This window comes from Euprymna scolopes, chromosome 11 (assembly GCF_053919585.1).
Source record: "Euprymna scolopes isolate OS-2025 chromosome 11, ASM5391958v1, whole genome shotgun sequence".
Lineage (NCBI taxonomy): Eukaryota > Metazoa > Mollusca > Cephalopoda > Sepiida > Sepiolidae > Euprymna > Euprymna scolopes.
Window position 1 is genome coordinate 106,876,567 of NC_136492.1, and position 128,442 is coordinate 107,005,008.

The 128,442-nt window shown below is 34.1% G+C and overlaps 1 protein-coding gene across 1 annotated transcript; it reads right to left on the reverse strand.

The window, feature by feature from the left end:
* Positions 1 to 83,365: 83,365 nt before the first annotated feature.
* Positions 83,366 to 121,049, reverse strand: LOC145288043 (uncharacterized). Its single transcript, XM_080136061.1, has 5 exons — positions 120,708 to 121,049; positions 119,513 to 119,592; positions 103,483 to 103,585; positions 95,066 to 95,182; positions 83,366 to 83,834 (listed from the first exon to the last, which is right to left on the reverse strand). The coding sequence occupies exons 1-5, from the start codon at positions 120,820 to 120,822 to the stop codon at positions 83,809 to 83,811; spliced, it is 441 nt and encodes a 146-aa protein (XP_079992187.1). The 5' UTR covers positions 120,823 to 121,049; the 3' UTR covers positions 83,366 to 83,808.
* Between the last annotated feature and the right edge of the window lie 7,393 nt (positions 121,050 to 128,442).

Below are 128,442 nucleotides of genomic sequence, written 5' to 3' on the forward strand. Positions count from 1 at the left end.
AGAAGCTGTGATGGATGTGACCGGCCGCAGACCGCCGAACAGTCACTATAACCTTTTTTGATGTAATTTCGCCTTTGGGAAGTGTTGTGGATCACCTCCGACATCCAACCACTGTGCTGAATGTCATTGGTTGTCGTAGAGAATCCACTTCTCATCACACGTCACAATTTGCTCGAGAAATGGGTCGTTTTTGTTGCACAGAAGGAGCATAGAACACACCTCAAAACGACGATTGTTTTTACCATCATTCAATTCATGCGGCACAAATTTATCTAACTTTTTTGACTTCCCTATTTGCTTTAAGTAGCGAACGACTATTGAATGGTCGACCTTGAGTTCAACAGCAACTTCTTGTATGGTTTTGCAAGGATCGGCTTCAATTAAACTTTCAAATGTTTGTTATCAACTGCAGTTAGCCAACTGCGACTGTCTTCATCTTCAAGGCTCCCATCACCATTGCGATATTTATTGAACCACTATTGTGCCACACGTCTGTTAGTGGTTCCTAGGCCAAACGCATTATTGATATCATGAGCTGTCTCAGCAGCTTTTCGGCCTAGTTTGAACTGGAGCAAGAAAATCGTGCAGGTTTGAATTTTGTCCATGCTGTCGAAAAGACTGCAAAAAAATGAATGAAGAGATTGAGAACGGTAACAAATAACATGATTCAATAGAGCGAAAAATGCTCTTCAAAATAATATATAACATGGCTATATATATCAATGAATTAATTCAGAAATCATATATAAAAGTAACATATGTGAGAAAACGATATTGTTTTTGCACCAACCTAATATAGCCCATCAAATGTCAGACCGATGAGAGCGGAGATCCTTAAAGGATACCGAGTCAGGTATGGGCTAAAGTGCTTATATTCCCATTAGAGCTTCTGTGCATACGGTTAAAGAGTGAGGCAAAAATAGCAGGTTATTTTGGCAGGTTAGTAGAGAGCTCAAAGTTCAATCAAAGCAAAATAGACAGGAAGACACAAAATCCAGAGAATTGAGTTTTATTATTTTTTGGTTCTTGTTTTTATTATTTTAGAAAAATCAAAAATTCAATGGCGTTGCAAGAAAAATAATATCAAAAGAAAGAAAGACAAACATGATAGAAGAAAGTCTTTCGAAATTCTCAGTACCAGGGAGGTCCATCAGGGCTAAAGTTCATAGGACATCGGAAACTGACAATCAATGATTTCCTTAATCTGAAGGATTTCTCTTTGAACCAAGTATAGATATGAGGGGGAATCAACAATATGTGGATCGCCCATGTTGCCTAAATACGTTAATTTTAAAGTCATTTAAATTCGATTAACAAACATTGAATATAATACAAGGTTTTCTTTTTGTTTTTAAAAGAGAGAGATATAGAACGAGGAGCAATGAGACACCAACTGGTTTCATTGGGTTAGGGTTAGGGTTGGGGGCCATTAATCCATATATATGGTTCATATGAAGTATGAGGCCTTATGCCTCTTTAAGTTCAGTTCACAGTAGAAAATCAGTCCAAAGAAGTTCCAAGTTCGAAACAAAATTTAAAAAAGAAATACCTCTTTGTATTGCTTGGCATCAGTGACATAGCAACTATTTTTGCCACCTGGAAGGTCATAAGATTGCATTCCCTCTAGCCATTGATAATCCATTAATGTTCAAAATTCCAGAAAGTCCTTAAATATTTATTTTCATGGAATTACAATCAAGGATCTAAAATCCGTTTAAAAACAGTATTATGCACATTAAACAAAAAAAAAAACAGTTTGGTACAAAATTTCAGATTCTTTGTTAGCTTTTTATTATTTTAATTTTTTTCTTTTTTCTATTTTTACACCCTCAAAATGCCACCCTTTGGGATGTGCCGCCCCCTGGCATGTGCCGCTCAGGTTACTCCTGATCTGAAATGGAACACTTGTATCAAATCCATTGCCAAAATCGCTGCAAAAATGGTGAGATCCTTCTACCGCTCCAGTAGATATCTCACTCCTGATGCCATTCTCTACCCATATAAAAGCCAGATTCAGCCAACGATGGAGTACTGTTGTCACATCGGGGCAGGTACTGCTAGAAGCAGCTTATCCTGTCTTGACAGAGTTCAAAATAGACTTCGTAACTTAGTGGGGAATGCTCTTTTCTCTTCTCTGCGACCATTTTGCCACAGAAGAGATGTAGCGAGTCTGTTTCTGCTTTATCGTTATTTTCATGGCAGGTGCTCATCTGAACTTCAATCTATGGTCTCCCTCGCCAAACTTTCACGAACAACACTCGTCTAGCCAGAACCACTATCAGCAATTTCCCACACTCTTTATCTGTGCCTACACCCAAACGTAGATTCCATGAACAGGGCTTCTTTCTTAAAACTGCTCGCTTGTGGAACTCTATTCCGTTTGCCTGCTTGTCTTCAAGTCCAATGCGAACAAGTTCTTATTGAACCGTTCCCCAAAGTAATTCAAGTTACAAAATTCCCACTAATGTTTACTACATTAAAATCACAATGACGAATGTGTACCCAGCCACCCTTATCCTCGAGTTTCCTCTGGGCCTTGATAAGTGGTAACCTCCATGCAAAAAAAAAAAGATGTCCTAGCCAAAGAAAGAAACATCGGCAACCTTTTGAAAAAAAAATATATACTACTGTCAAATATTCATCCACACAATTATTAATCAACTTTTATTAGGTCAATGATTTTTAATTTGAGACATACCGTTGCACAACACAATGTATACATACACAAAATGAAATATATATATGCTTCATACAAAAAAAAAGAAAAAAAATTACTTTTATATGCAGACAATATTGACAAAAATCAAATCTCCAATACTGACGTACTGTACCCTTATCTCCGGGACTTGATAAGTGATGACTACCTTGTAGAAAAAAAATAAAATAAAAATATAATATTGGAATGTTGACCAAGTATTGTCCACATTCCCACAACTACTAAAAAGAATTAAAACCTATAAAATAGAAATAATTGATATAGCCTAAGAATATTCATTTTGAATGATAATTATTAAGCTTAGGCCTGAACAATATTCGCCATGAAAAAATTTACGTCTAATTCAACATTGAATGCTGAATAAGGGAAAAATAACTAAATTTAATGAATGAATAAATATGAAGGATTTTCTCGGCGCCTCTAAAAACAATTAATCCTGAACCTTGAATCACGGGTCTTAATAAAGGGGTGGGGGTGGGGGTTAATTCGCAATCAAGTTGCTTTACTTGCCTTGAAAAAATGTAAATTAATTAACTAAAGTAAATAAACAAAATAAATTAAAAAGAAAGAATAATTATATAAGCATATATCTATCTATATATCTATAAAAGTGAACGTGTCTGTGTATCTGTCCGTGTGTCTGTGTGTGTACATTTCCATACGCAATAACTCTGTCGATTTTTAGTATACGGACTCGAAATTTGATATACAAGGTACTGAGATTTGGAAAAATCTATGTGATCGGTTTTCGGCCAGAAATTTGGCGATTAAAGGGTCAAAGTTCAACGATTTGACCTTTGAGAACTCTACCAAACTCCTCCGACAATTTTGGGTCTAAACACTTGAAATTTTAGATATAGGTTCCTTGGGCATGAGTCTAACTTAACAACTTGATTTAAGCCCAAAACAATAAATTTTAACGGGTCATAATAGGGGTCAAAGTTAAAAAAAATTGACTGCTTTTTTTTTTTTTTTTTTACTCAACATACACCTCCAAATACCCGGGCAATGCCGAGCACCCATGCTAGTATATCTATAAAAGTGAACGTGTCTGTGTATCTGTCCGTGTGTCTGTGTGTGTACATTTCCATACGCAATAACTCTGTCAATTTTTAGTCTACGGACTCGAAATTTGATATACAGGGTACTGAGATTTGGGAAAATCTGTGTGATCGGTTTTCTGACAGAAATGTGTTGTTAAGGTGTCAAAGTTCAACGATTTGTCGTTTGAGAACTCTACCAAACTCCTCCGACAATTTTGGGTCTAAACACTTGAAATTTTAGATATAGGTTCCTTGGACATGGATCTAACTTAATAACTTGATTTGAGCACAAAACAATACATTTTAAGGGGTCATAATAGGGGTCAAAGTTTTAAAAAATTGATCGTTTTGGGGTTTTTTTTTTTTGCTCAGCATAAACCTCCAAACACCCGGGCAACGCCGGGCATCCATGCTAGTATATATATATATATATATATATATATATATATATATATATATATATATGTATGTATGTATGTATGTGTGTGTGTGTGTGTGTGTGTGTGTGTGTGTGTGTGTGTGTGTGTGTGTATTTGCGATACGTTTTGAATGAATTCAATTATTTACGAAAGCACATTTTTACCTAAATGGGAGTTGGGAATAATTTTCCCTTTAACCAATTTGGTACCTCCATATAGGAAATGGCATATATATTGTTTCTTTTTTAAATATAATTATCCACTGACACTATACTGGACTCTGATCTATGAAAGTATGATAGGTTATGAAAAGGAAGGGTTGTAAAGAGATAGCTTCGAATTTGAAAGTATCAAAACCAAAGCAAAATATGATGAAAGTAAAAATAAAATAGATAAACCTCATAATTTATTATACTATACCTGTTCACAATGAAACACTTATCACAATATTCCGTGGATCTATATTAAATAAAACCTTGTTAAACTTTGTGGCATATTTCCATTCTATGGAGGTCAGGCGCAAACGGATACCCTATAATTTTATCATACCATATTTCTTCAAACTGAAACATAATTATCAAAATATACGCAGATAGATATGAAAAGTCTTTATTAAATTTTGTGGCTATTTCCATTCTATGGAGGCCAGGCGCGAACGCAGACCCAACAATTTTATTATACCATCCCTATTTAAGTTAAAACATACTTATCAAAGTATTATTATGTAAATCTATATCAAAAACACTTGTAAACGTTTGTTTTTTTTAAATTTTTAAATTTTTTATTTCCATACTTTGTGGACCAGGCGCGAACGCAAACCCCAGAATTTTAATGAACCTCCGTTCTGCCAGATCAAACATACCCATTCCTGTGTCTCGATACATCTTCTATCATTATTTGTAATCAGTTTTTTAAAATAGTCAACCATATAGGAGCCTATTCGTGACCACACACACACACACACACACACACACACACACACACACATTCAGCTTTATATATATATATATATATATTATATATATATATATATATATATATATATATATATATATAACATCAAATGGCTTCATGACTTGGTTGGGAGGATTTCCATAAACTTGCTATATATATATATATATATATATATATATATATATATATATATACATATATATATATATAAAAAGCTGAACGTCTGAACGGCTCCTATATGGTTGACTATTATAGAAAACTGATCACATATAATGATAGATGTATCGAGAAACAGGAATGGGTAGGTTTGATCTGGCATAATGATGATTCATTAAAATTGTTGAGTCTGCGTACGCGCCTGGTTCACAAACTATGGAAATAAAAAATTTAAAAATTAAAAAAAAACGTTTATAAGTGTTTTTGATATAGATTTACATAAGAATACTTTGATAAGTATGTTTTAACTTAAAAAGGGATGGTATAATAAAATTGTGGGGTCTGCATTCGCGCCTGGCCTCCATAGAATGGAAATAGGCACAAACTTTAATAAAGACTTTTCATATCTATCTGCGTATATTTTGATAATTATGTTTCAGTTTGAAGAAATATGGTATGATAAAATTATAGGGTGTCCGTTTGCGCCTGACCTCCATAGAATGGAAATATGTCACAAAGTTTAACAAGGTTTTTTTAATATAGATCCACAGAATATTGTGATAAGTGTTTCATTGTGAACAGGTATGGTATAATAAATTATGAGGTTTATCTATTTTATTTTTATTTTCATCATATTTTGCTTTGGTTTTTATACCCCCAAATTCGAAGCTATCTCTTTACAACCCTTCCTTTTCATAACCTATCATAATTTCATAAATCAGAGTCCATTTTCTGTAGGCTGTTTTTGAACCCAGTCAACAACGGGTACTTTTGCTAGTATATATATATATATATATACGTGTGTGTGTGTGTGTGTGTGTGTGTGTGTAGATTCGTCTCTAGTGGTTTGTTTGTGATTGTTGAAACGTTAACAAAACCCAGAGATTGTTTGCATGAGTGGATGCGTGTGTGTATATATATTATTTCAAATTCCAAAATTATCCAGCAATAAGTGTTTAAAAGATAGATTCTGACCTAGAAAACAGCAATTCTTCCCTCTTTGTAAGAAACATCGCTCATGGAATGTGAGGACTAAAGGACAAAATAAGGAAAGCGAGAGTTACAAGGCTGTCGAAAGTGAAGCACAGGTCCATTTCCTATGATTCTTGTGTTCTGCATGGATTTGTCTTTAATGGTTTACTTGTGATTGTTGAAAGCTAGACAAAACTCAGTGATATAGTTGTCTTTTGTGCAACTCGTGCACTATATATCAGGTAAACCATATTGGGCTATCACAGGTGAAAAGGAGGAGTTTAATTTGGACTTTGTTGCTTAGAATGATGTCATTTGAGGTGATATGTTAAAATACTTTGCATATATGAGGGGCGTTTCAAAAGTAATGCCTCCTATTTTTTATTCTACAAAATGGATGAGGGGAGATTGCAAATTGCATTGTTATGATAACTGAACTAATGCATTCATGACCTGTAAATTTCATCTCTTTGTTGCAGATATTGGTGGTGCGAGACTCTAAGAAAGTAAACCTTGTCATGGACGTGCGTCAGAAACAGGAATGCATCATTAAATTCCTGGTTAAAGTACATTGAAAATGGTGGTGACTACGTAGAAAAATAAATTCTAGAGCATAGAAGGTTGCTAGTTTTAATCGTAGTACTCCCATCTTCGTAGCTCTTCAACTTCAAGAGAGTCCCACAAGCTTGCAGTTCTTGCAAAGAAACTACTGGAATAGGAACATGTGTTACAATGAAGTAACAAAGCAACAAATTGATGGAGACCACTAGATCAACAAGTCAAACCAGCTGGAACGAAGGAAGCAGAAAATCGATCAGGAAAAACACATGCCATTTATAAAAAAAGACTGAGACTAGCAACATCACGTCTGTGTGTGTGAGAGATAAAGGGGGTGGGTTCTAGAAAAGCAAAATGGTGGTATCAATCAAATTATAGATACGTTTCTGTATTTTATCAAGAACACTCAAATGGGACAGAGATTCACCAGCCCAAATATGGCAACGGTGCTCCATACATGCTCCGATAGTAGATTTGTAGAGATAGAAAATAGTCTTGGATGTGGGAAAGTGTTTAGAGCGATAGAGAGAATATGTTCTCCGAGAATTTTGAACACATTGAACACATCGTGTAAAATATTAACCAAACGTGGATTCTTTGGATTCTTTGGATTCTTTGGGCCATTATTCTTATCTTGAGTATTAGTTTCACAATGTAACGTTCGACATTCTTCAAAACCTGTGGCAGAGTTGATAAAGGCATGGTAAAATTCAGTTGCAAGTTATACTCTTTTAGAGGTTGAAGGTTCAATTCTTGATGCAGGCAACACTCACAAAATATAATTGCAAATTACTTAGTGTCTTTATCCAGTCATGGCTGACGGAACGAAAGCATGCTACCCCATGGATTAAATAAAGGATTTCGTTTGAAATGCCATGTAGATTCCCGAGTTAGATAGAAAGATTCCCAAGTTCAACAAGTTACAAGTTAGAAGGTTGGAGGCTACATTGACCGAAACGTTGTGAAAATATTTGGCAAAGTGTTTTTGGCACGTATTGCCATTTTTCGTTCACATCTTTTTACTGCAATAGTTTTTTTCTCTTTTTTTTTTTTTTTTTTTGTAAATTGCCTCTGCCAACATCTCATGCAGTTTACAATCCTGTTACTAGATGAGAACAGTAGTCTGAAGAATCCAAATAAAATGAATAATCGACACTTATCTAAAAATATTCAAGAACAGAATGTGGCTAAAATATTTTGGTACATCAAAAAAGTTCTTAAGTGATATTAGAGAAGAAATTTCAAAGGAAACATAGAGAGATGAAAGAAAAACTAAATATAGAAACTGCAACAACAACAATAACAGGATTGTAAAATGCATAATGAGATGTTGGCAGAGGCAATTTACAAAAAGAAAAAAAAACTATTGCAGGAAAAAAAATGTGAACGAAAAATGGTAGTAAGTGCCAAAAACACTTTGCAAAATAATGGCGGTTTTAGCTCAACCTTCCTTCAATGTTAGAGGATAAATTTCCACTTAATCAGTTGATCTTGAAATAATTTATGCATCACAAGTTGGAAGCTTCGCATAGTGGTAGGCAAAACTGTATTGCAGTTGAGTGAAAAGATGAGGAGGGCATGCAGACGTAAATTGCGCACTTACTCAGATGTGATGCATTCAGGTGCAATAAAAATTGTGCAACGAATGCACATATCAAATTTTTCTTATATAACAACTTTGCCAGTTCGTTGTTGCTTCACAATCTACTTGAAATACAGGGTTGAACGATAAATTTGTCGCTCTAAATAAAACAACACTACAACTTTATTTTAAAACTTTTATTGAAAAAATCAATTCAGATAAGTTGATTCTGTGGTAGAGCTGACATCTATTCAATGTAGCCGCCTTCAGCCTCAATCACCACCTCGATACATGTCAGGAACTGGGAGCATGCCTTTTCCACAAACACCGGTGGGGGCTCGGTGAATACTTGACGAAGGGTGGCGATCAGTCTGGCTTTGGTGTTGTGGGAGGTCATGTTGGTGATGTTCTCGACATATGACCGAATAAAGTAGTCCAGCGGGTTCAGGTCAGGGGAAGAGGGGGCCAGTAAGAAAAGAGTACAAAGTCATAGCACTCGTTCTGAAGCCAAGTTTGGGTCTCTTTGAACTTGTGAACCGGCGTTGAGTCCTGCTGCCACACCCAGCGTCCACCTGATTGCACCAAGGGATCATCACACTCCTCAGCACATCCAGGTACACTTTGCTGTTAACTTCAAGCTGACTTCGAAAATGTGAAGTGGCATGATGTAGCCCTCACTTGAAACCACACCAAAAACCATAACCGTGGTTGGAAACTTTGTTTTCATCACTCTATACACGTATCTGTAATTAGTGGCAATCCAGCAATAAATTTTGAGGGTGCTGGCAATAGTTCTGTTGTCATAATTTGAGTTCTACAGTGACACATCACTAACCTCACTCGGTGAACATTGCATCACTTTCAAACATGATAGAACGCTCCTATTGCTCTTGGTATTTGTACACAACTGGCCAACTAGTAGATGGTCTGCAACCAAAAAAGAAAACTGGTTTTTATCAAACGGAAATGGAATAATATCATCTTTTCTAGGGCGACAATTTTATCATTCCACCTTGTACATTGAAGATATTGCCAAGGTTGATGCAAAAAAGGTGAGTTCTCTTTACCTGGTTAGAAAACTTATATGATAAATTTGCCAGCTCACTATTGCTTCATAATCTACTTGAAATAGTTAAAACCAAAACGTTAAATATCAAACATTTCGTTCATAAATTATAATACATAAGTAAAGACAAAACAAAAGCTTTCCCTTCTGAAGTTTAGAGATGAGGATTGATAATTTGTGTTATTTAAAACTGCGGCGTTATGGATAAAGTACTTGGTAAAATTCAGTAGTAAGTGGCATTCTTCTGGAGGTTAAAGGTTCAGTCCTCAGCACAGGCAACACTCAAAAAATACAACTGCAAATTACTTAAGACTTCTAACCAGTCATGACTGATAGAATGAGAAAATGTTATCCATGTAGATTAAATAAAGGATTCCATTTGAAATTTCGTGCCGATTCCTGTGTTCGACGGAAAGATTCCCGAATTCAATAAAATATACCTGCAAAGGGTGGAAGGTTGCACTGATCGATGTATTATGAAAATAACACTTAAGATAAGAACAGTTGTTTGAATAATCCGAATAATCCAAACATTTTCGCATTTATTCATATAAATATTAACATTTTGTTAATTTTGATATAAATTTATTTATCTTTTGAATAAGACCATCAAGAAATGAAAAGAAAAAGGAAATCAATTCGCATGATCGAAGGTGTGTGTGTGTGTGTGTGTGTGTGTGTGTGCGCGCGAGCGCGCGCGCGTGCGTGCGTGCGTGCGTGCGTGCGTGTCAGTCAACGAATATTTCACACTCCTATATTTTTATTATCATCGAAATCCATGAAATCGCCCGGGAGAAAGTTTCACATGCCTCCATGCAGTAACTTAATCCAAAATATATGTTATTCTACATTACACTCTACACTCTAGAGAACCTACTGCTTCTTTTATAAAATTATTTTATACAAACTTCTTTCCAGTTAATGAAAGAAAAAAAATTTTTTTAATTTACATGTGGGGTTTGAACCTACACACCACACCATGCAAAAAAAAAAAAAAAAAAAGAACACGTAAATTTTCAAGTCTTCTAAAATTCTTTTCAATTAATGAAAAAAATATTAAGAAATTTATGTGTAGAGTTTGAACCTACAGGCCACACCATGCAAAAAAAAAACCAAAAAAAAAACTATCAACTTACCCACAGTAGAATTTTCACGGCCCGTTGTTCTATTATTGTTGCTAAGTGACGACATGGAAAAATGGCTTTACCGATGATAGATAAATTAAAATAACGGTGTCGATTTCGATTATCAGTAATTATCGGGGGTATTCTGAGACAAAACTTAACTAAAATCACTCCCAGACTTATACACTAAAGTTCTGTAAATTTTAAAGAAAATCTGCTTAGCCGTTTTGAAGTCTATAAGGAACGAACTCACACACATACACACACAAACAGACAAAATTGCATTCATATAATTGTAGAAAGGCATTCCAAAAATAATGCCTCCTATTTTTTTTTATTTTACCCAAATGGATCAGAGGGGATTACAAATTGCATTGTTATGATGACCGAACTTATGTATTCATAATCTGAAAATTTCATCTTTCTGTTGCAGATATTGGCAGTGTGAGACTCTAAGAAAACAACTCCTGTCATGAACGTGCATCAGAAGCAGAGATGCGTCGTTGAATTCCTATCAAAAGTGCATTAAGAATGGTAACAATTATGTATATAAAAATTCTGGATCACAACAAGTTGCTTATCTTAATAGTACCACATTTGTAACATATATACACATATATACATCTGTATGTATATATGTGTATATATGTTACAAACGTGGTGCTATTAAGATAAGCAACTTGTTGTGATCCAGAATTTTTATATACATATATACATCTGTAACATATACATATATACATCTGTAACATATATATATTTGTTGCATATATATATATATACATTTATAACATATATATACTCTTGTAACATATATACTGTTTCTTGGCTGTTAAAAAGATACATAAACAATAATTCTATTGTTTGGACCATTCTTGTTGTTATAATCATAAGATTTCGGTCAATGTAATCTCCAACCTTCTTCAAGTGCCTTCTTTAAAGCTTGGAAATCTTTATGTTAAACCCTGGAATCTATATATGGAATTATGAACTGAGGTCCCAATTTAATCTAAAGGGGTAGATTGTCCCCATTCCATCAGCCACAACAGGATAGAAGCAATTCCTAGTTATTATTGTCTGCAGTAACAATTGAACCTTAAACCCATTGAAGACTACCATCAAGTTATTTTCAAATGAATTAGAACTCTGTATTAGAATGCTTTGTTTATGATCAGATTTTGTTTTTTTTTTACGTTTAATTTTTTTATAAAAATCATACATTTTTATTTATTTCATGCAACAATTTTTTACTTTGTGAATATTGTCTAGATTTCTATAAGTAATGTAGGCCATTTTTTTTTTTTTGCACTGCTGAATCAGGAAATAGTATCCGTTTCTCTCCATCAGGACAGGTTTGCGTGCTAAGGTGATTTGAAAAAGTCAAACCGTGTGACAAAATTGATTACATTTTTGTAGTATTATCAGCTCATTTTTGTCAATACACATCATCCTATATCATCCTAAGTAAGGTTTTCAAGAAAAAAAATGTTTGCCCAACAATATATATTGATTACCTGATGGAATCATCGATTACTGTAAACTGAATGGTGGACATAGATAAACGTAAGTAAACCTAAATTGCATGTTGTGTCACCATTGTTCAAACTTTAGGGCTTGAAATTCCATTTCTTCGAACTCATGGAATGCTTGGCAGCAGGGAGGTCTCTTTTCAGAGTCGAACAGTTGTCAGCTATCATGACTGCTTCCTAGCGACCCTAGTACCTGGTCTCCATTTCTTTCATGTTCTAATCAAATCTCTCCCCCTGCTCGTCACTCATTGAACCCAGATTCTCTGGAAATCGATCCATATGTGAAAATAGGTAGGGCACCTTGCATCTTGATACTCATGTTACAGTCAGCATGTTCTTGACAAATTCTGCATAATTTCTGGCCTTATTGTTACCAAGAGAGTTCTTTATCACCAGAACAAATTCGTTCCATGCTTCCACTTCCACTTCTTTCATTGAGTTTTTGAACTCCAGATTTCTAATGAGCTGACAGATCTGAGAACCGTCAAAAATGCCAGCTTTCCACTTCTCTATGGTAAATCCTGGAAAGCCTGGCACAAGTAAGTGAAACAGTCACCATACATGTCGAGAACCTTGGTGAACTGCTTGATCAAGCCGAGCTTAGTGTGCAACAGTGGGAAGAGTATTCTATCTCGGTCCACCAGAGGGTTATTGATGACGTTCCTTTCTTTGCAAAGTACGAGTTCTTCCTGCACAGGCCAGTTCTTCTTCGTGTAATGCTGAACATGGTCCCTACTATCCCATAAGCACAGAAAACCTGGATACTTGGTGAAGCCACATTGTTGTCTCAACAAAAGTTCACCATCTTCAGATCAGCACTAATAAACAACTTATGCTGATCATAACCAATTTTCTCCAACACATACTTCACCGCTTCATACTTCTCTTTCAGTGTAGTTGAACGATGGATACAGAGGCAAACTTGTTGCCACTGTGTAACAGAACACATTTCAGTGATCGCTTGCTGCTGTCAATGAACAGTCTCCAATCTTTGTGTTCGTACTGTGGCACCCCAAGCTTGAGCAGAAGCTGCGCAATATCTGCTCAGTACACCAAGACCTTTTTCTTCAGAGAAAAAAAACGGAGGTATTCTTCATGCCTGTTGTGGAAGAAGGTGAAGCTAGCACTGTCAGAGAGAAGAGTTTTTCCCTTCAATCTGGATGCCAACAATTCGGCAGAGTTCTTTGACAAGCTAAGGTCGCAAACTAGATCGTTCAACTCCTTTTGGGAAAATGAATGTGGAGCATCATCTTCCGGAACCACTTCTCCTTCTTCTTCTTCTTCTTCTTCTTCTTCTTCTTCTTCTTCTTCTTCTTCTTCTTCTTCTTCTTCATGTCCTTTAAAAATGGAGGTATCTTCACCACTAATGTACAGAAGTTTTCTGAAGATAGGCACTGGAATTTCATCACAATGAACTATAGGACGACATGCTGATTGAAAATCAAAATACTTGAGGCTTTCCCGGTCCTTTCTGTTGATCCCAGTCAAATCAACAGTGCAAAAATAGCAGTCAGTGACATGGTTTGTCAGCTCCCTCCAAACCATGGGAATTTCAAAATTCAAACTCCTCTTGCCATTGGTTCACCCACGCAGAGTCTTGGTGCATGCTTTGCACACCATGTGTGGTGTCCAAGCTTTATCCTGGTCACTAAGTTTAATACCAAAATAAGCATCGTAAGCACGCCTTATGAAACTTGTAACTATTAGAAGCAATGGTGTAGTTTCCGCATATATAGCAGAACACATCGACCTTATTTTTGCACGATCTTCTGAACAAAGCCATCTCATTCACCTGCAAAACACAAATACACAGAAGATAAGAATACACACAAAAATCAAAAGCATCAATGAACACGTTGACATGATGATAAACAAACAGGATTGCCAGATTTCGCATGCAACAAATTAAAAAAAGAAAAAAAAGACGGAAGATCAAACACTTTTAAAAGGTAACCCAGTCCATAAGTAAAAAAACAAAACTATTCCCCACACACAAACTTCTTCTAAAATGCTCCACACATACGTGCATGTGAACAAAAATGTAAAAAACAACATGTGGTCATATCTAAAAAAAACTTGACCTGACTGTGCAAACCCAATGTGATGTCTGGATTCAGCACATCAGATTCACCCTAAATCAGCTGAAAAAACGCAGACAACAAATTTATTGTTGATCAGTATTATTAGTAGAGATGAAGGCTCTATAAGTAGGTCGACTCACTGAATGGTTCAACGATCCTTTTTAATGATAAGCAGTAGCATGCAGACGGAAAGGCATATTCATTACAGGAGCACGGGTGGAGGGGGGGGACAGAAGAAATAATATTTTGATTTCTAGATTTCAGCGATGAAAAATCAAGTGTTGGACACTAACTGCTCTTAACCCTTTATTCCTTTATTATGCCCATCTCAGATACAATTTTATCAAGGAGATAGTTTATGAGTCGCATGAATAATAAAAGTCCAAGGATCGACCCCTGAGGCACTCCCACATAATCATCATGTTGTTTGGACGTATGGCCAGTGAGGACAATCTGGATTTTTCTTTTGTCTAGGAAGGATCTAATTATATTTAGCATTTGTTCAACAACTTTCCCAAAAAAAAGAGAACTCTGGATTGAAACAAAAATAAAAATTACATCAATCTAGAAAGACTTCTTGACTAACCAAGAACAGAAGAACAGAAGAACAAGCCCAGCCTCAATGCAGATACTACATTTTCTTTCTAGGTAAAAGGCTGATACTTAATTCGATATCCTGTTGGACATATCACGTGCTTCCATTCAATCAATCAAAACTTACTTTCTTTTATCTTGTTAACTCTAATGCTCTTTGCAATCTAAACGGCTCTGTTCAATCTTGGCAGACTATGGATAATCACTGAGGGGTGCCTGTACATGAAATTATTGTGAAATTATTGTGGCAACCACACCTCTCCTGAGTCGGTACTCTTAATTCCGATTTGCAAGTAAAATATATAAGTTCAAACGACTGGAAACAATGCTAAGATAAACGGAGAGCACATATACTGCCTAGTAGTTGCAAATGGTTACCCATCTGGTACTGGCCAGGTTCATCATTGCTTAACTTCGATTATCTTGTGAGAACCGGTGTGTCAATGTGATTGTGACGTATTGTGCCACACTCCCAATCTAAAGTTGACCAAAAGGAGTATGTGTTTCTTTTTTTGACTCCCCTGTCCCCCTAAGAGAGCAAGATGTAATTAAAAGTCCGCTTAATATGGAGGAAAGGGAGAGTCCGACATTACAGAAATAGACTGGATTACTTTTAGCATTTTCTCACAAGTATGACTACTTCAGGCGACAGGCTATCTCTCTGTACTTTCAGAGACAAGGTAGTGCTTGGAATGATGGTTTCCTAATACTGTGCAATAATAGACAATGATCAGAGGGAATAAAGGGGAGAAGGGAAAGAGAAAAAGAAAAGGAGAAAGTTTTGTTTGTCCAGCAATGACAAATCAAGTTCACAAGTTGAAAAAAAAAAAAAAGGATTGCAAAAAAAAAAAAAAAGAAAAACCATGAAACTCACGTATCCAACTTGTTTGACTTGATAGAATTTTTAAGAAGAAAAAAAAAGAAAAATGAAAACAAAAAAGTAGTTTCAAATCAAAAGCCTTAAAATAACATTTGAAAATGACTTGTCATTGTGTTCACAGTCTTATTGCCATCTTTATATGTAAAAGTAAAAAAAAAAGTGTCTCACTGTCTACTTTCTCACCTATTTTCTCGTCCAGACATATAATTCATACCAATATAATTAAATCATCTTAGCCTAAGAATTGTTTAAAGCAAAACTAAGATAGGATCAATATGTCCACCGTCAAGATAGAATTATTCTTTTCTTAATCTACAAGCAATTTCCTGACTTTATAATAAATTAAGGGAGATAATTCTCTCATAAAATAAATCCTTTATTCAGCCCGGTGTAGCAGATAACACATAGTAACCCTCCTCAGTTTGGATCCTGAGCCCAACTCGATACTCAAAAAAATTGACCTTCTGACAAACGGAAAAGGAAGTGGAATTTCAACGCCAACTCTGACACTAAAACGCCTAATAGAATATTGTGTGCATACACGCAGTATCTCAAGGAAGTTTGATTAAATTGTAAAAGTTTACTGGATGACAATTTCCTGTTTTGAAATTGGAAATCTACAAACAGTGGTTATCCCCAAAACAATGTATACTCCTATGTATTTGAGTTTTTTGTATATTGATATTTATATTAAAAGCCCTTGTTTCTATTTATTTAATTAATTATCCTTTCCCTCACAAATATTTAAAGTTCCCATTCCCCTAATTTTTTTTTATTTTTACAAACAAAGATCTTTATTGAAATGAATACAGCAAATAGTTATTAAGAAAGAAAGATTAGGCACAAGGCCAGTCAAAAAGGAGGGATGAGGAGGGGAAATGGATATCAGGGGGTCATCCACTTTGTCTATTCCGTACACTAGTTTCATTCACTAAAATACCACATTCACTTTATGGACCTACACTATTTACATTGAAATAACACCAGAGTTTTTCGAATGATTTTATTTGTACAAAGATATGAACACACACAAAAAATACAATACATGCAAACAATACAATTGTGACAAAGACAAAACCAATCAATGTTTACAATGATGTGATGATAGGGGTGTGGAAAAAACCTAACAGCCTTAAAAACACCCAAAAATAAAAAAAATAAACTAAACAAAATGCTAGCGATAATATATTAGTAACAAATAGGGGACCCTCCCAACCTTACTAGTAAACTGAAATGCTCACTGTCTTCCGACAGAAATGCCAAAAGCAAAAGATTCATTTCCTAAGTACGGAAGTGGGAGGTTCTAAAGGACAAAAGAAATATCAGAGAGTGGGGACAAAAGGGACGGTCGGTGATCTCCAAGATAATATTCCATCGGGACAGTGGATCTAGACACCAAAATAAAATTATACTGGAAGAGGGCATCTTTGGATGTATGCTAACACCTAAAATAAAACAGGGGACATGGAACTTGTTCTCTTCTTCTAGCTAAGGGACTGATCCTTTATGGAATGGACTATTTAAATCTTGTGACCTAAGGTCGATGTGTGCCATGCCTAGGTAAGAAACACGTATTCAAGCTTGTTCAGCGTGAATGCACATAAACTAGCAGTGTGTATCCACCTACGACTAAAAACTGGATGAGATAACCTCCTCCTATCACATCTAATTTTGATTTTAAGTTGATGTTTAAATACAAAATTAGATGAAGATGAGAAGGTGGCTCTCCCCCATGCCCTATCTCTAAACGAGTAGAATACACTACGAATATAGACAACAGAGGATCAACGTTGTAGACGATGGCAGCTCTAAATCCAGGCACGTCATCTGCTTGAGGATGATGCAGGCCGTCACACCACTGATATACATCCAGAACTCACGAAGCTTGGAGCAGTTGAAAATAGCATGTTCTAAGTTGTCTATTTCATCCTCCTCACATCATGGACAAAAAGGGTTGCTATCTCTTCCAATCCTGAATCTCATTCCATTAAGTCATATTGCATTCCAAAGCAATCGCCAGGTCAGAGAAAACTCTGTATTGTTGAGGTAACCCCGACCTGGCGCCCAATTCCATTGAGGGTGCATCTCCTCATCTGACAATTGTAGCCACTCCCCAAGAGGATCTGAAATGCTCCTCTCCACTAACCCCCGATAGTGCCCTCCTAGGCCATATGAGGTCTCTGGACCCATGTAACATTCGGAGAACTTCTCGGCATGTCTATGACTTGTCAAGTCTGGCATCTCCAAGCCCCATCAACCAAACATTGAGTTATTAACCAGACATTGAGTATAGACCTGTCTACGGACTAGCAGCTTCTGCCCATTCCAAAGAAACGAGAAGACGTGTCAATGTGGTGACAGTCATTGAAGGATCAGCAGAAAGATATAAGTGACACATTCCACTGCCCTGCTTTTAAGAGCCAAATCCTGACATGCTCCTACCTTTGCTTATACCTCCAACCAGTTCTTTTCCAGCTGGAGGCCCAGTCCAAATCATACACCAAGTACACAAACCAGGCCGTCGGTTTAACTAAAGCTGCATGGCAAGGCAAGGCTCCCTGACAGGCGGCCAACCTCAAGCCAACGGAGCTGTTGAGATTGACCATGGCCCCTGTAACTTTTTCGTACTGTTTGAGTGCCTTAAGCACCACTATTATGTCACAAAAGCTGGACATGCAGACGGTAACATCATCAGTATATGCTGTGACCCTGGCTTGCACTCCACCAAGAAGGGTCATACTGTGCAAGGCCAGTCCAGTTGCCTCTGTCTTCAATTTGTGTAGGAAAGGCTCTAACACGAGGACATAGAGCAAGGGTGACAATGGACAACCTTGATGTACTGACCAAGAAACAGCGAACGGCACTGACTGCATCCTGTTTACTTGCACCACTGCCGTTGACCGAGTGTACAGAATGGAGATCCATCTGATGAAGTCATGACCAAAACCAGTGTCCTCTACAATAAACCCCAAGAAACAATGGTCAACCCTATCGAACACCTTGGACTGATCTAAATTTCGTCTTCTAACCCCTCTATGATCGTGCAAATCAAGTGTAGATTGTTTTGAATCGACTTCCCCTTCACTGCGTAATTCTGATCCAGTTCTATCACATCAGTGATAACGACCTGTGTTTAACCACGGCCACTGAGAGTAAAGAAGGCCGATGCACATGACAGCGTGACGTCATTATCAGATTCAGTTTTAGGTATTTGGTCTAGGCTATCAGCAGCAGTTTCCTCTAGTTTTCAGTTTGCTAACATGGTGTATTCTTGCATTGTTCCAAATTACCGGGGAAATTATCCAAAAGGCCCAAAAGTACATACATCTTCTTTTCCTAAATTTTCTCAATTTGAATACGTACCATTAGAAGAGAAATTTTTTATTCCAACCAAATATAGTAAAGTAAGTAATGCTATTTGTTAATAATTAAACGTGTATTTAATTAGAACTGTATTCAAGTACTTTCATAACGTTTGATAACATTGCTAATATAAATTAAAGTACTTTCATAACGTTTGATAACATTGTTAATATAAATTAAAGAAACAATACTATTTATTGCTAATACAGCAAATATTATGTTGATATTTTTAACTGTTTAAGGTTGAAAATTTAATTTAATTTTGTTTTAGTTTTTAAAATTATAAACAAATAATTTTTACATGAGAATAATTGTCAAAAATATTGTTTTTTAAATTTATTTACTTGCCTCCCCACGAGGGAACAGTTAGACACAGGGTCGGTTTTTAATGTGGGAAAATCTAGCTCCCAAAAAGGGGCATTCTGGATAGGAACAAAAATAAGATAAAAATTGTGTCAGTCATGAAGGATTTCTCCTCCGCTGACCGAGGACAGAACAAATGAAGTGTACCATCAGACCAGATACTTCACTGTGATTATTATTATTGTAAATGTTTGTTTACTGTCTTTTCTTATATTTTAACAATAGTTTACATTATGGTATGAATGTTTTCTTTAATTATGTTTTTAGGAATGTGAACATGATTTTCGGCCTGAGAATGTAATAAAGGAGAAGTCAAGATTCGATGATAAAACGTAGTGAAATAAACACGCAAGATGAGAACATTAGTTCGAATAATTTCTAAAGTTCCAAAAAATAACATTCAATCCATGTTATTTTTCTCTAAATTAAAAAAATATTTCTGCACTAGTAACTTTTGTTGTATTTTCGTATTTAAATTATTTGTTTTATTTCAATTTTTTTTATCTTATCGTTTGTTTTCATTCTTAAAATCATTTATCGTTTGTTTTCACTTTTAAAATTATTCATCGTTGGTATTTAATATGTTATTTAATTCTTTGTTTCCTAAATTCATAATTCACTTTTATCAGTATTAAATTGTATATTGCTTTAAAATTACTTAATTTTACATAGATAATATTTATATTTTATATTGAATAAAGTTCAGCTTCAATATTAATCGAACTGTGTTCCTTTTTCTTTTTAAAAATGTTTTATTCCTCTTTTTCGAATGGCCCTGATATAGTCTGACAGTCTGATAAATCTTACCTACATTGCCTGCTGGCAATTTTAGTTAACAGGCCTTCTTCTTACTCTCGGTGGCCACGGTTAAACAGAGTTATCGGTCTGTTATAATTTAGTCCCCCAACACATCCATCCTTCTTCTTCAGTAGTATGGCCACGCCTTTAGTAACCTGACCCTGGATGGATCTCATGTCAAACCAGTGGTTCAAAACACTCGTCAGAATTGGAACAAATATGTGCGACATCTTCAAGTATAGCTCGTAGGGCAGACCATCAAGTCCCTGTGATTTGTTGTAGCCGACCTGCTTCAGAGCAGCAACTACCTCACACTCCATAATCCGACCATCACAGCAAGCCACTCCAAGTGGGGCGAGCCTGCTAAATAGCTGCCAAACTCTCCCGAGTTGACACTATTGTGCATCCTTCCGGGCATTGAATCTGATGAATGTAATTATCCAATTTGCGACTGAGTGAAGAATTACACTCACATGCGTCGACGTTCATGACTTTGTTAGATACTCTTTCTAACCTAGATCTAACTACCTGACTCTCATACCACTCGCTAGTCGAACGTTTCCTCTTTAGCTAAACCTATCTCTAGGTGATTCCCCCAGGGCACGCCCGGGCCAACCTATTCTCTAAGTGCTTTTCTGCATTAGTCCTAGATAAGGTAACGCGCTTCCTGTATTTCACAGAAAAGTCCCTAATGCTGCATTTGGCACTAATCCACCACTTACTTCCAATTACCACCCCCACTAATCCCTTTTTAAAATGCTCCAATAATCCAAAATCCCACCCATGCATTGTGGAGAAAGAAGTGGCTTACCGTTAAAGCGGCTGCACGTTTGTGCCTGTAGAGCACAAATTGAGAATCAAGATGGCGCCCGCATGCGTTTATGTGGAAAAAAGTCTTGTGGAATCTCGGGGAATCTCGGAGAATCTCATACCTTGATTCCATAAATAACGAGGAAGGGAAAGCGGGAAGGGACGAGTTTTAGTCACTAAAGCGAACGGACGTATGTAAAAGAAGAGGTAAAAGAAAAGAGTGTGGTGAACGAAACAAACAACGACTCGGTTGAAAGTAGAGTTGTAACGAACACAAACGCGCTTCCTGTATTTCACAGAAAAGTCCCTAATGCTGCATTTGGCACTAATCCACCACTTACTTCCAGTTACCACCCCCACTAATCCCTTTTTAAAATGCTCCAATAATCCAAAATCCCACCCATGCACTGTAGAGATCCCTAGATGCCAAAAAACATTGTACTTTATCTAATAGTTTCTTCCCTAAATTGCAAGACTTTGGAATTCCCTCCTGGTTTACTGCTTTCCTGACTGCATTAACATGCGTAATATTCAAATGTAATGTGAATAGACATCTTCTTGTTCAACTTCTTACTTAGTTACCCTGCAAATTTGATCCCAAATAGTAGCCCTTTACATCCAAGTGGAACTGTGCCTAGTTTAGGATAAAAAACAATACAAAAAAAAGTTATTTTTTGAATGATTATCAACAAAAAGTTAAAACAACAAAAAAAAAACATTATAAAATCAGAGATTGTTCGGGCATTTTATTTATGTTATATTAAAAGGAGTCTTAATAAAAACTAATAATAAATTTATATTTTTCGATTTTAACAACTTTCATTAATAAAGGAAAGTCTTACACCTATTAACAAAACAATTAGGCAGTGAAAATAAAGAGTGGCAGACGATCAGTGATCAGGATTTTATCTGAATCAGGAAGGATGAATAATTGCTGATAAAGTTGTTTTTGTTGAGTTTTACGACATATCAATCATTGTCAGGTTATTTTCTGCTGGAATTGTGCATGTTTTATGTTTATGATTTATTTTTAAACTAACGAGGGTGGGGCCGCCCGACTTTATCTGGCTATAAAATATGCTTGAATTAAATATTTTAATTCATGCAAATTTCGTATTTATTATTACAGAGCCAAATCTCTATCAAATATTACATTGTACCTTATATATAGTAGTAATTTCAAAAGATTTTAAAAAAAAATGACTTGGATGCCATCAGCTAGAATTGAAACCAAAATATTTAGCACTAGCCACATTCTTTACCATTTCAGCTATCGACAGATAAACGGGAAATAATGATCATTAAACCACCTGAAGCTATAAATGTGCAAAAGTCATAGGAATAGGTTGAAATAGATATTTTACATTTCAACTTGCCGACATATTTCTGTATGTGTTATTTATCCATCCAAATAAAAATTTTAATCATTATAAATATTGGTGTATGATTACTATTTCCTGTTAATTTCAGTGTTATGTGATCAGTAGTTTAAGAGTTTATCGGTTAAATATTTTCACATAGATACACACACATGCATACATCTGCGGTTTTATGTATATGGAAGATTAATTTGACTTTAATACTAACCAGGCTTGTGTCACTTAACTTCGATGGAAACCCATGTATTAATAAAACTATAGCTGTATCTAAAAGCAATGAGAGAAATGAAAACCAACTCATAATTGTTTAGTAAATAGTTTTTTGAAATTTCTAGTGTTGAGGACATGTGTTGCATGGAGAGAAATGATATGCGAATTATATGCTAGATGTGTAATGTGAGTCTTCAAGACAGGCGTAGATCTGATGACCTCAAAAGAAGATTCAATGTGACAGCATAGGAAGATGTGTATATAAGATGAGACTGTTGGTATAGTCATGTTGAAAGAATGGATGATAATTTTTAGGTAAGTAGACGTAGAACAGTTAAGATAGTGGGGTTAGTTGGCAGGTTTAAGCTGAAGAAAACATGGGAGGAGGTGATAGGAATGGATTTAAGAGAAGACCTGTCCAGAGATAGCTTAGTTTGGAAGCCAACTTTTAAAAGTCGTTCATCACATGCACGAATGTAAAACGGATGTTAAACCAAAGATGATGATGATGATGATGATGATGATGATGATGATGATTAGAAAATTATTAGTGTTTAATTGATAAATAATTTTAAGAAATTAAAGCATAAAAAGAAATTAGAAAGCAGGAATTGAACTCAAAACTTGATTATATCAACAATCAACCACTTCAAAGTTAATATTCATATTTAGGAGAGAGGAATTTCTTGTTTTACCTTCCTAATAAATTATAGCAAAGAACAAGGCACAAAAGAAACACAAACTTCCTTTTAAACAATAACAACGAAGAGTATTTTATTTGTAGCAGGAACTGGCAGTTTGGGTTAGGGTTAGGGTTAGGGTTAGGGTTAGGGTCAGGCTGCTAAAAGAGAAGAGTTGCATGTCTGATACCCTGCATAACCTCTTCTTCAGATCCCCCTCACCTAACTGAAACTCTTTAAAAACATGATGACAGTACAATAAAAAAAATAAGCTTAAACCAGGCCTAGGGACAAACAAATCCAACTTGCCTCCTCCATTGAGGCTTGCATTCACTAACATCCGTGGGCTTAGAACTAATTTAGCTGATGTTGAAGCATTTCTCCTAACAAATACCCCGGATATCTTAGCACTAAGTGAGACTAACCTACACTCCTCCATCCCCTCTAACTACTTTAACATGCCTGGCTATCTCCCACTCTGCCGTAAGTACTCTGATAGACATATGCACGGACATTCGTAACACCCTCCCCATGACTAGAGAAACAAACCTAGAAACGGACGATCAAGCCTTTATGTGCTTTAGACTAAACATACAACACAACATTAGCTACTTTTATTTTCTCTACTGCTCTCCCTCGACCCAGGACTGCACTACAATAAACAAAGTCTCTGACAGTATAGACACAGCACTCTCCCTCGACACTAGCGCACAATACATGTATTTGGAGACTTTAATGTCCATCACAAAAACTGGCTTGGATTCTTTACTCACACAGATGCAGCGGGCAGCTCAACGCATAGTTTCGCTATATCTCACTCCCTATCACAAATGGTTACGTTTCCAACCCGTTTCCCTGACCAGCAAGAACAACAAGCATCACTTCTAGATCTGTTTCTGATTACAGTTCCCAAGAATTGCATAACAAATGCTGACAGCCCACTCGGGAATGCTGACCATGCAGTGATAATGGTAGAAATTGCCCTAAATTCTAGACCCAAAACTGAAGAGCCAGTGCTCAAAACAACGAGATATTATAAAAAGGCTGACTGGGAAGCCATCAGAGATCTTATCAGAGATGCCCCATGGGGAAATATTTTTTCTCTTCCTGCTGAACAGTGCGCAAATGAGACCACTGAATGGTTCAAAACAGCAATTGAAGCACATGTTCCCATGCGGAAATTTTATAGCAAGCCCCACTCTCCCCAATGGCACAACTGCCATTGCTCAAAGGCAGCATGCATATCGCAGATTTAACCGACATAAGTCCAGTTCAAACAAACAGAAGTATATAGAAGCTAGAAGTAACGTTAAGAAAGAAATAGCAACAGCTAAGAGAGAATTTACTGAAACCACTAAAAAACGCATCGAAGCACAAAAACTAGGAAATCGTGACTTCTGGAAAATCTGCAACAGTGTAGTAAATAATGGGCAATTAACAATTCCCCCACTAACCAACAATCACAAGGTTGTGTGCTCAGCAACCGACACGGCTAATATGCTTGCCAGCCGGTTTGCCTCAAACTCACCACTGGACCCTTCCAACCACCCCCTACCTGACTTTCCTTTGCGGACAGACGCCATGCTAGACGATCTAAAAATCACCCCTGCTATCATAAAAATCCTTGACACTTCAAAAGCATGTGGACCTGATTTCATCCCAGCTGTGCTATTAAAAAAGTGCTCAGCTGAAGTAGCTCCAGTTCTCTCCAAACTCTACAACAAATGCCTTAATGAATCATGCTTTCCGGGCTGTTGGAAAACTGCTTCTGTGGTACCAGTATTCAAGAATTCTGGCGAAAGAACTGACCCACTAAATTATCGCCCCATTAGCCTCCTCCCACTTTTTACCAAAATATTTGAGACCATAATTAACCATGGTCTAGTCTGACACCTTACAGATGCTAAACTTCTGACTAACAAACAATATGAATTTAGACAAGCCCGTTTCACAGCTGACATCCTCACTGTAATCTCTGAACGTATATACCATTCACTGGACAAAGCGGGGGAGGGCAGAGAGGTAGCTCTAGATATATCTAAGGCTTTTGACAGCGTATGGCATGAGGGTCTCCTCAGGAAAATTAAATCATATGGTATCACTGGTAGAATACTTAACATAATTAAATCCTTTTTAGATAAGAGAAAAATCCAGGTTGTCCTCGACGGTCGTACATCTAAATAAATGCGGGAGTGCATATAATGCATATAAATGCGGGAGTGCATATAATACATATAATGCATATAAATGCAGGAGTGCCTCAGGGGTCTATCCTTGGACCTCTATTGTTCCTAATATTTATTAATGACCTCCCCGACAAAACTGCCTCTGAGATGGGTATATATGCTGATGACACCACACTCTGTAACAGGCATGACAAGAAAAAAAATGAACACATAACTAAAGAAATGGCAAAAACACTAGAGGATGACCTCCAATCTGTAGTGGAATGGGGACATAAATGGATGGTCACATTCAATGCTGCCAAGACTAAACTGGTTTCCTTCAATAATTACAAGAAACCTTCTCTACCACCAATAGCAATGGCTAGTGACTCCCTGTCTGAGAGTACGTCTTTCAAACTGCTTGGCCTAACATTCACAGGAAACATGAGTTGGAACAATTATATTGAAAACATTGCCAGGGTCACTGCGAAAAAGGTAGGCTCTCTCTACCGTGCTAGAAAACTACTGACACCTGAAAGTATCCTGTACCTCTATAAGGCCACCATTCGCCAATGTGTGGGGTATTGTTGTCACATTTGGGCTGGTGCATCTGCTGCTAGTCTTTCGCCCTAGACAAGGTTCAAAAGAGAGTCGCCAATCTGATAGGCCCTGAACTGGCATCTAAGCTTCAGTCTCTGTCCCATCGACGAAACGTTGCATCCCTCTGCCTGTTCTACAAGTATTTTAATGGTGAATGCTCTGATGAACTGCAGACACTTGTGCCCCCACGACGTAGACACCCTCGACAAACCCGACAGGCAGCTAAATTCCACCCCCACACAGTAGAGATCCCTAGATGTAAAAGATCTTTCTACTCCAGTAGTTTCTTCCCCAGAACCACTAGACTCTGGAATTCCATTCCAGGTCCCTGCTTCCCTAACTGTACTGACATGCAGAAGTTCAAGTGTAATGTGAACCGACATCTTGCTGCCCAAATGTCAACATAGTGCCCCAGTAGTTGCTGCCCCTGATAGTAGCCCACTACACCAAAGTGGCAATGTGCCTTGTTTAGGGTGAAAATGTAATAAAAAAAAAAAAAAGTTCTTTTAAGGTCGTCGAAGGTCAGTCAGTACCGTGTCGTCCCCGGCTGGATAGCAGTTGTCTCAAATCGAGACCATCAATGCTATAGCGAGATGTCCCTTGGACAGGGGATGAAAGAGGATAGATGTTGCTATGTTGGCAGTCCAGATCTGACTGGCTGACGTTCCCTTAAGACTTTTAGGGAGCAGATGAATCAATGCATCCTGTTAACTGATTGGTCAGCCTGTGGCCGGAAAACTCAGATCCACCCGAGAAAATAGTTCTCTGTGACTGCCACACATACTGTCGTGAGCACAACATTGACTAACCTTTTTGAAACTACTTTTGGTTATCTTTTGGATACGAGTTTAAACAGAAACACTTTTTTTTATTGTTAGTGTTGTCTATCCGTGTCCTCATGTACATTTAGTTACCAAAAGGTTAACCATCCACTGCTGACTGACTATAATCAAGTTGACACACTAGTTTTCGTCGGATCACTGAAGTTAAGCAACGTCGAGCTTGGTCAGTACCATTTGAGAATACCAAGAGTTTTACGTAGGAGGAGGACAACAACACTTCTTTGCAAGAACTGCAAAAACCTAACATTGCCATCTCTCCTGATGGAGATATACAAGTGACTGGGAACCACTTGTAAATTAAATATACCCCTAAAACTTCCTCCTTTAGAGGAAACTAGTTCAACCCACCTAAAATGAGTGCTGCTTTATGAGTACTGTGCAAATCACCATTACAGATGAAAACAGTCTCGGGGTTTTTTTCATACTTACTGAGGATTTATTCTGGGATTGCCTTGGTACAACCAGATGCTTTTTTGTTGGAAGAAAATATGTGCAATATCCTAAACAATAAAAAAAAGGGAGATAACCTCTAATGTTATGGGAATTGAGGCTTTTGATGACATCAAGGTTTGCAACTCTTGTGACACTGGAGGTTATCTCCCATTTGTATGTTTAGCATATTACAGTATGGTCCAGCTTGACTCTAGCAGGTACACTCTCAAAAGTACTATCCACTTGCTCTTAGAACAGGTTGATTTATTGCTGATGACTTGCATGTCTGTTCACGTTTATTTTTATACTCGGAGTGCCTCCTCGACTGGGGTAGCTCACTATTGCTACCTTCTGGCCCTTTTCTATAGCTTGCTTTTGCCAAATAAATCACTATCGTCATCTTCATTGACCGCTACCTGTTGCTATACAGTATGTTTATATGCAGCGATGGTCTTCTTAATCACAATATCACCACAATATCATCACAATATCATCATAATATCATCATAATATCATCACAATATCATCACAATATCATCACAATATCATCATAATATCATCACAATATCATCACAATATCATCATAATATCATCACAATATCATCACAATATCATCACAATATCATCACAATATCATAATAATATCATCACAATATCACCACAATATCATCACAATATCATCACAATATCATCATAATATCATCATAATATCATCACAATATCATCACAATATCATCACAATATCACCACAATATCATCAAAATATCATCATAATATCATCATAATATCATCACAATATCATCACAATATCATCACAATATCATCACAATAGCATCATAATATCATCACAATATCACCACAATATCATCACAATATCATCACAATATCATCATAATATCATCACAATATCATCATAATATCATCACAATATCATCACAATATCATCACAATATCACCACAATATCATCAAAATATCATCACAATATCATCATAATATCATCACAATATCATCACAATATCATCACAATATCACCACAATATCATCACAATATCATCAGAGATGAGCATTACTAGCAAAGTTCGTGAAAATTTTATATCAATCTGTATAAGTGTTTTTTTTTATTGAAATCGCTCTAGACAAGACATGAAGCCACTTAAACTGACTAGAACAAAACATAATTATTCCAATAACAGGAGATGCCTATTAATCTTAGTCTTGAAAAGACCAGGGTTGTAGGTAAAAGAAAAACAGTACACAGGAATAGAGTTCCACAATTGTGTGTTTTTTGGAAATAAGCTATGCGAATAAGAAGCTGTATTACAATGAGGTACCAAAATAGTGAATTGCTGAAGACTACTAGACTAATGAGTCGAACGAGCTGGAACAAAAGAAGCAGGAAATAGATCAAACAATTCTGAAGAACACATGTTGTAATAGTATTTATAAAATAGACTGATACTAGTAACATCTGTGTGTAGGTGAGAGAGAGAGAGAGAGAGAGAGAGAGAGAGAGAGTGGGGGGGTTGCAGAGAAGAAGAAAGAGTGAGACTAATTAAATTACACATACCTCCTTACATTTTATCAAATAGGACAGAAATTCACCAGCCCAAATATTATAGCAGTATTTTAAAATGGTCCGATAATAGATTCGTAAAGGTAGAGAAAGCCTGGGTGTGAGAAAGTGCTTAGAGAGATAAAAGGAACTGGCTATATAAGGAGCAGAAAGAACAATGGATTTAATGTATGTGAACTCCAAGAGAGATTTGATGAGAAAGAAGTTTTAGATACAATTTCTCATCGAGTGCAGAGCCATTCCTTTTTAAATTAATAAATGTGCATCAGGTCCAAGACTATTGATAAAAAGTACCCTTGCTTCTTCCATATGTTACCTAAATATTCTATAAATAAATAAAACGAAGTCTCTTTGGTATTAATTTATTGATTTAAAATTGTACTAATTAAATACTTTTTTTTTTAATAAAAAATACCAGCAGGGAGACACAACATTACTCAGGATTGAATGGTAATCAACAAATGTTTCATGCTTCCATATTTTTATTGTCATAGTTGAGAACCCATCGCAGTGCACCAGAAGAAACTTCACATAACTCCCTGCAGTGATTTAGTCCACAATACATTGTAGTTTATATTGCACTGTAGAGAACCTACTGTTGATTTTATGAAATTATTTTTTTATGGCTTGAATTAAAGTTTTAGATGTAAAAGCCAATTATCATACTTCATTTGTGCTCCAAACAGAAACATTCATTTCGACTGAACCTCTGTCATATCAAAGAACCTACTGTTGATTTTATATGCTTGGTCTTATGGCTTGTGTGGTGATAATGACTTGAATTTAAGTTTAAAATCAAAAAGTCAAGTCTCATAGTGAAATTGTACTTTAAACAGAAACATTCATTTTGAACGCACCTCTGTCATATCAAAGAACCTACTGATGATTTTATATGTTGGGCCTTTTACCTGTGCGGTAAAAAAAATTCTCAAATGCACTTGCGATGTTAGGCTGTGTAAAGTGTTAACTTTGGTCAAACTCGCCTCTTTCTTCTTTCATCGGATTATTTCGATTATCGATACTTATCGAAGACATTCTGATACAACACCTATCTAAGAACACTCTCAGGCACCTAAAGTACCTTCGTGTAAAATTTCATAAAAATCGGCCCTGCCGTTTTCGAGTCCATAGGGAACGAACTCATATGCATAGAGACACACACACCAAGTTCTTTTTATAAAATAGTAAATATCTTCTGTCTTATTACCATGAAAATAATTGTCAGTTAAATATTCTTTAAATAAATAAAACAAATCTTACTTTTCTAAACTTTATTTATTTGAAATTGCAATGTTTTAGTTAACAGGAGGACATAATTTGATTTAGAACAATTGATTTAGAAATTAATGAAATGGTATTTTTTAGTGACATCAGATTAATTACAAGTTACCATCTTTACCGATCGGTCGATCTCACTATTTTTTTTAATAGTAGAAAATGTGATTAGTTTTGAAATTATATTTCAAAGATTGTGCCTATAACATAACATAGGTGATTTAATTTCTTGGGTAAATGCTGAAAATTTCATACATTTGATAATTACAGGGTGGAACGATAAAATTGTCGCCCTAGAGAAGACAACGATTCCATTTCCGTTTGATGAAAACCGGTTTTCCATTTTTGTTGCTGACCATCTACTAGTTGGTCAGTTGATAGGAGCCTTCTATCATGTCTGAAAGTGACACAATGTTCAACAAGCGAGATCGGAGATGCGCCGCTGTACAACTCATGCTCTCTACCGATTCAAGTTATGACAATAGGACCATTGCCAGCACTCTCAAAATTCATCACTAGATTTCCAAGAATAACAAGGACATGCCCAGAGTGATGAACACAAGGTTTCTGGCTGCGATTATAGTCTTTGGTGTGGTTTCAAGTGAGGGTCACATCATGTCACCTCACATTTTCAAAGTCGGCTTGAAAGTCAACACCAAAGTGTACCTGGATGTTCTGAAGAGTGTGATGATACCATACTGCAATCAGATGGCTACTGACAGACCCTGGGTGTGGCAGCAGGACTCGGTGCTGGCCCACGTCCAAAGAGACCCAGGCCTGGCTTCAGAAAGAGTGCTATGACTTTGTACCCTTCTTTCACTGACCCCACCTTCTCGCTTGACCTGAACCTGCTGGACTACTTCATTTAGGCATATGTTGAGAACATCACCAATATGACCTTGCACAACACTAAAGCAAGCCTGATAGCTACCATTGTCTGAGTATTTGCTGAGCTCCCGCCGCACTTGTGAAAAATGTATGCTCTCAGTTCCGAACAAGTATCGGGGTGGTGATTGAGGCTGAAAGCAGCTACATTCAATAGATGTCAACTCTACTACATAATCAAGTTACCTGAATTGTTTTTTGCAATAAAAGTTTTAAGATAAAGCTGTAGTATTTTTAGCGACAACTTCATCGTTCCACCCTGTCGTTGATTTTAGGGAATTAAAACAACATGAACACGTTGCTTACAAAGAGTAATCCCCTATAACAGCAGGGATTAAAATGTGACGAACAAAAACTTCTTAGTTGCACTCTCGGGGCATATATACCGGATGCATGTTGCAATGAAATGCCATTTATGAAGCAGTTTTGTTTTTGTTTTGTTTTTTTGTTTTTTTTTGTTTTTTTGTTGTTTTTTTTTGGTTTTTTGTTGTTTTTTTTTTGTTGTTTTTTTGTTGTTTTTTTTTTGTTTTTTTTTTTCTGCTGATGTGTTCTACTTTTGCTCCCAAAACAATTAAGAATAGCAATTAAATGGAGATTGTCCGAAACATTAAGAAGGATTCCTTAAATATTTACTCCCCCCACCCCTACCTCTTTCCGCCATCATCCTATCTTATGATCGCATGTATGGGAGAGGGAAGGGGAGGCAATTTATACCTATAAAGAAAAATGTTATGCTCTTGTTTTATGAGAAAATCACTTCTTGCTCAGTTGAAGCCCATTCAATCTATAGATAGATATACCCTAACTGTAGAATAGGGGAGGAAGGGGGCTGTTGCTACGGTCATGAGTATCAGAATATGCTAACAACACCAACTATCTGCATCATTTATTTTTTGTAGGATATTTACTGTTGAATGATTCAGTATACATTTTCCCCTCCTTTTCCTCTCCTTTTCCCCTCTTTTCTCTCCCCCCTCCCACAAAAAAATAGAACTTGCATTAGCACGACTGGCACAGCATCAAATATTCAAAGGGTCAAGGAGGATGGAAAAACTGAGGAGAGAAAGCACTAATCAGGCCTCTACTGGATGAATGCAAAGAGGACTGGGACATTAGGGAGGCTTATTGCCACCCAAATTCCAGTGAAGACGAATGACCGCTACCAACGAGAAATCAATAGTAAACGGTTGTGTCGATAAAGCAAGTTAATTTGCGAATGGTATCAAAAGAGGTGGAGAGTACAGGAAATCTAGGGAGACTTGTTGTCACTCAAATTCCAGGGAACACCACAAGTTGTTTTCGAAGAGAATTCTTTGATGATAGCTTGTGTGAAAACTCTTAGTAAGTGGATAACAACAATGATAATAACTAGCAGAACCTGTGGAAATTCCACGGTAGTTGAAAATTTTTAAAACACATAAATAAAATGAATAAAAAATAAAATAAAACAAATATTGACAAATTTAAAACAATTTTTTTTTTGGGGGGGGGCAATTCTTTTTTAACCCTTTAAAGCTAAAAAGAATTCATTTAAAAAATTTAGATTTTTTTTCAATGAAAATTCAACACACAACACATTGTTTTTTGTTTCTGAATAATTCTTTAATATAAATTATAAAGTCACTTGCACATTTTTTTCTTGAATTTTAAAAAGAATCTATAATCAAAAAAATCCTTACAGTCTCCTCTAAACATGACTTTTTTTTAATTATAAAATAAAATAACTAATTTGAAACCATAGACAGACAATTAACGTTATTTTTTGTTTTGAAAATATTTGGAGAGGAAATGATTTTAATGATTTTTAACTGATAAAAAGCAACTATGGAGGGAGGTAGTTCGTTTCTCATTAATTAATGTTTGCGATGATGATGTTTTTTGTAACACTGGACGTCAGACAAGTAAATTAATATTTAGATAATAATAATAATAATAATAATAATAATAATAATAATAATAATAATAATAATAATGAGAGAGAGAAGGAGGAGAGAATACATACATCTAGGTAATATGCAAGGGTTAAAAAGCAATGTAGCTGACCTTTCCTCCTGCCCTGAAATTGAAGACCTACATCAGATCCGTTGTCAAAATCACTGCAAAAATTTAAAAAATGGTTGGATCATTCCACTGCTCCAGAAAGTATCTCATTCACTGCCGACGCAATCTTCTATCTATACAGGAACCAAATACATCATAAGATGAAGTACTGTTGCCACATCTGTTACTTCACAAAGGAAGAGAGAAAAAAAATTATTATCACACGCAGCTGCACAGTCCCGAACAATTTCGTCCATGTGACCCGACGATCCTGAACAACTCTGTCAATTTGAATCCAAACACCTTTGTTGATTCGACATGACATGATCCCAAACAACTCTGTCCATCAATTCGAACCCAAACACCTCCCGAATCCAATGACTCAACATGACAGTTACCAGAATAACCTTGGGAGTTGCTTGCTGAATGACTGTTATCGGCTTTTTTATAATTCTTGGACAAACTCATTTTTAGTATAGATAAGCCTAACTTAGATATTAGGATACAATTTTTGAGCACTTCCACGCATGCTTGTCACAACATCTGGGGAGGAGCTGCTAAGAGTACCCTTTTATGCCTTACTAGGATACAAAACCTTCGAAATCTAGTGGTCGAGAAATTTTCGCCTCCTATTTCATTTTCGTCACAGTTTATTTTTTTATGGTAGGTGCTCGACTGAGCTTCAATGTATGCCTGCTCCCTGCAAAACATTTGCAACAAATATTCATTAGTCTTCAACAACAGTAAACAATTTTCTTCACTCATAATCTCCATATTTAAAACTAAATGAAAATTCTATGAGCAAAGTTTGTTTCAAAGAATTGTTGATCTGTGGAGCATAATACCATGGGATTGCTTTCCATCTAGCTATAATATGATCGTTTTCAAGTCTAATGCAAATAAGTTCTTGTTGAGCCGTCCTCTTATACAATTAAACTCTACTCGAGTTCAACCATTACCGATCATCAACTAACATCTATTAAGCCTTATCCTAGAGTTGTCTTTGGCCTTGATATAAAAAAAACATGAGTTTCGATTTTTATCGTAAAAAAACCTATGTCATATTGTTTTGAGAACACATGACAAAATAACAAGGGAAGTAATTCAATTATGCTAAAAAACACGGCAAGTAATTCATGTTCATGATTGTTAATGCACAATTTATTAAAAAATTGGTAGTAGTTACAGGAACTCTCCTGTGTTTTTTTAGTCAAACATTTTATTTCCGCTAATTTTAGTCAAAAAATGTTTTCGTGGACAATTTTTTTCTCCTTTATCGTTTTTCGTAATTTTTGGATATATTCATTACTGTAATCAAGTAGAAACATTGGTTTTCCTTGTACGACACGATCACATTGATACACCGGTTCTCGCCAGATCACCAAAGTTAAGCAACATTGAGCCTGGACAGTACCAGACGGATAACCATTTGGGAAGACTAGGTGCTGTATGTAGCTTCTGGGAAGGTTGAGCTTGGGGTCAGCACCCTCACCCCAAAACGTGCTATAAAAGCATCTACAATTCCTTTCAGTGTTTTGCATTATGTATTTTTCACATTCTTTTTTGTGTCATGCACACAGTCTTCTATACAAACTAGTCCTCTCCCACCTTCTTTCTTTTTACACAGAGTTGGTCAACATTGTCCTTGAGGTGTAGTGCAGGATCTCAAGGCTATGGATGTGATGGATTGGTTTGCCTTGAAATTCAATATTAAAAATGTTGAATTTTGTTAGTGTGTAGTTGGACCGAAAGCTACACGATGCAAAATAATTCAATTTATAAAGCAATGATGAATGAAATCGAGGCAATACACATGAGTAAGTAATAAGTGAGCAAAAGCACAGTAGCTGACACAGTGTTGAATAATTTAGTGTTTAGAGAGCTCTAGTAATTATTGTAGCTGACATAGTGTTACATAATTTAGCGCAGAAAGCAAGAATGAGAGAAAGAAAGAGAGAAAGAGAGAGAGAGAGAAAGAGAGAGAGAAAGAGAGAGAATACGTATAGGAAAGTAATCATGATTTTTAATTAACCATCGTGACATTTGTTTAGAGTAAAGTAATTTTTAGCTGCTTTGTTCAGTTTTAACATTTTATGAACGCTTTAAAACTTGAATACATACTTAGTAAACACTCTTCAAAAATTTTTGTTTAGAAATAATTTTTAATTTAAATAATAAAAACTATTAACCTTGCAGAAAACAAATCAATATTCCACTATTTATTAATAAATATTTTGATAACACTTAACAGTTTTCAAAAAATACTTCAATAGCTAATTGAATATTTCTAAATTTCAGTAAAAAGTGATAGTAAGAAGGCAGACTCGAACCCGTACCGTGAAGGAGGAAAAGAACGAGGAAAAAAACGCGACACCTTTGCTGTTACGACCATCGCCAAACCGGAAGTCACATAGCTTTAAATTAAGGCTAGACAATCGAAAAGAGGGGATGACTTTTGCAAATATCGGTGAAAAAAGTGAACCCTCCTTGTAGAAAAGTGCCCAGTTGAGGGCGAAAAAATTAATGTTTTAACCAATTTTTCGGTATTTGTCGTCTGAAGGATCGAGCTTCAAAACGATACGGATCTTCTGAAAATCCGCCGCCTCTGTCGAAAGTTTTAGGCAGACATGCAAACATACACACATACATTTATATATTTATAGCTCAAATTTTCGACCCAAACCGATTAAAAAGCTTGCCCTATCTCTGAATACCCTTTATGTAAAATTTCAAATGTTTAGACCAGAAATTGTCTGAGTAATTTGGTAGAAACCGTAAGTCAAATTTTTTAAAAATTTGATCCCTATTATGACCCTTTAGATTTATTGATTTGGGTTCAAATCAAGTTATTAACTGAGATCCATGTCCAAGGAACCTATATCTAAAATTTCAAGTATTTAGACCCAAAATTGTCTGAGGAGTTTGGTAGAGTTCTCAAAGGTCAAATCGTTGAACTTTGACCCCTTAATCGCCAAATTTCTGGCCAAAAACGGTTTGCAAAGATTTTCCCAAATCTCAATACCCTGTATATAAAATTTCGAGTCTGTACACTGAAAATTGACAGCGTTATTGCGTAGGGAAATGTACACAGACACACACACACACACACACACACACTTTCACTTTTATAGATATATAGATTTAATCAAAACACACGAGAATATGAAACAGACTTAAAAACACAGCAGACAACATAATAATAATAATAATAAGAAGAAGAAGAAGAAGAAGAAGAAGAACAACAACAACAACAACAACAACAACAAGAATAAGAACAACAACAACAAGAAAATTTCTAGAAACTAAATTATATAGCAGAAACCTAATAAAAGGTATAAATACATGAGCAGTATCATAAGATACTTAGGACTGCTCATAAGATGGACCAAAGAAAAACTGAGACACCTCGATCAGAAGACCAGGAAACTCATGACCATGCACAATGCACTACACCTCAAGGACAATGTTGACCAACTCTGTGTAAAAGTAAAAAGAAAGAAGGCGGGAGAGGACTAGTTTGTATAAAAGACTGTGTGCATGACACAAAAAAGATTGTGAAAAATACATAATGCAAAACACTGAAAGGATAATCATGGCTGCGAAAGACACTAAGAAAATCGACAAAACAGAAAACAGAGAGATAAAGGATAAGACGAGAAAAGAAAAATGAGAAGAAAAACAACTACATGAAAGATTCATAAGGATTACAAAAGATGAGAAAAATGAAAACACTTGGACATGGATACGAAAAGGACACATAAGCCGAGAAACTGAATCCCTAATAACCGCAGCACAAGATAACTTGATAAGAACCAATTATATCAAAGCAAAGATCGATAAAATACAAGAAAACAGTAAATGCAGACTCTGTAGACAAAAAGACGAAACGATAAACCATATAGTAAGTGAATACAGCAAACTGGCCCAAAAGGAATACGATAACACAGAGTGAATATTAAAGAAAAAGAGAAATAGAGCAAATGCACAGAGCTAGCCAGAGAGCTGAAAGGGATATGGAAGATGAAGAAAATCAAAATAATACCTATAATAGTGGGAGCACTAAGAACAATCCCGAAAAACTTTGAAAAAAGAATGGGAGAAATTGGAATCAGAGGAATGACTGGAAAAATACAACAAATGAAAACAGCTGAAATATTAAGGAAAACCCTTGAATGTGGAGACTAATACACATGAACCACAAGCGCAGACCAGGCAAACTGCTAGAGACAAAACATGAAGTGCTACATGGAACCAAGAACAGTGAAGCTACATGCCTATAAGTTCTCTAATCCCATCCCCATCCCCCCATTACCACATCATTGTCCCCCTCCCCTTCCCCCCAAGAAAGAGAGACCGAATAGCCAAGTAGGCAAGGAGGAAGGAAAGACCAAGGAGTGAACACTGACCAGACCTCCACTGTATAAGTGCGAAGAGAACTGTGTCTTTGGGGAGACTTATTGCCACTCAAATTCCAGTTAAGACCAATGGCCACTGTCAACAAGAAATTAATGGCATGCAGCTATTGCGATAATGCAAATTTATTTGCAAATGTTATCAAAAAAGGTGTAGAGTACGAGAAAATTTGGGACTAGATGTTGCAATATTTTTTAAATAGTGGGAGGGTATGATCACCGAAAATTGGAAGGTTCAACTTATAAACACTGGCGATAGGAACTGACAAATCAAATTAAGCCACGTTCTGCTAGCAACCAATCAGAAACCAATGTTTTGCTATGAAAATATTGAATGTTTAGCATTCCAGCACATGATCTTTTTGTGTCAACACGAAAAAGATATTTTGCTCTTTGCCTGCAAAATTATAAAGTCCAGGACTTGTACAGAACAACTACCCACTGAAAATTCTTTATCTCCAGAACTTGCACAGAATAGCTCCTCTTCTGAAATTAAACGTGGCTTACAATTCAAGACTAGCCCAAAAAGAATATAAGAATAGACATAAATGGGTAAGGAAGGCAGTACCCTGGGAACTATGCAAACATTTGCATCTCAAAAACTCAAACAAATAATCAAACACAAACCGATAGCAGTACTTGGAAATAAAAATTAAAAAAATCTTATGGGATATGGAAGTACAAACGGATAAACCCAGCCAAACAGGAAGACCAAATATCATAATAGTTAATAAGAAGGAAAAATCTTACCAGATCATAATTTTGTTGTTCCAGCAGATCAAAGGATGATTATCAAGAAGATGGAGGAAGTGAGGCAAATATATGGAACTGGTCAGAGAGCTGAAAGGGATATTAAAAAATGAAGAAATTCAAGATAACACCAATAACCGCAGGGGCACTAGGAATAATACTGGAAAAACGTTAAAAAGAGAATGGGAGAAATCGGAATCAGGGAGAAGGCTAAGAAGAGATAACGGATAGCAATAATGAAAACGACTGAAATCTTATAGAAAACCCTTGAATGTCGAGACTAATCTACACATATAGAAACTGTAACAAATCTACTCATATAGAAACTGTAACTAATCTACACATATAGAAACTGTAACAAATCTACACATATAGAAACTATAACTAATCTACACATATAGAAACTGTAACAAATCTACCCATATAGAAACTGTAACAAATCTACACATATAGAAACTGTAACAAAAGAAAAACAAAAAGATAGAGGAACATCACATCGAAACTAGAAAATTGTAATTAACTATCCGCCTAGTAGTGTCGCTATCAACTTGCACCTCACCAAATAGATGAGGAGGATAGAAAGACCAAGGGGATAGAACACTAACCAGGCTTCCACTAAATGAGTGTGAAAGGAATGAGATCTTGGGGAGAATTAAGAACCAATTAGAAATTTCCAACCTGGAAATTTCTATGATTCGACACGGAATACAGATGAACTACAGACACATGCAGAAAATGTTATAGATGTAAAACACAAAGGAGCATCACATGGAATTTTTTTGCGTGTGCGTGTGTGTGTGTGTGTGTGCGTGTGTGTGTGTTACCAAAAACTGACACCACACAAAAGCGAGGAGGGTCAAGGAGGACAAAAAGATCAAGGAGAGAAAGCATTAGCCAGACCTCCACTGGATGAGTGCAAAGAGGAGTGGAACCTAGGGGGGGATTTGTTGCCACCCAAATCCCAGTGAAGACCAATGGTCGCCGCCAACGAGAAATCGATGGTAAGTGGCTGCTACGATAACGCAAATCCATCTGCAATGATTATCAAAAGAGGTGGAAAATACTGGAAATTTGTGGAGACTTGTTGTCACTCAAACTCCAGAGAATGCCACAAGTTCTTCTCAAAGAGAAATCTTTAGTGATGGCCTGTGTGACTACTTCTAGTGAGTAAATAATAATAATAATAATAATAATAATTTGTCAAAGAAATGAGTGGAATATAGAACATAAAGAAGATCATACAAATAATTGTAGGAGTACTAGGAGCAGTCTAAAAAAAAACTGGGAAAAGACCATGAGAATTTGGATTTAAAGAAATAGAATATAATGCACAGTAATGATGAAAACATCTGAAATATTAAGGAAAATTCTTGAATCCGGAAACTAACGCTTACAAGCCACAAGTAAATAAAATAGGAAAAAAAGAAAAGAAAAGGAAAAAGAGATCACATGAGCCCAAAGGAATTGAAACAGACAGAAATTCCATAAACTGGCACCTACCCATCCCTGAAAGGAAGGGGGGGGGCAAAACAAGCACATGTGGTGGCACTAGTATTGGCTGATAGCACAGTAAATGGTCATGAAGAGTCAAAGATGATGGAAAGACAAAGGAGAGAAAGTGTCAACTATGCCTTTGCTGGAGAGTTGCAAGAGTACTGGAACTTTGGAGAGACTTATTGTCATTCAAATTACTGAGAAGATTAACGAACATTCCTAGTAAAGGAATCAATGATAAACGAATTTTTAAAATAATTAATTCTAAGACTTCAATCAAGCATATAAAACCTGTTTCTTAAATCTTTGTGGTTAAATGTTATTGCCAATGAGTAATCATTAATCATGGCTCCCTGTGAGTAAAAAAAAAAATCACAGAAAACGAAATTAAAAAATAAAAAAGACTTTTTAACTCTTACTCACCTCAAACAAGACATATTGCCACTTGGATTTAAGGAGCTATTATTTGAGACCATGTCTACAGAGGCACTATAGCGAAAGTTAAGAAACGAAATGTCTGTTCGCATTATATTTAAATTTCAACATGTTAGTATAATCAGAGAAGCAGAAAACAGGGAAGGAATTCCAAAGTTTAGCAGTTCAAGAAAAGAAACTATTAGAGTAGAAGAATTTCCGGCATCCAGGTATCTCTACAGTGAAGAGGTGGGATTTTGCTTCTTGTAGAGTTAGTTCGGGGTATTTACACGAAGACGACGAAAGTGCTATGAGTTCATCAGAGCACATTCCATCAAAGTACTGGGATGCAATATTGCAGCGATGAGACAGGGTTGGAGCTTGGTCGATAGTGCGGGATCTATTAAATTGGAGAGTGTTTTTTGGATCCTGTCTAAGAGAGAGAGAGAGACTAGTGATGGATGCACCAACCCAGATGTGATAACAATATTCTATGCAGAGGTGGATGATGACCTTGTAAAGATGCAGGATACTGTCAGGTATGAGTAGTTTTGAAGCAGCCTTATAATATATAATTTAGTATGATTCCCTTCATAACACTGAAATAAAATCACAGACTGGCAAAGTACTTTTGATGGTAATAGATAAATATATTCCACCAAATAATAAATCTGACTCGAGATAGATTAGTTTGGAAGTCAATTTCTAAAAATTTCCCATTACATTCAGGCTGTAAAACAAATTTTAAAATGATGATGATGATGATGATGATGATGATGATGATGATGATGATGATGATGATGATGATGACGATAGTTTTATATACATACTTGCTACAAAAGAAAATAATGAAACGAATGGAAAGAAGGAAACAAAACTCAATTTCTGGATAAAATAAACGTCGTTTATTTTCTGTCGAAAATAAAGGGGTTTAGGTGGAACAAGTGTTCATTCAGTTGTTGACGGCTACGCGCATGGAAAAGAAAGGAATGAAGTAGAGGATGAGAAATGTCAGTCCCGCGTTTAGAAAAGGAGAGAGAGCGAGAGAGAGAGAGAGAGAGAGAGAGAGAGTGTTGGCCTCAGCAAAGCCGCACATGCATGATAGCAGTCATCCACGTGGAAAAGTTTTCAAGCCAAAAGCTGTGGACGTGAACTTGCCTGGTTGATGAACCAAGGCAAAAAGGGGAGAAAAAGGATGTTGAATGTTTGTTGTTGACTTTTATATCGGGGTGAGTGTTCTGACTGCACATGTCTAGATTTCCTTTCAGAGGAAGTGACGTTTCCCATGTGTGCATACATGTGCGTACATGTGTGTACGTTAGCATGTGTGTGTATGCATATGAATGTGAGTATATATATGTGAACATGAATATATGTACATGCCTGTGCGTATGCGTGTGCATACATGTGGGTGTGTGTATGAGGATGTGTATATGCGTACGTGTGTGTGCGTATGTGCGTGCGTACATGTGGGTGTGTATATGTTAGAAAAAAAACATGTTCGAACACGTGCGAGATAGAATAGTGGTGGGGGTTTACGCTTCTTTCCCTGGGGCCTGGATTTTAAATCTTGCTAGATTCAGTCACTCTGATGAGTTGTAGACAACGAAACATGCGTCAGTGGATAATTATACTTAAAAAATATATATATAAAATATATATACATATATATATGTATTACCAGTGTTTCTCAAATTTGTCAGAAAACAAAGTAAAATAGCTGAGATATTCCAGTAATCATTCTATTAAAAATGAACAACATTTTGCTTTCCAAATGCCCAACAAATAAATCAGTTTTTATGACATTTACCCAGTCATGACTAACGGAACAAGAACAAGCTACCCTCGTGTATTAAGGAAAGTGTTATGTTTGAAATTTCATATAGAATACTGGGTTTGATAAAATGCACTAAAAGAAGATTGGATGTTACATCGGCTGAAACGTTGTGAAAATAACATCCAAGATAAGAACAGTAATCCAAATAATCCAAATAATACAAATAACACAGAATAAATTTTTTTGCATAATTTCTTAGTATTCTCTGTTGAAAATAAAATAATTTTTTTTTTAAATAAAGAAGTGAGCATTTATCAAGGCCCGAAGTCCACTCGGGGATAAGGGTTAATGAATGTAAGGCAGTAGTGTAGTAATTGTTAATGGTGTAGATTGGGTAGAATTTGATTATTTAAGGGGACGGCTCAACAAGAACTTGTTTACATTGGATTTGAAGGCTACCATATTGTAATCGACCGGGAAGCAGGCAAATGGAACAGTGTTCCACAGGCGGGAGTTCTAGAAAAGAAGCTTCATTCATGGAATTTGCGTTTAGATAGAGAGTGGGGGAAATCGTTAATAGTGGTTGTAGCTAGTGCAGTTTTTTGTGAAAATTTGGCAAGTAATGACCATAGATCAGAGCTCAGACAAATAATGTTCAATACTGGCAGTTTCTCACAGGAAAATTAGCAATTAAAATGAGAATTAAGCTCTCCTTCAGAAAACTTTTTTTTTGTGTGATAAGCTCATAGGACTGACTTTCACTTCAGAACTTCAATCTGTTGTTGAGGTTGTTAAAAAAAAAATGGTTGAATCATTCTACCACTCGAGAATGTATCTCACTCCTGATCCAATCCGCTGTATGTATAAAAACCACATTCATCTTAAGATGAAGTACTGCTGTCATAGATGGGGAGGAAGAGTGCTGTTAAGAGCATTCTTTCTTGCCTTGACAGAGTACAACATCGGCTTAGCAATCTAGTGAGGGTTAGCTTTTTATTTTCCTTACAGCCTCCTTTTCACTCTCTCTGTTGTATAATTATGTTCATGGAAGATGTTCAACAGAGATCCAATCCCTGCCCTCCCCCGAACACATTCATAGCAAGAACTTTAGCCTAGTTACAATTATAGCAATAAACTTTCCTTTCTCCCTCTCTGTGCTCCAAAACTGAAGGGAACTTCTATTAATAAAATTTCTTTCCTAGAGCATCTCATTCATAAAACAAAATACTACAAAGTTGCTTCTCAACATGCCCATCTTCAAGTCTAATGTAAACAAATAAATTTAGAGACGTCTTCTTGGATAATTAATTTCTTTTAAGTAATCTTCTGCCTATCAAAACCGCTGATTCAAATCCTCTCGTGATGGCATTCATCATTGAACCGAAAATTTCTTTTATCACTTATTCTCACTTTATTCTTGAGCCGTGAGACCTGATAAATGGTGACATATTAGTAAAAAAAAAATGCTGAGTACCAGATAACTACCTGAAATTTACAAGTTCCCCTCCCAAGTACATATATACACATCCCAAGAATACAGTTTAAACGTTATAATGCAAAAGTGTGGGGAGTATAGAAAGGCTGAAATCAATAAAATAGGGTAATTCTTTTTAGCAATTTGGGAAATTTGATACTCCTGGCTTAACAGCTGTTTCAAATTAGTTTTTACTTATCTTTAGACTTTTTCAGCCTATTAATTGTGTGTGCCAATTCTTATAAAAAAATATTTATTAAATCATGTATTGCTAACAAAGTCGTTCTGGGAAGTAAAATATAGATTCCTTTTCATGTACATTTGAGAAATATTGGATTTTTTTTTTTTTTTTTTTTTCAGAAAATGTATATGGTGTTGGTCTGAAAAATATCAGAATTGTACTGTTCTGTGTGCTTTGCGATCTATGGGCGAAAGAGATATAATCAAAACATATCTGGGGATTATAAAATCGTAATCTTAGAGTCTGCAACCATTGTATTTTTTTTCTCCCATACATTTATTTACATCTCTTCTGTTTCATCGTGATGATGCAGCTGATCACAAAGTCCTTCCTGGCTGATAAAAACTGGAACAACCTCCTTATTCACTTGATATTGCTCCGTGTGACTTTTTCCTCCCATCACTAAACTCAAACATCATTAAAGAAGACCCATTTTAAAGAAGGCCATCACAACAACGCTTATGGACATTCCAGAAGAATCTTCCCAGCATTTTATAGAAAAACTGAATGTCTAAAAAGGATAAGAGTATACATTAAGTGTATAAAAATATCGTTATCAGTGAAACGTAATTGACCTGATGAGATCTGTGATTGAAACAGGATTACTTTTGTGTAGTTGTATTTTATCGCTTTTATATAAAATTAGATATGTGTATGTATTTATAAATATATATCTCTATAAATATGAAGTTAAGTATGCGTATGTATAAAAAAATTATTCTACGGCAAAAAATAGATCCAATATCTGGAACGTTTTTTTTTTTAGGGATTTTTTTGGTGTTTGTTAAATACTGCTGATAAGCCATGCTTCGTTTTTAAATCCACTAAACAGTTGTTTTTTGTTTTTTGTTTTTTTGGTAAACAACTGATGATCCCTACAATAATATTAAAAGAATTCTTTGCATCAATTGAAATGAATGGCTCCCGTCTTGGGGAGGCCCCACGTTTTGACAAGTTTCTGGGCTTGACCATTAATGGAACATGTACATTAAATCTGTTGCCAAGTCCACTGGAAAAATGGTGGGATCCTTCTATCGATCCAGTAGATATCTCACTGCTGATGCAATTCTCTATCTATATAAGAGCCAGGTATGTCCAAGGATGGAGTACTGTTGCCACATCTGGGCAGGAGCTGCTAGAAAGGACTTGTCCTGCCTTGATAGAGTTCAAAATAGACTTCGTAGCCTCACAGAAGATGTCCTTTTCTCTTCTCTGCAACCTCTATCTCACAGAAGAGATGTTGCGAGTTTGTCTCTGCTTTATCGTTATTTTCATGGCAAGTGCTCGACTGAGCTCCAATCTATGGTCCCGCCTCGCTAAACTTACACAAGAAACACTCGTCTAGCAGAAAACACTATCAATAGTTTCCCCCACCCTTTATCTGTGCCTAAACCTAATCGTAGATTCGATGAAAAAAGCTTCTTTCTTAGAACTGCACGCCTGTGGAACTGTCTTCCGTTTTCCTGCTTTCCAGCTGACTACAATCTGATTGTCTTCAAGTCCAACGTAAACAAGTTCTTGATGAGCCGTTCCACTTGTTAACAAATTTACGGAATTTCCATTACTAACAATTACTATATTGTTCAATTGACTGTACACTCTTAACCCTTATCCTCAAGTGATCTCTGGGCCTTGATAAGTGGTGATGCCTCTATAAAAAAAACAAAAAAAAAAAAACAAATTCAGTTAATGCATGGAATACAGTGACTTAAAAGCAACCGTGTTTTCTAAAGTAAGACTTGGTATTAAAATAAAAGAAAACTTTTTTTTTATCGTTTAAAAGGTTGAAACTCCCAAGTATTATCTACATGCATATCAAGTTGAGCTTTTGTCTCATTCTGAAATTGATATTAAAAGCCTACTTTTTCCATTTAGAAGTTATTAAAACAAAGTGCTTAATATACTCAGTTATGGATATGCGATCGACTACATGAGGGTTAACTAATTTTCATATTCCTTTGAAAAAAAACGAACATAAGTTAATTACTTATTCATTTTTATGGTTTCTTATTAGATGATTAGTTTCATTTTACTGTTACGTTGAATTCTATTTATGCATAGTTTCTACATTCTGCATAATTGTTCTGGCACACAGATATATATATATATATATATATATATATATATATATATATATATATATAAGTGACCTTGATAGTGTGTGTGCTAAAAATCTCTTCCAAGTTCCTCTCTAAATATTTAGTCTACATAGTTGAAATTTGATATATAGGGTATTTTGACATGTAGAACACTTTTGATCTGGTTTTAGCCAGCAAAAATTGCTGCTAAGGGGTTAAAATCGAAAGCAAAACAATTGACCTTGGCAGGGTAAGTCGAAACAAATATTACACCTACTTTTTCTTTTGTGCATGATTAAAATTAAATATTCATAGCTCAAAGTTACTTAATTTTAAACCTTTTGTATTCATCTGTCTGTAATTCAGACGGTAACCACGTCGGAGAGATGAATAACGGCAAAGGCTGAAATGTTAAACGTTCTGGTTTCGATTGTAGCAGATAGTACCCAAGTCATAACTTCCTTTTGATATGACAACAGGACCATTGCCAGAGCTCTTAAAATTCACCGCTAGATTGCCATGAATAACAGAAATGTGCCCAGGATGATGAAAACAAAGTTTCTAGCCATGGTTATGGTCTTTTGTGTGGTTTCAAGTGAGAGCCACATCATACCACCTCACATCTTCATAGTCGGCTTGAAAGTCAACACCAAAGTGCTGAATAGTGTGGTGATTCCCTGGTATATATAGCAGACCCAAGTGTGGCAGCAGGACTTTGCGCCAGCCCACGAGTCCAAAGAGGCTCTAGCTTGTACCCTTCTCTCACTGGCCCCTTCCTCCCCAAACCTGAATCTGCTTGACTACTTTGTTTGGTCATACATCAAGAACATCACCAACGTGACCTCTCATGACACCAAAGCCATCCCGATCGCCGCCATTTACCGAGTATTCGCTGAGCTCCTGCCAGCACTTGTAGAAAAGGCATGCTCCATGTTCCGGACCCATATGGAGACGGTGATTGTGGCTGCAGTGGTTACATTGAATAGATGTCAGCTCTACTACATAATCAAGTTACCTGAACTGATTTTTTTTCAATAAAAGTTTTAAAATAAAGCTGTAGTATTGTTTTCTTTAGGACGACAACTTATTCATTTCACCTTGTTATTGATTTTAGGGAATTAAAATAACCTGAACACATTGCCTACAAAGAGTAATCCCCTTATAACAGCTGGGATTAAAAACGAACGACATTAAAAAATTACTTTTGGAATGTACCTCGTATACAGGCATAAATTTATATATATATATATATATATATATATATATATATATATACTAGCATTTCATCCCGGCGTTGCCCGGGTGTTTGGATGTGTATGTTGAGCCAAAAAAAAAAAAGTGGTAGTAGGAAGGCAGGCTCGAACCCGTACCGCAAAGGAGGAAAAGAACGGGGTAAAACCTAACGTTTATGCTGTTACGACCACCGCCAAACCGGAAGCGACATTTTTTAAAATTAGGGCTAGACAATGTAAAGGAGAGGACAACTTTCAAAAATATGGGCGAAAAAAGTAACCCCCCCCCCTGTAGAAAAGTGCCTAGTTGAAGGGGAATATATTAATGTTTTTAGCCAATTTTTCGATATTTGTCGTATGAAAGGTCGAACTTTAAAACGATACAGATCTTGGTAAAATCCGTCGCCTCTTTTGAAAGTTTAAGGCAGACATGCAAACAGACATACATACATTTATATATTGGTAACTACAAATTTTCAACCCAAACTGATGAAAAAGCTTGCCCTATCTCTGAATACCCTTTATATAAAATTTCAAATATTTAGACCAGAAATTGTCTGAGTAATTTGGAAGAGACCGCAGAGGTCAATTTTTTTAAATTTTGACCCCTATTATGACCCCTTAAAATTTATTGTTTTGGGCTTAAATCAAGTTGTTAAGTTAGATCCATGTCCAAGGAACCTATATCTAAATTTTCAAATGCGTAGACCCAAAATTATCGGAGGAGTTTGGTAGAGTTCTCAAAGGTCAAATCGTTGAACTTTGACCCCTTAATCGCCAAATTTTTGGCCAAAAACCGATTACATCGATTTTCCCAAATCTCAGTACCCTGTATATCACATTTGAAGTCTGTAGACTAAAAATTGACAGAGTTATTGCGTAGGGAAATGTACACAGACACACAGGCACACAGACACTTTCACTTTTATATATATATATATATATATATATATATATATATATATATATATATATATGAAGCTGAGTTGCTTTTTTTTCTCTCGATCTTAACATTGATATTAAAAGCGTGTTTTTTCTATTTGAAAATTATTAATCCGAACTCCATAATATACTCAGTTATACAGTGACAGGTTAACAAATTTATATAAATTCCTTTAAAAAACGAGCATCATTAATTAATTTTTTATGGTTTCTTATTGGATGATTCGTTTCATTTAACTATTAAGCTTCTTTTTATGCATAGTTTCTACATTATGTATAATTATTTAGAATTTAGGATGAAATGTTCTAGCACTCTGACATGTTTATATACATATATCTATATGCATATAAGTTGAGTTTTTTGTCGCACTTACATTGATATTAAAAATTCTATTTATGCATATTTTCTACATTCTGCATGATTAACATTTAACTAAAAAAGTTCAAGCACACGAACATATATATATATATATATATATATATATATATATATTACATAGAAAAATGCGAGAATTAAAAGTAATATGGTTAAGATTTAAACATGGAAAAGTAAAAGGACTAGTTGTTAAAACTGGAAAAGTAAAAGATACTCTAGTAAAAAATATAATGACTTTATATCTTAAAATATTGCAGCATATAAATTTTTTTTAAAATTCAATTTAACATTATACAATCAATTCTCAATTGATACTGCAATATTTTAAGTTATTATATTTTTTTACAAGAATATCTTGCCTTTTTATTTTCCAGTTTTAACGACTAGTCTTTTTACTTTTCCATATTTAATCTTAACCATATTACTTTTGATGCTCGCATTTTTCTATGTAATCCATAATTTTTTCAGATCGGGACAGCGGTGAGTTATATCCTGCTACTACATCATTGTCATTCCCAGACGATTTGAGATAGCCTAGCAGATTTGGTTGCTATGGTAACCAACAGCCAATCAAAAAAAAAATCGTTTCTCCGTTTCTTACAGATTCTGAAAATTTTTTAACACAGTAATTTTATTACTATATATAGTTGGATTTTTTATTTCAAAATATAGCTGAGAAGGTGACCTATGAACTGTAAAAGTTGTTTGAAATTTGGTCGCAAAATGAGTGAGCAGTGAAGTTTTAAAGCAGTTCTAAATGAGTAAAACTAGCACTTAATCATATATTTAAAAACTACCGCGTTTTAATTACATATATATATATATGTGTGTGTGTGTGTGTGTGTGTGTATATATGTGTGTGTGTATATATATGTGTGTGTGTGTGTGTATATATATATATATATATATGCATATATATATGCATATATATATATATATATATATATATATATATATGCATATATATATATATATATATATATATATATATATATATATATAGCGTGTCTGGAGGTGATGAAAAAATTCAATAAAGTGCTCAATCTTCTGGTTGATTCGGCGTAATGAAACCAATGGTACGACTTTGAAATATGTATATATAATGTCGTCTTGTTCCCTTCCTCTCTTTCTTCCGCCCTCCTCGCCCCCCCCCCCGACCTCATTCACTCTTTCACTCTTTCATCCCAAAATAGTGAATATTTCTGTAAAAGTCTGAGGAAGCTACAGACGGCCACTATATATATATATATATATATATATATATATATATATATATATATATATGCACTAATTAACAATTATGGGTTAAATAATATTGTTTTTGCTGTTTTTCTAGACGTATGGATTTAGGTCATATGCTAACAGATAAGGCTGTTTTGGTTTCAATTCTAGCTGATGACTCACAATAGTAGTGATTTCAAAAGTTAAAAAAAATATGATTGGATGCTATCAGCTAGAATAAAAACCAAAACGTCTAGTTCTCCAGCCTTACTTGTTAGCGTATGGCTTATAAAAACTTTTAAAATAACATTTGTTAAAGATATAAATGCATATTCGCTCATGCGTAGAAATAATATTTTTAGTTGACTTATGCCTGCCAAGTTTCAGTTTTGTTTAAATTGGACCCTTTAACAGCTATTTTTACTGGCTATGAACCAAATCAAATTTGTTCCAGAGGCCCAAATCCCCTTATATATTAAGTTTTAAGTTTGTAAACGAAAAATTGACAGAGTACTTTGGTAGAGAGCATTCCTCACAAAGACAAGCAAACAGACAAGGTCAGTTATATATATATATATATATATATATATATATATATATATATATATATATATATATAATTGACCTGTCGGTTGAGCATTTTAAAGTTGAAATAAAAGTCGGTCACTTAAGCTCACATGTGCACATCATGATGTTATAAGCATTAGATCACTATGAACGGATTGTACGACATTTAAAAATAAATGTTTAAATTTCAACGATATTTCTCGCGATTAGGGTTTTTTCCTTGCTAATGTGGTTTGTTCCTTGCTAATGGAGTCATAGATGGCTTCGTGGCCGAGTTCGAATCTCTCAACCCGCAGTAATCCTGTCACACTGCACTGATGATTCCTGAAAGGATCTAACACTAGTGTCTGTAGGTATTTAAAAAATTTTATTGTAATAATTATAACACTCTTTTGTTAAAACTGCAAAAGTATTATTGTAGCTATTTCGTTAAAACAGCAATAGTATTTATCTAAGCTAGCAGGGACGCCCGGCATAGCCCAGGCATAAAGTACGCTTAAATATGATACTTTAATTCTTGCAGATTTCATATAAATTATTATAGAGTTAATTTTCTGTCGATTTTTATATATTATTAAGTTCCAATTTTAAAAATAAAAATATATATCCATACGACTTAGGTGCATCAGCCTGAATCAAAACCGAAACTAAAACTTATGAAAAAAAAAAATATATATATATATATATAACTTAAGTTACTTCAGCTATAATCGAAACAGAAACCAGAACTTATGAAGAATTTTTGATAAAATTATTTATAAAAAAAATAGCTTACTGGAGTGCCATCAGTTATAATCGAAACCGAAACCAAAACTTATGAAGAAGTATTGATAAAATTATTTATTCTAAGAAATGGAAGTCCATAACAATTAAACGACAGTCACTCGGATGTAAGCGTGACACACAAAATAGAAATAACACACATGCTATCCTATTAATATATAGATGATGATGATGATGATGATGATGATGATGATGATGATGATGATGATTGCAAAGGAATACCTCATAAAAACAAGAAAACTCCTCGAAATTAAATTATATAGTAGAAACCAAATAAAAGGTATAACCACATGGGCAGTGTCACTAGTAAGATACCCTGGGCCGTTTATAGGCTGGACCAAAAAAGAATTGGGTCCTCTCAATCAGAAGACCAGGAAATTCATGACTATACAAAATGCACTGCTCCTAAAGGATGATGTTGACCGACTCTGTGTGAAAAGGATATACGGGGGAAGAGGACTGGTTTGTATAAAAGACTGTAAATCATACGATAAAAGAAAATGATGCAGAACACAGAAAAATAATCGCCATAGCAAGAGACACTGTAAAAACGAACAAAATGAAAAAGGAGAGGCAAGAGATAAGACGGGGAAAGAAAAATGGGAAGAGAAACAGCTACACGGACGATTTTTGAGGGTGACAAAAGATGAGACTAACGAAAACACTTGGGCATGGCTGCAAAAAGGAAACCTAAACAGAAAAACTGAATCTCTAATAATCAGCCACACAAGATAACACAATTAGAACCAACCACATTCAAGCAAGGATCGATAAGTCAAAAAAAAAAAAAAAACAGTAAATGCAGACTCCATGAACAAAGAGAGAAAATAATAAACCACATAATAAGCGAATGCAGCAAACTAACCCCAAAAGAATATAAAATAGAATCGATCAAGTGAGGAAGGCAGCACACTGGGAATTATGTATACAACATCATCTTGAACATCCAGACAAATGGTACCAGCATAAACCAGCAGCACTACTTAAAAATAAAAATCACAAAATCCTATGGAACATGGATATACAAACAGATAAACTCATCCAAGCAAGAATACCACATGTCATAATAGTTAACAAGAAGGAAAAGTCCTGCCAGATCGTAGGTTTTGTCGTTTCAGCTGACCACAAAATGAGTGAAGAACAAGGAGAAAGAGAAACGGAGCAAATACACAAAACTAACCAAAGAGCTAAAAGGGATATGGAAGATGAAAAAAGGCAAGATAGCTCCATTATTAGTAAAACTACTAGGAACAATACTGATAAACTTTGAAAAAAGAATGGGAGAGATTGGAATCAGAGGGATGGTTTAGCAGATACAACGGATAGCAATAATAAAAATGACTGAAATATTAATGAAAACACTCAAATGCGGAAACTAATACACATGAGCTACAGGCGCAAACCGGACACATAGAAACTGCTACAGATGTAAAATCCAAAGAAACCCTACATGGAATCATGAAAGCTGAAACTGTACGATTGTAAGTTAACTCCTTGCACCTCACCTTTGACCTTCCCCCTCTCCAAAACATATTTTTTAGTGTCACCATAAACTGCCACCACACCAAATAAATAAGGAGGATTAAGGAGGATGGAAAGATCGAGAAGAGAAAGCACTCACCAGATCTCCACTGGATGAATTCGAAAGGGACTGGGACCTTGGGAAGGTTTATTGCTACTAAAATTCCAGTGAAGACCAATGGTCGCTATCAATGAGAAATCAATTGTAAACGGCTGATGCAATAACGTAAATTAATTTACAAAAGTTATCGAAAGAAGCAGTGAGTACTGGAAATCTGGAGAAACTTGTCGTCACTCAGACTCCAGGGAACACCGCAGGTTGTTCTGAAAGAGAAATCTTTGATGTTAACACCTATGAAAACTCCTAATGAGTGAATAATAATATTAATAATATATTTAGCGTTAATCAGCATTCCAAACCGGATGTATTTAATTGTAACTCATAATATTTGATTCATATTCTTTATGAAGTACGTCTTATAAGTATTTCATTGAATAGCGGAAGTTTACCAAACAACTCATCATAGACAAAAATATACTTCTCAGAAAATAGTTGGACAGTTTGTTTTTAATCCTTCGAATGGAAAAGGATTTAGTAAGAAAAAATGTAGATAAATGGAAATTAAGATTTAAATATCTCCATTTAATTCATCAATATTTTTTCATGGGACAAAAAAAAACTTACTTGTTGCCCCAACCCCAAAGAAAAGCCATTGAATTCAACCTACATATGCCGCTCTTTTTATTATTGAAAATTTCGTATTTAGGTTCAAATTAAACTAAGAAGTTAAACAAACCCCTATGAGATATTATTTTTAAAATATGTGGAATAAAAAACGCCTAATATTTAATTAAATTCACTGGCTTATCGTAAGCTTTTAAAGTATAATTTATGAAACTAAAATCATCTACAGGACGAATTAATCTTGGATAAAAACAAGTATTTACTTATGTAAATAAGTATTCAATGTAATTGTCACCTCTAATTTTCTTCTTAATATTTATTTCATTTCCTAGAACACGCTAAAAGAAATTATTAAATAAAATTTTTCCAGATTTTCTCTACAATTATTAATTCAATTAAAACAACACAATCAAGTAGAATAACTCCATTACAAAATATATGGGAGTTATCGCTCTTGAATTATTTAACATTTTTTTCTTAATTAGTTAGGTACATAACTTACCAGTTTTAAAATACGAATTATTTGTACGTCTTTCTTAAACCATCCCATCGAACTTAAAGCATATCATGATTCAATAATAAAATTAGTCAACATTCGAAATTAATAAGATCCGGGGACTTATTGATGGCTAAAATTTTATCCATATATATTTTCCTCCAAACAAAAAATATTATATTTATTTACTTATAATCGATATATCAATCTGAGGATTAGCTAGTCCGATTTTATAAATTTTTATTTTTTTATTTGTTATTTTTTAAATATTTATTTTAACATTATATGCATACTAGCAGTTCAGCCCAGCTTTGCTCAGGCCGTATATATATATATATATATATTTTTTTTTTTTACCAAGGAATCCCCATTTATCAAGACCTAGAGGCCACTCAAGGATAAAGGTTAAAGAGTATACAGTGGTCAAAAGAACAATATCATAGTAATCGTTAGAAGTGTAAATTTGGTAAATTTGGATTACTTAAGGGGAATGGCTCATCAAGAACTTGTTTACATTGGACTTGAAGATGGCCATGTTGTAGTCAGCTGGAATGCAGGTAAACGGAAGAGAGTTCAACAGGTGTGCAGTTCTTAGAAAGAAGCTTTGTTCATGGAATCTACGTTTAGATTTAGGCACATAAAGAATTGGGGAAATTACTGAGTGCGTTTACAGCCAAACGAGTGTTTCTCGTGAATGTTTGGCGACAGGGGACTATAGATTGGAGCTTAGACGAGCACTTGCCATGAAAATAGCGAGAAAACTGAGACAGGCTTGCAACGTCTCTTCTGTGAGAAAGAGGTTGCAAGGAAGAGAAAAGGGCATCCACCACTAGGCTACGAAGTCTATTCTGAACTCTGTCAAGGCAGGATAAGTCCTTTCTAGCAGCTCCTGCCCAGATGTGACAGCAATACTCCATCCTTGGACGTACCTGGCTCTTATATAGGTAGAGAATTGCATCAAAAGCTAGATATCTACTGGATCGATAGAAGGATCCCACCATTTTTCCAGCGATCTTTGCAACGGATTTAATGTACGTATTCCATTTTAGATCAGGAGTAAAGATCAAGCCCAGAAGCTTGTCAAAACAGTGAGCCTCCTTAAGACGAGAGCTATTTATTTCAATTGATGCCAAATGGGGATCAGAACGTTGATAATGCAAAGATAGAAGCTTGGTTTTAGATGCATTAAAAGTAACCAGCCACTTTTTTTCTCATTGTACCACATGCTCAAGATCAGAGGATAGAGAATCAGAGAGAACTTGGTCGTTTACGGCCTTTGATGTGCTGTCATAGTAGTTGGTAGTGTTATCAGCAAAAATGTCTACGAATGATATAAGGATGTGATTTGGAAGATCATTAATATAGATCAGGAAGAGAGTTGGGCCAAGGTCGGCCCCTGAGGGACTCCAGCATTAATACTATGAGCTTCTGATTTCTGCCCATCAACCACTACTCTTATGAACCTATAACGATTTAATAATTGAGAAGATATTTCCAGCTATACCATAGCTGGAGATCATGTGAAGTAGACCTTTATGCCATACCCTATCAAAGGCCTTTGCTATATCAAGAGCAATTCCTCTAGAAAGGAAGTCTCCATCGAGAGTTTCGTTAATCCTCTGAGAAATAACTGTAAGCACCGTAAGCACACCTGCTGTAGATCAAGTAAAACAGAAACCATATTGTATGTCACTAAGAAGGTTATTTTTGTGGAGGTGGTTGACTACTTCTCTATTTAACACAGATTCAAGTAACTTACTCATGACGCACAGGAGACTTATTGGCCTGTACTGAGAGGAAGATGACTGATCATCTGAATTCTTAAATATTGGGAATACCGATGAGATTTTCCAGGGTGTTGGGAAGCAATTCTTCTTAAGACAATTCTTGAACAGTTTTGTAAGTATGGGAGCTAGTTCTGGTTGAAGCTTTTTGAGCACTATAATAGAAATGCCATCGGGACCAGTTGCATTATTGGAATCAAGGTTTTTGATTAGCTTGGCAACATATTTGAATGTCACATAGCGTGTTTTCTGATACAGGAGGAAATACAGGAGGTTAGTGGCCTTCATCGCATAGAGTGGAATTAGCTGCAAAGTTCTTGGCAAAGAGTTTGACTTTGTCTAATGCTGACGAGATTATTTCAGGTCCATTGATGATAGTTGGGGTAGAGCACACACTTCTGTTCAGGATCCTGTTTGCTATTTGCCAAAACTGGTGGAAACCAAACCGCTGCTCAGCCACTTTGGACTTAACCGACTGAGCATACAACTCTCTTGCTTTCTTCATTACTCTTTTACAGTGATTGCTGGAGGCTCTGAAAGCGGTTTTAGTCTCAGTACATCTATTATGTTGGTAGCAATGGAAAAAGTGATTTCTGTGTGCGATGGCAGCAGCACATTCTGGAGAGCACCATGACTAGCTCGTAGGTTTTTGCTGGAATTGGGTATGAAATTGTCTATACCTACAATTAACCATTCTGTCAGGTTTGTTACTATAGAGAACACATCCTTTTTAAACATGGAACACAGAGGTAGATCAGATATAAATGTACGGAAGCTATCCCAGTCAGCCATAGAGCATCGATATACTGTACAATGGAGAGGTATGTCCAAGGATTTATTACATTTCATTTTTATTTTAGCTGATACAACAGAGTGGTTGGAAGAACCCAGTGGAGACAAAACAGAAGATGAACATAACTCAGGGCAAATTGTGAGAAAAAGGTCTAGGAGACTTGCATACTGACCTTTAGTATCGGACACACGGGGTGGGCTCGTGAACAATTAGAGTGAGGTCCTAAGCAATGGAGAAATCGTGACAGAAACTTTCCTCATCATCTGTCTTGTTTGAGTGGGTCAGCCATTCCACATTGTTAACATTGAAGTCTCCACAGACTTAAATGTTAGCTGAAGGATAAGCAGATAGGATGTAGTCAATTATCTCAGATATGCTCTTAAAGATAGTAACTCCACTGTGTGGGGACAATAGAGGGCAAATATAAACGCAGTCATGTGAGCAAGTGCAACCCAGAAGCACATATAGGGTAATTTAGGAACTTCTCTAGCGATGTCCCTACCACATGGAAAGCCATCTTTAATATAGGCACATATTCCATGCCTATGGCGATCTTAGGGGTCAGATTTAGATGTTAAGTTAGAGTATCCTTTAATTCCAAACTCTTCTAGCGAAAATCTATGCACTGTTCATAATTTTATGTGCATATGTATATATATATTAAAAAGTTTGGCTCATGTCCAGATAACCTACATCTAAAATTTCAAGTGTTTAGACCCAAAATTGGCGGAAGAGTTTAGTAGGGTCTGCAAAGGTCAACTCTTTCAACTTTGACCTCTTAGCAGCCAAAATTTTGCCCAAAACCTTATTAAAAAACTTACTGCATGTCTGAATACTATTTATGTAAAATTTCAAATGTTTAGACCCAAAATTGGTTGAGTAGATTGCTAGAAATCTTTTGAACTTTGACCCCTTGGCAGCTCAAATTTTCGACCCAAACCGATTAAAAAGCTTGCCCTATGTCTGAATACCCTTTATGAAAATTTCAAAATTTTAGACCAGAAATTGGCTGAGAGGTCAAACTTTTTTATCTTTGACCCAATTTTGACCCCTTAACATTTATTGTTTTTGGCTCAAATCAAATCAACAAGTTTAAGCCATGTCCAAATAACCTACACCTAAAATTTCAAGTGTTGAGACCCTAAATTGGCGGAGGTAGAGTTTTCAAAGGTCAAATCGTTGAACTTTGACCCCTTGATAGCCAAATTTTTGCCCAAAACCCAATATAATATTTCCCAAATCTCAATACCCCTTATGCTTAATATCCAGTCTGTAGACTGAAAATTGACAGAGTAATTTGGTAGGGAAATCTACACACACAGACAGACACACAAACAATTTTACTTATATATATATACTTGCAGTTTGCCCGGCTTTGCTCATGTGCTATGTACTGTTCATAACTTGCCCTACGTGTGAATACACTTTATGTAAGATTTCAAATGTTTAGATCAAAAATTGTCTGAATAATTTCGTAGAGACCACAGAGATCAATTTTCTAAAACTTTGACTGCAGTTTTGGCTCCTTAACAGTTATTATTTTGGCCTATAATCAAAATACAAAGTTTGACCTATATCTAAAATTTCAAGTGCTTAGACCCAAAGTTGTTGCAGGAATTTGATATAATCTGCAAAGATTAAATCCTTTGAGCTTTGACCCTTTTGCAGCTCAAATTTGCGACACAAACCGATTAAAAAGCTTGCTCTATCTTTGAATACCCTTTCTGAAAAATTTCAAATGTTTAGACCAAAAATTGTAATTTGGTAGAGACTGCAGAGGTCGTTTTTTTTTTTTTTTTTACTTTGACTCCAATTTTGACCCCTTAACATTTTTGGAGGCTCAAATCAAATTAAAAAATTTGATCCATATCCAAGTAACCTACATCTAAAATTTCAAGTGTTTAGACCCAAAATTGGCAGACGAGTTTGGTAGAGTTTTCAAAGATCAATTCATTGAACTTTAACCCCTTGACAATCAAATTTCTTACCGAAAACCGATTAAAAAGATATTCCCAGATCTTAATACCGCTTATGTCAAATCTCGTATCTGTAGACTGAAAATTGACAGAGTTATTTGGTAGGAAATGTATGCACACATACACACACACACAGACATTTTCACTTTTATATATATATATATATATATATATATATATATATATATATATATATATATATATATATAACCCTATCTATTTATTTTTTAAATCTACAAACCTAAAAAAGTAATAATTTAAAGTTATAAAAAATTCTTTAAAAATCTCGTAAAAACCCCTAAAACAGATTTAAAATCTTTAAAACCTCAAATCTTTCAAAATCGTAAAAAGCATAGAACGGTAGTAACCAATAATAATCAAATATGTATGAATATTAATTTGAAGCCCACAACGAATTAAACATAATCTTCAATCTTCAACTTAATTTGTTTTAATGATTTCCTTTAATGTTTTAACCATGCACTGCATGTGTCTAAATTATAATTATCATATTGAATATCAAAGAAAATTTAAAACTCGAAAATTTTGTCATATCTACCATATCATTAACTCAAAAGAATTATGGTTCTTACATGACCACCAAACCTAAAATTCATATTAATTTTTGTTTAAGCCCAATTTTATCCTTATAAGATTAACCTTAGTATAATTATCTTAAAATACTACAATATCAATAATATATATTTTCTTATTCTACAGTCTACAATATACATAATTTTAGTTTAAATTGTCATATATTATTTATATAGGTTTGAAATAAGCTGGCATATACCTCATTCTATGGAGAGAATTCGGTATAATTTCTTGTTTTTTATTAAGCAAATTCTCATTAAATGTTAATTTGTGAACAGATTCCTAAGAGCACAAATAATATTTTCTTCTTTTTAGATATATATTCATTAGCCTTATCTAATAGTGACCACTTTAATTCATAGTTAATATTGTTTTTAACTAACTCCCTAATATATTTAGCTAAAGAAATGTGAGCTTTATTAGATCAACTCAATTTTCTGTATCTTTGGTCCGTAGTGAAGGGGTTCCTGTCCTTTTGGGATTTTTTCCGTTTTTGCAAATATTTATCTATTGGTGATCAGTTTGCTCGGCAAAATGCTTCCAAAGATAATAGTAAACAACTTGCTCTTCTGGTTCGCAGAAGATATGGGTGTGAACCCACTAATGGAAGCAAACATATTTTCAATTTTTCAAAAACTGTCCTTACAGAAATTGAAAATAGAGTTTTATCTAGGGGTTTAGATTTCTGTATTCCCCCTACGAGTTTAAATAAAGAGAGAACACTTTCTGCCTTTGAAGTTTTATTCTCTCAACTTAGATATAATGTGCCTAATTCCCCAGAAAAAATTGTTGGGATGAAATCTAATTTAGTTGCCTTAGCTCACCGATATGGTAACATTCCTGTCGATCATAGCGACTTTGTCTGGAACACAACGCAATTTAAGACCATGAAAGCGTTAAAATCTAATACCGATATTTATATGCGTAAACCAGACAAAGGTGCAGGAGTGGTGATTTTGGATAAATCGGACTACGTTGAGAAAATGGCAGTGATTCTCAATGATGGTTCGAAATTCCGTAAACTCGGCTCTGTCGAGTTGACGGATAATACTTGCAAGAACGAGGCTAAAATGCAGAGACGTCTACTTGCCTTATTTAAAAAGAAGGTTTTTTGCAAGGATGTCTATGACAGGATCAGGCCCTCTGGGTCACAACGTCCCAGAATGTATGGTCTCCCCAAAATTCACAAGCAAGGTGTTCCACTGAGACCCATTTTATCAATGGTTGGTTCAGCGCAACATTCTTTGGCTCAGTGGCTTGTGGAAATTCTGCAACCTGTGCGTGAGTTATACACCACGCATTGTATCCCAGATTCTTTTCGGTTCGTTGATTGTGTACGTGGGTTGGATTCCAATGCAGAGACGTCTTTCATGTGCTCATTTGATGTCTCTAGTCTTTTCACCAACATACCGTTGGATGAGACTATACGCATATGTGCCGACGCTTTATATGATGGTCGCCTGACTGCTCCACGGTTTTCTAAAGAGATTTTTATTGAACTCATTTTAATGTGTACGAAATCCATGGAATTTAGTTTTTGTGATATTATGTACTGTCAGGTTGACGGGGTTTCAATGGGGAGTCCGTTGGCCCCAACTTTAGCGGACATTTTTGTCTATGAATCCGTTATGTTTAATTCTACAACTAAACCCACTGCATATTGCAGATATGTTGACGACACTTTTGCTATTTTTCCTTCGCAAAGTGAAGAGTCAATATTTTTTAATAGGTTGAATTCTTTACATGGGGCTCTTAAGTTCACTATGGAAAGTGAGAAGGACAATTCGCTTCCTTTTTTGGATGTTCTTGTCGAACGCCAAATGGGGGGGGGCTTTCTCACTACAATTTATAGAAAGCCGACATTTACTGGCCTATATGTGAACTGGTTGTCTTTTGTACCTAAATCACGTAAGGCCGGCTTAATTAATACTTTGGTACATAGAGCCCTCATGATTTGTTCGCCTAACAGATTAGATGGTGAACTCGATAAGATCAGGGAAATATTCATCAATAATGGTTATCCTGTTGACCTTATTGATGACTGTATTTTCAAAAAGGTTGCGGATTTTAAATCCCCTAAAAAGTTTGGACCCTTGAAATGCCCGGTTTATTTGAAATTACCGTGGATTGGGGAGGGGAGTAATAGAATTTCCAAACAGATTCGAAGAAGTATTTACGAATGCTTCAATTCGGTGACCTTGCGTTTGGTATATATTACAAGACCTGCTTTTCCGTCTTTCCGCAAGGATAGTTTGCCTTACATCCAAAATAGTAATATTGTATATCAGTTTAGATGCCAGTGCGATGCTGGTTATGTTGGGCGAGCATCCTTGCACCTTTTGACTCGTATAAACCAGCATGTTCCATCGAAGATCAGACAAGGGAGGATGGGGTTTGGTGGTCTCCCTCCTTCTGCAGCCTTGGACTCTGCTATTGGCCAGCATTTGGTTGACAACCCGTGCTGTGCCGATAGATATAAAATAGATTGGTTCGAGGTGCTACATAGAGCGGACTCCAAAAACCATTTAAAGATTTTGGAGGCCGTCTCTATCGCGGTGCGTCAACCTTCTTTGTGCCGGCAAAAAGAAACATCAAACGCATTGTTTCTCTTTGGGGAACTTTGAATTTTTTTTTTTTTTCTCCCGTTTTTTTTTTTTTTTTTTTCTCCCTCGTTGTGCCAATATTTTTAATCGTTTTTTAAACGTAAATAAATTTAATTAATGTCCCCGTACGTTGGCACATTTAATAAGTTCCCCAATAGAACTCTTTATTTTCGTTACAATATTATTTAGAATGCTATCGATTTACTCCTGACGAGATGATAGCCGAAAGAGCTCTCGAGAAACTTCCGCCTAGTATTTTATTTAAAACTATATATATATATATATATATATATATATATATATATATATATATATATATATATATATATATATATATATATATAAAATAACTGTTTTGTTTAGAGACATGAAGATGTACAAAAGGGCTTTAACGACAGAACTGAGAATAGAGGGGGCGGAGAACAACATAAAATATAAATATTTTCGTTGTAAATATATTCAACAGTATTTCGTGTTCTGATTCATTTCGCATAGAGTATTTATTTATCTTCTCTTTAAGGGGTTAACCATAAAATCAGATGAGATTTTGAGAACTCAGAATGCTATGAGAAGCGCACTCTGGTCTAAAAAAATGCCCAAACAGCCCCATTGACATTCCCTAACAGGGACGTTTCAGGTGATTAGAAAGAAATAATCCCTTCTCGAATAAGGTAAAGATTAAGGAGGTGGACCTCCTAGAACTGAACAAAACCACACCTCGGTTCGACAGCAAAAAATAGCCACTGTTTGGCAAAATGGAACCTAATAAAATACATTGGAGAGAGCTAAATATCTGTTTGCCCTAATTCCCTCTGATCTTAGATGCAAATAATATATATTTAGAAAATGGCAGACCCGGCGTGATCAGTGTGAACATCTGGATGTTTGAGAATAATACAATCGATTGTTTAATCTTGTAATAAACGTTAATATGTTTTTTTCTTTTGTCACCGTGTGAAGGCATTATTTGTAAAAATCATAATACATGGATGAAAGGGGAAATTTCCCCACAAAAACACAAAAGTTCATTTTCATCAACAAACGAATATGTTTTTATCAATAATGAATCTATATGTTTCTAATAATTGAGTCAATTATTTATTTGAAAGTGTAGACTATTCGTCTAAATTGAGGGAAGAAAATTATCCTTCGCCAATGTTCATACGAATATTCAAGTGACTATAAAATATGCATCAGTTATTTACAAAATAAGAAAGACAGAAAGAAAAAGGGACGGATAAAAAATTAATTTAAAAAAAAACGTATAAATTGTTATAGAAGACAAAAATAAAAATAGAAATAGATCAGCTTTCTCAATCCCCTATAAATACTTGAAATGGATTCTTTTGATAATTTTTTGTTGTTAACTTTTTATGACAGAATGACAGAATATATATATGTGTGTGTGTGTGTGTGTGTTACTATATATATATATATATATATATATATATATATATATATATATATATATATAGTAACATATATAGTATATATATATATATATATATATGGAAGTTTTAAAAGCAAAAGCAATGCGGAAAGGACCAGAATCACAAGAGTAAAGAAAAGAAAAACAAACAAACAAATAGACGGGTATGTTCAAGTAACTGTTTATTTATCTATCAAGTTAGACATTTTTCTACTTGAACATACCCGTCTATTTGTTTGTTTGTTTTTCTTTTCTTTACTCTTGTGATTCCGGTCCTTTCCACATTCCTTTTGGCTTTTAAAACTTCCATATATTCCTTTACCAGCAATGCTTCAAGCAAACTGCCATATATATATATATATATATATATATATATATATATATATATATATATATATATATATATATATATATATCAGAGGTAAAAGCGGTAAAACAGGACAAAAATTTCTCAGTATGTTAGTAGAGCTGGATATTTTTTTTATTTTTCAATCTCAAGTGTTAACTTAGTCCATTACGATCGTTTCAGCAATATTTTCTGTTTGCCTCCTCAGATGGTAAAATATATAAAGAAGTATGAATATAGAAATAGGAAGAATAGAAAGGGATGAAGGAAAATGCATGAAAAGGAGGGGGTAATATGAAAGAAGGAGAGAGGAGGAAAGAAAGGAAGGAAGGAAGCATACATGTGAATTTTGCAGACTAGTCAGTTGTGTTAAAAGGTAGCTGGTGTGGGCTTACATTGTTTAAGTGAGTTGGGTATGGAATAAAAAAAAACAGTTTGAACTTATTATTTATTAGCAGGCCGCCCGACGTTGCCCGGTTATAAAATATGCTTAAATATGATATTTTAAGTTATGCAGACTTGGTATTTATTATTCTAGAGCAAATTCTCTATTCATAATTATATTATAACCAATATATATAGTAATGATTTCAAAAGTTAAAAATAAATGACTTTGGTGCCCTCAGCTGAAACCAAAATATTCAGTGCTCCAACCTTAATCATTATTTAGCCCTTCAGCTTTTGTCGTTACCATCTGAGTTATCACCAGATGAATAAAAAAAAAGGCTAAAAATTAAGTGACTTTAAGCTAAAAATGTATACGTATGCATGCTTAGACATTATTCAGCTTACTTTTGAAGCGATTTTTTGTGTGGGTATGTGGTGTGAGGGGGTTGAGAAAAAAGGGGGGTAGTGTGTTAAAAGGTATGCAGACAAAGACTAATGGGGGCGATAGTGATTTTGTGAAAGCTAATTAAGCTAGGTACTTTCTAGGTTTAAGCAGTTTAGAATGGCACTATGAATGGTGTGGGTTTTGGTGGTGATCAAATTTTCTCCACTAATACCTAATGACTTAAGGTAGGATGTCGTAGCCTTGGCTGAGTGGGATGGTGCATTGTCGTGCATAAAAATCAATTTGCGATGACACGCCAATGAAAAGGTATTAAGCCATGGTAGCAAATGCTCATTTAAAAATAAAATATAAGAACTGGCTTGTCAGTTTGACACTTTCTGGCACTCAAAATAGCCAAATTAGTTTATCGCAGATTATTCCAGCCCGAAACATGACACCTCCACTTCCCTATTGACAACAGAATCGATGAGGGGTAGAGAATTCAAGAGGACTCCAAACTTTAGCCCACCCACCTGGTCTATCATTGGTTGCTCTGACATCATTGGTGAAAAGAACATTTTGAAAGCTGGTTTTCATGCATTTCTGAACCCAAGCCAAACGTTTTTCCTTATGAGTTTGGTTTAAAACAGGTTTTGCTATGGGCTTAATGCTTCTTACAATTTCGTTTAAGACATTGTATTTCTGGACAAGTAATGCATTCCAGCCTTGTCAAATATAGTAGCACTGTTGCTGCCCGGTTGCTTAATAAGTTGACGGCGAATTTTTCTAACATTACGAGCATAAACTGACTTTCTTGTGTTTTTGGCCTTCCTTGGTTTGATATTAAGATTTTCAACGAATAAAGACAATGTTCTTCGATCTCTTCAAAGCTCGTTGGCTAGATCTATGAGAGATAAACCTTCTGCAAGGCCTGCAACAACACGTTCCTTTTCACTCGCTGTCAATCGACTCTCTCTGGGAATTTTGAGAGTCCTACAATAAAGTGATACACACTTAAAATTACTAGAAAATAGAAAAATTACCATAATTTTCAAAATAATTGTTCAAATTCCACAAAAATCAGGGAAATAAGGCATCCTCTAATGCTTTTCCAGTATACCAAATTTCATTTCAGTACAGACCATTTCCCTGTGTTTCATAGTAATTTCAAAATTAAAAATATATTGACCTGCAATAAAGCGATAAACAGGGTTTACATATACCCATTTACACATTCATCTACCCATGAATCCTACTACCCCAAACCCACTTTTTTTAAATTTTTTTACAAGGTGGTCACCACTTATCAAGGCCTGGAAGCCACTCAGGGATAAGGGTTATTGTAAGTACAGTAAGTTAGTGTGGATATTTGAAGTGTCTACTTAAGGGGGCGGTTCATTAGGAATTTGTTTACGTTGGACTTGAAGACATCCAAGTTGTAGTCAGATGGGAAGCAGGCAGACGGAACAGAGTTCCACAGGCGTGCAGTTCTAAGAAAGAAGCTTTGTTCATGGAATCTACGTTTTGATTTAGGCATAGATAAAGAGTTGGGAAAGTTTTTGACAGTGGATTCAGCTAGACGGGTGTTTTTTGTAAAGGATTGGCGAGGGGGGACCAGAGATTGGAGTTCAGACGAGCACCTGCCATGGAAATAACGATAAAACAAAGATAGGCTTGCAACGTCTCTTCTGTGGGAGAGAGGTTGCAGGGAAGAGAAAAGGGCATCCACCACTAAGCCACGAAGTCTATTTTGTACTCTGTCAAGGCAGGATAGGCTGTTTTTAGCAGCTCCTGCCCAGATATGGCAGCAGTATTCCATCCTTGGACGTACTTGGCTTTTATATAGATAGAGAATTGCATCAGTAGTGAGATATCTTCTGGAGCGGTAGAAGGATCCCACCATCTTTCCAGCGACCTTGGCAACAGACTTGATGTATGTGTTCCATTTCAGATCAGGAGTAAAGGTCAAGCCCAGAAGCTTGTCAAAACATGGGGCTTCTTCTAGACGAGAGCCATCCATTTCAATTGATGCTAGATGGGGATCAGAGCGTTGATGATGTAAAGATAGGAGTTTGGTTTTAGATGCATTAAAGGTAACCAGCCACGTCTTCCCCCACTGAACCACTCATTCGAGATCAGAGGAGAGAGAATCAGAGAGAGCTTTATTATTTACGGCCTTTGATGTGTTGCTGTAGATGGTCGTGTCATCAGCATAGATGTCAACGAATGATTTAAGTATGTGTTTAGGGAGATCATTGATGTAGATCAGGAAGAGAGTTAGGCCCAGGATGGATCCTTGAGGGACTCCAGCATTAATACTTCAGGCCTCTGATTTTTGTCCATCTACCACTACTCTTATGAGCCTATCAGAGAGAAATGATTTAATGATAGAGAGAATATTTCCAGTTATACCGTAGCTGGAGATCTTGTGAAGTAGGCCTTTATGCCATACTTTGTCGAAGGCCTTTGATATGTCAAGAGCAATTGTCCTGGAAAGGAAACTTTTGTCAAGAGATTCACTAATCCTATGAGATATAACCGTTAGCACATCTGCGGTAGATCTTGCAGAGCGGAAACCATATTGTGTGTCACTAAGGAGGTTGTTCCTGCTGAGGTGGTTGACTATTTCTCTATTTAATATGGATTCCAGCAACTTACTCATGACACACAGGAGACTTATTGGTCTGTACTGAGAGGGAGATGACTTATCACCTGAATTCTTAAATGCAGCGCATACTAATGAGGTTTTCCAGGGTGTTGGAAAGCACTTCTCCTTAAGGCAACGTTTAAACTGTTTCGTAAGTATGGGAGCAAGTTCTGGTTGAAGCTTTTTTAACACTATAATTCGGATGCCGTCAGAGCCAGTAGCTTTACTGGAATCAAGGTTACCACTTTCCAATTACGACTAAAACTCCCCACATTTATATGAATGTACATATGTGGCAACTTGTATAGATATCTGTATATATATATATATATGTATTTTTTGTAGATATGCCAGAAACACTATTATATTTAATGTACCTACTTACTTGTCTATGTGCGTGCATGTATCTTCACATGTATGTGTATATGCGGGCATGATTGGACCTATGTATGTATCCCTGTCTGTGTTTATGTTTATTTCTCTATATACGCGGGCTTGATTATGTGTGATCATGGGTCGTATGTATGCATAGATATATATTTGTATGTCTATGTCTGTGTACACATGTATCTATGTATCTGTATGCATGCATCTGCTGTCCTAGTGACTATATGTATATGTGTATCTATGTATATGCGCGTGAGTGGGCGTATATGTACAGATGTAGTTATGCCTGGATTTATATACATATATGTGTCTGTATGTGTGTGTATGCCTATATCCACAATACACTTCACACTGAAAATAAAGTTAAGCATAGACACTGCCCAAAGCAACATGTTAGGAGCTCCCTCTATGTATATGAACCTAATAGTTAACTTTTAAACCTTTATACCCCATTTAACCCCCCCACTTTATTTCCTAGAAACTATAAAATAATCCCCATCCAATAAGCAAAGCAAATCGATACAGACCCCTAAAAATTAAATCAACAACATGCATTTCGAACATAACTTCAACATGTCCACCTAACCTTGCAATATCTACACCCTCTTACCTATTTATCCTTTATCTATTAATTCATTTATCTACCCTAACTTTACTTTACTTACTCAGCATAAATATACGCATCTCTGTGTATATATGTATATATGCCTGTATGTGTATGCATGTTTATATTTTTATGAATATGTATTCTTGTATAATTGTATATGCTTATATATATTATAAAACCCCCGCAGTATTAACTAAATTTATTAACTATATTTAACTAAATTAAACCATGTACTCATTTATTTATGTATTTATTTATTATTATTTATTTATCCTAACTTTACTTTATTTACTTGGTATAGATGTATACATGCCGGTATGCGTATGTATATATATATATATATATATATGTATGGATATGTATATATTTGTGTATATGTGTATATATGTGTGCCTATATAGGTCTGTATATTTATATTTTATAAATATGTATTTTTATGTAATTGTGTATACGTGTGCATGAGCCCGTGCGTGTGTATGTACTTGTATGTATATGTCTGTGTATGTGTATGTGTGCATCTACTTCTTACTGGAGATCTGTATATCCACATATATGTATATGGATGGGTGTGTGTATGTATATATTTATATATGTGTGAGCATGTATTTATATGTGTATATATATATGCGAGTATATATATGTGTACGAGAGTTGCGTGTATGTGTGTATATGTCTGCATGTAGATCCATGTACGTCTGCATGGGCATTGTTTTTATATGTGTGTGCCTATATGTCTACATATTAGTGTGTAATATGTATGTATATGTATTATGCGTTTTTATGCGTGCGTCAACGTCTGCATAAACTCTTAACTGCTTAAAAACAATCCACTATGAAATGAACAGCGACCACGAAAACCGTAAATGAAAAATTGTAACTGCCAAACATGACAGCTATACTAACCCTTTCATTCTCTCTCTCTCTCTCTCTCTCTCTCTCTCTCTCTCTCTCTCTCTCTCTTTCCTCTCATCTATATCTCCCTCTCTCTCTCCCTCTCTCCCTCTCATCTAATTAATATACCTTATCGAACAAGGAAAAAAAAGTAGTCAAAATTTTAAAACCCAAAAATTGAAACTCCTATTTCCCCCCTCCTCTCATTACCCCCTCTCTTTTCTCTTTACCATCCTCTCTCCCTCTCCCCCTCCCTATATCCACATATCTCCACCCAAGCCTACCTGAATCTGCTACCCCACACACACAATACAACCTAATATATTTTAACCTTCAAAACTGAAATATTGTCATTACCAGCCTTCCCCCCTATTATCTCCTACCCCAAAACCCCCTCCTTTTTCTTTCCATCTTTTTTTCTCGTATTCCTTCTAAAAACAATTCTTCCTAATACTAACCAACCATTTCTGTAAGGTCTGACGAGGCTGTTGGATCGTAAACACGGTCCAACATCTGAAACATATGTAACCAAACAGATAAAACGGTAATAAAAAAATAAAACACATATTTGCTCTGCAATAGTATTGAGCACTCTCTTCAGGTTTTTACTAATACCAGTTTTATCAAATATATATATATATACCCTTTTAATGTATAGTTAACTACCTACACACCCAAGGCGCACCCAAGGCACACACACACACACACACACACACACACACACACACACACACACACACACATATATATATATATACCAACTTCAACATCCCTACATACACACAAACACATATATACATATATGTACAGCCATATGTTTTTTGTAGATCAAACTTAAATAAAGTTAAATATATAAATACTTTGTCAACAATATTTGATAATAACAAAATTAATATTGAAATATACATACATATGCCAATGTACATACACATATACACACATTATTTTTTCCATCAATTTAACGCTAAGTGTATATTTTTATAAATTTGAGTGGGTTTTATGTATTGATATGCATATTAAAAATACTTTTTCTATTTATTTCGAAAGAAAATACAACTTTGTTATGTATAGGTCATAAAATTGCATTCTTCTGCAAAACATCTAGCTAATTTGCATATTCTTTTAAACATTCGTTTTAATTAATTCCCTATTAGTATTTTTCGGGTGTTTCTATAAGGTGATCATCTTTAGTTAACTATTGCGTGTAATTATATTCATGCAGATATTCTACATGATTTATACTTGCGTAATATTTGTGTAAAAAGGTTATAGTAAACACAAACATATTTCTATATATTTATGTATGCGTATATATATATTTGTTTAAAAAACAAAACTGTGTTAGTTTTTGGTCTGTAGACATGAAACTTAATATATAGGATATTCGAACCATGCAAAACTGTATATTTAAGTTTTAGCTAGAGAAAATCGGTGCAATGTGTGAAAATTAAAGAAATGAAATTTATCAGATGAAGGTCGAACGACGGCATTACGAATATGCTATTGTTTATGTTTTAATTTTTAGCCTTGCAGCAAACATGTCTTCATACCTTAGGCATTAACTTCAAAGGGAAAAGTAAATTGTAAGCTAAACCTTTTCCTTTCAATTTTCGGTGGTGGCGCATGAGTCGTTTTTTCTTTTTTTTTTTTTGTTAACTATTTGAATCATCACTATATATTGGGTCCAATATAATATAATAATAAATACGAAATCTGCATTAATCAAAATATCATATTTAAGCGTATGACCGGGCAATGCCGGACGGCCTATTAGTAGCTTAATATTGTAAGAGTGATTATTTCTATATATCACATCAATATCGATCTATAAAGTACAGCGTCTTATCTTAAAGTTTAAGCATAAAGCTCAAATTAAAATTTAATTAAATCCTGTATATAATTGCAGAAATTTCCCTCTGGACCAAGTTACCGTAGGTTTGCATTAACAGATACCACATACAAATTTATTATGTCTAAACTATTATTCATCATCCTATGTAACTTTTGCACACCTTCACATACACATTCAGTTGTAATATTAAAATGCTATATTTCATCAGTGGAGAACCACCATCACAATCGCAACATTATAAGAGGAAGGAGTCCCTACTTTTCTCTCTATATATTTAGTCCTACCACTGCTGCCAGTTGTCACCGAGTACGCTTCTGCATTTTACTACTACATTACGATTACACCCTTCGTAACTACAAGACTACATACATAGACATAACATATTCCATCCGATTTTCGCATTGAAGTTAATACCTTCTTCCCGACAATGTTCCGGCTTATGCGATTGGCTGAAAGTGGACATTCTCATATTCCAGAATGAAACGAATTCCTACGTTAAGAGACACTTCTAAAATTTGACAAACATGGTGTCGCCCTCCGCATGAGACACTAACGCTAAAACGACAAACATTTACAGATTATTAATCATTCAGAAACAGACATTTGCATACTGCTAACATCATATAACGTCACATACATTCACAGGTTTTTTTTTTTTTTTAAACTTGTATAAATATGGCCGGACTTACACTTCTATCGCTATCCACAGGACGCACTAGCGAGCGCTAAAAACAAAAACAAAAATAAATAAATAAAAACTATTAACCGCTCATAAACAGACAGCTAACTACTGATAGCCTTATTACATGTAACTATCGTGCGCAAGTAAAATAATTTATATACACACAGTCTTCTCCGTATATGCTTGCAACTCTTAATAAACAATATAAAACGGCTTTATTTACACAAAAGAAACGAAATAGGTAAAACCTTTAAACTGTCGAATAAAAATTCACGGCTTTCATATTCTTAGCAAAATTCCCATTTAATATCAGATTATCATGGCCAAATCACCGCTAAAAATAATCATCCGCGTCCATAAAACTTAAACATCGAATCGGAAATTCGAAAACAAAATGAAACGAATTATATTTATATTATGACAATTTGCTAAGAATTTTGACGCTAGGACTTTTTATTCGACATTTTAAATGCTTGTGGGGAATTACAACGTAATTATTAATAAACGATTAAAATTGCTTTCTTTACAAAAAATAAATAAATAAATAAATAAATAAAATAAACGAAATGGATAAAGCCTTTAAACTGTCGAATAACAATTCACGATTTTAAAATTCTGTGAGAAATTTTCCACGTACAACTGCCATATTATTGTTGGCCGCGTACATGCTTTGTAAGCCGGTCTGTCATTGGTTTAATTTGAATGGGCCAAATCTTGTCTTGGCGCCAATTTGTATTCATATATTATTTTTTTTTTTCAGTCTGAAAATGAACACGGGGAAACAGCGGCGCTCTGTCTAGAGTGCCAGGATTTTACTTTCTTGGACACCAAACAGTGGGTGAACGAAGGACATTTCTCTAAATACAGAGACAACATAATTGCTGAACTTATTTTACCCAATGAGGATATTCTGTTTTCGGCATGATATGTTTGATTATGGGAAATTATTCCTATTTCTTCCAGAGACCATGAGGTCCCAAAATATGCCGTATTGGGTGCCAGCATTCACGCCGTGTTCACCATATACAACATGGATCCTTCTAAAAGGAAACCCGAACTAACATTCCCACAGAGGAATCAAGCTAAAGGCTCCATGTGTATGGATAGCAAATTCAGCCACTGTTTTTGCAAAGGACTTACTGTGAACAAAGAACTTTCGTTTTTGATACATTGTGAATAAAATTTGAGTTTTAAAGGTATGCCTTTGTTTGTGGAATTTCATTTGCTATCTGCGGGGAGGAAATTGGGCGTGTGGGAAAGAAATTTCTTACAATTCTTAGCAAATTCTCAGTTAATTAAAAGATTGAAAGTTTTGGTCCAGTATCACATAATTCTTATTTATTACTTATTCGTCGTCGTATTTGACCAATAACGTCGTGTTATTTATTTCTTACATTTTCAGTGAATTTTATTCAAATATGCATGGAAAAAGATTTTTAAAAATTAATCATTTTATTCCATTTTAGAAAGAAATATAACGAATTAGTACTTCGTGCTTACTAAAATAATAACAGGGGAAATACATCTTCTCTGGTAATAAAAATAAAATTCGTCTCATTTTGTTTTCAAGTTTCCAATTCGATGTTTAAATTTGATGGACGCTGACGATTTTTTCGCAGTGATTTGGTCAGGGTATTTTAATATCGACATTTACAGTATTACCCTCCCCATCCCCTAAAATAAATACCTGCCATGAAATAAATACATGGTTTCTTGTGCTCTTCTGCTCTGTGCTGAAATAATAACGTTATTCTTTTGCAAAACCATTCTTTACATGGGATTGGAGAGTGTTTGGTAACTATTCTGTGCTTCCACCTAACAATTTAATATCGTGAAGCTTGAATTTAACCTGAATAAACTATTGAAAAATAGCGAGGTGGCAAATACGCACAATCAACCAAAGCATGTTTGCCTTTGCTCATTTTGCTTTTTGCTTTTGCAATTTACTAGTAAGGTTGACGGTTACATTTCTTTACAAGCGCACACATTAACATTTTTTGAAGAGGGGTAATTAAAATATTGCGTCCACCTCCACATTTTTCGTTAAAATTACGACTTTTGCATTTTGCTATTTACTAGTACGGTAGACGCTTACATTTTTCTTACATGCGTTAACATTTGGGGGATAAATTTTTACATTAGGTCCACTTCCACATTTTTCATAACAATGATCACTTTTGTAGGTTTTTGTCTATACTTATTACGAAAATCTCATTCAAATGTTGTGCAAACAAGTGGTTCTGGAGATATAAACACATATATTCTGCACTGTAATTCAATGCCTGCCAGATTTGTACTCGTGCGCGCGATACAAAAATCCACTTCTTTCCTATCGACACTGTCACCAGCCATATCATTTGCGGTTGGGTATGCTGCCTACGATTGTCGCGGTTAAATTTGGAGGATTTATTTATTTACCACCCTCAACTAAAAAGGAGGTGCTCTGCTCTGATATACGTTTTTTACATGAGGATGTTGGGGGTGTCTATTCCAAGGGGAGGTTAGTGGTGTCAATTCCGAAAGCCGTTCTTAACATGGGGAATTTCTATCAATCTAAACAGTTCATATACATTGAGAATCCCTAAATTCTAAAATATCTGTTTATACTTTATATTCTTATTCTAATGAACCATTTTCCTAATTTTATTATTGTATACGGATTTACGCATTCCCTTATTTTCTTTTTTTCAGATTTAAACAGTACCTGCAGGTTATCAACAACCGTAATTTACTCTTTTGCGAGGGGGGGTAGAGGGCTTCCATTGGGCAACGCCAGTTAACGGATCTTGCTAGTAAAGAATAAATTTCTAATAATTATCCAATTACACTTCTAAATTTAAATTACAATAAACATTATTATTATCATTCTTCCTCTTCTCTTCTTATATATATATATATATATATATATATATATATATATATATATATATATATACTTGTTTATTGTTATATAAACATGCTCACATCCCGCTTCTACAAAGACCCACTTGTTTCAATCAAACAACAGATATCATCAGGCAGCGACTTGACTATTCAAAAGTTCAATGAATAATGGATTTTTATTTTAGGTAGGAACTCTTTAAAAGTTGGAGTTAAAAAACTTAAAACACAGAACTGTAATTATAAGATGTAAAGAGGGAGGGGCAATTTAAATAAAGTTAAAAGATTATAATGGAGAGAGAGTGATTAAGAAGAGAAACAAAGAAATATATAGAGAAAATAAATAGAGAAAGGAAACAAATCTAGGAATGAAATTCTTAAACTTAATTAAAAAGCACTTCCCTATTAGTAACATACTACATAAAATTTTCAATAAAAATACAATAAAGCTTAGTTATAGCTGTAATGAAAACCTTGAAAAAATAATTAAAAAACATAATAACAAAATATTAAACAAAAATAGCACACCCATTGCTACCGGAGGGTGTAACTGTAGAATTAAATCAAAATGCCCTCTTAAAGGAAATTGTCAAATTACTTCTGTAGTGTACCAAGCAACTATTTCTACTAAGGAAAATCCTAATGAAAAAAAATATTACATAGGAATGACAAATAACAATTTTAAAGAAAGATTTACCGGTCACAAGTGCTCTTTTGAAAATAATGAGTACAAAAATAGAACTTCCTTGTCTAAATATTACAATGAACTAGTAGAGCAAGGTTACTCCCCAATAGTAAATTGGAAAATTTTAAAGAAAGCTAAAACCTGTTCATCTTTAAACTCACCTTGCTACCTATGTCTTTATGAGAAATTATTTATACTTACTTTTAGAGAAAGAGATAAATTATTAAATAAGAAGCACGAAAATTCAATTAATTGCAAACATTATAAAAACCATCTTTTAAGTAATTTAGTTTAGATATAAAATTTAAATAAATTTAAAATTGTCACTGATTTCTATAATTTATTAAAATACTATTAATATAGTTTCTCCTCGCCTGATTTCATTCTTTACTTCCCCTATCTTATATACCTGTGTGTCTATGTGTATATGTAGGTGTCTATGTGTTTATTTTATGACCGTGTGTACTTAGATTTTTATATTTCTATATTATTTTGTATACCCTCCTTTGTTGTGTACTCCACTATTAATGTTTATTCAATCCATTTGTATGCTTTTATGTGTGTATGCATCTATCTGTACTCTTGCCAAATAATTTGTATTCGTATGTATTTCTATATATATGGTTTATGTGAATTATACATATTTATGTGTGCGTATCTATATGTGTGTTTGTGCGTTGTTGTATATTAGTATATGACTGTGTGCATATATTTGTGTATTTTTTTGTATGTATGTGTATACATAAAATTATATATATATATATATATATATGTATATTTGTATATCTGTTGGTTCTCTGTGGGTATATACATATGTATTTTATTATTTTTAATTTTGTTACTATCTACCTGTGTGTCGCTACTTTTGAGTATTTTGTTGATTTAATTACTTTTTTTGCCTGAATATATTTATATATTTATATGTAAGTGTACTTGTATCTATGTTTTTAGTAATACTGTCTTGAATATATGAATTTGTGATTTAATATGACTTTATATTTATACTTAACTAGCTTAAACTTTCAACTTAATAGTATAGAGTTACACCTTTACTTATATGCATGTGTATACATATATATATATATATATATATATATATATATATATATATATATATATATATATATGTGTGTGTGTGTGTGTGTGTGTGTGTGTGTGTGTGTGTATATGCATATATATGTATTGTATTCTTTTTATATACATAAATATTAGTAGATTATTATTAACTGGCTGTAAGCCAATTTAGCTTTCAGCTTTCTGCCGTATGGTTGACATCGATAAATTTCAATGCTTTACACTTCCCCTCCCCTCATAGCATAGCGGTAACATGTCGCATTTTATTTCACTTTCTTTTCTGCCTTCATATCGCGTGTTTGGGTTCAAGCCTCCCTGCCTACTAACACTTTTTTTTCAAACACCCGTGCAACGCTGGGCATCCCCGCTAGTTTTATATATAATGTGCTTATCTAAATATTTCTTGTTGCTCCTTATCTTCTATATATAATATGATGGCGTCTGTGTTATTTATTTATTTTCTGTGTCACGCTTACATTCTAGTCATTTAATTGTTATGAACTTCTATTTCTTGTAATACATAATTTTACTAAGAATTCTTCATAATTTTTGGTTTGGGTTTCGATTATAGCTGAAGGAACTCAAATTATATATATATATATATATATATATACATATATATATATATACATACATATATATATATATATATATATATATGTATATATGTTGAAGGAACTCAAATTATATATATATATATATATATATATATATATATATATATATAAAAGTTACAATAAGTTTACTAAGGTAATCAAAATGGTAAACTTAAAAGATATAAATATTAAAGAGTTTATATTTACAAGTAAAATAAACTCAGCCAGATGTAAAAAGCTCAATAAAACCGAAAAGGAAATAGAGCTTATAATATGAACAAATGATTAATAAAATATGTTAAAAGACATCTTGAAAAAGAGTTAAAAACATATTTAATTTTAACAAAGGAAGCACAAGATAAGTGGATAGTCCTTAATCCGCGGAGTTTCGAAGAAATACTCTCCTTCTCATCAGAGGGCAGGAATTAGCAAAATGCAGGATCGGATTTTGCATATAAAAGTATTTAATGAAACTACAAGTAAGTCAAAGATCTTACTTGGTTAAAAAAAAGGGTGAGGTAAGGGGAACAGGAGGCAAAACAAAAATAATAAAAAGATTTCACATGAATGGATAGTCCGGTGAAGGGTAAAAATCCAAAAATGGTAAAATCCAAAACGGTCGAATTTAAAATTTCAATCCAATGGGTAAATTCCAAATGATCCAGAATCATCCAAAAGGCAGAGTTCCTTGGAAAAAAGCGCAAATGGAATGAATTCCAAATCATTAAAAGAAAAGCACTAGAGATAATATTTAAAACACGTCTGTCAAGGCTGGATGAATCAAAAAAATTAAGGCTTAAAAAAAAAACCGAAAAACGGTGACAATTTAAATTTGAAAAGCAAGGTCAAACTGACCCAGACAAAAAGCGCGAAAGTTAGCGTTAATAATTAGGTCAGCTTAGATATGCACATGAAAGTCTCATAATTAAATTAAGAAAACTGATCAGAAGAACAAATAAATGGCCAAGTTTAAGAAATGGGGCGTCTGTTATATATATATATATATATATATATATATATATATATATATATATATATATATATATATATATATAATTAAAATAAATAAATAAAAAAAAAAATAAATAAATAAAAAATAGAAAATTATATATATATACAGTCACATATATACATATATATACACATATACATACATACATACATACATACATACATACATACACACAAATGCACACATACATGTATATACATACAAACACGCATATAAATATATATACATATATGAATACATATACAGTAACACACACACATATATATACATATATATACAAACACACACGCATGCATAAACATATACACATATCCAAAAACATATACAAGTTAAACAAAAATATATATATATATATATATATATATATAAATATATATATACATATATATATATACATATATATATATATATATATATATGTTGAAATCGCAACTCTATAATAATATATATGAAATCTGCAAGAATTAAAATATCATATTTAAACATACTTTACGTCTCTGCCAGCTTAGATATATACTTTTGCCGTTTTAACAAAAGAGCTACAATAATATTAAAGCGTTTCTATTTACGTTGCCAACATCAATATATTGCATATGAATGAGTCCCCTGTGTAATTTCCACAGGTCCCGCTAGTATCACTAATTATCATATGACATATAATGATATTTTACTATATACACATACACACACGTTTATCTATCTCTGTTTACATATTACCTCTTATTCCTTTCCAAGATGTACATACATCTACTTAATTGTCCGAAACTAAACTCTATCATACATACTTTTTTATTTCGTTTCTGAATTTTTTTAGATGAGGATTGGTTATTTGTATTATTTGTCATTCAATTCGGTACAGACCCGAAATAATACAAAAATGGAAATATATTGAAGAAATCGGCCAAAACTTGGCAAGGATGACTAACCACATTACATTTCTATGTCGATGCCGGTAAAAATGACACTCAAGATGAAAACAGTAGTCCAAAGATTCCAAATGATACGGATACTTTCTCATATACATTTTTATACACTATACTCACCTTATTATTATTTGCGTCTTTATAATAACATTTACTTTTGAGTAAGTTTCTCTCCTGACCTAGACCTGAAATGTTTTTTGTTTTATAGATTTTTCATATCCATACTTTCTCCGTGTACTTTATTATTGATGTCCATTTTCATATTCAAACAGTAGTTTGCTAACATACCATTGTCCCATTTTTTTTTAAAAAACGTTCCCCCATCACTTAAATATCCTGATGGAATCTCATGCCATGTTCATCACTCGCATCACTAAGATTCTCTACAAAATTCTCGAAAGTGACAATTTTGCGAAAAAAAAACAAAAAAAACTACTAAATACGATAAAAAGGAGACCAGAAATATATTTTTCAAGCCATGGTGTATATAAAAATGGCCACAGATTTTCTGTACTTTTTTATGTGTTGCACATATAAACGTCCAAAAATCATCCCCTGATGTTCTGGACACCTAATCATAGGCGATTGTGAATGTTTGTGGCTGCCCAACTCCAACAGACAATATGTAAGTACCCTTGACCTTTTCCTTACAATTTGCCCAGAAATGTGTTCGTCCTACACTCTGTCTCCATTGTTGTCTCGGTTAAGATAAAACACAATGTAATAAATCCTTGGATCTGCCTCTGCATCTATACTCTATGGTTCACTGGGATGATTTCTGAACATTCATATCAGGAATACCTCTGCACTCCATGTTCAAAAAGAACGTGTCCTCTATAGTATTAGATCTGACAGAATAGTTAAGTGTCGGTATAGACCGCTTCATATTCTATTTAAGAAATTCAAGCAGAAGCCCAACAGCTAGGCATGGTTCACTCCAGAATGTGCCGCTGCCATTGCACACAGAAATCACTATTTCCATAGCTTCCAGCATAATAGATGTCGTGAAATGAAAGCCACCTTTAGGATTGCCAGCAATCATTGTAAAAGAGCAATAAAAAATGCAAGCGATTCGTATGTTCTATACGTTGTTTAAAGTAGCTGAGCACCAGTTTTGGTGATTGAGTAGCATATCCTCTATCTCTACCATCATCAATATCCATGCAGTAATCTCATCAGCATCTGACAAAGCAAAACTCTTTGCTAAGAACTTTGCAGCAAATTCTAACCTTTGCGATCACTATGACTGAAAACATACTAAGCAATATACAAATTTCTGTACGTGATGTTGCCAAACTTATAAAAAACTTGATTCTAGTAAAGCAACTGGCCCTGACGGCATTCCAGTCATAGTGCTCAAAAAGCTTTAATGGGTACTTAGCTCCCATACTTACAAAGCTGTTTAAACATTGCCCTAAGAATAAATGATTCCCAACACTTTGGAAAACTTCATCAGTCTGCTCAGTATTTAAAAATTCCGGAAATCAGTCATCTCCCTCCCAGTACAAAGCAATCAGTCTCTTGTGCATCATGAATAAGTTGCTGAAATTTGTAATAAACAGAGAAGTGGTCAACTACCTAAGCGAAAATAATCCGCACAGTGACATGCAATATGGTTTCCGTTCTGCAAGATCTACAGCTAATGTTGTAACTGTTATGTCACACAGGATTAGTAAATCTCTCAATGGGGGTTTCGTTTCTAGATCGTCAGCTATGTATTATCTGAAAATATCCTCTCAATTACTAAATCCTTTCTCTTTAACAAGCTTATTAAGAGTAGTCGTTGATGGGCAGAAATCAGAAACTCATTGTATTAACGCTGACGTCCCTCGGGGTTCCATCCCGGGCCCAACTCACTTCCTGATCTTCATCAATGATGTCCCAAATCATATTCTTAGATAATTCGTAGACATTTATGCAGACGACATCACAATCTATGGCGACACCTCAAAGGCCAGCAATGATCAAGATCTTTCTGATCATTTCTATTCTGATCTTCAGAACATGGTGCAATGGCGAAAAAGGTGGCTGGTTATTTTTAATGCATCGAAAATCAAGCTTCTCTCTTTTCATTATAATCGCTCTGAACCCCATCTGGCCTCAATTGAAATGAATGGTTCTTGTCTTGGGGAAACTCCATGTCTTGACAAGCTTCTGGGGTTTACCTTAACTTCTGATCTGAAATGGAGCATATACATCAAATCTGTTGCCAAGGTCGCTGGACAAATGGTTGGATCACTCTACTGTTCCAGTAAGTATTTCACTGCCGATGCAGTTCTCTATCTATATAAGAGCCAGGTTCGCCCTAAAATGAAGTACTGTTGCCACATCTGGACAGGAGCTGCTTCGGCGCCCTACCCTGCTTTGATAGAGTTCAAAACCGCCTTTAAAAGCTAGTAGGTAACGCCCTTTTCCTTTCCCTACAACCTATTTCCCTCAGAAGAGACGTTGCGACACTATCTCTGCTCTATCACTATTTTCATGGCAATTTTTTTTTAATTATGTCTCGTTGGGAAATATCCTCATCATCGTCATTTGGTGGATAGATTTGCATCTGCTGGTCGGTGACGTTGTCCATGAATTTAATTTATCTATGTGTATATACTTTTCCGTTTCCTGGGTAATAGACTACGTATGCTGGACTGTTTCTGTCATATCTGAAAAAAATCCTCTTTTGGCATTTTGAGTTTAGTTTCCCTCTTATGTTAGAGTAGGCATAACACATTGAGCCGAAGATGTGCATTTTTAAAAGATTGGGTTTTCTTCCGGTTATTCCATGATAGGGAGTCAGCTTTGAACGGTTGTTGAAGCACTTGTTTCGTACAACTGTAGATGTATAACAGCGAAAATCCATAAAGTTTTGAGTAGGCTACTTTCCACGATCATGCATCTTGCCATTTCAAATAATGTTCGCCAATTCCTCTCGGCGTTTCTATTTGGTGAGGCGAGTATTAAAATTAAAAAAACAAAAAACGTCATTATAAAAACTGTTTCATTATAAAAACTGTTTCATCATAAGATTGTTTAGCTGTAGTTCGCTGTATTGGAGCTTCGTTTTACTTTTTACTAGAGGATCCGTCTTTAAAATCCATGAAAGAACGTGAGATTGTGTGTGTGTGTTTTACTTATTACGATATTAAAGAAAACGGTCATATATAAGTGAAAGTGTCTGTCTGTCTGCCTGTCTGTCTGTCTGTGTACATTTCCCATCGCAATAACTGTCAATTTTCAGTCTACAGATTCGAAATTTGATATACAGGGTATTGAGATTTGGAAAAATCTTTGTAATCCGTTTTCGGTCAGAAATTTGGCTGTTAAGGGGCCTCTACCATTACTTCGGTTTCTACCAAATTACTCAGACAATTTCTGGTCTAAACATTTGAAATTTTACATAAAGGGTATTCAGAGATAGGACAAGCTTTTTAATCGGTTTAGGTCGAAAATTTGAGTTAACAATATATAAATGTATGTATGTATGTATGTATGTATGTATGTATGTATGTATGTTTGCATGTCTGCCTAAAACTTTCGACAAAGGTGACGGATTTTTACAATATCAATATCGTTTTGAAGTTCGATATTTCAGACGATAAATATCGAGAAATTGACAAAAAACAATAATATCTTCACCTTCAACTGGGCACTTTTCTAGAGGGGGTCGCTTTTTTCGCCGATATTTTCGAAAGTCACCACTCCTTTCGATTGTCTAGCCTTAATTAAAACCTACGTCACTTCCGGTTTGGCGGTGGTCGTAACAGCAAAGACGTCACGTTTTTCCCCGTTCTTTTCCTCCTTTGCGATACGGGCTCGAGCCTGCTTTCCTACAACCACTTTTTATTTTTTATTTTTTGCTCAACATACACCTCTAAACGCCCGGGCAACGCCGGGCACCCATGCTAGTATATCTATAAAAGTAAAATCGTCTCTGTGTGTCTGTTAGTGTGTGTACATTTCCCAACCAAATTACTCTGTCAATTTTCAGTCTACAGACTTAAGATTTGATATAAAGGGAATTGAGATTTGGGGAAATCTTTTTAATCGATTTCCGGCCAGAGACTTGTTATCGAGGGGTCACAGTTCAACGATTTTACCTTTGAGAACTCTACCAAACTCCTTCGCAAATTTTGGGTCTATAGACTTGAAGTTTTAGATGCAGGTTACTTGGACATGGTTCAAACATTTTAACTTGATTTGAGCCCAAAACATTATATGTTAAAGGGTTAAAATTGGGGTCAAAGTTTTAAAAATTTAACCTCTAAGCCAATTCTTGGTCTAACAATTTGAAATTTTACATAAAGTGTATTCAGACATAAGGCAAGCTTTTTAATCGGTTTTTGGTCGATAATTTGGCTACCAAAGGGGTCGAAGTTCAAAAGATTTGACCTTTGCGGTTTCTAGCAAACTATTCAGCTAATTTTGAGGCTAAACATTTGAAATTTTACATAAAGGATATTCAGACATGTATCAAGCTTTTTAAACAGTTTTGAGGCGAAAATTTGGCTTCCAGGAGGAAGGGTCCAAACACTTGAAGTTTTAGATGTAGGTTACCTGGACATGAGTAAAACGTTTAGTAGATATATATATATATATATATATATATATATATATATATATATATATATTCACATGAAATTATGAAAAGTACATAGGGCCCGAGCAAAGCTGGGCTGAACTGCTAGCATATATATATATATATATATATATATATATATATATATATATATATATATATATATATATATATATATGTATATATATATACACTAGCAGTTAATGCATTGCTCGCTCAAGTAGCTACAGAATCAATTATATATATATATATATATATATATATATATATATATATATATATATATATATATATATATATATATATATATTACTCCCCGTGATCAAAAAAGCGCCAAGAATTCTCCTAAGGACACCTCTGTCTTTTTGCATGAACTCGGAAGTGCAACGGGGATGAAAGTGTTGTCTGTAAGCTCAACGGTTCAACTGTTTTTGATTATAATTTTCTTTTCTAAATTCTTAACTGTTCGCTAACCTTGTAAACACTGATTATCGTTTTCAGTAAAAAAAAAAAAAATTATTAGAAAAAAAAAACAGGAATTTTCCGTTCGTCCATTTCTGGAAGTTCACGTAACGTGCCCGATTACCCCAAAAAAATAAACAAATAAACTCAAGTGAAAATGGATGTAATAAAACAAATACAAAATGCAGAGGCATACGCGTATAAAAACACTTGAGCTGCAATATTTAAATTAATGCATTCTTAACGTGAATTGATATTTTTCGTATCTCCTCTTTATTTCAAGTTGAAAAATAGAACCGAAGAAAAACATTTATATAGATTGGGTGCAATAAGTGTCTGATACAAAGCAAAAAGTTGATTTATTTTTATTACACGAAAACAAAAACAATAACAAAGTGATATTCTAATGTCTTTTTTTATGATAAATACAAATCTCGTATCAAAAATCATTAAAAAATACATTAGAATAGCAATTTGTTATTGTTTTTATTTTCGTGTAATAAAAATAAATCAACTTTTTGCTTTGTATCGGATACTTATTGCAGCTACTGTATATAGCTGTGGTATCGTTGGAATAGAATGGTAACATGTGTTGTTGACAACAAACAAATTATCCATTAAAATCGATTTGACGGCTTTGAGAATAAACTGCCTTCATCTTTTTCGCCACGGCTTATCACGAAGCAGAAATTTTTAATAAACGTATGCGTTGTCGAGATCTGAAAATAATAAAAAAAAAAATGTCAGAAAATATAACTTGTGTGTTTTTCTTTTACAATAGGGTTATCGCTTATCAAGGCATGAAGTTCAATTGAAGGGGAAAAGTTAATAAGGAGGGCGGTGAGACAACATTGGCAATGGTGAAATTTGGATAGAATTCGATTATTTAAAAAAAAAATGGCTCAACAAGAACTTGTTTATAATGAACTTGAAAACGACCATGTTGTAGTAAGTTTGAAAGAAGCCCCGCAGTATAGAGTTTCACAGGAAGGTAGTTCTTGGAAAGAAACTTTGTTTATGGAATTTGCATTTAGTTTTAAGTTTTATAGAGAATACGGGAAATTGTTGATAGCGGTTGTAGATAGATGAGCGTTTGTTGTGAATGTTTTGCAGATGAAAATCAGAAATTGAAGCTCAGTCGAGAACTTGCTATGGAAATAGGGATAGAACAGAGATAGACTAGCAACATCATTTCTGTGATTAAGACAGGTGCTATTGAGGAGAAAGCGACACCGCCTATTAGATTTCGAGGTTGATTTTGAATCATTTTAAGGCAGAAAAGGGTACCCTCTGAGCAACCCTGCCTAGATGTGGTAACAGTACTCCATGTAAGGAAATATTTGTCTCTTATACAGGTGGAGCATTGCGTCGGTAATGAGCTACCTTCTAGAGTAGTAGAGTGATGCAACCATTTTTCCAGCCAGGTACTATGCAACATGTTCCAGTGGCAAGCATATTGTTACCAGGATCAGTCAACTTGATAAAGGTCTAGTGGCAAACACCTTATTGTATTAGATATAATGTCAAAAGAGAGAGGTATACTACGTAACATGATTCAATGCTGAGCACATTGTTTGTAGGATCACTATTTAAAATTGCGTAATTGGAGAAAACTCTATGTAATAAAATCAGGTAGCTAAAAGATTGATAAATTAAATTCAGTGTAAGCATAAAAAGTGTATCCCTTAGAGATTTCCAGTATCGAGCACGATGTTTCGCTCTTTTGTTAATTTTAATACTTCTTCGTCATGTTGGCGTACACATACATGCATATATGTACACGTATATAAACATATATAAATAAACATGTACATATACATATATATATATCGATAAATTTATATATATGCATGTATATATATACACATACATACATATATATGCATATATATATATATATATATATATATATAGATATATATGCATGCATATATATGCATATATATATATATATATATATATATATATGTATACATGTATGATGATGATTGCTGCATGATTCCAGATAATCGTCGTCACATTGAGTTCTCCCCATCCCGGTGCCCATGCCATCTCAGATGACTCTGCACTCCCGCCGCAGATTTACATATCTTGAAGCAGATGTGACATGCAAATTGATCAATTTCCATCGAGTTGACTTCCTCTGAAGGTTGAAGGGTATTCCCATGAACAATCACGTCTTCTTAAACCAACAGTAGACTTGTAAACTTTGCTGCATGTTAAACAGATTGTTTAGTTCGAACTAATAGGTACAAAGTTGACCTGAACAGGAGTTTTGCGTGACTTAAGGTGGTTGACGTAACCAGCTTTTGACAAAAGCACTCGTGCACAAGTGTCGCATTTCCAGCTGTGTGCGTCATGGTTAAGACCATCAATTAAACCTTTGCGAAGCTATCGCTTCAGATTGCTGTGGACCTGCTTTCTTTACTCTAGAGCATCACAACTTTCACGGACAAGCTTTCACCACTTCGCAGAGTAAGTTCTTCCCATGTGTCGATATTGATTTGCAGGAATTTCACATTGTTCTTTGTACATTTCTTGAACCTCTACCTAGGTTTATGTTGAGGGCGCTTATCATTTTCCAGCTCCCCATAAAAAATTGTTTCGGCAACCTACGATCTTTGATTCGAATCAGGTGGTTCACCCAACGCATGTGAGATCTGATTACAAGGGTCTCAACACTAGAGCAACATGTTCTCACAAGAACCTGAGTGTCGGGTACTTGTGCTTGCCACTTGATGTTTAAGACACATCTTATGCATATTTGGTGAAATCGTTTGTCTTTGATACAATGAATACAACCGTCTTGTAAACGCAGATCCTTGTCCTGTCTGTAATGCCACGTTCAGACCACATTCTATTCTCCAACCTTCCAAAAGCTACAGATGCCTTATGAATTCGTCTATGGATTTTCAGTGTCGGAGAGTCGAGAGAACTACCAAGATAGACAAACGAATCTACTACTTCTAGCTTAGAACCAGGGACTATGACGTTCGGCTCCATGTACTAGCCCGATGTAGGAGTGAACATCACCTTTGTTTTAGACAGACTGATCGTCAGAATAAAGGCAGTGCAGAAATCAGTAAAGCGATCCATTATATGCTGCATATCAGCCTCAGTGGGCGACAAAAAAAAACAGCATCTATTCATATAAGTACATATATATATATATATATACATGAATATGCATATATATATATATATATATATATATATATATATGTATATATATATTCATAGGTACATACATATATACATACGTACATATGTGTGTGTGTGTGTGTGTGTGTGTGTGTGTGTGTGTGTGTGTGTGTGTGTTCATCATTATATTATTACGCTTATCGATCGCTCTGTCCGTTATCATGCTGTGTGAATCATCCCTAAAAAAGGAAAGTGGAATATTCCAAATTTGTTATCCTTTGAAAATTGGTGTCGCTGTTGAGGCAAAGCTAATAAAAATGATTTGTCTTTCTTAGCCTTTTGGATAAGATCAAAGTGTAGTATTTGTTCTTCAGGTGCTACATTTCATTTTCTTCTCTCTCAGTGGAAGAGAAATCCTTTACGACTAAGACAATTTTTCTCCACGTTAAAAAACGACCCTGGTGTCTAAATCTGTCCCGTGGGGAGGCATTCTGAATAGGTGCTATGTTTAATGTAACAAAGTTTTAATATTAAAAAAGTAATTGGAAAAAGTTATTTCTGATTTAATTACAAAATGCCCTGGAAATGTCACTTCTGATTAATTATAAAATGCCCTAGAAAATGTCCGTTTTGATTTTTTTTTGTTTGTTTGTTTACTTGCCTCCTCACAAGGGCGGAATTGGACATGAGGTCGGTTAAAAATTTAGGGAGAAACCAGCTTCCCAAAACCGGCACTCTGGTCAATAACAAAAATAAAAATTGTATCAGTAATGAAGGATTTCTTCTCCATTAACCAAGATCAAAAAAGGGGGATTTAAGTCACTGGAATGCTGAAACTGATACTACACTCAGAAATTCATGTTGAAGCAATGGTTACCTAATCCCTAACCGTGTTAATGTTTTTATATATTACTTTCGAAAAGCTGCTGAACCAGTTTATGATTTAAACATTACTTTATTTCAAGTATATTTTAAGCAGTGGGTTACGAGATATGAAGTCAGTCCCAGAAATTACTCAAACCGTTTACGATTTAAACATTACTTTATTTCATGTATATTTTTAACAGTGGGGTGGGGGATATTAAATCAGTCCCGAAAATGGGTGAAACCGTTTACGCATTACACATTACTTTATATAATGTATATTTTTAACATTGGGGTGGGAAATATGAAGTCGGTTCCGGAAATGGCTGCAACCATTTACGTTTTGGACATTACTTTATTTAATGTATATTTTTAACAGTAAGATGGAAGATAAGAAGTCGGTCCCGGAAATGGCTGACAAAGTTTACGATTTATACATTACTTTATTTCATGTATATTTTCAATAGTGGGGTGGGGATTATAAGTTAGTTCCAAAAATGGCTGAAACAGTTTACTATTTAGACATTACATTAGTTCATCTATATTTTTAGCAGTGGGTTGGGGGTATAAAGTTAGTCTTTATGGCTGAAATGGTTGGGTGTATAAAGTTAGTCTTTATGGCGGAAATGGCTTTACGATTAAAACATTACTTTATGTAATGTATATTTTCAACAGTGGGGTGGCGGACATGAAGTCAGTCCAGGGATTGAATGAGATGTGCAAATATATACTATCAGAAAGCGTTGCCCAGTATTGAATAAAATAGGTGGAAAACATATAGTAGCAAAATACCCAGCGTCGCCCGGGATTGAATGAGATAGGTGAACGATATATATTAGCAGAATATGCTGCGTCACCCATCAGGATTGGATAAGATAGGTGAAACATATATACTATGAGAATACCCAGAATTAATTAATTTGTTTGTAATGAAATAATCAGCCCAGGCAATATATCAAATTATTATTTAAGTAAGGGTGAGCGACATAATGGATTAAAGTTATGAAAATTACTATCGAAATTAGTAACACATCCAAGAATTATGAAAAATGATGAAATGTGAGTTACTAGATTGGTGTATTTGTAATGATATAATAAGCACAGACAATATATCGAATATATTATATAAGTAGGAGGGAGAGGTATAATGTGGGTTTTTAATTATAAAAATTATTGTCGAAATTAGTAACACATCCAAGATTATGAACAAATATTAAATTTGAGTTAATCGATTGTGTGTTTATAATAAAATATCCAGCCAGGAAATATATCAAAGTAATTATGTTAGTAATAGAGGTCGATAAGGATGATTTAAATTATGAAAAATAATTGTCGAAATTAGTAACATGTCCAAGAATTATGAAAAATGATATGTTATTTAATGCATTAGTGTGTTTGCAACGAAATAATCAGACCAGACAATATATCAAAGTTATTATTTTAATAAGTAGAGCGATGATGTGGGTTAAAATGATGAAAAATGATTGTCAACATTAGTAACATATCCAAGAATTATGAAAAATGAGGAAATGTGAGTTAATTGATTAGTGTGTTTGAAATGAAATAACCATCCCAGATAATATATCAAAGTTATTTTAGTAGTGGGGGGTTGATAATGTGGGTTAAAAATATTAAAAAATAATTGTCGAAATGAGTAACATATTCAAGAATTAAGAAAAATTGTTACATGATAAGGGCTGCCCCCTGTTCATGTAAGTATAAAAATAGAGAGATTTAGTTAAAATGAAAATGAAATAGAATAGACGAAATTCGAACCTCGTAAATTAGGTTTAGAAATAGATTACGAGAGAGAATTAGAAAATGAAATGTAAAACAAACCATTGTTTAGCTTAGAGATAAAATAGTTTCAAGAAAAGAATGTGCGTTGCCAATTCTGTTATGAAAAATTCAATTGAGGAATGCAACTATACAAGATAATTTAATAAACATGTTTTTAACATATTGGAAAAATAGGTTACTGGGAATATAGGTTAAAATTCCTTTTGTAAACAAAGGAAAAAGTTTTGGACACGCATGTCCAGAACACGTGAAAGAAGACACATGTTTTAACATGTGTATGACGTCATGGAAAATGGGAAGTTCTAGATATAGTTAGAAACTTGAGAGAAACTGAGGGAGAGTTAGAGGGAGTCTGAGGACGACAGACGACAGTCCAGACATGGCAATTCGAACGTCTAGAAGCAAGACGGTCACAAAGAGACGGTAACAAAGAACAATAAGAACAATAATAATAATAATAATAAATATAACAAACACGATTTGGTGTCCGTTGATCAGTTTGCATCAACGATGCCATACCGAACCTGGGGTATATACAATAAATACAATTTGGATCCATAGCGACCAGACCACTCAGCAACGGTGAGTTTAAAAAAAAAAATACTTCGGAACCACGGAAAAAAAAAGAAACACAACGTTTTAAAAGGGTCCAAGATAATTTAAAAAAATAAATAAATAATACCACGGAAAAGAAACATCACACGATCTCAGAAATGCAAACAAAAAGAAAAAAAATTGAACACACACGTACACAGAAAACTAAAGTTTACAAGAAAATATTAAAAAAGAAAAAAAAAGCCGATATGCCGTAATGAATGATAAAAGAGATACGGTCAGTTAAAAAAAACAACCCACGAATATTTCATTCATAAATAAAATTTAAAAAAAAAGAAAAATTGTTGTATTCGGATATGTTTTGAATACAGCCGCACACAAGTAGAAAATAGGACAGTTGTCATTCATAAAAATGTGTGTTAATGTCTGAGTTGTTTAGAGAAACTGTCAATCATAATAAATAACAATTTAGTGTCAAAAGTCGAAAGTACATTTAAAATTCTCGAGTAGTAAAAGGAAGAATGAATAAATAAATAAAAAAAATACACTATAGCAAAAAAAGAAGGATGCAGAAATGAAAATCAAATTGTGAATAATTTTCTGCTTTTTAGTGTGTTTTAATTATTCTGGTCTTTGAAAAAGGGACAATTCTTTGTTTTGTGTTAACGGACTTTTGAAATGTATAATGTAACGAATTTTTTTTTTTTTTTTTTTTTTTGCAAAATGTTTAAATGTATTAAGGTATTTTCATTTGAAAATGTGTTGATGTTGAACCATATTGTAATGTAAATGTTATTGTTTTCACAGCAAGAATTCAAAGTTATCAGTAAATATACATTAGATTTAAACAGTCTAGGAGAAAATAAAACTAGTTAAGACGTATGGTTGGCTTACAGATTCAGTTAGAATTTTAGAAGAGGGACAAGAATTAAAATTACATAAATGGGTATTTAGAGAGTTTTTAGATGTGATAAGCCGTAAGAAAAATGAGTTTTTTTTAGCATTTGGTTTTTGTTTGTTTTTTTAGACATCCTATAATTTTTTTCCAAGAAAATTGACTTGGTAGGGATTGATAAGCACAAGATGTGCCCCTATTCGAAAAATTTGGGAACCTGGTTAATTAAGTGCTTAAAATAAGCTGGTTGCATGTAACGACTCCAAGCAAGTGGTAAGACTTGGCTTAATTAATAAACAGGCGTTGAAAAGAATACGAAAATTCTTAAGGGGACCAGTAAACCGATGATAGGTAGTCCCGAGGAAATCACATATAGCTTAATAAAGTAAGAGACGGGCAAAAATATGCCGTAGATTACGTAAGAAAGATATAACCTTGTATTTTTTTTAGAGACGCATGAATGTGGGATATATCTGCTGGATCTTGGAAGCTCTGGTGAGAGAAAAAAAATCACAAAAGAACCGGGCAATTAGATAGAATTTCGGCGCAATTAAGGTGTTGTGGCGCAAAGGTGTTAGTTAGTTAGGGGTGATATTTCTAAATCCTCGTCGAAGTTTCAAGAATCCAAGCAAGGAAATCCGAGTGAATCCGTATGAGAGAAAAAAGGTATATCTTGATAGTTAAAGCCAACCATAAAATTTGTTATGAGCTTTGGTATGTCCTGTATAAGATAGTTATAGAATAAAAAACAAAGCCATACTTGATAAGACTAACCATGCGGAAAGAGACGATCAAGACACTTTTGGGACGAAGGAAGTCGTCCATTTCGAGGGAGGTGGAAACCTCTAGTCTGCGGCATATGGGTGGCTGGAAAGTAGCTGATGTGAATCATAGGTAAAGACCCTACACCCAAAAAGTAAATGCCAAGAAGATCATAAAGGTTCTGATCTTATAAAAATATAATAATTGTGAATCGGCCGAGGAGGGCTGACAGAAAGAGATTTTTTAGCCTGATTTTTCCTAACTGTGTGGTTGTGTAAATGTAGAAAAAAGTACTAAATTTAAAAATGCATACATTTTTTGTGAACTATGGAAGGGAGTGATGTTACATGATAAGGGCTGCCCCCTTTTCATGTAAGTATAAAAATAGAGAGATTTAGTTAAAATGAAAATGAAATAGAATAGACGAAATTCGAACCTCGTAAATTAGGTTTAGAAATAGATTACGAGAGAGAATTAGAAAATGGAATGTAAAACAAACCATTGTTTAGCTTAGAGATAAAATAGTTTCAAGAAAAGAATGTGCGTTGTCAATTCTGTTATGAAAAATTCAATTGAGGAATGCAACTATACAAGATAATTTAATAAACATGTTTTTAACATATTGGAAAAATAGGTTACTGGGAATATAGGTTAAAATTCCTTTTGTAAACAAAGGAAAAAGTTTTGGACACGCATGTCCAGAACACGTGAAAGAAGACACATGTTTTAACATGTGTATGACGTCATGGAAAATGGGAAGTTCTAGATATAGTTAGAAACTTGAGAGAAACTGAGGGAGAGTCAGAGGGAGTCTGAGGACGACAGACGACAGTCCAGACATGGACATTCGAATATCTAGAAGCGAGGCGGTCACTTTTGAAACTTAGAATGTGAAGCTTTGAATTCTTGACTCAGAAAACCACGGCCGGTCGGGAAAAGAAATAAACCCATCATGTGTTTTTATAAACGTCGTATTTGTGTTGTAATTCTACCAAAAGGTAAAGTGAAAATTGTTATTATTTATCTTGTATATCATGTGGTTTAAAATGTCTTTACATACACATCTTACATACACAATATGAACACTAAGACTGTCGCAACACTATCAACACTCAAAGAGCTTCTACACTTCTAAGCATGAACATTTTAATATATATGAATTATGAAAAATTATTGTCGAAATAAGTAACATGTCCAAGAATTATGAAAAATGATGAAATGTGATTCCATGCATTAGTGTGTTTGTAATAAAATAATAAGCCCAGACAATATTTCAAAGTTATTATTTTATTAAGGAGGGGTGATAATGTGGGTACAAAGTATAAAAAATGATTGTCGAAATTAGTAGCATACCCAAGAATTATAAAAAATGATGAAATGGAGGTTAATTGATTAATGTGTTTGTAATGAAATAATTAGCCCAGCAAATATATCAAAGTTATTATTTTAGTAAGGTTGGGCGACAATGTTGGTTTAAATTATAAAAAAATATTCTCAAAATTAGTAACATATCCAAGAATTATGAAAAATGATCAAATGTGAGTTGATTTATGCGTGTGTTTGTAATGAAATAATCAGCCTAGACAATATATCAAAGTTATTATTTTAGTAAGGCGTGCGATATGGTGAGTTTAAATGATGAAAAATTATTGTGAAAATTAGTACCATATCCAAGAATTAAAAATGATGAAATGTGAGTTAATTGATAGTTGTGTTTTTTTATAAAATAATAAGCCGATATAATAAATCAAATTTAATATTTTAGTAAAGGGAGGGGCGATAATGTGAGTTGAAATTATAAAAAATTATTGCCGAACATAGTAACATATTCAATAATTATGAAAAATGATAAAATGTGACCGGTGTGTTTGTAGTGAAATAATCAGCTCAGGAAATATATCAAAGTTATTATTTTAGTAAGGGGGCGATACAGTTTTAATAAAAACTAGAATAATATGATTGTGCCTTCATTCGTCTGAACAGACGGCTCACAGCCTGCCCAGCAACAATATATTACATATGAAAAATACTTCTGTGGAATTTCCACAGGTCCCGCTAGTAATAATTATTTCTGTAAAGTCTGATGAAGTCATTGGCTCGTTGATACGATTCGATAACCGAAACATGTGTAACTAAGCAGATAAAACGGTAATATATATATATATATATATATATATATATATATATATATATATATATATATATATATATATATATATATAAGTGTATCCACTTAAAGATTTCCAGTGACAAGCACATTGTTTCCACCAATAAACATTATCTTTCCCTCTGTTTGTTCTTTGAATATATCAAGATCAAGCCATGTTGGCGTACGCACACACACACACACACACACACACACACACACACACACACACACACACACACACACACACACACACACACACACACGCACGCGTATATATTGTAGAATTACATTCTGGTAACCACAACACTCGGTTTAGAATAATGGTTTTTAGTTTTTTATATCCCTCTTATTTGTGTTCGTAAATATAGGCGATTTTTTTATATGTAAAATAAAATATTAAAAACAAAATATAGATAAAAATAATATATATATATATATATATATATATATATATATATATATATATATATATATATATATATAACGGAATATGAAAAAAACAATGGACTGGTTTTTTGTGGTAACTTAAATGTAATTATGTGTATATAGATTCTGAATACGGTAACACGTCTTCATTGATCTTTTCGTTTGTAACAATTTAAGCAATATATTTTTGGATTCTTATTATTTTTTGTGTAGGATTGGCTATACGTATTATTTCGGATTCTTCAAGATGAGAACAATAATTTGAAGAGTTTTTTATTTTTACAAGGTGGTCACAACTTATCAAGGTCCGGGAGCCACTTGGGGATAAGGGTTATTTCGTGTATAGTACGTTAGTATTGGAGATTTGATAAAGTGTCTTACTTAATGGGGCGGGTTATCAGGAGTTTGTTTATGTTGGACTTGGAGACATCCTAGTTGTAGTCAGGTGGAAAACAGACAAACGGAACAGAGTTCCACAGGCGTGCACTTTTGAAGAAGTATTTACTTTTAAAAAAGTATACATTTTTATATACACTTAAGATGTATGTATGCATGTATGTATGCATGTATGGTCAAGGTCTGGTGTGGACGTGTATTAAAAGCACACAGATATCTTAGCGTCATACTGTGCTTCTCCTAGACAAATCAACCCCCACGTGTACGTCGTGACCACTGCAAAAGACGGGGCTCTGATGAACGGCAAGTGTCCTACGCCATATAACTGGACCTCCATTGCCTTGTGGGCCAAGGTTCTTTTAACCAAAGCTAAGGGTGAGGTAACCCCGACAAAAACCTCCAGAGGAGCTTAGGCCCTGTCAGCTGCGGCATACATGACCCACCGGCGTGTGGAACATTCTGTGGTGCCCAGCAACCTAAGATGGGTGGAGAGGGCTCCGTGAGCCGTGGCGAAGACAACCTCTCTAGGAGAAGGAAAACCCTGATATAAAACCTGCGGCGACTGCTGCTTCCAATGATGTTGACTTGCTCTTCTTTTTGGTTTAATGTGGCAGTTGTTCAGAGAGTGGGATTGTCTCGGTGCAAAGTCTTTCCTCACTATAAAAAGCTTCACGCACAGGCATTACTTGATATGCAATGGAATACACATTTAACCATTAGTGTGTATCTCGATAACGAAAAGACTGACTAAAACGGCAAACAGACACTCAATGAGGGGTTAGCGGATTTTATATTTTTATCTGCAAATTTAGTGAAACTGGTTCAATTTATCCAACCTGAAACCGCAACAGCATCAAAAAATTAAAAACAAAACTAAAACAAAACGCTATAAGTAACACATACTAACTAAATTAATGTCGTGTAAAAAAAAAAAAAAAATGAATGAACAAATAAATACTTACCATCACATTTTTCTTTATATTGGCCTTCCAGACCTTTTCTGACGCGTGATATCACGTGGCTCCACAGTTTATTTCCACTACACATGTCAGTGCGTAGGTAGCCGTAATGGCTTTCTCCTGGTAAAAATAGATTTAAAATTTAGGTACTTATGCACAGAAGGTACCGTTTTGAAATAATAATATTATTATTTAGAACCCCATTCTTAACATGGGAAGAGGAGAATCTTGAATTTAACTGGAAGTTTAGACATCAACCTATACAAACGCATTCAAACCACCCCCAAAAGTGTTTCTGCTTGTAAAAAAAAAACAACAAAAAAAACATGAAAATCACACAGTCGTGTTACATAAGTGATAATACTATAACAGATAGGAAACGAGAGTGAAAATTCATGGTTGCCATGAGAGACAATTTATTCATGTCACCTGTATATTGTAGATAGGGTGATTAAGGATTAATTTGTTTATGATTTAACCGACACAGGTCCAATATGCCGTTAATATAAATAACACAAATTGAGAGCATTGCGAAGGTTACTGCAAAGAAGGTAGGTTCCCTTTATCGAGCTAGAAGACTACTCACATCTGATAGTATCCTGTACATATACAAGTCCACTATTCGACCTTCATTGAGTATTGTTACTACATCTGGGCTGGTGCATCTACCACTAGCCTCTCCCTCTTGGATAGGGTCCAAAAAAGAGTTTTCAATCTAGTAGGTCCCACTTTGTCAACTAAGCTCCAACCCCTGTCCCATTGCCGTAAGGTTGCATCTCTGTGTCTGTTTTACAAATATTTTAACAGAATGTGCTCTGATGAACTCGTTGCACTAGTGCCCTCTCGACATCTATATCCCAGACAAACTCGCTTAGCAACAAAATCTCACCCCTTCACTGTTGAGGTCCCTAAATGCCAGAAAGCTTTCTACTCTAATACTTTCTTCCCTGGAACAACTAGACTTTGGAATTCCCTTCTTGCTACCTGCTTCCCTGACTGTACTGATATGCAGAAGTTTAAATATAACGTAAAACAAAACCTTGTTAATCTTTCCTAGGCCTGATTCCAAATACTAGCCTCTTACATCCAAGTGGCGACATACCTTGTTAAAGGTAAACATGAGTAAAAAAAATGTAGCGGAATCATGAAGTGATTCATACGAACGCTAAAACGTAAATGCCTCGAATTGCTACATTCTTTCTTTCTCCGTTTCGTTTTGATTTGCTTTCTTCTTCGATTAAGTAAGTTTCACAGGTACGTGTTAACTGAAAGTATTTTCAACCAATGAAAATCGTTTACAACTCCAAAAGTAGCACATTTATGTGAAAGTAAAAAGCCAATACGAACTTAGAAATTCCTATAAGACAGTAAAAAAATCAGTTTTCTCCAGATTAAACAAGTCGGTCGTGCATGGAAAATCCAAGAATGTTTTCTCATCTCCTCCTTACCTTTGGACTGGCGGAGGTGAAAAGGGATCAATGACTCACGTACTAGCTTTCTCCATCTCGCACACATACCCTTTAACACTAGCGACAATCAATCGTACAAAAACGAACTGCTACTCACAAGTTCTCACGCACTAAAAAGAACAAGGTTAACCAACGCACACACATACACAATGCCACGCTGCCAAATACTCACATATTTGTATTACTTACAAGCGCATATTATTCACACTATGAACATTTTGACTTGTGACTATTTCCCCAACTTTCTTTACCAAACACGTGTTTGCACTGTAAATATTTTCATTATTCAAATGTAAATGAAATCTACAAAATTATGGGAAAGTTAAACCGTACAAATTTACAATGCAAAGATTGCAGAATACTTAGACATCAATTCGATCTTGGAGTAATTTGACTAAATATTGCTCTGATTAAGAGGGGTGGGGGCAACAACTTGGAAATCTTCGTACTAATAATTATGGTCATAAAACCACTTTGATGTTGTTCTGTACTTAATAGCGAACCCATAAAGTCAAGGAGACGCATAAACATTAAGCATTAAGTAAAAACCTCGTGCCCAGACAGTTTTTCTTTTCTTGTGGCCACCATGTTATTGGAATGAATAAATGGACACCATATTCTTAATCCCCTCGAAATTTCCTTTCCGACAGTATATAACATGTCATATGTTTGAACAAGGGAATATAAGGAAAATTGGTCATTTATAGGTAAAAATAGCACTTTTGGGGCGGAACGCTTGTTTTTTGGAATTTTTTAAAAAGATACTCCATCTAAAATACTACTTGAAGTATAGAGGTATATTATATAGGTGGTTTTTTGGCATCTTCTATTATTGAGTAATGATGAATAACTCATTAATTGGCCAAAAATTCAAGCAACATGGAGTCACGTATGCATTTACTTAACTGGTTGGTAGGGAACATTTTGCACAAAAATTTCAATTTATGTCTTGATCTTTCTCTTTGGGGCAAAAAATGTCATTTCGGGGCATTTTTTTTTTTTTTTTTTTACTTCTTTTGGCCGCCTAGGGGGCTTACGAGATTTTTTTTTTCAAAATTGAAGAATATCACTTTCTAACCTGACCAAAGTTACAACTTCATGCAAAATTTCAGAGAAATTCAATTGATGGTCGTGGAGAAAAATCCGATCGGACGGACGACATGCCTCAAAACTATAGCCCCCTCAATAAATCGGAGGACTAACAAACAGAAATAAAAGACTGCATGTTCTTACTAGTACTGTTCAAATGTTCACGTTTAATAAATGCCTCAATTGGTTGGTGAGGTGACCAGCTCACTCAATGCCTGGTGAAGTTCCTCGTCTACCATGAACATGGTTTCTTCTTTTCCTCTTCTCATTTGCATCACAGTTTGCAATTCTGGAGAGATACCAACAACGTACACACTGGAGACATAGGCAAACTTCTTCCTCTCCAAATAGTACAAATCACCGTCTTTGAGTTCCTTGAAAATTTCAAGGTAATGTCCCCGGATAACACAATGACAACGAGGAAAGTTGTGGTGGTAATCGTCACTCACGTCAACAGTTGTTTCGAATGGAGGTGAATCCAACTTGAGAAGATAATATGGATGATCATCCCCTGATCGTATAACGGCGATGTCTCCTTCTTGCAGCATGCTGTATGCTTCACCCTCTTCATAGTCCTCTTCCTGGTTGATGTCGATGAACTCATCTTCACCTTCATCTTCATCACTGCAAAAGTCTGAATTTCCTTCTAAACATGGGAAGCAACAACATGCAAAGTGTTGTGTGTAAATACCATGAGAATTGCTGACTTTGTTTGAAATTTGGTGGATCTTCAGTGTTTGGGGTAGATAATATTTCTTTATGGTATTGTTGGCACGATATTGTTCCGCTTCCTCAACAGTTACCTCATAAAATGTTCGATTCATCATTGGCCCTTCTTCTTTGGAACGATCTTTCACTGTAAGAGCTTTAAGTGAAAAATTGAACAACTCCTTGCAGTCCCGTATGGTGGCGTCTTCACTGACAACGGCTCCCAGACAGTACGATTTCACAACTCCTCCTAATCCATCACTCTTACTTTTTCCATGAGCTGTCTCGAAGTACACCCGGGTTCCTTTGATGGTTCGATTCACAAACAATCTTGCTGCTTCCTTGCATTTAAATTTACCCCCACAACCATCGATGAATTCAATGTCTTCTTTGATATGGATTGACTTCTCTGCATAAAAATCAATTATCTTCTGGTTGCAGAGTTCCACGAACCATGGGTCTTTTTTCTTATCTTCACTGTAGAAGACAAAATGGTCCTCTCTGATGTTTCCATCCACCATACGAAGCACGACAACGGGGTACACGGTGACTGTATTCTGCTGCCAGTGAATACTCATAATTTCCTCAAGCAACAAACATGTGTAGTTTTGAGAAAAGTCCATGACTTTCAGAACTACTCCTGGTTTCATTAAGTACGCAACTGCATCGTCGTAAACATCTTTCAGGTGCTGGACATTAAAACGATGGTGTGGGAAATCTTTCAGTTGCTTCAACAGAAGTTGAAGAAGCTCATCAAATGTCAAATTCTTATCCGCTAGTGCCTTTATGTTGGTAGACCACCTTTTCAAACTGTTGTATTTTGATAGTGTGCTTCAAATCAACACATTTCACATTTTTCCTTGCACAATCCAAGCTGCATTTGAGATTATCTGTAAACAAAACACGCAACTTGTCAAAATGTTTGCATACATTACAGCGACCGAGGATGCATGTGATCGATTTCTTACATAAAAGATACTCCATCATTTTCTCGTTGTTTGACCAAACTTCAGTATCCAGCTTGTTCAGCTGCAGCATTCTGACAAACCCCCTTCGAATATAATCAATATTCTGATGATATGAGCATGCACATACAAATCTTTGAAGAAATCTCTTCAGCTTCACGTTACATGGTCGAAGATTCTCAAATGATCGCCGACTGAGTTTAATGTCAGGATTTTCTTCACAAAACTTATGGTAAGCATGGACCAATGACAGCTCCATGACATGGATGGGAACTTTCTCAACATTACCATTTTGATTCTTCATCTTCAGTGTTTTGTTTTTATATGGAAGTACTCTGGATATGTCGTCTCTTTCATAGAATTCTTTAATAGTGAGCTTAACTTTTTCTGTTATCTTGGGTCTTGTGGTCATCTTCTTTCCTGTATCAGAGAGCATTTCTTCAAGGTTCCATTTTTTTGCCTTCTTATATGTGTGGTAAGATGCTCCTAACTTACGGACTTTCTTTTTGGACAACTATCTTCAAGTGTTGTGAGAAGTGCTCTCCTAACGCAGTTGCTGATCGGATCTCGTTTCTTTTTCAGTTTAGTGTACGTTTCCTCCACTGGTTTCAAATTTGGTGATGAACTGGACGATGTTGCTTCCAGTGCTTGCTTTGTACCTGGGCTCTGACTATTTATCACAGATTTCATGAAGTCGATGCGCTCTTCACGCTCTAGCGAAGACAGTTGTTCTCCAAGCCGTTTTTTTCTTTTCTTCAGTGGCGACCTCAGTGGTGTTTTCTTGAAATTTACCTTGACTTTCATTGATGCGCGGTGTTTCCTTGTGCGTTCTGTGGATACGTCAGACTTCTCAACTTCTAGCTTCTTCCTTGCCTTGTCTTTCTGTTGTACTCCATACCTTTTTTGTTTTGTCATATTTTTTCTTTGATTTTCCTTCTGCTTTTGCCAAATTTGTCTCAATTTTTCTTCATTGCTCTTCCTCAATTCTTTGATTTTTTTCTTTTTCTTTTTCGTATTCGCGTTTTTTGACTTCGGGATTGAGACGTGATTTTCTTTTTCGCTCTGCTGCAGACATGGGTTTTGCCTTCTTTGGACATCCCATCTTCGGTTTCTCATCTTTCTCATCACCTACAGCTTCCTGCTGCACAGTGGCCTTCCTTGTCACCTTTCTTGTTTTCATCATTTTTCTTGTTTCCATTTTACACTTTTCTGAAAAATAACAGAAATCGACGTTGACAAATGAACTTTGAAATTGTCCACCCATCACAAAAACTGATTTTGATTGTTCTATTTTTCTTCAACATGCCATTATAGTAAATTACTCACTTGTCAATGATAATTCTAGTTTCTTGTATCATCTGCAATTTTTCTAACATGACAGAAGTTTTTGTGGCTGATTAAATTCCTCCTTAAGTCATGACAAATATTATCTGAGAATACCCTTTATATCAAATTGTGCCATGCTATTTGAACAAAAAGAGGCATTATGTCTTTAAATATTGTGTCAATTACTAGTTTTTGCTGGTTGCAGTTTTCTTTCTATTTCAATTCTCATTACTATAACTATAAAGAATGAAAATTTGATTCTCAGACTTTTTGTGACGGGTGGACGGAAATACAGCATGTTCAAAAAATCAAAATTTTTTTACCTTTAGTCTATGGTAGCTATACCAATGGACTTTTCTCACTTCCTGACATCCTGTAGCTGAATAATTATGATTGGCAAGGAATGAAAATCATTTTCAGAGAAATTAGAGGAAAAATTTGGTCATAATATTAAAAAAACATAAAAAATTGTACCCCGAAAATATATATTTTTCGAGAAAAAACCCGAATACCTGTCCATTTTCAATGGAAAAATCCTAGCATTAAGCTAGTGGGAGCAATTGGAATACCTGATAGCAAATATGAGACAATTTTTTGTGCAGAATAGAACCTAGATAAGGAACTAAGATATGAGCGATTTTTTACCCAATGGTCATAATGCAATTAACCGCCACGAGGAGCATATTAAAGGTTTTTGGTCCATTTTTGCAGGAAAGTAATCCTAAATGATAGGTCTAAATAGGAAACTAGGTCTTGAATGTAATAAATAACTTTAAAATTTGGCCAAAAAATCACTAAATGTCCCTTTTTGGGCACGAGGTTTTTACTATATGCTATTAACAGGAAAGAGTCTTAGTTCTTGTCTAGGTACATAGTCATCCTCTATAAATCTTGCAGTATTAAAAACGGTCAGTTCATGTCACGAAAAAGGAAGAACACAAAATAAATGCACAGATTTTCTGAATACACAGAACAGTGTGACATTATTTCGTGCTTCTCAAACAACAATATTTTTTTTTCCAAAACCAAATTACCGAAATGCATGAAAACTCAATTCCTAGTTCGTATGATGGTGTTTCATATGGTTAGGAGTTAAGTCCACGTTATGTTTTCGTCTATATTCAGAAATAGTTCGAAAACTCAACACAGCATTTTACACCCAACATGAATACAGAAAAAGATTTTAAAGAACAAATAGCTATTGTTTGCAGAAACATTTCATAAAAACGAATCATCTGAGTAAAAATAATTTAAGTTGCATGGGATTACTTTATATCTTACAATCAATGTTTAACCTTTTAATCATATTAAAGGAAAACATCACACTTCATTTCTAAACATTTCCACATAACCTAAAAAAAAAAAAAAAAAAAAAAAAGTAACTATCTGATGAGTAAAAAGGTGTACTTTTTCATTTGGGTTTTCCGGACAATTTTTTTTATTTCATTTTCAAAGAGTTCCACTCGGGACAAGAAGCGACAATCAGGAAATTTATTAAGATTTTGTGAAGCATTATTTGTAAATCAAAACAAATATATTTAATTAACGCAATAGCTAAACAGAAGACATGGAAACATTTATTGAATTAAATTAAAAATATGTTTTTTTATAAAAAAAAGAAAAGAAAAAGAAACGAACACACGATTCCGATTTCAAAATAAATTTTTAAAGTTTAGGATATATTTTCAATACGTATATATATGTATTGAAAACCTAAAATGCAGAAGTACCGATCAATTAATTATATGATTAACGAGGATTTTCAAGCAGATAATTATTTCAAAATTGTAATTAGAAGAAAGTGTTTGTTTTTAATAAAAACAAATCATTTCATTCAATAAATTTTCTAGTAATGTTTTCTTTTACTGTAATGTATTTTTTATCAAAAAGTTTCGCAAAACTACTAAATAATTAATAAATTTTGTTATTGTTGTCACTTATTCACAGAAGAACGTTTCAGAAATGAAAAAAAAATGTCCTGAAAACCGAAAAAGGATTTTCGTTTTAGATTTTCAGACGGACCGATTCAAATGCAGCCTCATCGAGTGATCAAATCAGACAGGGCTTACTACAACGCACATCATAAAAACTGATCGGCAGAGTCAAATCTGTTGTGTACCTATTTACAATGCTTCCCCACGGGACAGTGTTAAACACCAGGATCGTTTTTTAACGTGGAGAAAAGGTACAAAAATAAAAATTGTCTCAGTCTTAAAGAATTTCTCCTCCACTAAAAGAGAACGAGAAATGGAAGATTCTACACTTTGATCTTAACTGGAATTGGAAACGTTTTGTCATGACCATAAACCCTGACTTTGCACCCCGTTAAACTGAATCAACTCCGCTTTATTTCATTCATTTTTATATGAGTACCGATAAGCGAAATAGATTCAGCCCGGGGTGGGGGGATCGACCTCCAAATCAACAGTTTGGGTCATTGTTGAGATGGCCTATTCTCGGTTGACTAAGTTATGTCTCTGGTCTTATGCAGTTATAGAAGCTCCACTCTTCTAGGCTTTCTCTTCTTCCTCTGAGAAAGCGTTAGCTTACTGCTAATCGCCTGAGACGTTACTACCGAGGAATGCTGACGGGTCTACCAAAACATTTTTGATAGGTTAAAGTGTTCTTCCGCTTGAGTGCTTGCTTTTCAATACCACTTTCCGACCGTTGTGTCACATCATCAAAGTGTAGGAGAGAGGGCAATAATTTCTACGTTACACTCGTTGGGTCTTGAATTCTTGAGTCAATATCCATCCCTGCCATGGCACTATGCATGATAGCATGATAACTTTTCGTTGTATTTTAAGTTGCTTACGTAACACGTTATTCTTGTATGAAAAAGAAATCCTGTTTTTCTATTTACCCATAATGAGGTATGTTTTTTCTAGATCAAGATAATCCGCGCAGAGTATCGACATTCTCAAAATTCCTGATCTGTTTCTAAAATTCAATTTCTCGATGTTTCCCTGAAAAAAAAAAAAAGCACAAATATTAATTTAGACTACCTGTGACCCGTTGGGTCAGTATGTTATATTAGCTATGGAATTCGTGTATTAGCGTGACACTTGTGACGTAAAGAAAATATTAAAAATCACGGACGGATCACTCAAACAATCCTCTCTATTCGTGTAACGTTACCTATTTTTCCGAATAATCGCTCCAAAATCGAAAATTAAACATGATTTTCCTACGAATCGAACGCCGACGAAAGACATTTAGCAGCAAAAACGCACATGAACCTACTGATGAAAAATATAAGAATGAAAAACTCATATTGGAATTCTTCAATCAAGCTATAGAAATTTAAAATCTAAAAAAAAAATAATTAATAAAACCTGAAGCAAAAAATAAAACCTAAATAAATAAAATAAAATAAAACTAATAATGAAACAGATTAGTAAATGTGTCAACAAATTCACCGTTCTCACACAACTATTTTCTATCTAGAAATGTAAACAAAAAATAAAAAGAAGGAAGGAAGGAAGGAAAAGGGACGGATAGAGAGTAGTAGTAGTAGTAGTAGTAGTAGTAGTAGTAGTAGTAGTAGTAGTAGTAGTAGTAGTAGTGGCTTTACTACAATTGTTCTTATGTTTGTCAACGGGTTAAAGTTGTTTAGTTGTAAGAAATTAGCGACAGTATAGTTTTAATATGAAATAGTTACAAAACACCCTCACTCTTCCCATGTTAAATAATAATTTCGAAATAATAACGTTAATATTTCAGTGCGCAGGTCAAAATCTGCAAAAGAAGCGATTTGCGTTCATTTGTTTACGTTGTTATGGGTTAATGTTTATGCGCGCATGCGCAACCGGATGTCATAAACCGGAAAGTGGGTTACATCACTCGTTACAAAGTCATTTGAGTTTTATAATTATATAGATAAAAGAAACGTTTTCTAAACATAGGCGATTCAAACAGCAGATATTGCGGTTAACAATGCACGACAGACCGACATAATTACAAAGCTTTATTGAACGCATCTAGAAAACGATCAGACAATTCAATCAGTATCTTTTGAATTAAAACATCACAGACCAAAGAAAGTGACATTTGAAGCTTAAGTTTGGCAAAGTAAAGGAAACGCTATTTCGAACTGTAACTGGACGAAACGAGCATAGGAAAGAAACTGATAAAAATCCTAGTATCCAGTAGCGTAGCATCAGTTTTCGCCGCCCGGGGCGGTCGAAAAATTTGCTCCCCCGCCCCGCTGGCATATAATTCCCTGTTTAGCCCCCTCCCACCAGCTGGTATATAATTACTTGTTCTGCCCCCGCTTGCATATAATTACATGTCCCCCCCCCCACGCTGGCATTTGATTACCTGTGCTGTCCCCCCGCTGGCATATGATTACCTGTTTTGCCGCCCCCCGCCTACTACTGGCATGTACAACCTGTCAAAACCTTCAAAATTTCAAAATATTTATTTTTATTGAACTAATGTTTACACAATTCCCTTCAGATTAATGTTTACACAATTCCCTTTTTCTTAATTTTAATTTAATTGAACAATTTCTGTTCAATAATTTGAATAATAATAAGTATATAAACATTAATCTGAAAGAAATTATATAAATATTAATATGAAACAAAAGAAACCAAATATTATTTTTTAAAAAACGCATTATTCAAATTATAAAAAAATGTTGAATTAATTTAATTAGCTACACAACCAAATATAATAATAAATTTAAATGAGAACATTTGGAACCTGAAAATGTTATGAAATGATAAAATCATTTTTTTTTTACTTTTTTGTTGTTAAAGTCTGAATTTTCGCCAAATAACCTGGCTGTATCAGAGAGAAGATAATCCAATGTAGTTTTCTTTTCGTTTTCTTCATAATGTTATTATTAAGAGATCGAGCCTCCCGAAGAGAAAAAACGTATCGGCGCTTTTTGAAATCCTTGTGCGTAATCGCTCGGTTTAAGCACAAAATTTAAGAAATGAACAGCATTGTCAAATGCCTAGCCAATGCAGTTACTAATCTGAATCCCATCGTTCTTCAGTTCTCTCAAAATCAGTTTAGAAATGTCCTCCGTGCTTATACCTTTTATCTCGATGGAACGGAGAAACGACTCCTCCACTGTCACTTTTTTTCGTCAATTTTTACGTAGCGCAACACCTCACTACTCTGGTCCTTGTGAGATACATCAGGCGTCCTATAAAAAAAATATCCAAAAATATTTGCTTTCTTTGATCTGATCGATGATTTTCTTTCTCACCTGTTTTGCCAAAATGCTCACAAATTCATTTGGAATTTCTGGTGACAGATAAGAAGTAGCAATTTCCTTCTCCAGATTAACTTTCACCAAATGTTCACGGAGCACAGGGTCATACTTGGCCAATAAATTTATCAATTCTAAAAAAATTCCCTTTGTTTTCTTGATCTCTTTCATCATTATGGATGTCTTCCCGATGACCCCGTAGTGCCAGATTCTGCTTGGCGAGAAAAGCTGATGATATCCAGCAATCTAGCTAGAATTCCCCGCCATTTCTTAGTTTCTTTCTCAATAAGAGTTTGTTCTACTTTGTCAACTATGTTTCCTTCAGCAAGTCGGATCACTAGATCCTTCCAGTTGAGAAACGCTTGAGCAATATGAATTGGACGTAAAATGATTTTTTCATTTCAGAGACGTTGTAGCATTTTACAACACTAACCAAAAATTATTATTTTTCTCATGGAAATAAATTCTGTAAGCTTTTGGGGGGGGGGTCTAAACTATTACGCAAAATTTTACAACCTTGCCAGTCAGACTTCGGCTTAGTGAACATTTCTACAATGTTAGAGTAGCCTTGAAATGATGATTATTATTTATTTTAAGTTAAATTAATGCACGAAAGTTTAAATTTAAAAATGATTGTTTGTGCCTTTTTCAGTGTCCATATGCAATCGCATAAAATAAAATGAAAGTCGAAAAAAACAAAAGGAAAATATCATTTTTAGTCAAGGGTGTTAGTCTAAAATTCTCATAATATTAGTAAAACGTATTTCTATTATAATTATCTGTATGTTGTTTTTTGTTTCGTTTTATTTGTTTATTTATTATTTTTTTGCATTAAAACAAATCAATCTACTACATCTCTATTACATTGTCAATAGTAATAACTATCTATATAAGAGTCAGATACGTCCAAGGATGGAATACTGTTGCCACATATGGGCAGGAGCTGCTAGAAAAGACTTGTCCTGCCTTGATAGGGTTCAAAATAGACTTCGTGGGCTGGTGGGAGATGTCCTTTTCTCTTCGCTGCAACCCCTATCTCACAGAAGAGATGTTGCGAGTTTGTCTCTGCTTTATCGTTATTTTCAAGGAAAGTGTTCAACTGAGCTTCAATCTATGGTTCCCCCCTCGCCAAACTTTCACAGGAAACACTAGATTAGCTGAAAACATTATCAATAATTTCCCCCACTCTTTATCTGTGCCTAAACCTAAACATAGATTCCATGATCAAAGCTTCTTTCTTAGAACTGCACGCCTGTGGAATTGTCTTCCGTTTTCCTGCTTTCCAGCTTTCTATAATATGGTTGTCTTCAAGTCCAACTTGAACAAGTTTCTGATGAGCCGTGCCACTTAAGTTAACAAATTTACCGAACTTCCATTACTATCGATTGCTGTATTGTCCTTTTGACTACTCTACACTCTTTAACCCTTATCCTTGAGTGGCCTATCGGCCTTGATAAGTGGTGACGTCTATGTAAAAAAAGGGCAAATATTTATAATTAGGGTAAACACGTGAACATTCTTTAGCAGAGAGAACATATAGAATAGTTAAGAATACATTCACATCCGTTCTTAAGTTAAGAATTGCTTTTTATATAGTAACTATGTTATTTAGAAACTCATGTTTAAAATGGAGAGGGGACTTTGTTAACTATACTGTTCTTTTATCGTTTTATTTTGCATACCAATCGTTAATTATTTTTCATTGTTTGTGAAATATTCAAATAGCATTTTTCGAACTAATGACAAATGCAAATCTGGTTTGTTTTAAAAGAGAAATGCATCTTTAGCTGTTTCATTATTTTCAATAATTTAAAAGGAAAACATTCGATAAAAATATTTAGACCCCCTCCCTTCGTATATTTAATATATGTCCCTCCCACAAACACACACTAAGTGCTTTTTTTGCGTGCGAAAATATATGCAAACATGAGGAGGTTTTAGAGTAATTCGAAAAAAAAAAAAGGCAAAAACAAATCACTAATTAAATATTTAGAAATTTAAAAAGAATCGGAATCGGAAATCGTATCGGATCAGGAATTTAAGACACAATCGGTAATTGAATTGGAATCGGGAAAAAAATTTTTGAATCATCCAATCACTAGTATATATATATATATATATATATATATATATATATATATATATATATATATATATATATATATATATAACTACTTCATTTACTCACATAAAATTAATATACGAAAGTATAGATTTATACGTAAACTTTAATTATTTACTTCAAAAGTGCTCTATACTTAGGAAGAGCTAGTTAGTAATTTATAAAATATATATGGCGATTAAGCTACACTGAATATTCGGCGTTTCATCCACTCTAGGATTCGTCAGGCTTATGCGCGAATTCTGTGGTTGTTTTTGTTTTTATATGGTCCTCTTCTGTTGAGGGTTTTAGTAAGCCAATCAGCTTTCTATTATCCACCGCGCCCCTTCCTATTTTGATAAACTTTGAAAATGACCTTTTAAATGTAATTAAAAACTTAGAATTCCACAATCAACCTAACAATTTCCAACGAAAACTACACAAAATCGTTAGAAACAAAAACAACTCTAATAAAATCTTTGTAAAAGCAGATAAAACCAGAAACTTTTATAAAATAGATAAGCAAGAATATAACAAACTAATCACAGAAAACATTACAAAAAACTACAAAAAAAATAGACACAAACGAATGCGACTACATAGATATAATAAATACTGAAAGTAAACAAATTACCGATAATTAAAAATTAGCGATAAAGTTGGCAAATTGAAACCTAGAGAGGCATACGTTCTGCTTAAAGACCACAAATGGGACTTTAATAATAATCCCAGCACCCGCCTGATAAACCCAACTAAACCAGAAATAGGTAGAATTAGCAAAACTATACTTTCCAGAATAAACAAACAAATCAAACAAGACCTAGAACTAAACCAGTGGGCAAATACTACCGAAGCAATCACCTGGTTTAAAAATATAGAAAACAAAGATAAATGTACGTTTATACTGTTTGACATCATAGACTTTTATCCCTCGATATCCGAAGAACTTTTTAACATTGCCCTAGAATTTGCCGCGGCATACACTGATATATCCTCGGAAGAAATCAACATCATTAAAAAATGTAGAAAATCAGTTCTAATAAATAACAATAACCAATGGATAAAAACTAAAATGAAAAATTCGTTTGATTTGACAATGGGTGCCAGAGATTCTGCAGAGGCATCAGATCTTGTGGGATTATTCATTCTATATACCATCACAAACATATTCGATACTACGGATATCGGCCTATATAGAGATGACGGACTAGCTATAATAAAAACTCCAACAGAGTCAAGGGAGAAAACTTTAAGAAAATCATACACAAAGAAATGGAAAAATTAGGCCTAAAAGCAGACGTATCAGATGACATAAAAATAACAAACTTCCTGGATGTCACGTTAAACTTAGATAAAAACACATATGAACCATACTTAAAATATAACGCTACTCCAATTTACGTAAACCCTAAGTCCAATCACCCACCATCAATTATAAAGCACATTCCTAACTCGATCGTAAGTAGACTCTGTGATAACTCAAGCGATGAAAATGCATTTAACAGGTAAACCAATATCTACGAAACAGCCCTAAAAAATAGTGGATACAAAAATATCGATATCAAATATAAGCAACAAAACACCAATAACTATAATAAATTAAAAATAGAAGAAAAAGAACTATAATCTGGTATACGGCCCCATACAATCAAATGTTAAAAACAAAACTTGGCAAGAAATTTCTAGATCTTATTGCAAAAACACTTTCCCGCAACCAACCCCTTAAACAAAATCTTCAATAAAAATACCTTAAAGTTATCCTACAGTTGTTGCGAAAATTTAGAGATGATAATTAAAGCACATAATAACAAAATACTAAATAAAAGCAATGTAAACAACAACAAAATAAACAATAAAAAAGTAGACACCATGACAAAAATAAAACTAACACTAGCAGAAATAATAATAATAATAATAATAATAATAATAATAATAATAATAATAATAATAATAATAATAATAATAATAATAATAATAACAAAAAACCAACCCCGGACAAGAACAACCATACCATAAATAAAAATACTAATAATGAACACGATAAATGCAACTGTGGACACCGCACACTTTGCCCAGCTCAAAATAAATGTCTAACAAAAAGCGTAGTTTATCAGGCAACAATATTTGCGAAAGAAAACCCGAATAACAAGAAATATTACGTAGGCATGACTTCCTTAGATTTCAAAACTCGATACTATGACCACAAAAGTACATTCAACAATAAAAAGCATCGTATAAAAACAACACTAGCGAATAAATACTGGGAACTCAAAGAAAGCGGACATTCGCCGGTAGTCGAATGGAAAACAATAAGACAAGCTACCACGTGTAGGCATTTAGACGACCCATGTAAATTATGCCTTCATGAAAAAATTGCTATCCTGTATTTAAAGAACTTCAAAATCTATTAAACTGTAGAAGAGAAATGGCAAATAACTGTGTTCACAAAATAAAATTTACTCTAGGATAGCGATACAAAATAGTTTTAAAATTAACAAAAACAATAGAAAATAAACAAATAAATGAATTAAATAAACATGAATATATATAAACGATCACACGTATATGTATGTATATATATATATGTATATATATGTGCATATATGTATGTACACATATGTGTATATATATATATATATATATATATATATATATATATATAAAGAAATGTCTTCCTTAAACCACTAAACTAGTTTTAAAACAGATCCTTTGTTCGATAAAATGCATGCCCATTGGCTGATAGGAAGAGGCGCCGTGGATACTAGAAAGCTGATTGGCTAACTAAAACCCTCAACAGAAGAGGACCATATAAAAATAATAAACAACCACAGAATTCGCGCATAAGCCTGACGAATCCTAGAGTGGATGAAACGCCGAATATTCAGTGTAGCTTAATCGCCATATATATTTTATAAATTAGTATATATATATATATATATATATATATATATATACATACATGTGTGTATATATATATATATATATATATATATATATATATATATATACACTAGCATGAGTACCCGGCGTTGTCTGGGTTGACATGAAGTTTTCATGATGGGTAACGTTGATACCCCCACAACAATTTTAAAAATAAAAGAATGGATAAAAACATGTAAATGTAATCGCCCACAAAAATAAGTATCTGATACTCTCTCTCCACCAGATATTTCGGCAGAAGGGATCACTGTCCTAAGAAATCTCACGATTTTGTGAATCTAAATAAAATAAGATTTATAAACATTAATGCGTGCGTTTATTTTTTATTTTGGTAAATGTGTAGTTTAGTGGCGGAAATTATTTGCCAGACAAAAAAAATATAAAAACTATTTATTTTTATATAAAATACATTGTTAGACCCAAAGGCTTAAATAAAACCAGAAAAAAAAAATCATTTTTATCATTTTTTTATCATTTATATCTATCATTCGAGGCCGCTATATTGCTTTTAAAGTTTGGCCTTTCTAAGGTTTGGCAGATTGGCCTTTTTAAGCTCTTTCATGATCTATGCTTTTGGCCGCCATAATTTTTTTTGTAATGAACGAGCGTAAAAAAGGCCAAATTTGGCCCTAAAAAAGCCAATATTTCAAACCTAAAAAAGGCCAAATTTTAAACGTGCAGAGCGTGCACATTTAGTCTAATGAAAAATAATAAAAAAAAAACATAAAAAGATTTTTTTTGTTTTATTTCAGCCTTTGGGTCTAATAATGTTTTATATAAAAATAAATAGTTTTTATAATTTTTTTTTGTTTGTCAAATAACTTATGCCGATAAACTACACATTTACCTATATTTTTTGTAAGGGCACATTTTAATGACTTTTTTGTAAATAAAGGAAATTTTCGATTTGTTTTTTTTTTAGGGAGGGGCTTTCGATTTTTGTCGTTTTATTTTTCTAATGTAATCCCGCCCCCCCCCCAAAAAAAACAATTGAATTTATCATATTTTGGGGTTTGTTTTGTTTATTATATTGTAAGGTGAAATTTATCGTTATTTTATGTTTCCAATGTAATTTTGTCCCCCACCGGAAAAAAAAACAAATTGTATTTTTCAGATTTTGCCCTCCCCCTCAATCGCCAAACTTGAAAAGATGCTAGAGGTGACATGTCTCGTTGAACGCTTGGTGGCCAAAACGTGGGTATCCATTTTACGTTAAATTTATATAGAAATGTGATCCCCCACTCTAGCATGCTATTTTTTTCCAAATTTCTTCTCTCATAATATTTATAAAGGCTATGCAGATGTATTGGGTTGAAAAAAGTAGATCTCCACTTTTTAGGGGCTAAACACCGCTGGATCACGTCTTATAAAGTTACCATTTTAATTAGAAAATTAAGTGTATAATCGATGAAATTAAGGCGAAAAAAATTATAAATTGTGGAATTTAGGGGAGGGGACAGTAGATCTTCATTTTTTAGGTATGAAACGACGCTCCGTTTAAGGAATAAAATAAAACAAACAAATGAAATCTCTTCAGTTTTCTTCGTAAGTGTTTTTTCTTAATATTTAAAAAAACAATAAAAGCCAAACATTTTTCTATCTACACGGAATTATTTTTCCAGATAGAAATTTAATGAAATTACCAAACGATATTTGGCGAACGTTTGTTTGTTTTATGGATAGCATCTAGGGGCAGATAATTCTAAAATAAAAGTTTTAAAAAAGGTCGCTGTTAGAAATATCAAAATAAATTAAATTAAATATACTATCAATATAATTATTATTAAAAATTTATTAAATAACAATTTTAAATAGAATACTTAAAATAATTCTCTTGCAAAAATATTAACTAAGATACTGCTATTTAGTAAAATCGATTTTTCTTAATGTCATATGCAAATAAGGTGAACTATTAATTGAATATTTTTGCAAGTTTAATACGATATATAGAAATAAATGAAAGATTAAAGTAAGACACTTTCCGTATATATTAATCAAAGTATGAACAAACAAAGCAATACGAATTTATATATATATATATATATATATATATATATATATATATATATATAAATTTATATATATATATATGCATATATATATATAAGATACGTGTTACGTTGAACACTTTAAAGTCAAATAGCTGCAACGCGAATTGTTTTTTGTTTATAAAATAAAGGATTCGTTATTTTTTAAAGAGAGAGATATATTTCGGAGATATACATTCCTTTTTCAATCAATATATATGTATACATTTTTCCCCTCTTATTCTTCGACATGGTGTTAAATGGAAGAATTAGAGTTGAGTCCACATGATGTTAGCTGCGGGTTTATCTGTAGCCTGATAATTACACGTGGTCGCGCGTGGTTTGAAAATCAAGGCAGGTTATCCATTAATAGGCGTTGAGTGAAATTTGAAAATTAAATAAAATACGTGTTACATTGAACACTTTAAAGCCAAATAGCTGCAACGTGAATTTTCTTTCTTTATAAAATAAACTAGTCGTTATTTTTTTAAAGAGAGAGAGGTATTTCGGCGATATACACTCCTTTTTCAATATATATATAAATATATATATATATATACATATATATATATATGTATGTATGTATATTTTCCCCCTCTTACTCTTATATATTTATATATGTATGTGCATATATATATATAATATATATATAATATATATAATATATATACAATATATATAATATATAAATTATAATATATATAATATATATAATATATAATATATATCATATATATATGATATATATAATATATAATATATATAATATATATATAATATATATATAATAATATATATATATAAAATATATATAATATATATATAATAATATATATAATATATATATTTATATAAATATAATATATATAATATATACATAATATATATAATATATATGATATATATATAACATATAATACATATATATGATATATTTATATAATATACATATATATAATACACATATAATATATAGATTATATATAGTATTTATAATATATATAAAATATATATAATATATATAATATATATATAACATTTATATATAATATATATATAATATATATAATATATATAATATATAATATATATAATACATATATAATATATATAATATATAATACATATATAATGTATATAATATATAATATATAATATATATGTAATACATATAATATGTATAATATATATAATATATATAATATATATAATATATAATATATAGTATATATATAAAATATATAATATATATATAAAATATAATATACATATATAATATACATATGTATATACAATATATAATATAAATATATAATATAGATAATATATAATATATATAATATATATAATGTATATAATATATACATATAATATATATAATATATATAATATACATAATATATATAAAATATATATAATATATATAATATATATGTAATATATATAATATATATAGCATATATATAATATATATAATATATATAATATATATAATAAAATATGTATAATATATAATATATATAACATATATAATATATTTATAATATATATCTAACATATATATAATATATATAATATATATAATACATATAAATATATATATATAAATATATATATAATATATATACAATATATATATAATATATATAATATATATATAATATATATAATATATATAATATATATAATATATATATATAATATATATAATATATACATATATATTATATATGTAATATATATAATATATATAATATATATATAAAATATATAATATATATAATATATGTAATATATATAATATATATCAAATATCTCTAATATGTATATCTCTAATATCTCTCTCTCTTTTTATATATATATATATATATATATATATATATATATATATATATATACACCTAGTGTTTCGAACAAAAAGACACTGGACAAAACCCACCAGCTAATTATATATATAATATATATAATATATATAATATATATATAATATATATATAATATATATAAAATATATAGTATATATATAATATATATAATATAAATATAAAATATATAATATATATATAATATATATACACAAAATATATAATATATATAATATATATAATATATATAATATATACAAAATATATAATATATATATAATATATATAAATATATAATATATGTAAATAATATATATATATATATATATAATAAATAATATATATATAAAATATATAACCTATATATAATATATATAATATATATATAATATATATAAAATAAATATAATATATATATATAATATATATATTATATATATAATATATATATAATATATATTATATATGTATATTATATATATAATATATATAATATATATATAATATATATAATATATATATAATATATATATAATATATAACATATATAATATATATATATTCATAATACATATATATATATAACATATATATAATATATATATATAGTATATATATAATATATATATCGTATATATAATATATATAATATATATAATATATATAATATATATATTTTGTATATATATAATATATATATAATATATAAATAATAACCCAAGCCGACGTCTCACCAGTAGGAATTTTATATACTCGAAAGGACGATGTCACTACAACAAGCTAACCTTACGAGTAATCAATAGAATGTGCAGAAAGTGTGAGAAAAAATATATATAATGATTTTCCACAGCCGAACCAATGTCGCAGCCCACAAGAGCCAAGAAAGCCAAGAAAAATGAAGTCCAAGACATGAGTTTCACCCTCATTTGGGCTCATCAGTTAGACATATCCGCGCTCAGGATTTGAAACCCGAACCTCTTGCATGCATGCTGGTGAAAGCTGGTTTTATACCTCGTCCATTGTTCGATATGAGGTAGGTTCTTTCCACTGTCGGATCTGTGCCGCGGGTTGCTTGATCTGTGTAAGTTAATAGACTTTATTTTGTGTGTGGCGTGTTTGCTCAGTTGGTAGAGTGCTCGCCTAGCATGCAAGAGGTTCGTGTTTAAAATCCTGAGCGCGAATATGTCTAACTGATGAGCCCAAATGAGGGTGAAACTCGAGTCTTGGACTTCCGGTTTGTTGGCTTTGTTTGCTCTGGTGGGCTGCGACATTGGTTTGGCTGTAGAAAATCATTATATATATACATATATATATATATATATATATATATATATATATATACATTCTCTTACACTTTCTGAATATATATATATTTCTCACACACATATATATATGTATGTATGTATGTATGTGTGTGTGTGTGTGTGTGTCTATATAATTATAAACTCTAATGACCCTGTAACGGGTGATGTAACCCAACATACGGTTTACGACTTCCGGTTGCGCATGCGTACGTAAGTATAAACACATAATAATCAGCGCGACTATAAAACGTATTGTTTTACCGCGTACATTTTCAGCGTCCCTATTTTTTTCCAATTTAAATTATCCAAATAAACAATTGTTAATACTTTCTTCTTTTTTTTACATCGTTCATTTCCGTATTACGTTTAAGTTATTTTTAATTCATTCTCGATTTTTAATACACCTTTCTTAAAAAACATTCATACATTTTCTTCTACACTACCAGAAATAACCCCGAAAATATGTTTTTTTTAATTTGCGTTCCAAATAAATAATCAACGCGGCAATAAAACGTATTGTTTTACTGTGTACGCTTTCAGCGTCCTAATTGTTTTTGTTTTTTGTTGTTGTTGTTTTTTCGCGTTTAAATTAAAAGATATATCAAAATTAGAATTTAACTTTAAGTATTATGGTATCTCTTCAGTGCACACTTACCTATAAGTATGACAAACCACTTATAATTCAATGGCTTTAAGTTTATTTTTTTCAAAAATAAACAATTACAAACAGCACGACTCGTAGAAATCTATCTATATTGTTTTTTCATTTTAATATACTTTCATAGAAATATTTCTGTTATGTCACAAAAAAAACTATTTTCTTTACGTCACCAGTGTCACGCCCATACATTAATTCCATAACTAATATAACATACTGACTCAACGGGTCACGGGTAGTCTAATATATATATATATATATATATATATATATATATATATATATATATATATATTCGTACAAAAATAAGAACATATATATATGGGTTAATGCGACGGTTGAACCCTACTAGAAAAATGGAAACATATTTATCGTGATTAATGCGACTTCCGGTCAATACAAGAAAAATGGGAATATATTCATACAACTGTTGATTCATACAATAAAAAAGAAATATATTTATAAGGTTGAGGATAAATATTCCAATCCATATAAAGATTTACTAAAATCGACGCAAAATATAAGTAAAAAAAGTTTTATGTCCTGTTCTTTTTTTTTGCCCTTCTGGCGAGCGTTTCAAAACCGATTCAAAATGTGCAAAATGATAAAACATCAAAGAACATGACGGCATTAAGCAAATATATTCTTCATTTTTTATTATTTACAGCATAATTATTAATACAAGAGTAAGACACAAAAATCGACGGCTGCATCAATATGATTACATTTATATGGAATTCAATCGCCGATTATCATGACTAATAACACTCTAACTGAGAGCTCTTTGGGTTAGCATTGGCAAGCAACATCAATTGGAACAAATATATCGAAGACATTACCAAAGCTGCTGGAAAAAAGGTGAGCTCCCTCTAACATGCTGGAAAATTAATCGCACCTGACAATATCTTGTATTTCTACAAAACCACCATTCGCCCATGCATGGAATATTGTTGTCATATCTGGGCTGGAGCATCTCTCACTAGTCTCTCGGTTTTAGAAGAGTCCAAAAAGGAGACTCTAATCTAATAGATCCCGCACTATCAACCAAGCTCCAATCCCTGTCCCATCGTCGCCATGTTGTATCAGTTTTACAAGTACTTTAATGGAATGTATTTGATTAACTCGTAGCAGCTGTACCGCCTCGACATGAATACCTGCCACTAATCCACAAAAGGTAAAATCCCAACCTTCGGCCTTCACTGTGGTATAATCGCAAATAATAGTCTCTTAAATCACAGTGGCAGTGTCACTTGTCTGAGGTGAATAAGAATTGAAAAAGAAAGGTGGATTCAAATGTTATTTATCAACGAGAATCTGGTGTAAATGAAATATTTTTTATTTGTATTTATTTAACCTAAGAAGTGGTCTCTTATCGAGGCCCCTAAGGCCATTCGAGGATAAGAGTTAATGAGTCTTGGGTGGATTGTGACACAACATCGAGATGATCTGTAATGGTGGAACATGGGCATGGTTTGATTATATAAAAATACGACTCAACAATAAGTTGTTTACATTAGATTTGAAAACGACCATATTATAGTCAGCTGGGAAGCATTCCCACTGTATTGTGTTGCACAGTCGGACAATTCTAGGAAAGAAACTTTGCTCATGGAATTTTTGTATAGTTTTAGGGACTGATAGAAAGTAAGGAAAATATTGGCAATTGTAACTTGACGAGTATCTGTTGCGAATGTTTTGCAGGAATTGAAGCTCAGTCGAGCATCATATCAAGAAAATAACGATAGCGCAGAGATAGACTCGCAAAGTCCCTTTATGAGAAACAGGAAGTAGGGAAGCGAAAAATTCTTTGCTTACTAGATTTCGAAGACGATTTTGTATCCTATCAACACAGGAATGGTACTCTTAGCAGCTCCTCCACAGATAAGTAAACAGTACTCAATCTTAGGATTTATTTGGCTCTTGTATAGGTAGAGAATTGCGTCGGAAGTGAGATGATTTCTGGAGCAGTAGAATTATCCAACCATTTTTCCAGCAGCTTTGAGAATGGATCTTTCATTTCAGGTAGGAAGTGAATGTCAGTTCTGTTTGTCAAAACAGGGTGCTTCCTCAAGAGGAGAGCTGTTCATTTCAAATAGGGCCAAGTGGGGATCAGAGCACAGGTTTACTTTGTGAAGTATTAAAGGTAACTAGCCATTTTCTTACCCCATCGCGCCATCGGAAGAAAGAGAATCAGAAAGATCTTAGTCTTTAAAGAAAGAGAATCAGAAAGATCTTAGTCTTTGCCGGTCTTTGACGTGGGTAATGTCATCTACATACATGCCTACAAGTGGTCGTCACTGCAAGCCTAACCCTAACCCTTATCCCGCATTTTTATCACCTGCGGTTGCACTTAAGGGCGGAAGAATGGGAATCAGAAAGATTTTGGACTTAGTCGGCTATTGATATGCTGCCACATGCGGTAATGTTGCTTGCATAAATGCCGACAAATGATTGTACTTATTTACAATGCCTCCCCACGGGACAGAGTTAGACACCAGGGTCGTTTTTTAACGTGGAGAAAAGGAACAAAAATAAAAATTGTCTCATTCGTGAAGGATTTCTCCTCCACTGAAAGAGAACGAGAAATGGAAGTGCCGCATCTGAAGAACAGATACTACAACCCTAACTCTAATCCCGCAATTTTGTCGCCTATGGTTGATGGCGTTTGTGCGATGTGAATGTAAAAACTTCAACTTGAATGGAAATCGTTTTACAATTTTCAACATTCTGCATCGATTTGTTAATTCGGTCTGATCATAAAAAATGCTACTCACCTTGTAAACGTCTAGGACGTGTATCAGGAAAGCCGATGCTCTTTTCCTTTGGAGATGTGCTTGGACTTTAACCTTCAACACTAAAAAATGAAATTAAATTGATTTGCGCATTTATCGCAGGAAAACACGAATAAACAAATATTTTAAAAAAATAAACTTCACTTTTAACTTGAAACAAGTAAGAAAACGTTTTGAGATGAGGATTGATATTTTGTTTGGGTTATTAAGACTACTGGTCTCACCTTGAACGTTATTCTCATAAAGTTTCGACCGATATAACCTTCGACCTTGCTCAAACGTATATTGTCGAACTCGAGGACTCGTGGTGTAACGGATCAAGTACTAGGTAAAATTCGGTTGTAAGTGAAACTTTCACGAAGTTGAAGATTAAATCCTCAGTGCAGACGATACTTGAAATACAATTGCGAATAATCACTTAAGACTTCTATCCGGTTATGGCTAACGGAACGAGAACACGCTACCGCCGTGGATTTAATAAAAGCTTTCGTTCAAAATTTCAAGTCTGATAGAAAGATTCCCAAATTACAGTGATATATGTCTCTACCTAAAATAGAAATATGCGTCCATCCAATATCTGTTTTTGTGATCTAAAATTCTTTCCAAAATAAGCCCGAGAATAGATCAATTAAAAGCTATTTGAAAATTGGCGCGCGACAGCCCGATAGACGAACCGATATACAAAGACTTTTACATAGAGTGCTTTTGAGCGACATCGAACTTTCAATTAAAATAAATCACGGAAAAATATTTTTTTTTGTTATACAAATATGTGTTTTTAATGGAAATCGCTGCAGACAAAGTATGAAACCACTTGGTGTAAGGAACTACAAAAATAGTACTTCAAACTTGTCAACGATAAGTGTTAGATGAATTAGATTCTAACTCAGAAAACAGCAATTCTTCCCTTTTTGTCAGAAACATAGCTTCTGGAATGCGAGGACTAAAAGATAAAATAAGGAAGTCCATTTTGTGAAATTATTCGTTAGGAAATTGATTATATCGTTTGTAATTTGCAAACGTTGTCAGGTGTTAGTCTCTTCATGATGAATTGCCAAACCAACCTGAACTCAAAATAATCGATAGTTAGCAAATCTGCAATTAAAGAAAATAGAGAGTTATCAATTTAAAGTTAACACCTTTAAAAAAAAACGAAATGAGTTTGTTTCTAACTTACCAAATTCTTTTGAGCAAAAATGTGTCAGTGTAGATTCACGTCTACACGAACAACACAAAGCTGCCACTACGAACGCTTCTAGTATGAGAACTCGTTGAAGAATGTCGTTAAACATTTTTGTCGATAATGTTTTTATATTTTTTGGATTAAACCGTTTCCTTTTTTTTTTCTTTTTTTTTTTGTTGGAGATTTTGAACAGAAATACCGAATTCAGCGATTTCTATTCGCTTTTTACTTTGTTTAAATAGACAAGCCAACGTTTATATAGTCAGACAATTTCGAAGGTTGAAATACACACGCACACATTCACCAATTCACAAAACTCACAGCTGGAGAAATGTCAATATTGTAATTTAAATAATTTATAACTGGTTTGAATACCAAAATGCTAGTTTGGGGGTCTGAATATGCATGGATTAATAATAATGAATGTCAAGTGACACTTGCGATCAATTTGGAAATATCTGATCGGAATATAGATCAAAGGCAACGTATTGATAATTTTTTAAGAAATTATTAAAATTAAAGTTGAGAAAATTTTTTGAGATTGCGTTCTTGGAACGTGAATAAAGCGACATTGTTTTCAATGTTAAAATATTTGTTTAACTCTTGTCTTTATTAATCGACGTGTTTATTTGCTTTTTTTATATTTTCAGTCATTTTTGATGTCAATTACGTTATTACGTAATTTTATTCATCAATTTTAACTTATCTGTGGAAATTATCTTCCACCATCTTTCTTTCCTTTTTTCTTTCCTTCTTTCTGCTGTTTCTGTTCTTCCTTCCTTCCTTCCTTCCTTCCTTCTTAACTCCCTTCCTGCCCCCTTCCATAGCTTCCCCTTTTTTATGTCACCTGACTCCCTTATGCCCGTTGATTGGATGAGACGTTTTCGTGCTAAATTGAAGAACGTGTGTGACATTTTTGAATTAATTCGGCAGTTGTGGAAAGGGCGTCGTCGAGACAACAAGTATCGAATGCATTCCTTTAAGGTCTCGGATAAAAAAGGGACGCCTGAAAATTTACTAAGGCGAAGTACAACTCTGTCCTAACAAGACATTAAAATTGTTGAAAAGAACCAAGAGAAGAAAATTCGCCTCAAAGTTTTTTAAGACAATTGAAAACTGAATTCAATTATCGAGAAAACAATAATTGAAGTTTAAGAAGAAAATTCGCAGCTGGAAAGTTTCTAAGAAACTTGAAAACTCTAAAATATTCTGCCTCCATGGAATTTTAACCCTTGCAAAAAGGACTACGGAAACGAGTTTCCAGGAAAAGGACAGATAAAAAAGAACTTTTTAATAACACGAACTCTGAAAGTAAAAAACACAAACAAAACGAACTTTCTAAATGTTCCATTCGGAAAAGAGCGCCCAGAAGCTTCCAGTAAGTGCACCCCCCCCCCTTCGTTCTTTCTTTCTTCCACCTTCTCTATCTCTCTTTCCTTCTCTTTCTCTTCACTCTCTCCCCTTTCGAATACTTGTAAGCCAGATGGACATTTTTGGCAGCCCATAGAGGTCATGAACTTTTCCTTTTGCCATTATATTTAATAAATTCTATTGCTCATATTTTTCTTTTTTTTGTTTGTTTTCTTCCTTGATGTTTCAGAGTTTAGTAGTAACGTCTAATTGATTAAGGAGAATTACCTTCCACGGGAAGAAGTGGATAATAAATTTCTTCATATCCGATTCTTTAACAAAAAAAAATGGCATCACGTGTCTTGCGGGTAGTTTTTTTATGAAGCTTTTGGATAAGGATTGATAATTTTTGTGTCTTCTTCTTATTTTATTATTATTCTTATTCAGACTGTCGTTTTCATCTTGATAACCTATAAACTTTGAAAATTGTTTGAAATTTGGTCGCAAAATGAGTGAGCGACAAAGCTTTAAAGCAGTTCTAAATGAATAAAGCTAACACTTAATCATATATTCAAACACTTAACCGTGTTTAAATGATGATGATGATGATTATTATTATTATTATTATTATTATTATTATTATTATTATTATGATTATTATTATGATTATTATGATGATTATGATGATGATTATGATGATTATTATTATTATTATTATTATTATTATTATTATTATTATGATTATGATGATTATGATGATGATTATGATGATGATTATGATTATTATTATTATTATTATTATTATTATTAAAACTACCGTTTTGAGATGACGGTAGCTGAGTGGTTTACTAGCATGGAGTATCAGCCTTGTTATGGCAAGTTCAAATTCAGTTCGTTCCACAGAAAAACTCCCACTTGTAGAGTGTTGGCAGCTTTCACGAGCTTACTCCTGTAAGCACCCCATGTTTTTCTATAAAGAATTCTTTAAAAAAAGTTCTTAAGGTTTTTAACTTTTGAATTCAGATTTACATATCTCGCCTCAAACAAAAGAATATACTGACCCATTAAATTACCACCCTATTAGCCTCCTTCCGCTATTCACCAAAATATTTGAGTCCATAATTAACCAAGCTCTCGTCCATCACCTTACAACTGCTAAAAAACAATATGAATTTAGGAAAGCCCTTTTTACAGCAGATATCCTAACTGTAATCTCTGAACGTATATGCCATACACCGGACAAAGTATGGGAAGGTAGAGCAATAGCCCTAGATATATCTAAGGCTTTTGACAGGGCTTGGCACGATGGTCTTCTCAGGAAAATCAGATCATACTGTTTCACTGGACGAATACTTAACATAATTAAATCCTTCTTAAATAAGAGAAGAATCCAGGTTGTCCTCAACGGTTGTACATTGAAACAATATGATATAAATGCGGATGTACCTCAGGGGTCTATCTTTGGACCTTTATTATTCCTAATATTCATAAATGACCTCCCTGATAACATTGTTTCTGAGATGGGTATATTTGCTGATAAACCAGACACGAGGGAAAAACAATTAAACACATATCTAAGGAAATGGCAGAAACACTAGAGGAAGACCTCTAATCTGCAGTGGAATGGGGACAAAAATGGATGGTCACATTCAATGCTGCCAAGACTAAGCTTGTTTTCTTCAAGGATTACAAGAAACCTTCTCAACCACTAATAGCTATGGCTAAAGATACAGTCCCTGAAAGTACTTCCTTCAAACTTCTCGGCTTAACGTTCACAGGGAATATGAGTTGGAACAGATATATTGAGAGATACCAAGGCCGTTGTGAGGAAGGTGGGCTGTCTCTACAGTGCTAGAAAATTACTTACGCCTGAAAGTATCCTCTAACTCTACAAGGCCACCAATCGCTCATGTATGGAGTATTGTTGTCACATTTGGGCTGGTGCATCCGTTATTAGTCTCTCGCTCCTAGAGAGGGTTCAAAAGAGAGTTACCAACCTGATAGGTCCTGAACTGTCATCTAGGCTTCAGCTTCTGTCCTATCGACGAAATGTTGCATCCCTCTGCCTGTTCTACAAGTATTTTAATGGTGGATGCTCTGACGAACTACAAGTTCTTGTACCCCCTCGATGTAAATACCCCCGACAAACCCGGCGAGTAGCAAAATCCCACCCCTACACAGTAAAGGTCCCTAGATGTAAGAAAGCCTTCCACTCTAATAGTTTCTCTCCCAGAACTGCTAGACTTTAGAACGCCCTTCCGGGTTCCTGCTTTCCTAACTGTACTGACATGCAGAAGTTCAAGTGTAATGTGAACAGATATCTTGCTGCTCAACTCCCTACAAAGCATCCCTGCAACTTATGTCCCCGATAGTAGCCCCCTACTTCAAAGTTGAACTGTGCCTTGTTTGGAGTGAAAATGGAATAAAAAAATTTTATTTAAATAAAATTTATCGATCAAAATAAGCACCATCCGAACACTTTTGCCAACACAAAACAAGCGTATTTATGCCAGTAACGTAAAAATCTTGTGTTCTGGTGGTGATGAAGTTGCTGAAGGCGTTTTTGATATTGTTTAGTTTTTTGAAGAATTTTTCACAAAGAAGTTTATTAAGATGTTTGAAAAGTGGTAGTCGGTAGGTGAGAGGTCTGGAGAGCATTGTGCATGAAGCAGAGTTCCATAGTCCAATTCGTTATACTTCGGCAGGGTCGGTTTAGCAACGTGCAGTCGGGCATTATCATGGAGGAAAATTAGGCCTTTTCTGTTGACTAATGCTGGGTGTCGTCAAAGTATCTGATGCATTTCATCCAATTCTTAACGATACTTCTCTGCCGTAATGGTTTCGTTTGCATCAAAAAAACTGTAATGGATAGAACCGGTCGCAAACCATCAAACTGTCAGTATGACTTTTGGTGCAACACTGGTTTTGGGAAGTGTCGTAGAGCTTCGTTGGCTTCTAACCACTGAACTGAGCATCGCCAATTGTCGTAAAGAACCCACTTTTCATCTCAAGTCACAACCCAGTCGCAAAACGGGTCATTGTTGCATAAAAGAAGTGCAGATGACAATTCATAACAGCGTTCCTTTTGGTTGTTGTTCAATTCATGAGGCAACAATTTATCAAGTTTTTTTGTCTCTCCAATCTCTCTTAAATTGTTGGAAATTGTTGTATATGTTGTGTCTAATTCAGAAGCAAGTTATTAAGCAGTTGTGCATTAATTGGATTCGACTAAGGCTCTTAATTGATCATTATCAATATTTGATGGCCGACTACTACGCCCATCTTCAAGACTCTCATCACCACCACAAAATTTCTTAAATCACCATTGCACTGTGCGTTCAGCAGTAGTTCCTGGGCCAAACACTTTGTTGATATCGCGAGCTGTTTCAGCAGCTGTTCAGACTAGTTTGAATTGAAATAAGAAAATTGTGCAAATTTGCTTTTTTTCCATCTTGTATTTAACCTTCTTAAAAGAAGACATAATTGTTTTAAAACAATTGTAATTAAAATGATTAGATAGAGCGATAAACGCTATTTAAAATGATATATCAAGTAAAGCTATTATAACGAAAACTTATTTGAAAATTTCAATACAACATTTGAAATCAAAATTAAAAATTCTGTAAGAACATTCTCCTCAACCTAATACATCAGGAAAACCAATGCTAACAATAGAATCTTCGGCTTTATATAAAATTAATGAACCTTGAGTGTTATTCGCACAACTTTTTGGACGACATAACCTCCTAACTTCTTCAGGTGTGTCTTGCCGAACTCAGAAATATTTCTATCAACTCGAGCATCTTTCTGTTAAACTCGGGAATCTGCACTGAACTTCAAGTGGAAGCCTTTATTTAAATCTATGAAAGTAGCATACTCTCGTTCCTTCAGCCTTGACAGGGTAGAAGTCTTAAATAATTCAAAATTGTGTCTTTGAGATCTGTGATTGGTTAACATAGTTACTCTTTTAGTACCTAGTACTTTATCCATTATGTCACAGATTCTTGTGATTACACTGGCCAAAACGTTGTGTGAATAATTCTCAAAAGTAGTCCGAATAATGCAAATAATCCAAATTTAATATTGTTGTTCTAGTGGATAATGATTAAAAGTATCAACAGTATTTTTAGTCTTGAAAAATCAGATCCCTCTAGAGAAATGTATACCGGGTGGAATGATAAAATTGTCGCCATAGAAAAGACGACATGATTCCATTTTCGTTTCATGAAAACCGGTTTTCTTTTTTGTTACAAACTATCTACTAGTTGGCAAGTTGCGTACAAATCCCAAGAGCGATAGGAGCCTTCTATCATGTTTGAAAGAGACACAATGATCAACAAGCAAGATCAGAGATTCGCCACTGTACAACTCATGCTCTCTACTGCTCCAAGTTATGACAGCAGGGCCGTTTCCAGCACTCTCAAAATGCATCACTAGATTGCCACAAATAACAGGAGCATGTCCAGGGTGATGAAAACAATGTTTCCGGCCACGGTTATGGTCTTTAGTGTGATTTTAAGTGAGAGCCACATTATACCACCTCACATCTTTGAAGTCGGCTTGAAAGTCAATACCAAAGTGTACCTGGATGTGCTGAAGAGTGTGGTGATCCCCTGGTGCATCAGGTGACCGCCGGCAAACCCTGGGTGTGGCAACAGTATTCGGCACTGGCCCACAAGTCCAAAGAGATCCAGGCTTGGCTTCAGAAGAAGTGTTATGACTTTGTACCCTTTTCTCACTGCCCCCTCCTCCCTCAACTTGAACCCACTGGACTACTTCACTTTGTAATACATCAAAGACATCACCAACATAATTTCCCACGACACCAAAGTCAGCCTGATCACCGGCATCCGCCGAGTATTCATTGAATTGCTGCCGGCGCTTGTGGAAAAAGCATGCTCCATGTTCCAGACCTGTAGCAAGGCAGTGATTGAGGCTGAAGGCGACTACATTGAATAGATGTCCGCTCTACTACGTAATCAAGCTACCTGAATTGATTTTTTTCAATAAAAGTCTTAAAATAAAGATGTAGTGTTTTCTTTAGGCGACACTTTTATCGTGGTTTAATGGTAGTTTAAACAGAAACATTAATTTCGCATGCATCCAAGTCTTATCAAAGAATCTACTGTTGATTTTATAAATTTATTTATCTATTTTCTGCTTGTGCGGTGATAAAGCTTCTTAAATGCACTTGTGATGTTAGGATGTATAAAAGTGTTAACTTTGGTAAAAATCGGACTGTTACTTTTTTAAGCAGATTTTTTGTTATTATCGATTATCAATACTTATTGGAGGCATTCTGTTTCAAACCCTATCTAAGAACACTTCCAGAAGCATGAAATACATTTGTGTGAAATTTCATAAAACTTGTTGGGGCCCTTTTGGAGTCCATAAGGGTCAAACTCACACCCAGACACACACGCATATAAAATACCTTTTATGTAAGTAGAAATAACTAAAACAGATTCAGAAAATAAAAGTTTTGTTTGTGGAAAGTAAATGATTCAACTTAATAAATTACGGGACTTTTTTTTTTCAATCAACATGATAACAGGTTTGAATCGATTGGGAATGATGACTCACTGGTTTTGAATTAAACAAAGAGGTACTTGTGCATTTTAGTTACTTTTTGACAAGTTTTGTTGTTTTCAATTTTGAAGAACTTATTTCAGATGAGAGAGAGACAAATTGAGAAGCCTCTAAAAAATTTTTAAAGATTTCTACAAAAGTGGATGTGAATACATTGAGTATGTGGCGATATTTGTTTTAACTTTGGACAAGAAAATAAATATCAATATTTTACAATTTCAAAGACTGTTATCTTCCTCTATGACATGTATAAAGTGCCTTCAAATAAGTTTCCAGACACTTTTTGTATAGGCATTTAAAATTGTTGTAAACTCTTGAAAATGAATAACTGCAAAAGGAATTAGAACACACCATTCTTCAGCTAGTGAATTTCAAAAATGCTATTTGGACGTGAGGACCTTTTGGAAGAAAGATATGCAATAAAATTCCGTTTTAAACTTGGAAAAAAATGCCATAAAAACGTATGGAATGCTTTTCAATTATCTTGCATGAATCAAGCATCAGTTTTTGAGTGGCATAAGAGATTCAAGGAAGGCAGAGAGTCTGTGAAGGATGATGAGAGGTGTGGGAGGAATAAGGAAGTTAGAACACTAGAGTTGATTGGCCAAATAAAGAATTTCATAGAGAAGGACCGTTGTGTGTCTATAGAGACAATGTGCAAAGTTTGATATCAGTGTGGGAACTGTGTACACAATTATTCATGAAGAACTGAAGATGTGGAAGATTTGTGTGAAGTTTGTCCTAATGCACCAGTCCACAACTCCATTCTTGTCACAGACTTTGATCAAAA

Bases quoted from the DNA above. Each gene is read 5' to 3' on its own strand.
- LOC145288043 (XM_080136061.1), bottom strand. From the start codon at position 120,822: ATGTTTAACGACATTCTTCAACGAGTTCTCATACTAGAAGCGTTCGTA. The intron at 119,593-120,707 runs GTAAGTTAGAAA...TTCATTTTTTAG, and splicing joins TTTTTGCTCAAAAGAATTTG to TGTTGAAGGTTAAAGTCCAA. The intron at 83,835-95,065 runs GTAAGTATTTAT...TATTATTTTCAG, and splicing joins ATATAAAGAAAAATGTGATG to ATCTCGACAACGCATACGTT.